General features: G+C 40.9%; 1 protein-coding gene and 1 long non-coding RNA gene across 5 annotated transcripts; one reads left to right on the top strand and one right to left on the bottom strand.

The window, feature by feature from the left end:
* Positions 1 to 1,310: 1,310 nt before the first annotated feature.
* Positions 1,311 to 19,098, bottom strand: LOC138764898 (uncharacterized). Its single transcript, XR_011358349.1, has 2 exons — positions 18,826 to 19,098; positions 1,311 to 1,657 (listed from the first exon to the last, which is right to left on the bottom strand). It is a non-coding gene; the product is annotated as an uncharacterized lncRNA (long non-coding RNA).
* Positions 19,024 to 75,610, top strand: LOC138764894 (NACHT, LRR and PYD domains-containing protein 3-like). 4 transcript variants are annotated; one of them, XM_069941326.1, is made up of 13 exons: positions 19,024 to 19,195; positions 42,707 to 42,768; positions 49,673 to 49,839; positions 63,399 to 63,561; positions 63,658 to 63,723; positions 67,871 to 69,596; positions 71,338 to 71,424; positions 72,050 to 72,220; positions 72,333 to 72,485; positions 72,711 to 72,887; positions 73,036 to 73,209; positions 73,306 to 73,473; positions 73,579 to 75,610. In XM_069941326.1, exons 2-13 carry the CDS (start codon positions 42,735 to 42,737, stop codon positions 73,664 to 73,666), a joined length of 3,174 nt encoding a protein of 1,057 aa, XP_069797427.1. In that variant the 5' UTR covers positions 19,024 to 19,195; positions 42,707 to 42,734; the 3' UTR covers positions 73,667 to 75,610. The 4 variants fall into 4 exon arrangements, with proteins under 4 accessions (XP_069797427.1, XP_069797425.1, XP_069797426.1 ...); XM_069941324.1 differs by lacking the exons at positions 73,036 to 73,209; positions 73,306 to 73,473; positions 73,579 to 75,610 and adding an exon at positions 38,094 to 38,234 and having other exon boundaries at positions 72,333 to 72,491; positions 72,754 to 72,879; XM_069941325.1 differs by lacking the exons at positions 73,036 to 73,209; positions 73,306 to 73,473; positions 73,579 to 75,610 and having other exon boundaries at positions 72,390 to 72,491; positions 72,754 to 72,879.
* The last annotated feature ends 28,812 nt before the right edge of the window (positions 75,611 to 104,422 follow it).

Below are 104,422 nucleotides of genomic sequence, written 5' to 3'. Positions count from 1 at the left end.
TCGTCACTAGAGATCCTCCTCACCACAGAGGAGGTGTAATCATTGAATTTATGGATGGGAACACGGTTTTATTCACCGAGTTATCGAAAAGGATATCATGACGATGAAAGGCGTCCAGAAAAGATACACAGAAACATTACTGAGACTTGCAGGCTACTATTTTTGATAGAGACTGGACAGATTAGAACATATCCCTGAATAATAGGAGGTTGAGAGGGTAACTTCAGAGACTTGTATAATCATAAAGGGCAGAGTTAAATTAAATAGTAATAAACTTTCTTACAAGTTAATCTAAAACGAGAGGAGATGCATTGAAAGTGAAGGGATAAATCCGTAAAGGATTCTGAAGGGCACTTTGTCGTACTGTGTACTGGATATATCGAAATAAATATCACAGGAAATGGTGCAGGCAGTTATAATTGTAAAATTTTAAAAAGCAGTAGACAGTTTTATCTATGAGTAGCATTTTGACAGATTTGCACTGAACGCAAGCAAATGGGACTACTTTAGGGAGACAACTTGGTCGGCATGAACAAATTGTGCTGAAGATATTGTTTCTGTACTGCAAAACTGTGGCGCTGTGATTCTTTATGTCTTTATTTAGAAAACATTTGCTGTTAATAACAATGTATTTTACCAGTTCAATTATTTTTTTTATTTTCAAGTGAATCTAGTAGCGATTGTGATCCTGTCCTGAGGTAAATGCGGTCTCTCATCGTGCACCATACACTATCTGGTGGCTATGGCAGCATCGGATCTATTATCCATAATCACTGAGGTCTTTCTCTGGATGATCAGTTATTATTACTTCCCTGGGAGTTTCTTGGATATCACCCCAGTGTGCAATGTTATCCTTGTCCTGAGTCGCGCAAGTACCAATTCTTCTGTTTGGTTCACCGTAGCCTTCACCTTTGATCAATTTGTAGTCATTTGTTGTCAGAAACTTAAAGTGAAGTATTGCACAGAGAGAACGGCGATTGTCGTACTTGGGACCACAGGATGTCTCCTCTTCGTAAAAAACATTCCCTGGTATTTTACACTGAAATCTTGGACAATCATCAATAACGTTTCCGTGGGGCTGTTACAATAAGCCAGGTTATTATTCTGAGCTGGGGTGGGTGGGATTTGATTGGTTTGATACCGTTTTAATGCCTTTACTCCCATTTGCCTTAATATTATTATTCAACGCACTGACAGTCAGACACATTATAGTGGCCAGCCGAGTGCGCGAAGAGCTAAAGAGAAAAGGAAATACAGATAATCGCAATGACCCGGAGATGGAAAGCAGAAAAAAGTTTATCATTTTGCTCTTTGCCTTATCCGGGAGCTTCATACCATTGTGGATGGTATATGTCCTTTATTTCATCTATTATACAATTACAGGAAAAGATCGTAGTGATTTTAACGAATCCGAGAATATATTCCGTCAAGCTGGAACTTTACTCCTGAATTTAAACTGTTGCATAAACACATTCGTCTAAGTGGTGACTCAATCTAAGTTCAGAGATCAACTCTGGGATGCGGTGAAATATCCAATCATTTCATTTGTTCAATGGTGTAATAGTAGCTGCGAGAGGATGATACAGAAACCATGAAGGAGAAAGTTCCATCACCTCTAAGCGAAAGATTCGAACGTGCAGCGTCAGTGTTCTGGGACCTGTTGAAAGAACTGCAGAGAATTATCCCACGACAAAAGGGTATGGGCATAGTACTGCTGAATGGGATTACCATAAATACGTAATTGTGTATCAGTGTGGAGGTGGGGCGGCAAATTGTCTGCTTTATTATATTGGATTCTATTACTATAATTATCAAAACAAAGATCTAGTGTAATGTTGAACTGAACCGGTCAAATTAATGAAGCTGCTCTCATAAAAATGATAATGCTTATTGAACACCTTCCACAAATGAAATGTCTCAAATTAACTCAATGTTAAAACCCTTCAAAATTAAGAACACGGTCTCAATTTTCAACTCTTAATTTTAAAAAGGGTTTTGGTCGCGAAAAACAGTATAACGAGGACAGCCCGTCAATGCATCTTGTTCGTTCTTTTCGGAGCTTATTTTCACACCATTTAAGATCAATAATAATCGTCATCGTTCCTGAAGTAACTCTCAAAAGCACCACAGCTCACTTGTCAAGTGTCTCAAAACATAAAGTACGTCAACCCCAAGTAGAACGGGCAAAAGGAAAAACTTCAATATTGCATTGGAAATTAAAAATACAGAAAAAAAACCAGATCGCTGATATGTAAAGCTCTACGAACCAATACTACAAAGAACGTTTAAATATCAGAAATTGATTCAAATTTTAGTCGACCAATTTAGAGCATTAGCATAGTAAATATTTAAAACGAATGCAACAAATGGGACCAAGAAAAAAAATCTCAGTGTGAGAGCAGCTTGTAGTCACCCAACAATAATTCAGAACATCAGGCTAAAACAATTATCCTCACTTCCCTCACCCAGAAAGACAATGAAACCAGAGAGAAAAGCAGTATATATTTATTGAAATTAATATGTCATGGCACATCTGCCGAACCACCTCAAAATAACAGATATCAATAAAAAAAAACAATTTTTAAAATTATTCATTAACTATTGATGATGTAGTGGAACATATGCCAGAGCCATCGAATCATAGAGCACCTTACATAGCTGCAGCACATCCAAATGACGATGTAACTCAAAATAATTCAGCAACTCAGAATTCAAATATCACAGCAGATGCTTAATTTCAGCCACATTAAATGTCAAATATCCATCAAACATCCCAAAATAAGATATCAGCTGGAGAAATGAAACATCTGAAGTTGCACATCTTGGCACAGTTTAAAAAAAAACAGCCCAGCTCAGTTTCATTCAGGTAACACTAATTAGTCAGATCATTGCTTTAGGTGTGGCATTGAGATAGATAGGAACTTTTGTGCAAGCAACCTGGACATGTACGAAGGTGAGGTCCTTCTGGACAGAACTAGGCAAAGTCTCAGGGAAAATTATAGGTAAAGAATTCCCACAGGACCCTGTGGAGTCACGTGATGGAGTAGAAGTCAGTAGGGTAAAACAAGCCCTCTCCATAAAAAAGAAAAAAAGTCAGAAAAGAGAAAGTTCAACAATTATAAAATACAAGAAGTAGAAGATAAAATTGCAGAGAAGAGAAAGAAGATGGCACCTAAGAAGGAAAAAGTAAAAACGAGAAAAAAAGTCACTGGAAAAGAAAGAAGACCGTACCTGCACAAAGGAACAGGCAGTCATGGTGGCGAAGAACGTCCGTTCTCCAAGATTGGTGCTGGCCCTGCGGAGTCGCAATCCCCAGACCAGTGGACTGCAAAAATGGCTCTCTGAGCCAAACAAAACTGCGCAATCAAAGGTAAAAGAACACCAACGGGAGGGGAGGCTCAGCCGACGAGTAGGCAACAACACGGCGACCAGCTGACAGACGCCCGACACCAGGGCTCTCAGCTGGAAGATGAGGGAGGCGGCAGGAGAGGGAGTGAGGTACCAGGTGAGAAAAAAAGTCAACAGGGTGAACGGCAAGAGGAGCAGCAGCAGGAGGCCCAGCAAGAAGAGGCCCAACAAAGTGATACAAGCAACTCATCAGGAAAATCAGAAGAGATACAATACAAAGAGAAGAAAAAGACAAACACAGGTACAGACACAGAAGAAGAAGACCAAGATCTTCACAGAGAAATAGAAGGTAAAACAGATGGACAGAATATAGATAAAGCTTTTTTGAAGAACAAACGAGATCATTAAAAGAATGGTTGTCATTAGAATTTAGTTCAATTAAAAGAAAAATGAAAGGAACAGAAGATAAAATGCAAAGATTAGAACTAGTCATGACAGAAATAGGGAAGAGTAGAAAATGTGGAAGAACGAGAAATGGCTGTAGAAATGGAAGTAAACAACAAGAGGAAAATTGGAAGAAAGTGACCAATTAAAGAGACAAGAGTTGTTATCTCAGAAAATTGATATGTAGGAAAATTATAGTAGACGAAACAACATAAAAATAGTGGTCCTGAAGGAAGATGAAGAAGGCACAGATACGAAGGAATTTATAAAAGAATGGATCTCACAGGTCCTGGGAACAACAGAAATGCAGGAAGAAATGCAAATAGAAAGGGCACACAGAGCACTAGCTCCGAAACTGCAGACACATCAAAAATCTAGATCCATCTTAGTAAATTTTTTTAGATATACAACAAGAGAAAATATACTGGAGCGGGCAAGGAATAAAATTAGAGAAGATAATAAGCCATTGGAATACAAGGGTCAAAAAATATTATTTTTACCCAAACATAAGTTTTGAACTCTTAAAGAAGTGGAAGGAGTTTAATACAGCAAAAATGATTTTATGGAAAAAAGATTATAAATTCATATAACCATATAACTGTTTACGGTGTGGAAACAGGCCTTGTCGGCCCGTCAAGTCCACGCCAGTTCACTTGCCAATGCCCCAGGGCAGAGTTAGTCCCAACAGTGTTTGTTAAGATATCTAGCGGCTTAAAATACTTATACCCGGGGTGCAAAACAGGCTGTTCTCAGATCCGGAGGAGGCACAAGAATTTGCAGAGCGTTTGCAGGACAGAAGGAGAGATGAAGAGATGTAATAAGAATGAAGAACGGCGATAAAATGTATATGTAAAGAATTAAAGAGGGAAAAGAGAAGGGAAGGAAGGAAGTAAGGGGATACAAAAAAAGGGAGAGCTTTTTATATGTGTAAAAAAAAGTGTTCTCTGGGGTGGGGTTGGGGGGGAAGAGAATAACTGTCACTGCGAAATCAGTTGACACTTGCGAGCAAGATCATAATCCAAATGGAAAGAGGAGTTGTGGTTGCCGGCAAGGGTTAAGGGGCAACTCAGAGAAGGGGGCCATTTGGGGTTAAGGTAATATTGGGTGTAGGAATTATTGGAGTATTTATGTTTTAAATGTGTTGTCATGCATTGAGTTTAAAGAGAGAAAACAGATGAAAATGGGGAAAAGGGGGATGGAGGTGGTGAGGAAGGAGAAATTAGATGTAAACAAGATACAAGACAGCTCGTTGAACTATATGACTATAAACATTAATGGAATGCATAAACAAATTAAAAGGAAGAGGCTATTAAATTTACTAAAAAAAGAAAAAATAGATATAGCATTTGTGCAGGAAATGCATCTAACTGAAGTGGAACATAACAAATTAAAGAGAGACTGGGTAGGACACATAGCGGCAGAGATGTAGCTATATTAATTAATAAAAATGTACCAATCAAAATAGAGGAGGAAATAATAGATCCAGCAGGGAGGTATGTAATGATAAAGTGTCAGATATACTCAGAATTTTGGAATTTGTTCAATATATATGCACCTAATGAGGAGGATCAAAAGTTTATGCAGGATATTTTTTTGAAGATTGTAGATACACAAGGAAATACATTGATAGAAGGGGATTTTAACCTTAATTTGGATCCAAAGTTGGATAAAACTGGACAAAAGACAAGCAAAAAGAATAAAGTAGCCAAATTTATGGTTAAATCAATGCAGGAAAAGAAACTTATGGATATATGGAGGAGGCAGCACCCACCCAAGTGAGAAGGAATATTTATATTATTCGAGTAGGCATAAAACATACTCAAATATTGATATGTTTTTGTTGTTAGCCCATATTCAAGGGAGAGGTAGGAAAACTGAGTTAAAAGCTAGACTACTATTAGATCATTCAGCCCTAATATCAGCAATAGAAATGGAGGACATCCCACAAAGAACATATAGATGGAGGTTAAACTCCATGCTACTTAAAATGCAAGAATATAGAGACTTTATTGAATGTAAAATTAAAACATTTTGAAATAAACACTGAATCAGTGAAAGACAAATTTATATTATGCGACACAATGAAAATCTTCATTAGAGGACAAAAAATAAGTTATGTAACTAAGATGAAAAAGGACTACAATTGGGAAATAGAACAGTTGGAAAGGGAGATAGTAAGTACAGGAATGGAACTAGTAAAAAGGGATGATATAACGAAAAAGAGAGAATTGGCGGACAAAAAATAAAACATGAAACATTACTAAGAAACAAGGTGGAGAAGAACATAATGAAAATAATGCATAAGTATTACGAATTGGTAGAAAAAACACAAAACATTAGCCTGGCAACTTATAATAGAATAAGCTAAAAGAACTGTATTGGCATCAAGGAAAAAGGACAAACAAATTACATTTCACCCAATAGAGATTAATGAAAACTTTAAGAAATTTTATGAACAATTATACCAAACTGAGAACGAGGGAAAAGATGATAAAATAGAAGAGTTTTAGCAAAAATTGAACTGCCGAAATTGCAAGAAGAGGAACTGATAAAACCATTTGAAATAGAGGAAGTACAGGATATATTAAAAAAAGCTGCCGAACAATAAAACACCAGGAGAGGATGGATTCCCCATAGAATTCTATAAAACATTTAAAGAGTTATTAATTCCTCCTCTCCTGGAAGTAATGAACCAGGTAGAAGAAACACAAAACTTGCCAGATTAATGTAAGACAGCAATAATTACAGTAATACCAAAGACGGGGAAGGATCCATTAACACCAGCATCATATAGACCAATATCTCTACTTAACTCAGATTATAAGTTAATAGTGAAATTATTAGCAAACAGATTGGCCGATTGTGTACCAAAAATAGTAAAACAAGATCAAACTGGTTTTATTAAAAGACGAACAGCGGATAATGTCTGTAAACTTATTAATCTAATTCATGCAGTTCAAGGAAACAAGAAGCCAACAGTGGCTGTTGCTTTAGAAGCAGAAAAGGCCTTTGACAGAGTAGAGTAGAACTATCTATTTAAAGTTTTACAGAGGTTCAATCTATCAGAAAAATATATTAATTGAATTAAAGCATTGCATAATGGACCATTGGCGAAGGTAACAGTAAATGGATATGTATCAAGCCAATTGAAATCGATGAGACTGCGGCCTGGCCACGGCTTGGAGGTGAGACTTGCCACGGCCCGGCGGAGCAGCCGGAGGGTCCGAAGTGTTCGGTGCCCGGGGCGCGGACTCGGCCTTTGTTGAATCCCGTGTTGCCCGGGGTGGGGGGGGGCGGTGGTGAGTGCGGCCTTCGGGATGGGCCGGTGCCTCGTCCCCCCACAGTAAATGGGTGAGGAGGGGTGAGAGGGCAGAGACCGCGCCTCCTGTCCCACGGAGAGGGTGGAGGGGGGGGGGGGGGGAAAAAAAAAAAAAATCGGGGAGAAAGGTCCCTGACAACGCGTGTGTCCGGCTGCAGCCCCTGTTTCCCCCCGGCCGCACGGATGAGTGGGGGCTCCCACGCAGGGCAAGGGTGAAAGGAGTCTTGTGGTTATTGAGGCAACAAATTCAAACAGGTCCTGGTCTTGTGGTCAATTTGCAGTTTGTTTTCAGGTTCAAGTTTATTGTCACATGTACAAAGATGCAGTGAGGAAGTTTGTTTTGGAGCAATCTAGCTAGACATCCTGTACATAGTCCAGCAAATAAGCCACAGTGCAGAAGTGTAGTTACAGGGACAGATCAGTTGGTACAAGGTAAAAGCAGCAGGTATGAGGATCATCAGGAGTCTGATAACAGGGGGAAGGAATCTGTTGGAGGGTGATCTCACACTGGTGAATCATCCACATGGGGAGGAGGGGAAAGGGATTGTGTCTGGGGAGGGGTGAGTCTTTTAATATGTTGCTTGCTTTTAAAAGGCAGTGGGAAGTGGAGGTGGAATAGATTCTCTCCATCAATATTAGTGACTCCGATTATATATTTTTAAACATTATCAATACATCACGGTTAAAGGTTCTCCAGCCCATGAACCTCGTGCTGCCCAATTAACCTATTAATTACAGGGGGTTCATACTGACTCTTAACAGGCAGGACTTGATTCGATCCTGGGTCGTTAGTTATATAATAACATTTCACTAACCGTTTCACCCAATTACAGGAATTGAATCTCATGTCCTGAATTTGGACCAAATAAAGCAGCTGTTTGGAAAAAAAAAAAACAAAAAAAAACAAGCCAATTGAAATCAAGTAGGTCAACTAGTCAGGGATGTTCATTATCCCCCTCATTGTTCGCCTTAGCAATAAAACCATTGGAAAACTGATAAGAACAGAAAATAAAATAGAATGGATAAAAATAAAGGAGAAGGAGTATAAAATCAGTTTATTTGCAGATGACATCATAGTATTCCTAACAGAACCAGAAATATCAATAAAAGAATTACATAAGAAAATGGAGTATGGAAAAATAGCGGGGTACAAGATCAACGCAAATAAAACTGAAGTGATGCCAATGAGTAATGCGGATTATACAGAATTTAAAAAAGAATCACCATTTAAATGGCAAGCACAAGCAATCCAATATCTAGGTATCAGGTTAGATAATAACTTAAGCCACTTGTAAAAACTAAATTATTTAGCTTAAAAGAAATTGCAGTAAGACTTAGAACATTGGAAAGAATTACTACTAACATTGATAGGGAGGGCAAATTACATTAAAAGAGATACAATACTCATTTCAATCGTTACCAATTCCCTTAACAGTGAAATTCTTCAATGAACTAAAGAGAATATGGAAATTCTTGTGGAAAGGAGGGAAACCGAGGGTAGTGTTAGATAAATTAACAGAGAGGTATAACCAAGGTGGTTTGCAGTTATCAAACTTTAAAAATTATTATAGAGCCGCACAATTAAGGTATTTATCAGATTTTTACCAGACAAGGGAAAAACCAGTCTGGACTATAGAACTAGATAAAATAGGGGAGAAGGTAACGGAACATATACTTTATAAGTGGGATGAGAAGCTGGTGCAATAAAATAGCTCACCAGATTTGCATCATTTACTTAATATATGGAAGAAGATCCACTTAGAAAGGAAAAAAAAACAAATTACCAAATACCAAAATTGTTATTTACACAAAACCTACTAATCCCTTTTACAATATATAACCTTTCCTTTTGAGAATGGGAGAGAAAAGGAATCAAAAGAATAGAAAATTGTTTGTTGGGAAATAATTTATTAACATTTGAACAGTTGAAGTACAAATATGGAATAACTCATGGTACAATGTTTGCATATCATCAACTGAAAACTTATTTAAAAGATAAATTGGGAAACAGATTGAGATTACCAGAAGGAAGCAGCTTTGAATATGTGATTACAGACACAATAATAATTAAAAGATTTATAACGAACATGTACATTAAGCTGCAAGATAAGGAAAATGATGAAATAAACTATAAACTAAACAAAAGTGGGAAAAAGATTTAAACAAAGATAAAAAATGAAGCATGAGAAGTTATGTTCTGGAACTATGAAGAATACAACAAATACAAGGTTACACAAGATACAGTATAATTGGTTACACAGGTTATATTATCACACCTCAAAGATAAAAGAATGGGATCCAACAATATCAGATAGATGTTTTCACTGTAAAAAGCTAATGGGAACAACAGTACATGCAATTTGGGCATGTACAAAAGTGAAAATGCTTTGGGAAGATCTAAATCACATATTAAATAAAATCACAAAAAAAAACATACCAAAAAATCCAGAGATCTTTCTTTTAAGTAACACAAGTAGTCAGGAATTAGGCCTCAAATTGGATAAAGTGCAAAAAAGATTTATTATGATAGCCTTCACAGTAGCAAAAAAATGTTTAATGTCAACTTGGAAAATGGCAGCGAGCCTGAGAATACACCAATGGTACATGGAAATAAATAAATGTATTCCACTGGAAAAAAAAACATAATTTAATAAATAAAGTCATATTATTTGAACAAAATTGGGAACCATACATGGAACATAACAAAGAGGGCTTGCCTCAGACCTCCACCCCCTAAAATGATAAGACAAAACAACTTGATTCATGTGTCAAAGTAGATGACACATTTTTCTTGTTTATTTTTCATTGTGTGAAGACATTGTTTTATGGTTTTATTGTATTGTATATGTTGAATATTTATTGGTTTTGGAGTGGGGTGGGAAGGGGGGAATAAAGGGAGAAAATGTCACTGTGTATATTTAATGAGAAACATTTGTATATATTTTGGTTGATATGGTTCACAGTGTGAAAAATAAAAAATTATATTTAAAAAATTTCCCACAGGACCCCGAGTTGTTCCTGCTGGGTAAGAGTTAAAATGAAGCTGTCCAAATTCGAAATTCAATTCGTAATGATTGCCTTGGAGATGGCCAGGAAATGCATAGCAGTTATCTGGAAATCCAATGCTTGCCTGAGCAATGGAGCAGGGAGATGCAAGCCTGTGTTCCCCTGGAGAAAGTCACCTATAACTTGAGGGGAAGGTACTGCACCTTCCAAAAAATTTGGCAGCCACATTTGAGGAATATTGGAGCACGGCTGTGAAAAGAGACAACTTTGCCAAGGGGCCTGGCTCACTCAAATTCCTCCCCAATCACTGGGGTGGGGGGGGGGGGGGGGGCCAATGAGGATCCGCCTCAGTCCAGCCAAGGAAATACAGGAAAACAAAGTAAAAATCAGACGAATCTCTGGCCGCTGGGCCAAGCTACACTCATAACTCCGGGATATTATTTAATCCCATTTGAACGTTTTAATGTACTAAGTGGTTTTTTTTGCTCTTCAGTTGTCCAATTGTTAAGTGTTTGAGGTCAAAGGAATGTGGTGGTGGGGGGGAGGGAGAAAGGGAAAGGAGTGTTAGGCTTTGCATAGATGGGATTAGGATAAGTTGTAATTGATACAAATTTGTAAAGCTGTGAGTAAGTGTGTAAACTGTTGAGTTCAGTTTTTAAAACTATAAATAACATATTTTTAAAAAGAACACTAATTAAGCAAAAGTAAAACACGAAGGTCTGCATCCACTGAAATTGAAGCATAAACACACTGCTGGAGAAACTCAGCAGGTCCAACAGTGTACTTTATACAGCAAAGATACACACCCAACATTTCAGGCTTAAGCCCTTCAAGCAGAATTGTGGAACTGTAAGGACACATCACAAAGCAAAAAGTACATCAGAAAAATCCGAGATATAGCACATAATAAGTGAGAAATAAATGGTGACGGTAAACAATCTTTTACGATTCTGTTTAGTCTTTTAATTGTGTTTTTTTTCCTCGATAAACATCCATCCATCCATCCTGGCATCCTGGTATCCCCCCCCCATGCACAGACCCAGTCTCCCTAATATCAGTTGGGGAGACTGTTGTAGATTAAGGGTTTGATTCAAAATGTTTTACATTGTGCTTTCAGCCTGAGGGACAATATATTTAGAGATTCAGGAGTCAAACTACTATTGCCCAAAAGAACCCTACCTCTAAAATACAGCAGATGATGTGACATACTAAGATTTAGTGTGATAACAATAATTTGATAAATAATGGAACATTAAATGAGAACTTACCGGTTCAGTTTGATGATTATTATTTGAGTAATGGGAGTGGTGAGATAATACGAGATCCCATCTGAACATGTGCAGCCAATCTCTGAATCTTGAAAAAGACATCCACTGGTATAATTCTTTCAAAAGAGCGTTTTATTGTGAGGCATACATGATTCACTAGAAACTACCTGAACAATGTTCAAAGTAATTACAGGAAGGCATATTATCTCATCACTCCCATTACTCAAATAATAATCATCAAACTTCGAACTGATAAGTTCTTGTTTAATGCTCTATTTTTCATAATGTTTATTGGCTCGCTAATGAGATTTCAAAGCTTAGTGGTCTCTTTTTCACATGGTTTGAAAGACCACAGGGTAAATCAATGGACCTCCAGAAAGAGTCACAATTCAATCGGCAGCCTGCAAAATTGCTGCAATTAAATTTTGCCCCTCCATCCTCAAAGGTTTATTGTAAAACCTGCTAAAAGTTCTTTCATTTGACCATCCTGCCTGACGGATGATATCCCAAATGGAGACTTCTGTTCTACTAGCAGTAGACATAGCTGCCCCAAAATGAGTGGTGTCCTCAAAGCCTTCATGGTCCTGGGAACGGGGAGTTCTAAGGGGGCACATCTTATCGGAGTCGGGGGCAGTTATGCCATTCTCCATCATGTATCCAAGGATAGCCAGACATTTAGTCCAGAACACACAGATGCTAGAATTGTGAGTGAGGTTCAGGGCTTTTGCTGCATGGAGAAAACTCTGAAAGTTGGTGTCATGGTCCTCCAGTGTATGGCCACAATGGTGAAGTTATCGAGGTAGGGGAAGGTAGCCTTCAACCCATACTCATCTACCATTCTGTCCATCTTCCTCTGGAAAAGATGGAAACCATTAGAAATACAGAAATGGATCCTCTGGAATTGATAGAGACGATCATTAGCCTCAAATGCCATTTTTGGATGGTCTTCGGAACGGATTGGCAACTGGTGACAAGCAGCTTTCAGGTCGATGGTCAAATAGACCCAATACTGCGCAATATCATTCACCACGTCTGCAATCCAAGGGAGGGGTAAGTGTCCAGGAATATGTACCAATAAATAGTTTGGCTATAGTCAGTTACTAGCCTGGACTTGTTTTCCCCTTTTACTACTACCACTTGCTCTCTCCAAGGGCTAGTGCTAGATTCGTTGATACCTTTATTGAGTAGACATTGTATCTCAGACTTTATGAAGTCTCAGTCTGCTGTGCTGTACCTTTTGCTCTTGGTAGCAATAGGTTTGCCATCTGGGGACAGATTTGGGAAGAGAGGTGGGGGCATCAATATTCAATTGCATGTGGGTTCTGATTTTAAGGGCCCTCCATTCCAAACTGTTATGGGGGAGGGGACCAGAATACTTCAAGGACACACTTTTAAGGTGACACAGGAAGTCTAGACCCAACAACACCAGAGCACACAATTCATTAAGTTCATACAGGCGTATTTTACAAAATCCCTCCCCCCACAAAAGGCAAATGTACTATGCAATGTTCTTGAATATGAGTAGAGTGCAAATGAGATGCAAGAAATATACATTAATTGGAAGGATACATCTTTAGGTTGTATTCTTCTACAGTCTGAGAGTCTATGAACCTTTTCAGTATAGGTATTTAGTGGAGTGTTTATTTACATTAACAGTCACTATGGAGTTGCTAAGGTGGTGAGGCCGTCCTGATCTAGAACCACTGAGGCAAGGACTCTGGAGACGCTGTTCTCCTCACTTGAGTGGCCCCCACTGTCCTGGGTTGCCCGTGGGTGAGATGGCGTCTGTCACATTTGTGGACCGAAATGTGAAGTTAATGAAACATTAAACACAAGTTTTATCAGGTAAACTTCTCTGTGCCATTCTTCTCCAGTTTCCTTTGTTCTCTTGCTTGTGCTCTTATCTCTCTCTCATACCACGTGACTTCCGGTACATCTCATACATATTCATTATCATGACATCCCTCCTTTAATCAGAAATAAACTTTACCTTCACTTACCAATATCCCTCGGAAACATACAAACATCGTAACTAATGGTAATATTATAACTCAACTACATAAAATTTACTTCCTACAACATTCATACATGCACTTTATGATATAAGATTAAATACTGTCTCAAAGTTCTTATTAAAATTATGGCACAAAGTCTTCGTATCGTTTGGGCACTTTCCGGTTTCGTTTCGGCCCGCCTGCGATATTGTCGTCGCTTCTCGGTTGTTCACTCTCAGCGTCGGAAATACTGCTCGCCACAGCTTTGGGTGTTTCTGGCGCTCTAGTCACTTCATCAGGAGTGCTGGTAACTGCCTCTGGAACATCATCAGGTCTCTCAGTTTCAGCATCTCGTATTGGCCTTTCAATCTCTTCGCTTGATGTATCTCTGGACTGGTACCTTTTTACACCTGAGACATTTCTCTTATACATGACTCCAGTCGGAGACTTGATTGTCACCATACTGCCACTTCTGGATACGACAGTATAGGGTTGATGGTAATAAGGTGTGTCTAGCTTACCACCAGTTTCATGCCTCACTAGAACATTATCTCCTGGCATGATGTCTGAGTACTTGGCTCCACGTTTCGAATCTGTGTACAGATTTGCTGCACCTTTCTTTTCAGCATCATGGTCCCTCATCTCCTGGTCGTCTTGGATTTCCTTTATTTCTGGCATTTTTGTGCGGATTTTTCTCCCAAAAAATGCTTCTGCAGGACTTTTTCCAGTGGTTGCATGAGGCATTGCTCGATAGACAGCCACATAAGATAGCAATGCTTCTCGCCAATTTTGTCCTTCTGCGAGTGCAATCCTCAATCGTTTTTCAATGGATTGATTTTGTCTCTCTACTTCTCCGTTGGCTTGCGGCCATTTCGGAGTTACTTTATGATGGTGGATACCTGTGGTCCTCATGTATTCCGCAAATGTCTCTGAAATGAATTGTGGACCATTGTCAGAGTATAATGTAACAGGTAATCCATATCTTGCGAATATCTCTGCTAACGCTTGTATTGTTTTTTCAGTGGTTGTGGACTTCAACACTACATACTCATAGTATCTGCTGTAGTAATCTATCACTACCATAATTGATTCACCCGTCGGTAAAGGTCCAAGAAAATCAACAGCTACGTCGATCTATGGTCCTGTCGGGAGTTGCGTACTCCGGATCGGTTCTGGCGGATTACTCCTACTTGTGATTTGACATCCGTGACAAGTTTTAACAAATTTCTCTGCGTCTTTATCACAACTTGGCCACCATACCTTGGTCCTGAGGTTTTTGCTTGGTACATGCGCTAAGGATACGATCTTCGGTCTCAATCTTTGCGGAATCACCAATCTGCAACCTCTTAATACATACTGTCCGATGCAACAAAGTTCGTCTCTAATGTGAATGTAAGCCTTGTGAGTACACTTGTCCCATAGTCCACGCTGTACACATTCTCTTACTTCCATGAGTTCTGGATCACGTTCGGATTCTCTTTCGACTTCCTTCGTAGTCACAGCTTTCGGAGTCGACTGAATAGCTACGAAGCATACAAAGCTCTCTGTTTCTGTTCCCAATTCTGACTTGGATTGTGGACCACCATCCTTCACCAATCTGGACAGCGGATCAGCAATGTTTGCTTTCCCTGCAATATGGATTACTTTATATTTGTAGGGTTGTAGTCTGAGTACCCATCTCTTTATTCTGGCACATGATTTTGATCTAGGTGCTTAGATCACCTCTAATGGCTTATGATCTGTGATGAGTTCAAATTCAATGCCGTATAAATATGTATGGAACCTCTCACAGGCCCATACAAGTCCGAGTGCTTCTTTCTCTGTCTGAGAGTATCTTCTTTCCACATCTGATAACAATCTGCTGGCATAGGCAATGATTCTTGGTCCTCCATCATGCATCTGGACCAACACTGCTCCTAAACCAACTGGGCTGGCATCCGCTATGACTTTGGTTGATGCCGCCGGATCGTAATATCCAAGAGTTTTTGCATCTGTCAGGCTTTGCTTCAGCGCTGTGAATGCTTTCTTCTGCTCAGATCCAAAATGAAATAGTACTCCTTTCCTGGTTAGTTTCCTTAGTGGTTCTGCCACTGTAGCGAAATTAGGAATGAACTTTGCACAAAAATTGACCAATCCCAGGAAACTCCTCACCTCTGTTGCGTTCTGAGGTGCACGTGCCTCTGCAATAGCTTTCACCTTGGCCTCTGCAGGGTTTAGTCCTTCCCGTGTAAGTCTGTGTCCCATGAAGTCCATTTCTGACACACTAAACTGGCACTTGTTTCCATTCACGGTAAGGCCTGCCTCCTGTAGTCTAGATAGTACACGCCTCAACCGTTTATCATGCTCTTCCTTCGTTGGTGCATGGACTATAATGTCATCAGAAATGTTGGCAACTCCAGGAATGCCTTGAATCACTCGATGGATTTCATACTGGTAGATCTCCGAAGCTGCATTAATTCCAAATGATAGTCTTTTGTAACGATACAATCCACAGTGAGTCACAAATGTAGTTACATCTCGGGAACCCGGATCCAGCTCTAATTGATGATAGCCCCATTTCAGATCAATTTTTGAGAATATCTTACTGGTAGTTATTTCCTCCACTGTTGGTATAGGGTGTCGTTCTCTAATTATAGCTTCATTGGCTATTCTCATGTCAACACATAGTCTTATCTCACCCTTTGGTTTGGGCACAATCACTACGGGACTGACCCATTGTGTTGAATGTTCCACCGGTTCAATAATGTCTTGTTCGATCAATTCTTTAATTTTGGCTTCGACTTTCCCACGAAGTCCAAATGGAGTTCGGCGCATTGGTTGTGCCTTGGGTTTGACCGTTTCATCTACTACTAGCTTCAATTGTCGACCTTTCAGCTTTCCTACTCCTTGGAAGACTGCGGGGAATTCTTGCTTCATATCCTCGTATGACTGAATTGAATTGACACAAGCTCCAATATGAAGTATTGCCAGGTCTTGCTTCTACTCAGCAATGGTTCTCCCCTCTCTTCTATGACCATAAACTCTGCTTCGGTGTACTTATCTCCAGCTTCAACAGTTGCAGTAAAACATCCAATGGTCTGCAATGGCTTAGTTGCTGTGAATGGATATAGTTTCTTGGAACACTTCTTTGAGGTACAGATGATCTTTTTCCTTTTCAACTTCTCCCATAAATGTCGATCAATCACATTACTGTCACTGCCTGAGTCTACAGTGACCTGAACTGACACTCCACCAATGATCACTGCGACCTTCTCATGACGTACTTCATTCAACGTAAGTTGGTAACAACTCTGTTCCTCCTGGGTATCATCATCGTCACCGTCTATCTGGCAAATGGTATCTTTCTTTCCAGGATACTTTCCTTTCCCCCAGGCTTTGCCTTTGGAAGTTGTACTCTTCCTCTTCTGGTCTGCATTGGACTTGCTTTTGCACTTCTTTGCAAAGTGGTCCTTACCTCCACACTTTCTGCAAACTTTGCCTTTGGCCGGGCAATATGGGTCTTTTCCAAAGTGACCTCGGTTTCCACATCGATAACACTCCACGTCCTGTGTCGGCATATATCTTGGCTGATTATGGCGATGTGAGAGCCTCTTAATTTGCTGGCTTGAGTTGTCTTTCAGGGTCATGGTATGAAATTGCCCTTCAACAGCCTCTAATGCAGCAGCAATGGTTAAAGCATCGGTGAGTTCCAACTCACTCCCTCTTTCCAGTAGACGTCTTCTGAGTTTATCTGATCTGCAGTGCTGTACGACTTGATCCAGTAATTGGTTGTCCAAATCAGCTGGCATGTAATTGCATCCAACACCTAGCTGGCGTAGTCTTGTCACGTACTGAGCAATTGTCTGGCCATGATGAAATATTCCAGCCCCAAAAGTACTGAGTCACAGAGAAATTTCTTATCACCTTGAAGTCGTCTGTAATCCTCTGTAATCTTGTTTAGTCTTTAATTTTCTTCAAGCTTCTTTCATCCTCGTCGCCAATGTCACATTTGTGGCCCGAAATGTGAAGTTAATGAAACATTAAACACAAGTTTTATCAGGTAAACTTCTCTGTGGCTTTCTTCTCCCGTTTCCTTTGTTCTCTTGCTTGTGCTCTTATCTCTCTCTCATACCACCTGACTTCCGGTACATCTCATACATATTCATTATCATGACAGCGTCAACCTTGTGGTGCAGCAAGATGGCTGCCCTCCTTCCTCTGACAATGTTGGCGCGGAATTTGAATTTGAGTCGCAGCAAGATGGCCACTGAGCCTTTTTTGCAACATTTTCTCACATCCACCCTCCTTCGGCATATAGTGCAGCAACTGGGTTCAGGCAAATTCGGGGCAGATGGCTTGGGGCTGGAATCGAATCTAAGAGTGGTGCACGTCATGGACTTCCTCGAGCTTCCCCTCGCATGGCAAACCCTCACCCAATGCACTTTCTTGCCACAGATGGAGCAAACTGAGTCTTGAGCCAGGCAATGAGATCAGGGATGCTAGCCCTTGGTGCCGGAAAATAACTTCCTAGCTTGTGAGCGCTCCCTAGCACAGGAAGGAACAGCTGTTAGGGCTGGGGTAGCAGTAGCAGCCGGTCCTTGGAAGGGGTCACCTGGGTGAGCGAGCTCACTCGCTTTGAGGTTATCATTCTCGTGTTTGGCCTGTTGCACTGACTGGGCCACTTCAACGTGGCTAGCCAGGTCCTTCTTACCTGACTCAATCAGTTACTGCCTCATGTCCCTCGAGCGGACCCCCGCAACTAGTGTCCCAGATCTGTTACGAACAGGGCCCGTAGCCATTTCGTACCTCCACAGATCCAGCGGGTCATCATCGATGGTCTGCCCTGGCCTTTGGCAACGTAGAATGAATCAGTGTCTCACTAGGACCTCTTTTTGCATTTTCCGGTACAAAGCCTTCAAAGCCTCGATGGCAGCATCATATGCAGTGCAGTCCCTGATGACTGCATACCCTTTCCTTCCTCCCCTCAAAATGTGTGCAGACCTCCTGAGTTCAGCCCTCTGGTCACGGCAGGTAGCCCTGGAAGCAATCTACTCAGTAGCCACGTCGGGGGACAAAGGGTCAATCAGCAGCAGACCTGGCTTGAGCAGCGCTTCCATCTTCTGGGGAATGCTAATAAAGTTAGAACGTGAGTAAAAGCTCTCACGACTGGAGAGCTTTTATAATCTTAGAACCGAGGGTAGGGTCTTCAGAGGGTTCAGGCAGGAAACCAGGGGAGATGAGGGCGGAGCCCGCCATCAGTACAACACACCACTGCACTGCAGAACTAAGCGCCCTTAACAGAATGAAATTGGCCCGAGACAGCAAATAATAAAGTGATGGATCTCCATGCCTGGGTCTTGAGGACTCTCTCGGGCCCGAAACGTTGGTAATAAGTCATGGGATTCAGCTTCGTTCCTCCAGCATTTCTCGGGATTCTGACATCTCCAGCCTTCCGTGTTTTACTCACCTCATTCAAACCGAGCCGCATCTCCCCGATAGCTGCCTCGTTCTCCTCTTCGGTCCGTAGACCGTCCGGCATCGCGAAGAGACGCGCCTTCTTCAAACCGTGATGGGAAGCTGCCTCCGTTACGCATGCGCGTCTTTGAACTGCGTTCGCAGTGGGAAGCGGAAGTGCCATCGAGTTATTGACGGGTTGCGCGCGCGCGCGCGCGCCCGCCCGGCAGAACCCGAGCCCTGAGGGAGGGCGCGCGATGGTCGGACAGTTGTTTAGTGTCGCTCAGGCGTGTGTGTGGTGACTGAGGCGCGATGGGCGCACGTCATGGAGTCGTCCAGAACCGAAAAAAGCCCCTCGGCCTAATTTCTCTCTACAGACCAAGGTACCTCCTTAAACTCATTTGGCCCAGATCCCCTCGAAACCTTTCCTACCCGTGGGCCTGTCGAAATGTTTTTGAACGTTCCCTTCTCTACCTCATCCTCTGGCAGCTTCTTCCGCATCCCATCACCAAGTATAATCCCTTTAAACATTTAACGGCTCGCTTTGAATCTGTGTTCGCTTGTTTTTGGCCTTCTACTCTGTGGAAAACATTGTGATCGTCCATCTTATTTGTGCTACTTCCCTCGATTTGTAAAGGCCTGTTAAGATCACACCTCTGCCTCCTTTGCTGCAGGGAAAGCATCCTGTTCTAACAAGCCCTCCAGTCCTGGCAACACTTTTGTGAATATTTTCTTTACCTGGTCTCACATCATCAAATCCTTCCATAATATGGGAACTGGAATTGCATATTGTTCCATCTCACCAATGTCTAGACCAGCTGTCACATGATGCCTCACTGGAGAGCCCTTTCTGATGACCAAGTTATTTGCCTTCATTGCTTTGTCTACCTGTGTTCCAGCATTCAGGGAACTATGTACTTGGGACCCTACCTCTCTTTCTTCTACAAATACTACCTCCTGCCCTGTCTTATGGTGTGTATGACCTACCCTGGTTTAACGTTCTCATCACTTTGCCCTTGTCTGAATATAATTCCATTGCCCACTTTGTGTTGTGACCTTAAACAACCTACCTTGCTGTTGACCACTCCACCCATTTTGGTATTGTCTGCAAAATTGCATAATGTGCCATTTTCACACTCATTCAAATTATTAATATATGACTACAACAAGGGATCCAGCAGTGATTCAGGCAAAGACCTGCCAGGTGATCTACTTAAGCTGGAGCTTGACAGAATGTGAATTACTCTTACCCTAATGAGGCTAATAAGTTTTTACAATAATTTTACTGCAGTGTTTGAAATAAATTTTGTACATACTTAAAATTTTCCTGGTCATATGGTAGAAAACTTGACTCTGACCTTTCAAATTTGTTCCTCTGCATGCAAACTTGGTATCGGTTCCAATGGTAAGACATAAAAGTGTCTTTTAGTGGCATCATTTGTTTTAGCTCATATCAATATTTTTCCCAATTTATATTGTAAACAGTCTAATGTGGAATGATGTTAATTAGCAACAGCTAATATTTGGACAGGGGAGGAAACTGAACTACATGTTAAATTGAATGTGCCACTAATTAAACCTTATAAAGAAATGATCAATTTATTGATCATCTGAAAATCTTCAATAGAATCTGGTTATGTGTTAAAGTTCTGGGGAAAGCAGCTGATGTATTTTGTTTCATGACAATTTTTTTTACAAAGATTGGCCTCTATTCTTTCCTCTGCCCATCAGCTGGGACTTGCAGATGTGAGATTGGAAAAATTCTCAATGGAGCTGTTGAGTTTTTGCAACTATTAAATTTTAGTCCTCTTATGGTGTGTTTTTTGGAGAAAACTAAAGACTAATTGGGTGCCTAATGGAAGAATGGAAACTTACTTCAGTTCTTTATCCCACGTTCGTACTGATCTATCTGTCTTTACGCACATATCTCACAAAAACACAATGTAAATTGGAAGGGCAGCACCTTTTAATTTGATCTTCAGAATGAATGAACGGAATTAAAATATCAAATTGCCATTCCGAGCATGTATCTTGCAAATAACCCATTTTATCTTTTTTTTCCCTTATGCCTTCTGAGGTTCAGATTTCATTTATCTCCTGAATATACCATCTCCAGATTCACCTTTTGGTGTTCACTAGCCTTTCACCAAGAAGTGAAGTGTTGCTCAGTCTCTCCTTGTAACCACTTAATCTTTTTATTCTATCTACATTCTCCCACCTATGTCTTCCCTCTTTCTACAACTTTTGATGCTTCATTTCTAAGTTTTTCCATTTCTGATAATGCAAAATGTTAATTTTCTTTCCACCTATAGTTTAATCTGCTAGATTTTTGGCATTCTGCTTTATTTCTTATTTCTTGTAACTGCAGTCTTTTGCCTCTAGAGCAAATTTCTTGAATAAGACTGTTTATTCTGCAGAGATACTTAATTAGGGAATTTTATTTCATGCTTGAAGGAATCATTTTGTTTCAATATTAATAAATTCTGAGGTTACATAACTTTAAATTAATAACATGTATCAGTGTACTGTAATAATTTTATAGTAAGTATCATGGCTGCTCAAAATTCTGCAGCTTTATTTTAACTGCAAGTTGGAAATATTGCTGGTTTCCAGAACAGGAATTGTTAAGTACAATGATAGACTCTACATTCCTAAAATGGAAATGATTTCTTGAACCAATTTTATTGTTTTAAACAATCCATTCCCTGCTATGACGACTGAATAAAAAATCAAAGACATTGTGAAATAACTTGAAAAATATCCACAGAAGCTAAAACAAAAAAATCCACTGGAATTAGGGTAATGCTAATGCTGTTAACATTTTTTTTAATTCAACCTTTCCTCTCTCCTGTCAGTTTTCTTCCTCAGCATTTTGAATGTGTGATCAGTCTATGACTCAGCATGATCCCCTTTATCTTCTTATACAGTATCTGTGCTACACTTCTCCTACCTTCATTTGTCCAGGATCCTATCACCAGATTTCACTCCCCAAGACCTTACCATTTTTTTTCGACATTCAGCATGGTAACATGCCCTTCTATCCTACAAGCCTGTGCTGTGTGCACAAGCCAATTAACCTACAACCCGTAAGTTGTTGATGGGTGGGAGTAGTGGATGGAATGTATTCTGCCTGGAGGTCACTGATCAGTGGAGTTCCACAGGGACCGGTTCTGGGACCCTTGCTCTTTGGGATTTTTATAAATGAACTAAATGAAGAAGCAGAAGGATGGGTCAGAAAGTTTACAGGTGATACAAAGGTTGGAGGAGTTTTGGATAGTGCTAAACATTGTCATAGGTTACAAAAGGATACAGACAGGATGCAGAGTTGGTGGGAAAAGTGGCAGAATGTGTGAGAATAATGCATTTTGGAAGATCAAGCCAGAAAGCTGAGTACAGGGTTAATGGTCGGATACTTAACAGTGTGGAGGAACAGAGGGACCTTGAGGTTCAAATTCATACATCTCTCAAGGTTTCTGTGCAGGTTGATAGGATGCTTAAGAGGGCCTGTGGGATGCTGGGCATCATTAATAGGGGGATTGAGTTCCAGAGTCAAGAGATCATGTTACAACTCTACAAATCTCTGGAGAGTCCATATTTGAACATTGTGTTCAGTTCTGATCATCTCATTGTCTTCTTCTGGCTATCCATCCTGTAGGATGATGATGGTTCCTTTCAGTCAGTTTGTGGGGTTTGAAATGTGCATCCTGGAGTGGCTGTACAGGCTGATCCTTGACAGACATTGCTTGGCATATACATGGCAGGTGAGGCTTGGAAGAACAACAGCGGCAGAAGCTTTGCTGTGGCACTTTCCGCACTTTTCCTCTGTTGCCTCTAAGCTTTTTCTCAGTAGCGTCCACATCTTTTCTGATGACGCCCCTCCATCTTGAGCCTGATCCTCCTATGTTGATGGGGAAATGTCAGCTTTGTTGAGGCTCCTGTGCAAAACATCCTTGTAGTCTCTGGCCTCCTCATTTCTGGGTACCACAAGACATTTGGCTATACAAGATGCCCTTGAGCAGACATCCGTCAAGCATTCTGATAACACGACCTGCCCAGCCCAGTTGGGTTGACATCACCAAGGTCCAAACTGCTGGCATTCTGGCTTGAGAAAGGACCTCAACCCCTTTTCTTACCAGGTCATCTTCATCAGAGAATGTAAGTGATGCTGCTGCAGTTGGTCAAGCTGACATAAGTGACTCTGATATAAGCACCACGTCTCAACTCCATATCAGCAAGGCCGATATGACAACAGCCCTGTACACCTTGCACTTTGTAGCCAACCTGATGTTCTGTGACCAAACCTGATCTTTCAGCTGACCAAAGGCAAAGCAGGCCTAGATCTTCGCTCATCTAGAGATGTTGAGGATGTTATTGTGCTGCCCGGGTAGTAAAGCTTGTTGGTGCCATTGAGACAATTATCATCAATGAGGACAGTTGGTTCTTCTTAGCTGATCCAGGAGCCAGTTGGTACAAAACTCCCGTTTTTTTCAAGCTGATTGCCAGTGCTGCTAAGAGCTATAGATTGAAAAAGTGACTGGTGATCTGCTGTAGTTCTTCGAGATTGGGCAACCACTCATTACAGGAAGGATGTTTTATTTATGGAGAGGGTGCTGAGAAGATTTACCAGGATGTTGCCTGGATTGGAAAATGTCATATAAGGCAAGGTTAGCAGATCTGGGACTTTTTTCTTTGGATCAAAGAAGGATGAAAGGAGACTTGATAGAGTTCTACAAGAATCTGAGATGGAGGAGTCACGTGATGGAGTAGTGGCCGGTCGGGGAACTTCAGCCCTCTCCGGAAAAGTTTAAAAAAAAACACAGAAAACACAAAGGCACAAACACAAAAATTACAATAAAGTGAAAGTAAAGGTGAGAAGAAAATGGCAGCAAAGAAAGAAAAGTCGAAAGCAACGGGAAGAAGAGAAGAAGAAAAGACATCGGAAGAAGAAGGTGAAGGCCTTACGTGTCCGAGGAGTCCCGCCGCGGAGAGAGAAGCCCGCTCCCTCAGGACAGTCGAAGTCCCGAGCTCGGGACTACAAAAATGGCTCGCGGAGCCAAGCAAAAGTGCGCAACCATGCATGCGTGAGGAGTCGCGCATGCGCGATGCGCATGACAAAAAAAACACTGACGGGAGGGGGGACCAGCTGAGGAGTCGATCTCCACAGCTGAGAATGACAGCTACAACACAACAACAAGAAGAGAACATAGAAAACAACGAGAACAAGAAAGAAGAGAGTAAAAAGAAATCAAGGAAACAACAGATGACCAACACAGAGGAAGAAGAAGAGGAAGAACATAGAGAAATGGAAGAAGAAGGGAAGGGCAAGACAATGGATATATATTTTTTAAAGAATATATGGAATCAGAAAAAGAATGGCAATCATAAGAATTTAGTGAAATAAAAAGAAGAATTAAAAGTACAGAAGAAAAAATGAATAGATTAGAGATGGTCATGTCAGATATAGGAAAAAGAGTGGACAAGGTGGAAGAACGAGAAACAGCTGTAGAAATGGAAGTAGAGGACTTAAAAAATAAATTAGAAGAATCTAATAAAAAAGTTAAAGAGACACAAGAGCTGTTAGCTCAGAAGATAGATAAAATGTAAAATTATAATAGAAATTATAATAGGGTGTAAAGGGTGGGGCCAGTACTGCGCGCACTGCACTCCACCTAAAAGCTCCTTTGCGCAGGCCCGAGGACAGGTCCACGTCCTCCCCCTCAACGTCCTCCCCCTCAACGTCCTCCCCCTCCACGTCCTCCCCCTCCACGTCCTCCCCCTCAAAAGATGCTCACAAACTCAAGCTAGCATGCTGGAACATCAGAACCATGCTAGACAAGACTGACAGCCACCGACCTGAACGTCGGTCTGCCCTCATTGCACATGAACTCCTCAGACTTGACATCGACATAGCCGCTCTCAGTGAAGTCCGCCTGGCAGATGTAGGCAGCCTCCAAGAACGCGGCGCGGGCTACACACTCTACTGGTCTGGCAAGCCTTCGGATGAACGACGCCTATCTGGTGTAGGCTTCATGGTCAAGAGCTTCATTGCCTCCAAACTCGAAAACCTTCCGACAGGCCTCTCGGACCGAATCATGTCCATGCGACTCCCACTTCAAAACAAGCGTCACATCACCCTCATCAGTGTCTATGCTCCAACCCTCCAGGCGGAACCAGCAGAAAAGAACAAGTTCTACACCGACCTGCGCAACCTCATCCAACGTACCCCTATAGCCGACAAGGTTGTCATCCTGGGCGACTTCAACGCTCGTGTCGGCAAAGACTCAGAAACCTGGCCAGGAATCCTGGGCAAGCATGGCGTCGGCAAGTGCAACGACAATGGGCGCCTCCTGTTGGAGCTCTGCGCAGAACAGCGGCTTGTCATTACAAACACCCTTTTTCAGCAGAGGGACAGCCTTAAGACCACCTGGATGCATCCCCGATCCAAACACTGGCACCTCCTGGACTACATCCTGGTGCGAGAAAGTGACAAACAAGATGTGCTCCACACCAGGGTCATGCCTAGCGCGGAATGCCACACTGACCACCGGCTGGTTCGCTGCAAGCTCAACCTTCACTTCAAGCCAAAGCCCAGGAACAATAAAGCCCCCAGAAAGAGGTTCAATGTTGGAAAACTGCAGTCAGACGAAGCGAGAGGAAACTTCCAGGCAAACCTCAAAGCAAAGCTCGACGTTGCAACCCGCCTCCCGGACCCGTCCCCTGAAACCCTCTGGGATCAGTTGAAGACTACCATACTGCAATCCACTGAAGAGGTACTGGGCTTCTCCTCCAGGAAAAACAAGGACTGGTTTGACGAAAACAGCCAGGAAATCCAGGAGCTGCTGGCAAAGAAGCGAGCTGCCCACCAGGCTCACCTTACAAAGCCGTCCTGTCCAGAGAAAAAACAAGCCTTCCGTCGCGCATGCAGCCATCTTCAGCGCAAACTCCGGGAGATCCAAAATGAGTGGTGGACGAGCCTCGCCAAACGAACACAGCTCAGCGCGGACATTGGCGACTTCAGGGGTTTCTACGAGGCTCTAAAGGCTGTGTACGGCCCCTCACCCCAAGTCCAAAGCCCGCTGCGCAGCTCAGACGGCAAAGTCCTCCTCAGCGACAAGATCTCCATCCTCAACCGATGGTCAGAACACTTCCAATCTCTTTTCAGTACCAACCGCTCAGTCCAAGATTCCGCCCTGCTCCAGCTCCCTCAACAGCCCCTAAGGCTAGAGCTGGATGAGGTTCCCACCCTGGATGAGACATATAAGGCAATCGATCAACTGAAAAGTGGCAAAGCAGCAGGTATGGATGGAATCCCCCCAGAAGTCTGGAAGGCTGGCGGCAAAACTCTGCATGCCAAACTGCATGAGTTTTTCAAGCTTTGTTGGGACCAAGGTAAACTGCCTCAGGATCTTCGTGATGCCACCATCATCACCCTGTACAAAAACAAAGGCGAGAAATCAGACTGCTCAAACTACAGGGGAATCACGTTGCTCTCCATTGCAGGCAAAATCTTCGCTAGGATTCTACTAAATAGAATAATACCTAGTGTCGCCGAGAATACTCTCCCAGAATCACAGTGCGGCTTTCGCGCAAACAGAGGAACCACTGACATGGTCTTTGCCCTCAGACAGCTCCAAGAAAAGTGCAGAGAACAAAACAAAGGACTCTACATCACCTTTGTTGACCTCACCAAAGCCTTCGACACCGTGAGCAGGAAAGGGCTTTGGCAAATACTAGAGCGCATCGGATGTCCCCCAAAGTTCCTCAACATGATTATCCAACTGCACGAAAACCAACAAGGTCGGGTCAGATACAGCAATGAGCTCTCTGAACCCTTCTCCATTAACAATGGCGTGAAGCAAGGCTGTGTTCTCGCACCAACCCTCTTTTCAATCTTCTTCAGCATGATGCTGAACCAAGCCATGAAAGACCCCAACAATGAAGACGCTGTTTACATCCGGTACCGCACGGATGGCAGTCTCTTCAATCTGAGGCGCCTGCAAGCTCACACCAAGACACAAGAGAAACTTGTCCGTGAACTACTCTTTGCAGATGATGCCGCTTTAGTTGCCCATTCAGAGCCAGCTCTTCAGCGCTTGACGTCCTGCTTTGCGGAAACTGCCAAAATGTTTGGCCTGGAAGTCAGCCTGAAGAAAACTGAGGTCCTCCATCAGCCAGCTCCCCACCATGACTACCAGCCCCCCCACATCTCCATCGGGCACACAAAACTCAAAACGGTCAACCAGTTTACCTATCTCGGCTGCACCATTTCATCAGATGCAAGGATCGACAATGAGATAGACAACAGACTCGCCAAGGCAAATAGCGCCTTTGGAAGACTACACAAAAGAGTCTGGAAAAACAACCAACTGAAAAACCTCACAAAGATAAGCGTATACAGAGCCGTTGTCATACCCACACTCCTGTTCGGCTCCGAATCATGGGTCCTCTACCGGCACCACCTACGGCTCCTAGAACGCTTCCACCAGCGTTGTCTCCGCTCCATCCTCAACATCCATTGGAGCGCTCACACCCCTAACGTCGATGTACTCGAGATGGCAGAGGTCGACAGCATCGAGTCCACGCTGCTGAAGATCCAGCTGCGCTGGATGGGTCACGTCTCCAGAATGGAGGACCATCGCCTTCCCAAGATCGTGTTATATGGCGAGCTCTCCACTGGCCACCGTGACAGAGGTGCACCAAAGAAAAGGTACAAGGACTGCCTAAAGAAATCTCTTGGTGCCTGCCACATTGACCACCGCCAGTGGGCTGATAACGCCTCAAACCGTGCATCTTGGCGCCTCACAGTTTGGCGGGCAGCAGCCTCCTTTGAAGAAGACCGCAGAGCCCACCTCACTGACAAAAGGCAAAGGAGGAAAAACCCAACACCCAACCCCAACCAACCAATTTTCCCTTGCAACCGCTGCAATCGTGTCTGCCTGTCCCGCATCGGACTGGTCAGCCACAAACGAGCCTGCAGCTGACGTGGACTTTTTACCCCCTCCATAAATCTTCGTCCGCGAAGCCAAGCCAAAGAAGATAATAGAAGAAATAATATAAAGATAGTGGGCCTGAAGGTAGATGAAGAAGGCAAGAATGTGAGAGAATTTATAAAAGATTGGATCCCCAGGGTCCTAGGAAGACCAGAATTACAGGAAGAAATGGAAATAGAAAGGGCACATAGAACGTTAGCCCCTAAACCACAGCCACAACAAAAACCAAGATCCATTTTAGTAAAATTCTTAAGATATACAACAAGAGAAAATATATTGGAGAAAGCAATGAAGAAAATAAGAGAAGACAAAAAGCCACTGGAATACAAAAGTCAAAAAATTTTTTTCTATCCAGACATAAGTTTTGAACTCCTGAAGAAGAGAAAGGAGTTTAATACAGCAAAAGCGATCCTATGGAAAAAAGGATATAAATTTATGCTAAACTACCCAGCGGTACTTAAAATAGTTATTCCAGGGCAGCAAAACAGACTATTCTCGGATCCGGAGGAAGCACGAAAATTTGCAGAACAACTACAAAACAGACAGAGAGATGAAGACATGTAACGAGAGCAAAAATGACCACGAACTATATGTATGTGTGTATATGGGTATATATATATATATATATGTGTGTGTGTGTGTGTGTGTGTATATATGTGTGTACATGAGTGTATCTGTATTTAAAAGAAAATATATAGAGTATAGATAAGAATTAATAAGGGAAAGAAAGGGAAGAGAGGAAGTAAGGAGGGAATTAAGAGAGTGACCTTTGTTGTATATGAAAATTAAAATCTTTTCTGGGGGAGGCTGGGTGGGGAGGAGTTATGGTCACTGCGAAATCAGTTGACGCTTGCGAGTGAATTTGCAAATCCAAATGGAGAGGGGAGATGTGGTTGCCCGACAAGGGATAAAGGGCAACTCAGGAAGGGAAGGGGATAGTGGGGTTAAAGAAATTTTAGATAGGAGAATAAGGGAAATGTTTGATGTTTTAGAAATGTTGTCTTATAAAGTGTTCAAAACTAGAAAGCTGAAATGGATAAGAAGGAAAGGTGATGATGAGGAAACGGAAAGAAAAGGTAAACAAAGTATGAAATGGTTATGTTGAACTATATGACTTTAAATATTAACGGAATACATAACCAAATCAAAAGGAAGAAACTGCTAAATTTACCGAAAAATGAAAAAATTGATATAGCATTCGTGCAAGAAACACATTTAACTGAAATGGAGCACAAGAAATTAAAGAGAGATTGAATAGGACATGTAACAGCAGCGTCATATAATTCAAAAGCTAGAAGAGTAGCTATATTAATCAGTAAAAATGTACCAATTAAAATAGAAGAGGAAATAATAGATCCAGCAGGGACATATGTAATGATAAAATGTCAGATATATTCGGAGTTTTGGAATTTACTCAATGTATATTCACCTAACGAAGAAGATCAAAATTTATGCAAGATCTTTTTTTGAAGATAGCAGACACGCAAGGGAACATACTAATAGGAGGGGATTTCAACCTTAATTTGGATTCAAACATGGATAAAACTGGGGAAAAAATTAACAGAAAGAACAAAGTAACCAAATTTATAATTAAATCGATGCAAGAAATGCAACTTTTGGAGATATGGAGGAAACAACACCCAAAGGAAAAGGAATATTCTTATTATTCGGGTAGACATAAAACATACTCAAGAATAGACCTATTCCTGTTATCAGCTCGTATGCAAGACAGAGTAAGTAAAACAGAATATAAAGCTAGAATATTATTGGACCATTCACCCCTGATATTGACAATAGAGTTAGAGGACATCCCTCCAAGAATGTATAGATGGAGATTAAACTCCATGCTACTTAAAAGGCAGGATTTTAGAGAATTCATTGAAAGACAAATTAAAATGTACTTTGAAATGAATACGGAATCAGTGAAAGATAAGTTTATACTATGGGACGCAATGAAAGCATTCATCAGAGGGCAAATAATAAGTTATGTAACCAAGATGAAGAAGGACTACAATCAGGAAACAGAGCAGTTGGAAAGGGAAAAAGCAAATATAGAAAAAGAATTAGCAATGAAGGAAGACACAACTAAAAGAAGAGAATTGGCAGATAAAAAAATAAAATATGAAACACTACAAACATATAAGGTGGAGAAGAACATAATGAAGACAAAACAGAAATATTATGAACTAGGAGAAAAAACGCACAAAATTCTAGCATGGCAGCTTAAGACAGAACAAACTAAGAGAATGGTATTGGCATCAAGGAAAAAAGACAAACAAATCACATATAATCCAACGGAGATTAATGAAAACTTCAGAGAATTCTATGAACAATTATACCAAACTGAAAACGAAGGGAAAGAAGACAAAATAGATGAATTTTTAACTAAAGTTGAACTACCGAAATTACAAATAGAGGAACAAAATAAATTAACAGAACCATTTGAAATAGTAGAAATACAAGAGATAATAAAAAAAACTACCGAATAATAAAACACCAGGAGAGGATAGATTCCCAATAGAATTCTATAAAACATTTAAAGATTTATTAATTCCTGCCCTCCTGGAAGTCATCAACCAGATTGATAAAACACAAAGCTTACCAGATTCATGTAAAACAGCAATAATTACAGTAATACCAAAGACAGGGAAAGATCTACTCGCACCAGCGTCATATAGACCAATAACTTTACTTAACACAGATTATAAGATAATAGCTAAACTATTAGCAAACAGATTAGCCGACTATGTACCAAAAATAGTAAATCTAGACCAAACTGGATTTATTAAAAAAAGACGAACAACAGACAATATTTGTAAATTTATTAACTTAATTCATGCAGTAGAAGGAAATAAAGCTCGAACAGTAACGGTTGCTTTAGACGCAAAGAAGGCCTTTGACAGAGTAGAGTGGAATTATTTATTCAAAGTACTACAAAAATTCAGTTTACCAGAGAAGTATATTAATTGGATTAAAGCATTATATAAGGGGCCATTGGCGAAAGTGACAGTAAATGGATATATATCAAAACAATTTAACTTTAGCAGATCAACAAGGCAGGGATGCCCACTATCACCCTTATTGTTCGCGTTAGCCATAGAACCACTAGCAGAATTGATAACAACAGAAAATAAAATAAAAGGGATAAAAATAAAAGACAAAGAATATAAAATCAGTTTATTTGCAGATGACGTTATAGTATACTTAATAGAACCAGAATTATCAATAAATATCATAAGAAATTGACGGAATATGGAGAAGTGTCGGGATACAAGATTAATGCAAATAAAAGTGAAGCAATGCCAATGAATAATGCGGATTTCTCAAAATTTAAGAAAGAATCACCATTCAGATGGCAAATGCAAGCAATACGATACCTAGGTATACAAATAAATAAAAACCTTGGCCATCTATATAAACTCAATTGTTATCCACTAATGAAAAAATTACAGGACGACTTAGAGCATTGGAAAGACTTACCACTAACACTAATAGGAAGGATAAACTGTAATAAAATGAACATTTTCCCAAGGATACAATACCTATTTCAGGCATTGCCAATACACTTGACGGAGAAATTCTTCAAAGAGTTAAAGAAAATAATAAGGAATTTTTTATGGAAAGGGGGGAAACCGAGGATAGCACTAGATAAATTAACAGAGTGGTATAAACATGGAGGCTTACAACTGCCAAACTTTAAAAATTATTATAGAGCCGCACAATTATGATACTTATCAGATTTTTACCAAACAAGGGAAAAACCAGATTGGACCAGATTAGAACTAGATAAAATAGGGGAGAAGATACCTGAACATATATTATATAAATGGGATGAAAAATTGGTACAACGTAGGAATTCTCCAGTATTACATCATCTGCTCAATATTTGGAAGAAGATTCATGTAGAAAGGAATAAAGCAAATTACCAACTACCAAAACTAATACTAACTCAAAATCAGCTAATCCCTTTTACAATAGATAACCTTTCCTTTAGAGAATGGGAGGAAAAAAGGGATCAAAAGAATAGAAAATTGCTTTTCGGGAAATAAATTATTATCCTTTGTACAAATGAAGGATAAATATAATATAACTCACGATACAGTGTTGGCATACTACCAACTGAAATCCTACTTGAAGGACAAATTGGGAAGCAGTCTGAGGTTACCGGAGGGAAGTAATTTTATATATGTGATTACAGACACAATGATGATCAAAAAATTTATAACAAACATGTATATTAAACGACAAGAAAAGGAGAATGAGGAAACAAATGATAAAACTAAACAAAAATGGGAACAAGATCTAAACATAAAGATAAAGAAGGAAACCTGGGAGAAGTTATGTTCAGGAACTATGAGAAATACAATAAATACGAGGTTACGTATGATACAATATAGCTGGATACACAGGCTATATATTACACCTCACCCTGTCCAGGCACAGGTTGAGCTGCGGCGGCCTCGGCCCCGGTCCGGGCAGTATGGACCGACCTAGGAGGGGAGGCAGGCCCCTCCAGCCCGGGTAAGAAACCTGCATAGGAGAAGGCCACTCCGATATAAAACCTACGACCCAAGGACCTCGCTGCCACGTCCCAGCTTGCTTGGCCACGGCACACGAACCATGGGTGTAAAGGGTGGGGCCAGTACTGCACGCACTGCACTCCACCTAAAAGCTCCTTTGCGCAGGCCCGAGGACAGGTCCACGTCCTCCCCCTCCACGTCCTCCCCCTCCACGTCCTCCCCCTCCACGTCCTCCCCTCCACGTCCTCCCCTCCACGTCCTCCCCTCCACGTCCTCCCCCTCCACGTCCTCCCCCTCCACATCCTTCCCCTCCACGTCCTCTCCCTCCACGCCTTCCCCCTCAAAAGATGCTCACAAACTCAAGCTCGCATGCTGGAACATCAGAACCATGCTAGACAAGGCTGACAGCCACCGACCTGAATGTCGGTCTGCCCTCATTGCACATGAACTCCTCAGACTTGACATCGACATAGCCGCTCTCAGTGAAGTCCGCCTGGCAGATGTAGGCAGCCTCCAAGAACGCGGCGCGGGCTACACACTCTACTGGTCTGGCAAGCCTTCGGATGAACGACGCCTATCTGGTGTAGGCTTCATGGTCAAGAGCTTCATTGCCTCCAAACTCGAAAACCTTCCGACAGGCCTCTCGGACCAAATCATGTCCATGCGACTCCCCCTTCAGAACAAGCGTCACATCACCCTCATCAGTGTCTATGCTCCAACCCTCCAGGCGGAACCAGCAGAAAAGGACAAGTTCTACACTGACCTGCGCAACCTCATCCAACGCACCCCTACAGCCGACAAGGTTGTCATCCTGGGCGACTTCAACGCTCGTGTCGGCAAAGACTCAGAAACCAGGCCAGGAATCCTGGGCAAGCATGGCGTCGGCAAGTGCAACGACAATGGGCGCCTCCTGTTGGAGCTCTGCGCAGAACAGCGGCTTGTCATTACAAACACCCTTTTTCAGCAGAGGGACAGCCTTAAGACCACCTGGATGCATCCCCGATCCAAACACTGGCACCTCCTGGACTACATCCTGGTGCGAGAAAGTGACAAACGAGATGTGCTGAACACCAGGGTCATGCCTAGCGCGGAATGCCACACTGACCACCGGCTGGTTCGCTGCAAGCTCAACCTTCACTTCAAACCAAAGCCCAGGAACAATAAAGCCCCCAGAAAGAGGTTCAATGTTGGAAACCTGCAGTCAGACGAAGCGAGAGGAAACTTCCAGGCAAACCTCAAAGCAAAGCTCGACGATGCAACCCACCTCACGGACCCGTCCCCTGAAACCCTCTGGGATCAGTTGAAGACTACCATACTGCAATCCACTGAAGAGGTACTGGGCTTCTCCTCCAGGAAAAACAAGGACTGGTTTGACGAAAACAGCCAGGAAATCCAGGAGCTGCTGGCAAAGAAGCGAGCTGCCCACCAGGCTCACCTTACAAAGCCGTCCTGTCCAGAGAAGAAACAAGCCTTCCGTCGCGCATGCAGCCATCTTCAGCGCAAACTCCGGGAGATCCAAAATGAGTGGTGGACTAGCCTCGCCAAACGAACCCAGCTCAGCGCGGACATTGGCGACTTCAGGGGTTTCTACGAGGCTCTAAAGGCTGTGTACGGCCCCTCACCCCAAGTCCAAAGCCCGCTGCGCAGCTCAGACGGCAAAGTCCTCCTCAGCGACAAGATCTCCATCCTCAACCGATGGTCAGAACACTTCCAATCTCTTTTCAGTGCCAACCGCTCAGTCCAAGATTCCGCCCTGCTCCAGCTCCCTCAACAGCCCCTAAGGCTAGAGCTGGATGAGGTTCCCACCCTGGATGAGACATATAAGGCAATCGAACAACTGAAAAGTGGCAAAGCAGCAGGTATGGATGGAATCCCCCCAGAAGTCTGGAAGGCTGGCGGCAAAACTCTGCATGCCAAACTGCATGAGTTTTTCAAGCTTTGTTGGGACCAAGGTAAACTGCCTCAGGATCTTCGTGATGCCACCATCATCACCCTGTACAAAAACAAAGGCGAGAAATCAGACTGCTCAAACTACAGGGGAATCACGTTGCTCTCCATTGCAGGCAAAATCTTCGCTAGGATTCTACTAAATAGAATAATACCTAGTGTCGCCGAGAATATTCTCCCAGAATCACAGTGCGGCTTTCGCGCAAACAGAGGAACTACTGACATGGTCTTTGCCCTCAGACAGCTCCAAGAAAAATGCAGAGAACAAAACAAAGGACTCTACATCACCTTTGTTGACCTCACCAAAGCCTTCGACACCGTGAGCAGGAAAGGGCTTTGGCAAATACTAGAGCGCATCGGATGTCCCCCAAAGTTCCTCAACATGATTATCCAACTGCACGAAAACCAACAAGGTCAGGTCAGATACAGCAATGAGCTCTCTGAACCCTTCTCCATTAACAATGGCGTGAAGCAAGGCTGTGTTCTGGCACCAACCCTCTTTTCAATCTTCTTCAGCATGATGCTGAACCAAGCCATGAAAGACCCCAACAATGAAGACGCTGTTTACATCCGGTACCGCACGGATGGCAGTCTCTTCAATCTGAGGCGCCTGCAAGCTCACACCAAGACACAAGAGAAACTTGTCCGTGAACTACTCTTTGCAGACGATGCCGCTTTAGTTGCCCATTCAGAGCCAGCTCTTCAGCGCTTGACGTCCTGCTTTGCGGAAACTGCCAAAATGTTTGGCCTGGAAGTCAGCCTGAAGAAAACTGAGGTCCTCCATCAGCCAGCTCCCCACCATGACTACCAGCCCCCCCACATCTCCATCGGGCACACAAAACTCAAAACGGTCAACCAGTTTACCTATCTCGGCTGCACCATTTCATCAGATGCAAGGATCGACAATGAGATAGACAACAGACTCGCCAAGGCAAATAGCGCCTTTGGAAGACTACACAAAAGAGTCTGGAAAAACAACCAACTGAAAAACCTCACAAAGATAAGCGTATACAGAGCCGTTGTCATACCCACACTCCTGTTCGGCTCCGAATCATTCGTCCTCTACCGGCACCACCTACGGCTCCTAGAACGCTTCCACCAGCGTTGTCTCCGCTCCATCCTCAACATCCATTGGAGCGCTTACATCCCTAACGTCGAAGTACTCGAGATGGCAGAGGTCGACAGCATCGAGTCCACGCTGCTGAAGATCCAGCTGCGCTGGATGGGTCACGTCTCCAGAATGGAGGACCATCGCCTTCCCAAGATCGTGTTATATGGCGAGCTCTCCACTGGCCACCGTGACAGAGGTGCACCAAAGAAAAGGTACAAGGACTGCCTAAAGAAATCTCTTGGTGCCTGCCACATTGACCACCGCCAGTGGGCTGATATCGCCTCAAACCGTGCATCTTGGCGCCTCACAGTTTGGCGGGCAGCAACCTCCTTTGAAGAAGACCGCAGAGCCTACCTCACTGACAAAAGGCAAAGGAGGAAAAACCCAACACCCAACCCCAACCAACCAATTTTCCCCTGCAACCGCTGCAATCGTGTCTGCCTGTCCCGCATCGGACTTGTCAGCCACAAACGAGCCTGCAGCTGACGTGGACTTTTTACCCCCTCCATAAATCTTCGTCCGCGAAGCCAAGCCAAAGAAGAAAAGAAGATATTACACCTCAAAAGTTAAATAAATGGGACCCAACAGTATCTGACAGATGTTTTCGCTGTAAAAAGGAAATGGGAACAACAATTCATGCAATATGGACATGTGAGAAAGTGAAAAAATTTTGGGAAGATCTAAACCAGATATTAAATAAAATCACAAAAAGCAATATACCAAAAAACCCAGAGATCTTCCTCCTAAGTAACATAAAAAACAAAGAATTTGGACTTGATTTGGATGGTGGACAAAAAAAGATTTGTTAGGATAGCCCTAGCTGTAGCAAAAAAATGTATTATGTCAGCCTGGAAATTAGAAGATAACTTGAGAATAGAACAATGGTATATAGAAATGAATAAATGTATTCCATTAGAAAAAATAACATATAATTTAAGAAATAATATTACAATATTTGAACAAATATGGGAGCCATACATGAAACACAATAGAGAAAACCTACCGGGGACATCTACCACCTAAAATGACAGAAGGAGAAGGGAATGAAAAGAATTGACTCAGTGGAATTTCTTGTTTATTTTTATTGAGTGACAACATTGTTTGACGGGTTTAATGTATCTTAGATTCTGAACTTTAAATGAATGGGAGGGTAGGTAGGGAGGGTGGGATGAGAATGGGGGGAGAAAACGACACTGTATATATTTGAAAAGGAAAATGTATGTATCTTGATCAATGTGGTTTATAGTGTAAAAAGTAAAAAATTTTTAAAAATTTAAAAAAAAGAATCTGAGATACATAGATGAAATGGACAACCTGCGGTTTTTTTCCCAGGGCAGGAATAGGGGACAACTCCACAAAATGAAAGGAGAAAAGTTTAGGGACGGCATCATGGGTGCATTTATTTTTAATTTTTACACCATGTTGTGGGTGCCCGGAAATCCTTGCTAGACAGGGGTGGTGGTGGAGGCTGAAACGTTAGGGGCATTTAAGAGACTCTTAGACAGAAATATAAATGAAAGAAAAATAGTGAGTTACAAGGTATGAAAGCTTTAGTTTGTAGGAATATATAGGTGAGGAACTTGTTGTAGACTTCCACAGTGCTGATCAACACCGCAATGATCAGGATTGTCTTCCGTGACGGCATTCTCCTGTTAGGGGTGGGATGGTGGGGAAAATGCAAGACTCGCTCACATTCGATTAGTTGACTTGTATGAACACATGAGATGGTACATTCATTCAGTATCGCGACCCTTCGCATGTCCCCAGGCCCATGCGGTATCATCTCCCCTATTTTAGGTGGACATTGTGGCTACTGCACCTACACATTTTCTCATTTCTTGGAGTGCTGAACCTCAACCTCTGACTTCCCAAAGTCAGAGGGCGCCAGTTGTCATGAGAGTGGGAAACCCCCCCCCCCCCCCAACTTCCCCGGCCAATTGCAATCAAATTCATATGGTCAACTGCTTTCTGCAACACACTGAGCCACCCCTATAGTGCATTGGTGAGGGCTGTGTGCATATTTCCCTTTTAGCAGGCCATTAATTGTCTCATTCAGACTGGATGCCTGTGGGTGATAGGGAATATGCAGTAGCCACAAGATGCCAGTCTCTGCCACCCAGTTCTGTATTTTGGCCCGAGTGAAGTTTGAGTCCTGGTCAGATTGTACCTTCCACAGTACTGATGCTGTAATCCTTTAATGGTGCTATCCTGGTTGGCCCACTGATGTGGCAGCACCACCAGGACACACGAATAGGTATAGACCATTGTGAGGGGAGGAGCAGCCGCAGTGTGATGGTCTCTGCAGCTAAGTAGCACGCAAGCAACTGCCGCTCAAACAGGGCATAGTGAGAGGAAGCTTCAGGGAGGAACTTTGTCCAGAATCTGTGTGGGACTCTGTGATCTTGCATCATCTGCCAGAGGTTCCACTCGGCAATTGCTTTCGTGGTAGAGACCTGCAATTCAAAGGACACCCCAGTCTGGCATGGGGCCAGCGGCAGTGCTTGTTTACCAGCTTGTTTTACCATTTCAAAGGCTGTTTTCTGCTTGGGTCCCCATTGGAATGTTGTTTTCTCTCTCGAAACACCGTAGGGTGGAAAAGCAGCATAGTTAGATGGGGAATGTGCTGGAGTCAGAAACAAAAAAAAGCCCACATACTGCTGGGTTTCGACCTTATTTGTGGCCACTGAAGCATTGACGATCTTATTTTTTGCAGCCGCAGGAATTTCTCTCTGGTTGGAATCTCACTAGATGCCTCGGAAGAGGATTATTTAACTGGGGCGCTGCATTTTTTCAATGTTAACGGCCTTTGCTCGTGCATACAAGGAAGAAATTAGTATGTCAAGGGCATTCTAAGGTAAACACAAATTGACCCTAGGAATTGGAAATGAAGGAAGTTGGAAAAAAAGCACTGGTCAAATTGATAAAGGCATAGCAATGCTTGATCTCCCGTCTCCCATTGTCCTCCACCAGGATGACCACATCAGCGACTGACAGTGAGGGGAGTGGCAACCTTGTTTACCTGCCTGTAATCAATGGTCATGTGCCACGTGCAATTCTTCTTGCGTACGGGCCAGATCGGGCTGTTGAATAGGGAGGCAGCAAGTCGGATGACTCTCTCCTGCAATAATCCATCAATTGTTTGTGATTTTTTGGTGCCCCCAGACACCCAGTATTGTCTGGTGCTGACTACCTTGGAGAGGGGGTGGGAGATGATTATGCACTCCCATTTGGCTGCTCCAACTACTATGGTCATGCAGGCAACCCCAAAAGTGAATCTCCTCCTGTTGGTACACAAGGACTGCCCCTTGAGCACATTCATTCCAAGATACACTCAACGGCCTGACAGGTCGGTGTGGTTCAATGCCTATGGATAGGCAGAGGGTGAGGTCTTTGGTGGGAACAGTGGACCCTCCTACCCTCTACAGAGACCTACTGTCCTCTCCAAACTGCAGGATTATTGGGGATAATACTGTGTTCAGCCCCAACATCTACTCAGGCCATCCAACAATAGTGTGTTCCTGTTGGCCCAATGTACGGCCGGGAAACATGGCCTTGGGTTGCCTGGACAGGACAGAATCGCTGAGTAAATCTTCAGGGCCTCTATTCTGTGGGGGGGGTGGGGGTGGAGGTTGGCCACCCTGCAGGCGATGTTTCCTCTTGCTAGATATGGGCAATTTCCTTGCACAGCAGGGTTGTTAGCTTTCCCCGAAGGGAGTCGGGGCCACTGTGGGTGGAGTAGGAGCTAAGGGGGGATTGCGCTGAGCCATGGGTGGGGACTTCTAAACTCCTCCCTTCAATGCTCCTTCCAGAGAGCATACATAGCAGAGATGTGAATCCCATTAATGCGAGCGCGTTCCACACTGGCACACACCAATACCTTGTAAAATTCTTTGCGAGTAAACTGGGGGTGTCACTTTACCAACCCTTGCCTCGGTCTTGCGGAATTTACCGGGTGCCTCCCACTCCATGTATTCAAGCCTTTCTAGAAGTCTGATGACTTTCCAGACAGTCTTTCCAGTTGCCGGTCCCATGAGGGCCAGGACCACTGCTTTTAGATCAGGGTATGCTGTGGTAACTGTGGTAAGAGTACTCTGCTGAGGCATCATGTCACCCTTGTGTTCTCGGGGAAATGGCGATCACGGACTCCCCCAATGATCCCGGTAATTAATGTCCATTCTTTGATGACCATTATCCCTTCACTAATAGTGTTCTACTGTGGCCATTGTTTAGATTCCATTCTAGGAGAGTGGCGTATTGGGCTCGCCATATGGCCCACCCTATCCCATATGGAGGTGCCACCACTGACCCCTTCAGACAGTGCCTGCAGGTTATTATTGGTGATTGGATAGGCCAGTGGATCTCAACCTTTTTCTTTCCACTCACGTACCACTTAAAGTATTTCCTATGTCATAGGTGATATGTGAATAGGAAGGGATTGCTTATGGTGGTACATGAGTGGAAAGACAAGGATTGAGAACCACTGAGATAAGCTATCCAGGGTGCTCGCTTCCTGGTAAGAGAGACCACATTGGGAGCATCCTCATCCCAGAGTCAGAGCAGCCACACAGCCAGGTGTTTGCCCGGCCACTAGTGATATTAATCCTCTAGCCCAGTTATCTCTTTAGCTGAATTGTCATGTCTCCTTGGTCTCACAGCAGCCACAGATATGTCCCCATGAGGTCCCCGGAATCTCTGATGCTTCCCCATTCTGTAGCATTGGCGGAGTGCCATTGTGGTAGGTTTGGGACTGTGTGGTCACCAGCTTTGCCTGCAGGTGTATATGTGCCAGTCTCCTCTCTCTCACCACAGTCCATCTATATGTCCCCATCCCTGACCACGTGTCAAACCCGTCCCCTCACTGGCCCAGATCTTAACTGGATCAAGCTGTCAGTTGGACTGGCAAACTGTGTGCATCTGTTGCATTTTAATCACTTTCATCTCAAGATCTGTGGCTCAGGCTTGGGAAGCCCACGTTGACTCCTGCAGTGCAGAACAGCATTACTAGAGTGTCTCTGTCTCTTTTTTGGGGGGGCGCTCTCTTGATCTTTCTATGGTCTCACATTGGTGTCTCAGGAGAGAAGCTAGCCAAAGGTCACCCATCTGTCTCCCCGTAGTCTTTGGGAACCCTGACTTCTTGAGGAGGGATACTACATGGTGTCCCATTTTCTCACCATATGGCTCCAGGTGTTTGGATCGGTCTACTGATTTGCCATGATCCACCAGCATGTTAGCCAAGCTCCCAAGCCCTGCACCATAGTTGGTCCACCTGGGGATCCTCTCACTGCCTTCACTGGCTTTCCTTCCCCAATTCCAAAATATCTCCTCTGTATCCGTGTTCAGTCATGACTCCAAGAACCCTGCTTAAGGCATCAAATATTATGAGAAAAACAACTTTGACAAGTCCCTTTATTGATCTTTATTGAGACACATAGGTAAATTGCAACATGGATAAAACACACACGCCCACTCAAATACAATCGCAGTGGATAGAACAACTATCTGATACTTGCAACCACTCATGGAGAAATAGATTTGCAATCAAGGAATAAAATACAATACCCGTCATCCTTTGACATAGTCCAGGCATGGCTCTGAACTAAACTAGTCTAGGATCAGTAATTTCTATGTATCCAATATAACAGATCCCAAACCTTTGCCCGCACACACCTTACCAATGACTCTCCAGCATCCCCCATGGTTCGCAACATGGAGTAGAACTGGGGTTCGTCCCGAGGCAGATGGACCACATGTGTTGGGCATTATAGTGCAATCAACTGGAGAGTCTGGTCCAGGTGTGGGTTAGGTGATTGCAGGGGCCATTGGACAGGAGTGTACTAATCTGTGGGCAGGCCCTGACCTTGATTGGCAGGTGGGATGACTTCTGACTAGATACCCACCATTAGTCTCACATAGCATGCATGATCCTCCATATTACACAACCCTCTTGAATCCATGCTACATCTGCCTGATGAAAACATTTCTATTCAGGTGATGTGCTATTTCTTCTTTAATGACAACTTCAAGCATTTTCCTGAACACCGACATTAAGCAAACGGAACTATAGTTGCCTTTCTTGTACATTTTTGTAATATTAGAATAACATTTGGTGCTTTCCCATCTGCCATGTCCTGTCCAGAGAATTTTTGTAAATTAGCACTATTATTTCTGCTATAACTTCTGTCATTTCTTTTATTACCCTTGGATGCATTCCATCAGCACCAAGGGACTTATCTACCATCAGGCCTTAGTTTGTTCGGCAATAAAGTCTTTAGTGATATCAACTGCATTGAAGTCCTCATCTCCCATGACATTCATAACATCACTCTTTGACAAATTAGACGTGTCCTCCACTTTAAGACTGTCCTGAAGTAACCATTTTGGCATTTCCCATTATTTATTGCCCCTTCTTGTCTTCCAAGGGACTTACATTCATTTTAGCCACATTTTTTCCACTTTATATAATTATAAAAACTTTTAGCATCTGGTTGTCTATTTTGGCTAGTTTATTTTCATAATATATCGTCCTCCTCTTTATTGCTTTCTCCTTGTGACTGCATGGGTTTTCTCTAGGTGCTGCTGTTTCTTCCCATATCCCAAATTGTCTGGGTTAGCGGATGAGAGGAGCAAATGTGTCAGGAAATCTCAGCCAGCTGTAGGATAACAGGGACAGAACAGTTGCTGATTTCAACTTCCCTCATTGATTGTGATTCTCATAGTCTAAAGGATTTTTTTTTTCAAACAATATGTCAATAGAGACAAAATGGCATTGGACCTCCTCTTGAGAAACATGGCAGGACAAGTTACTGAGGTGTCTGTAGAGGAGTACTCTCGGTCCAGTGATCATCACTCTTAGTTTTAAAATATTCATGGGAAAAGACAGAACTGTTCCACATGTGAAAGTTCTCACTTTTATTAAGGCTAATTTTGATGTCCTGAGGAGACAGGAGCTTGCAAAGATTGATTGGGATAGGCTACTTTCAACCAAAAGGGGAACTTTGCACATGGTGGGAGATTTAAGAGACTGGGAAAGTTCAGAGAAAGCATATTCCTATGAGAATGGAGAGTAAGAATGAGGTACGCTGGATGACCAGAAATATTTAGGCTCTGTTAAAGTAAAAGGAGATGCGTATCTGTTAGGGAAGGTTGAAATCAAACAAGTCTATTTTGCAGAAGAAGATAGCGGAACTCACAAGAGGGAAATATGGAGGGGGTATAATGTGCCTTTGGCATTAAGGGTCATGGAGAATCCCAACTTTAAGAGAGCAAGCATGTCTTTTTCATCTTAACATCTATCTAATTCTCATTTGATTATTGCATTTACGATAGGTAATCATCATCTGCTAATAGGAGCATCATGGCCCAAGATCCAAGAACTGCAGTGAATGCAGGCAAGTTCACATTTTAATTAAATTATTTATTATCTCATGGACAGGGTTATAGTGAAACCTTAGCTTTGCATGCCGTACAGCGGCTCACAGAAAAGTACCATGCTGTGATGCCATTTCCGATGAACAAAAAATGTTCAGAGAACACGACAATAAAATTAATCATGTCAATGGTACAAAATAACTTAAATGTTTCAGTTAAGTCAAATTTGAAATTTAAATGAAAAATAACAGCAGCTTCCTGATGTAAATGTGGCATGGCCATCAGTCCAGTCATGGTCCAGTACTGTCCTGACTCCCTCTCTCCTTGTCTTTTGGCCTTTTTCTCAGCCGCCTATACCACCATACTCACTTCTCTCCTTGTCAGCAACTAATGCTGCTTACCCCTCAGTACAATCAGAGTGTTCCAATGGATGGTTGAGGATGAGTATCTGGATATGGATTTTGGTGAGCACTGTAGAGTCATGGAGAGAATCCAAGGAAAGCATCTGGTCTGGATGGAGTACTCAGCCAAGTATTAAAAATCTGTGCTGACCAACTTGCCAATGTATTCACAGATATCTTCAACATCTCACTCTGGCAAGGCATGATACTCGCCTGTTTCAATGTGCAAAAGGAGAGTGTGATAACCTGCCTAAATGACTATCGACCAATGGGTCTCACATCAACAGTGATAAAGTGTTTTGAAAACCTGGTGTTGAAGCATATCAGCTCTTGTCTGAGTGACAACATGGATCCGATCCAATTCACCTATCGTAGCAACAGGTCTATGATGGATGCCATTTCATTGGCTTTATATAAAGACCTGGAACACCTGGACAGCAAAGGAGCATACATCAGGATTCTCTTTATCGACTAATTTGAATTTAACACCATCATCCCCTCAAAAGTGATCAGCAAAATGCAATACTGGGACTTAACACCCCCTGTGCAATTGGATCCTGGATTTCTTCACTTCCAGGCTACAATCAGTGAGAATTGGTAAGAACTTCTCCTCTACAATCTCTATCAGTGCCGGAGCACCTCAGGGTTGTGTTCTTAACCCCCTACTCAATTCACTCTATACCTCCAACTGTGTGGCTCAGTACAACAGCAACACCATCTGCAAGTTTGCTGACAACACAACGGTAGTGCGTTGTATAAAAGGGGTGATGAGTCACCATATAGAAGAGAGATTGAAAATTTGGTTGAATGGTGCACCAACGACAAGTTACCAAAACCAAGGAGCTGATTGTTGACTTCAGGAAGGGAAACCCAGAGGTATTCAATCCAGTGATTGGGTAATCAGAGAAGGAGAGCAAATTGAAGTTCATGAGAGTCACTTATTTCAGACGATCTTTCCTGGACCTGACACACAAATGGCTTTGTTAAGAACGCACATTAGCCCCTCTACTTCCTTAGAAGTTTGCAGAGGTTTGGTATGATATTGAAAAACCTAGCAAATTTCAACAGATATATAGTGGAAAGTGTGCTGACCAGCTGGCTGCATCATGGTCTGGTATGGCGACACCAAATACCCCCGAGAGAAAAGCCCTCCAAAAGGTAGTGGACACAGCCAGTACATCACAGGCAAAACCCTCCTCATCTTCAGGGAATGCTGCCGTTTGAGAATGGCCGCGATCTTCAAGGATCTACACCACCCAGTTCATGCTCTATTCTGGCTGCTGCCATCAGGTAAGAAGTATAGGTGACACAAGGCTCGCACCACCAAGTTCAGGTACAGCTGTTACCCCTCCACCATCAAACTCCTCAACAACAAACTCAACCAGGAACTCGTTTAAGGATTCTGACATTAGCACTTTGTTGTTATTTTTCTCTCTGTATTGCTGTTGGTTCACATTTCTTTGTTTGTTCACTGAGTACATTGAGTTAGTTCTTTTTTGCATTGCCAACAAATGGTTACTCTGCCTCACCCACAGGAAAAAGAATCTCAGGATTAAATGTGATGTCATGAATGTACTCTGACAGTAAATCTGAATCCGTATTCATGAAGTTGTACTCATAACGTCATACTCACAGAATGTGAACCCAGGGAGTTCATGCCCTTGTAATTGTAGCCAGTGGAGAGCAAGCCCAAAGAATGCGAGCTATTGAAGTCGTAGCCGAGGGAGTGTGATTAAATGCATCCAGAGCCCCTGGAGTGCGTCCCTCCCCACCCCTGGAGTGCGTCCCTCCCCACCCCTAGAGTGCGTCCCTCCCCACCCCTAGAGTGCGTCCCTCCCCACCCCTAGAGTGCGTCCCTCCCCACCCCTAGAGTGTAACCCTTCCCACCCTTGGAGTACGAGCTAATGCAGTCATAGCCCAGGGAATGTGAGTCCAGTGTGTGTGAGCCTCTCCGGTCATAGCCCGTGGAGCGAGAGCCCTTGGAGTGTGAGCTAATGCTGTTGTATCCCGTCGAGTTCGAGCCTACGGAGTTTGAGCCCGCGGAGTACGAGCTAATGCAATTATAACACGGAGTATGGGCCCACGGAGTGTGAGCCCATGGGGTCTTTGCCAATGCAGTTGTACCCCATGGAGAGCGAACCCTTGGAGTCGCAACCCTTGGAGTGTGAGTCCAGAGAGTACAAGCCGAGGGAGAGCAAGTTACATAGCCAATGAGATGAAACATCGGCACCTGGACAAAAGTTCCCCCTTTTGGTGCCTTTTCAATTTTTCTCCTACCCTTAAAACAGTCCTCTCTAGTTTTAGACTCTCTACCAAGAGAAAAATATTCTTCCTCATCCCACTGACCCATACCATGACCATTCCCCTTCAATCCATGCATCTGTCTAAATTCTTCTAAATTGAGCCTGCATTCACTACTTCAGCTGGCAGCTCATTCGACACTCCCACCACACTGTGTGAAGAATTTCCCCTTAATGTTCCCTCTAAAACAGTGCTTTTCAAACTCTCCCCCTAAACTCACATTCCACCTTAAGTAATCCCTATGCCATAAGTGCTCTGTGATTAGTAAGGAATTGCTTAAAGTGGTATGTGAGAGGGGGAATAAAGGTTGAGAATCACCGCTTGAGAAAAATTGTCATGGGCCCATTTCCTTTGGAGTTATGAAACCATGCACATAACTGGTCAATTAAGTATGATTAAAATAGTGGGTTTTGAAACTTTCCACTCGCATACCACCTTAAGTAATCCCTTACTGATCACAGGAATTTCTGAAGATGGAATGTGATCTTAGGGGGAAGTTTGAAAACCACTGCTCCTAACCATTTCCTTTTCACCCTTAACCCATGTCCTCTGGGTTGTACCCTCAGTGGAAAAAGCCGACCTATATTTACTACGTCTGGAACCCTGATCATTTTAAATACCTCTGTAAAATCTCTCTTCATTCTTCTATGCTCCAGGGAATAAAGTCTAACCTGTTTACCTTTCCCTGTACCTCAGTTCCTGATCCATGCCCTCTTTCAATCTTATTGATATATTTCCTGTAGTTCGGTGACCAAAACTGCACACAATACTCCAAATTTGGCCTCATCAATGTCTTGTACAATTTTATCATAAGATCCCAACTCATATGCTCAAGACTTTGATTTATGAAGGCCAATATGCCAAAAGATCTCTTTACCACCCTATCTACTTGTGATGCTACTTTCAGGGAATTATGATCTGTATTCCAGGATCCCTTTGTTCCACTGTACACCTCAGTACACTACCATTCACTGTGTATGTCCTTTCTTGCTTTGTCCTTCCAAACACGTCATATCTGTCTGCGTTAAATTCCATCTGTCATTTTTCACCCCATTCTTCCAGCTGGTCCAGAGCCCTCTGCAAGTTTTGAAAGCCTTTGCATCATCTGCAAACTTACCACATTGTCAACTATATCAATGATCTGGATGATAAACAACAATGGTCCCAGCACCAATCCCTGAGGCACTCCACTTGTCATAGCCTTCAGTGTGAGAAGCAATCATCCATTATTCTCCTGTGTAGCCAATGTCAAATCCAATTCACTACCATCCCATGAATACCAGCATCTGAACCTTTCTGACTAATCTCCCATGTGGGACCTTGTTAAAGGCCTAACTAAAGTCAACATCCACAACCTTTCTTTCATCAACTTTCCCGTAAACCTCAACACTCCATCAGATTGGATAAACACTACCTACCACACACGAAGCCATGATGACTATCCTTAAACAGTCCTTGGCTGTCCAAATACTTGTCTACACAATCCCTAAGAACATCTTCCAATAACTTGCATACTACAGGTGCTTAATCTTTTATCCAAAATTCTTGGGACCAGACCCTTTTTGGAATTTGGAGTTTTTCAGATAATAGAATAATCTGAATAATCAGTGGTACTTTTAAGTATTTGCACTGCTGGACGTCAGGGGCGGTTGTGGCGGCGCTGGGCATTGGGGGCACTGGACGTTGGCAGTGGTTGCGACGGAGCTGGACGTTGGAGGCAGTTGTGAAAATGTTCGGTTTTCAGAGGTTTTCGGTTTACAGAATTTCAGATGAGAGAATTCGTACCTGTTCTGACATCAGGCTCACAGGTCTTTAGTTTCCAGGGTTACTTCTGGAGCCTTTTTTTTAAACAATGGAACATGAGCTACCCTTCAATCCTCCAGCACCTCATCCATGGCTAAGGACACTAACTTTTTCTGCCAGATCCGCAATTTCTACACTAGCCTCCCTCAAGGTCCAAGGAAATATATTGTCAGGCCCTGGGAATTTATTTACCCTTAATAGCTTTAAGACTACAAGCACCTCTTCCTCTCTAATCTCTATTGGTTTCATGGCCTCACTGCTTGATTTCCTTATTTCCCACAACTCCGTACCACAGTAAATACCTCTTCCATCTCTTCTGTTTCCATACTTAGCCGACCACTCTGATTTTCGAGGGGATTAATTTTGTCCCTTACTATCCTTTTGCTCTTAATACCTGTAGAAATCCTTAGGCTTTTCTTTACATTATCTGACAAAGGAACTTCGTGTTTTCTTTTGGCCTTCCAGATTTCTTTCTTTAGTTTTTTTTTTCTTGTATTTTTTATACTCCTCGAGTACCTCATTTGCTCTGTGTTGCCTATACCTGCTATACACCTCTTTCTTCTTCCGAACTATATCCCCAATATCCCTCGAAAACCAAGATTACTGTGCCTTTAATCTTAACAGGAACATGCAAACTCTGCTCTCAAAATGTCATCTTTGAAGGTCTTCCTCCAACCAAGCACATCCTTTCTCGAAAACAACTCATCCCAATCTGCACATTATGGATCCTATCTCATTTCAAAAAAGCTTCCCTTTCTCTAATTTAGAATCTCAACCTGAGGCCTAGACCTAACCTTCTCCAAAATGATCACTGGACCCAAAATATTTCCCTACACATACTTCTGTCACCTGTCTCATTCCCTAATGGGAGATCTAGTATTGCACTCAATGATTCATAGTGTACTATGATTGTATATATCTTTGGAGATAAAGAAAGATCGAGATCAAGGCATGTATATTGACTATGATGTTGAACAAGAAAGTTTACATAGCATGGGATCAGGTGCAGTTTACAGACATTCTAGAGAAACCCAACAGTTATGCAGCACCATAGAAATTAAAGGGTATACAATGTTTTGGGCCTAGATTATTCATCAGGTATGAGCAAAAGCAGCCAGCTGCCTGAATAAATAGGTGCAGGAGAAGAGGCAGGGGGAATAACAGAGCAGGAGCAGAGGGGTAATCATTTTGTTCAAGAGTGTGTGAAAGGATCTAACATATCTGGAATAGAAAGGGTAGGAGCATTTTGCAGGCTCGGATCTATGTAGGAGACAGGATGAAAGACAGCGCAAGCCCATTATGAGGTGATGAACAGTTTTTTTTTCTGCTTCTAAATCAAAACATTAAATTGGTGGTGAAGGGAGACAGAAAAGCATCTGGCCATATTACTTGGCTTCATTAATGAACTCAAGAACCTTGAGGGATGTCATAGGAAATTAGCGCTGTCTGTTTCTATTTTCAAATCTGGTTTTAATACAGGTACACAATCCTTTATCCAGGTTTCTAAAATCCGGAAAGCTCCAAAATCCGGCAAGTGGGGAGAGAGACGGCAGCGTAAGTTGGGCAGGAGGTGTGGGGGGGGGGGGGACTGGCAGCGTGAGTCGTGGGGGGGGAAACGGCAGTGCGACTAGAAGGGGTGGGGGTGGATACGGCAGTACAATTTGGTGGGCTAAAATCTGGCTTTCCGAAATCCGGAAAAATCCGAAATTCGGAACACACTGTTCCCCCAAGGGTTCCGGAGAAAGGATTGCGTACCTGTATTTGCAATATCTATATGGGTCAAATAAAACCTGTGTACCGAAGGAGGATCAACTCGTGTCATTTTTTAATGTTAAACGTGCTATTCATCTAATTGAATCCATGCTGCCTCATTCGTTTCCCCTGCAATTTTTTCTCCTATCCACATCAAATCTCCTTTTGAAATAATTGAACATTTCTTCTTCATTCACCTTCATAACCACAGTTCCACCTCAATTCCACTTCTCCAACTGCATTTTGCATACTATTGTATGTCTGTCTGCCTGCCTATTATTTCACCCCAATCAAAACTCCACTCAATCTCTTTTCCTTCAAGGCGCATTTTCCAATTTTCTTCCAATCTAAACCTGTAACCAAACTTCCTCTCACTGGACCCACAGCATCAATGAAAATTAGTTTTTGGTTTGTTGTGGCATGGTTTGTGAACTGTAATTTCAAGTCAAATAAATAAACATAAGGGATGGCATGAAAAGCTAAACAAGAAAGGATTAGTTGCAGAAGGCATGAATTTGACATGCAATTTAATTTGTTGAGACATGCAATGATGAAATGCCAAATGATTTTTCAGAAGACATTTGATGTAATTTATAAGAGGCTTCAGCAGTTTGGTAAATGCAAACCCTGGAATAATGATTGTTAATGTTTCACTTTTTTCCCTTAGATCTGACCTTTAAGTTCACTAAACTTTTGGAAAATTGCAAAGAACATCATCTGTTCAAATTAACGCAATTCTACCGGGACCGATTAGAAAAGGCAATTGAGGAAGAGGTGAAATCAATCAGCTCTGTGTTGAAAGAGAAGCAGCATTTCAGTGAAAAAGACCACTTGGTGAGTGGCACAAAAATCTAATGAATTTCATTTCTCCCATATTCACAAAACTGAAAGTGCATTAACTATGAGAACACAAAGGTTTGTTGAAGGGAAACAGAGCAAAGATAAACTGATAAATTTGAAAACTATTCTCAGATGTTTCTGTACAGCAAATAGGTATGATTTGACTTCCTGCAACGACAAAATTGCACCTCCTTTCTTGGCTAAATTTAAGGAATTTGGAGGTGACAATGATCTGCAAAGAAAATGAGAAGCATTTTGAGCAAAAATATAAGACTCCTTCCTATTCATTCAAGATTCCTTTATTGTTATGTAATTGACTTTAGTGTGCTGTCAGGCAGACTGATTCACGACCAGCCAAAATTGGCGGGCACCTCTTCGTCAGAGAAAGAGAAGCAAAAGAGGCTTTTCCCACCCCCCCGAAACTGAGTGTCTGTGAATTGTCCCCATGCATCCTCCATAGCCCCATAAACTTCAGTCTGAACCACCAGCAACCCGAGCTCCAGATCCAAACCTCCAACATGACTAGGAAATTTTCAGCGCTCTCAGCACCCTCTCACATCCCAGTTCCAATACCTGGTACCCCTTCAACCAGCCATGAGCAATTCGCAGCCTTCTGTGAATCCTTTGACCACAGCTTCCACCAGTCCGCAGCCTCCATGGGTTCCTCACCTTGAGTCAGCAACAGCCCCGCCACCTGTGTGTCCTCAGCTGCAGAGAGAGCCCCCTCACTGGTCCGGCGCCATGGTCACCGTGCCATGGGTCATCTCCTCTGCTTCTCAAGTGGGGTGTTCTTCCACTTTCTGGTGCCCTATGCAGTCCTCTGCTTACCTGGAGTATGGAACCTGTCGTGACAGCTGCCGATCATAGGTGTGCGCCATCTTGCGTCTAGACCCCGCGATGGCAGGATTTTAAATAATATCACCATTGGTTCCTTTAACAGGCTGTTTAAAACCTGTATAGAGTTGACGGCAGTCAGACTGGGCAGTTCAACCCTGCGGCGATTCTCTGCAGAGCCGCACCAGCAGCAATGCTGCCGTTACATCATTGCCTTTATAGTACCTCCGCCAGCAAAGACATTTCAAATGGCGTTTCATAGAGATATAGCACAGAAAAGTCATCCATCGACCAACTAGTTACATTAATCTGACATAAATCCCATATTTTCCTCCCATGCTCAGCAATATTCTTTTCTCGCCCTCCCAAAGTCTACTGCTCACCTTTGTGAGGGGCAATTTAGAGCAGCAAATCAGTCATCCAATCTGCATATCCTCGGGATACCCAGACAAACCACATACAGACTCATGGAGAACCTGCAAATGTCAGACAGCTGGTCCCTGGCTCTATGAGGCAGCTCTACTTACTGAGCCACTGCAGGTGGCCTAAAGAGGGACATTTATCCAAAAGCCACACAGAATTAAAAAGCTTCATCACATGGGAGCTTCTTGAGATAGAAGCAACTGCCTATCTTGGCACTTTTATTTGGAAAAATGGATTACAACTTCAATTACGCATGTGCAGTTAAATCAATGCATCACCAAACTTTTACAAGCTGCTTCTCTGCAACTAATATGACACCACAATGGTGTTTGTTTGAAATTTGTCATTAAATCCTAACTGCATTTATTTTAATTTTTATACTGAAGAAGGATGAAAAAAAATCATTGATTAGTTTAAAAGTGATTAAATAAAGCAGTTAATGTCACTTTTTAACGTCTGAGGAGTCTCATTCCCTCACCCCACAACTACTTCTCCCAAGCTACATGCACTATTTCTGAATTGCTCTAAGTTTAAGTTTATTGTCCCTTTATACCAAGGGAAGTGCAGTGTGAGCAGAGTAATTACACATCCCAGACTAGTACAGCAAGAAATCACAATGTGGGGCAGTAGAGTGACAGGTATCAGTTGTTACAGAGCAAAGGTTAATTAATTTCATTGTTTTGGAGGTCGTTCAAGAGTCTAATAACAGCAGGAAAGAAACTCTCCTTCAATTTTTTGGTGTGTGATATCACACTTGTGAATCTCCCTTCCAATAGAAGGTGGAGAGTATATGATGGATGCAATGAGACTTGGTATGTTCATTGCTTCTCTGAAGCAGCAGAAAGAATAGATGAAGTCATTGAAGGGGCAGGAGTTGTATGTTGGACTGAATTGAGTTCACAACCTTCTACGGATTCCTGTGATCTTTGGCAAAGCATTTCTTGTTCAATGTGGTGATGCACCCTGATAGAATAAATTCAATGGTGCAAATGTAGAAATTTGAGGAAGGCAGGTGACTTGCCAAATTTTCTCAGGCTTTTCAAGAATTAGAGGTGCTGGTGCATCAATATTTGTGGACCAGCATAGTTCACTGGAGATATTTACTCCTGGGTGCTCAGTGTCTTTCAATGCAGACTGGAGAGTGATCTGCACCATCTTCTGGAAGTTTTTTACTTCCTAGCTCCAAGTCACTAGTCTCTCTATCACCCTTATATATTCCAACTTATTATTGTTAGAGATCTCCAATTAGCTGTTCATAAATTTATCAGACTAGCATTTTGGCACTGCATCACAAATACAGCTTATGTCTGATCCTAATCAGACCACCTGCGGTTGAAGCACTTGTATATGCCCTCCTTTAATACTTTGTTTATGCCCATCATAAACTTATAATTGATGTCATGCTATCCAAACATCAATCAAATCACCATCTTTCCATTATTGCAACACCTAGATCCAACTCCCATCTCTCTCGATCTCTGTAAACCTAGTTTCCCACTTTCATTTTGGAGAGTGTAGTACATCTTGGTTATACATTTAAGTGTATTCCCCTGCCAAATCATTCATTCAACTGCACTAATTTCAATTCATTCCACTTCACTAATTACAATTCATTCCACTTCACTAATTTCAAGTGGGGCCTTTCTCTTAGGAACGACCTTAGCTGGAGAAAACAAAAGAAAGTCCCATTAGCTGCTCCATATTTATTTCGTAATTGTTCAAAAGACATGAGAGATCCCACCACATAACAATCATCAATATATCTTAATCCTTTTATCATACAATGAATTCAATATTTTGTTACCCAGATTCATAGGTAGTAATAGTTTTACTCAAGGGTGTTCTTAATGAGACACCTGCTTTTTTTTCCCCAGTATACTCATTTATTTTGTGCCATATTCTAATCCTATGTATTATTTTAGGGTTATCTGTCTTTTATGTTAATAAATAAAATCCTTCGCTGTTTCTTATTGAATTCAATCCCATTTGGATCCAAGAAAGGGGACTGTCTTTTGTAAAAAGGAATGAAAGAAAATCTTTCTTGTGCTGATAAATAGTATTTCTTAAAGTCCAGATGTCCTTCCACATTGTTAACTTTTCCAATGAAATTCTCGGCACTTTGTTATTCCATAGGAATTGTCTTATGTAATTATTCAATAATTTAACTAATTTTTTTGGTCGGGCACTCGGCAACAATTGAAAAGATGCTGTAATCTTGGCAGAATACCATTTATTCTTCCCACTAATCAACAGGTCTTTTCATTTCTGTAAATTTTTCTCTTTTTCTAAGAGTATAATTAAATTTATATAAGTTCCATAAATTATTATCTGTCATTATTCCTAAATATTTGATTCCATCTATCTTCAATGTAATCCTATTTATTTCTTTTTGATTATATATTTTAGATAACTCCTCTTTAACTGCCAAGATAAAACTTTTGCACCCATTCTCCTAATTCATAATATTTTTGGTTTTTAAATATAGTTTTTTTCCATTCTATGTTTTATAATGTGTCATATTTCAATTTTTATTCTCTAATAATCTATATTTTTCTTGTAACCCTGTTCTCTGAGAATCTTTTTCCAATTTTGTATGTCTTTCTCTAGACCATCCAGCTTCTTTCTTAAGATTTTTTTTGTATAACAAATAATTTGTCCTCTTAGGCTTTAAGCCTATCCAATATTAAAAAGCAATTATCAGTAGAAAGGAGATTAGAGTTACAAAATGGTTCTATCTGTCTCTTAATAAACTTACAAAAGTCCTTACTCTTCAACAGTGTGGTATTGAGACGCCATCTAAACACACTCTACTTTTTAACTGCGCAGACATTAAAAACAAATCAATCCTTGTATGTGAATCATGTATCCTTGAGTAGAACAAATAGTCTCTTTCTAAGGGATTAAGCTGCCTCTATATATGAATCAAATTTAAATCCTTCATAAACGATCGTGTCATTTTTGCATCTTTTGCCCTTGTCACTGTTCTGGCCGATTTATCCAATATTGGATCTAGACAGAAATTGAAGTCTCCTCCAACCAGTATATTTTGTCTTCCATCTGCTGTTTTTAAAAAGATATTCTTCATAAAGGCTTCATCATCATAATTTGGTGCATTAGATGTCCGTAAATGTCCATGATTCTGCATAAATTTTACAATATGTCATACAAATCTTCTGGCTTGGTCAGTCAGTGTATCTTCTATTATTATTGGTATTTATTTTTAATTAGGAATGCTACTTTTTTTGCTTTTGAGCCAAATGTAGACGATGTTACTTGTCCCACCCATCCTTTTTTTAATTTAGCATGTTCCAATTTAATAAGAGGTGTTTCTTATAGAAAGACTATATCTGTCTTTAATTTTATATGTATGCCGAAATCCACCTCCTTTTCACTATTCCATTTATCCTATTAACATTAAGACTAATACATTTTAACATTCTATCCATATTGATTTTTTAAACAAATATTGTTGAACAATAAAAGCCTTTTTGATTGTTTAAATAATAGTGATCTTTCCCCTTTAAAAAAAACATAGTGTCCCTGCCCTGACTGTGACGTAAACAGGAAACCCCGAAAGCCATGAAAAAAGCCCAAGGAATCTCTCAAGGATGAAGAACTCCATCTTTTATATATACTCCTCTCTGGGCACCATTCTCCCCCTTGGACCAAGTCTTCACTTTGCTACTACTTTTCCCAATTTTCTGAACTCTCTGTAAACATTTCAATAAAATTTTCTTTTCAACAATAAATACAAAATGTTTTTTTTTAATATAACTTTTACTTAGTCCCATTGTAAACATTCTTCACGGTCTTCTTTGGCAACCTTAGTCTTTTCATAAACCTCGCAGGAAGTCTTCCACCTCTTTCTTAGTCTTGAAAAATTATAGATTACCTTCTGCTGCTTTGCCCCTCAGAGTCACAGTGTATATCATCGAATATTTCTAGTTTTTGAAATGCAATTGCCTTTTTACATCATCAAATTACTTCTTTTGCTTAATCAAACTAGGACTAAAATCTTGGAAGAATAGCACTTTTTCATGGTCAATCTCCAGCATGCCATTATTTTACTTAGAGTATTCATATGCTGCTCCCAGAATTGTTTCCCATTCCCAGTAAATCAAAAGTCTTACCAGGACCGGTTGTGGTCACTGATCACCAGCTCTTCTGGGACCGAAGGTCGGGTGAGCCCTTTCAATATGCAATTTTTCTCTGAATTTGTCTTCTCTCAGCACTTGTGGGATCCATGTTTTGAAGAAGTTCACCAGATCTCTTCCCTTGATTCCTTCTTTCAGTCCAATAATTTAAACATTATTTTGTCTGCTAAAATTCTCCATATGGTCAATCTTGTCCAGCAGACCTTGTCTGTCCGACACCCATTGCTTTGCATCTTTCTCCAAAGCTTTTAGTTTATCCTGTGTTTTTACCAAGTCTTCTTTTGCTTGGTTCATTCTTTCCATTAAGTCTTCATCGATTTCTTTAATTTCAGTCATCCTTTCAGTCGTGTCTCTCATTACATTTTCGACGCCAGCAAATCGATTGCTCAAGTTTTCCATTTTCTCCAGGATAATATTTGATTATTGTCTTGACTCCCCAGCTCTACCAGGGTCCGTCGGGCCCAAGGTCGCTCTTGCGCCACTCCTTTTTTGGCTTTTGCTCCATGTTCCTGGCTGAGTAGAAGCTTCTTCCATTTTTGTTCTTGGCTGCCTTGGTTTCTTAATACTTATTTTGTCCATTTTTTTTAGAGAAAAAAATCTTAATTTTAAGATGTTGTCTTTTTGATATTCTTCACTGAGAGGTCGATCAAATGGCCACAGACCCACTACTGTCATTATTAAACATGGAGTAAAACATGAAAACCTACAGACGCTGTGATTGTAGTAAAAATAAAGAAATGCTATAGGATCTCAGTGGTTTTCGCAGCACCCACAGGAGGTAAAGATATATAACTGACATTTCGGGCCTGTGCCCTTTTTATCTTGATGAAGGGCTGAAGTGCAAAATGTTATATATCTTTACCTCCTCTGGACATTGCATGACCAGCTGAGTTCCTCCAGCATTTCTGTATTTTTTTTCTACTTCTACAGGTTTACTATGGTTCATTTTCCCTTCAGTAACCTGCCACCAAAATTACTTTGCCTGGAGTCATGCTGTGTTTTTTTAAAATTTAAACACAACAAATTAACAGGCAATTTCGTCCCACTAGTACATGTCTCCCAATTTCCACACAATTAACCTACTCCCCTGCCACTCCCATCCCCCCACCCCCAGTACATTTCAAACAGTTGGAGGAAACCTGGGCCTCCAAGGTAAACTACTCAGATACAGGGAGAAAGTATAAACTCCTGACAGCACAGGATTCAAAAACGGGTCTCGATCACTAGCGCTGTAAAAGTCTTGCGCTAATCACGATACAACCATGCTGTCCAATTTATACACACATGTATTATTTAATGTGCAAGTGAAATTATTGTCAAAAGTATTTCCTTTTTCTCAGTGGTAGCTATCAAATTACAATCCCATTATAACAAATGCTATTTGTTCCTTTGTTAGTATTTCTCTTCCCCACTCCTCCTCACTGTATTTGTTATACTGATTCTTGCTGTTACCTTTATATTTAGGATGATCAGTTTTTTTAAAATTCTCTCCTTCAAGTTTGCTCCATCCTAGTAGCATTTTCACTGAGACATGTTGGATGTATTTTTGTTTTCACACTGTGAACCGTATCAACCAAAATATGTACAAACATTTCTCATTAAATATACACAGTGTCATTTTCTCCCTTTTTTCCCCTTTCCTTCCCTCCCCACTTCCCACCTCCTCCAAAACCCATAAATATTCAACATATACAATAAAACCATTAAACAATATCTTCACACAAAGGAAAGTAAACAAGAAAAATGCATGATCAATTTGTTACATACTGAATCTAGTCGTTTTGTCTTCTTATCATTTTAGGGGATGGAGGTCCGAGGCAAGCTCTCTCTGTTATGTTCCATGTATGGTTCCCAAATTTGTTCAAACAATGTGACTTTATTTTTTAAATTATAGGTTATTTTTTCCAATGGAATACATTTATTAATTTTATGTACCATTGCTGTATTCTCCGGCTCTCTTCCATTTTCCAAGTTGACATTATATTTTTTTTTGCTATTGCTAAGGCTATCATAATGAATCTTTATTGCGATTTATCCAATTTGAGGCCTAATTTACTTCTTATGTTACTTAAAAGAAAGATCTCTGGATTTTTTGGTGTGTTATTTTTTGTGATTTTATTTAATATCTGATTTAATTCTTCCCAAAACGTATTCACTTTCGTAAATGCCCAAATTGCATGTACTGTTGTTCCCATTTCCTTCTTACAGTGAAAACATCTATCTGATAATGTTGAATCCCATTCTTTTCATTTTTGAGGAGTGATATTGTGTAACCAATTATACTGTATCATGCATAACCTTGTGTTTATTGTATTCTTCATAGTTCCAGAACATAACATTTCCCATACTTCATTTTTTATCTTTATGTTTAAATCCTTTTCCCACTTCTGTTAAGGTTTATAGTTTATTTCTTCATTTTCCATTACTTGCAGCTTAATGTACATGTTCGTTATCTTTGGCTTGGCTTCGCGGACGAAGATTTATGGAGGGGGTAAAAAGTCCACGTCAGCTGCAGGCTCGTTTGTGGCTGACAAGTCCGATGCGGGACAGGCAGACACGATTGCAGCGGTTGCAAGGGAAAATTGGTTGGTTGGGGTTGGGTGTTGGGTTTTTCCTCCTTTGCCTTTTGTCAGTGAGGTGGGCTCTGCGGTCTTCTTCAAAGGAGGTTGCTGCCCGCCAAACTGTGAGGCGCCAAGATGCACGGTTTGAGGCGTTATCAGCCCACTGGCGGTGGTCAATGTGGCAGGCACCAAGAGATTTCTTTAGGCAGTCCTTGTACCTTTTCTTTGGTGCACCTCTGTCACGGTGGCCAGTGGAGAGCTCGCCATATAATACGATCTTGGGAAGGCGATGGTCCTCCATTCTGGAGACGTGACCCATCCAGCGCAGCTGGATCTTCAGCAGCGTGGACTCGATTATAAATCTTTTAATTATCATTGTGTCTGTAATCACATATTCAAAACTGCTTCCTTCAGGTAATCTCAATCTGTTTCCCAATGTATCCTTTATATAAGCTTTAAGTTGATGATATGCAAACATTGTACCATGAGTTATTCCATATTTGTACTTCAACTGTTCAAATGTTAATAAATTATTTCCCAAAGAACAATTTTTTATTCTTTTGATTCCTTTTCTCTCCTATTCTCTAAAGGAAAGGTTATCTATTGTAAAAGGTTTTAGTGGATTTTGCATCAATAATAATTTTGGTATTTGGTATTCATTTTTTTTTCCTTTCTAAATGGATCTTCCATGTATTAAGTAAATGATGCAATACTGGTGAGCTATTATATTGCACCAGCTTCTCATCCCACTTATAAAGTATATGTTCCAGTACCTTCTCCCCTATTTTATCTAGTTCTATCTTAGTCCAGTCTGGTTTTTTCCTTGTCTAATTAAAAAATGATAAATACATTAATTGTGCTGCTCTATAATAATTTCTAAAGTTTGCTAACTGCAAACCACCTTGGTTGTACCTCTCTGTTAATTTATCTAACGCTACCCTCGGTTTCCTCCCTTTCCACAAGAATTTCCTTATTATTCTCTTTAGTTCATTTTTAAAAAATTCTGTTAATGGAATTGGTAACATTTGAAATAAGTATTATATCCTTGGGAACATGTTCATTTTAATGCAGTTTACCCTCCCTATCAACATTAGCGGTATTCTTTCCAATGTTCTAAGTCTTACTGCAATAATAATTTAATTTGTTCAAGTGGCTTAAGTTATTATATCGGATTGCTTGTGCTTGCCATTTAAATGGTGATTCTTTTTTAAATTCTGTATAGTCTGCGTTACTCATTGGCATCACTTCACTTTTCATTGATCTTGTACCCCGATATTTCACCATACTTCTTCAATTTCTTATGTAATTCTTTTATTGATATCTCTGGTTCTGTTAGGTATACTATGACGTCATCTGCAAATAAGATGATTTTATACTCCTTCTCCTTTACTTTTATCCCTTTTAGTTTATTTTCTATTATTATCAGTGCTGTCAAATGTTCTATTGCTAAGGCGAACAATGAGGGGGATAATGAACATCCCTGTCTAGTTGACCTACTTAATTTAAATTGATTTGATACATATCCATTTACTGTTATCTTTGCCAATGGTCCATTATACAATGCTTTAATCCAATTTATATATTTTTCTGGTAGATTGAACTTCTGTAATACTTTAAATAAATAATTCCACTCTACTCTGTCAAAGGCTTTTTCTGCATCTAAAGCAATAGCCACTGTTGGCTTCTTATTTCCTTGAACTGCATGAATTGGATTAATAAGTTTACAGACATTATCCGCTGTTCATCTTTTCTTAATAAATCCACTTTGATCTTGTTTTACTATTTTTGGTACACAATCAGCCAATCTGTTTGCTAATAATTTCACTATCATCTTATAATCTGAGTTAAGTAGAGATATTGGTCTATATGAAGCTGGTGTTAATGGATCCTTCCCCGTCTTTGGTATTACTTTAATTATTGCTATCTTACATGTATCTGGCAAGTTTTGTGTTTCTTATACCTGGTTCATTACTTCCAGGAGAGGAGGAATTAATAACTCTTTAAATGTTTTATAAAATTCTATTGGGAATCCATCCTCTCCTGGAGGTTTTTTAATATATCCTGTACTTCCTTAATTTCAAATCGTTTTATCAGTTTGTTTTGTTCCTATTCTTTCAATTTTGGCAGTTCAATTTTTGCTAAAATCATTCTATTTTATCATCTTTCCCCTCATTCTCAGTTTGGCATAGTTGTTCATAAAATTCCTTAAAGTTTTCATTAATCTCTGTTGGGTTTTATGAAATTTGTTTGTCCTTTTTCCTTGATGCCAATACAGTTCTTTTAGCTTGTTCTATTATAAGTTGCCAGGCTAATATTTTATGTGTTTTTTTCTCCCAGTTCATAATACTTTTCCTTTGTTTTCATTGTGTTCTTCTTCACCTTTTACGTTTGTAATGTTTCAGATTTTATTCTTTTGTCCGCCAATTCTCTCTTTTTCATCATATCATCCCTTTTTACTAATTTCCTTTCTATACTTACTATCTCCCTTTCCAACTGCTCTATTTTCCAATTGTAATCCTTTTTCATCTTGGTTACATAACTTATTATCTGCCCTCTAATGAAGGCTTTCATTGCGTCCCATAATATAAATTTGTCTTTCACTGATTCTGTGTTTATTTCAAAATATGTTTTAATTTGTCATTCAATAAACTCTCTAAATTCCTGCCTTTTAAGTAGCATGGAGTTTAACCTCCATCTATATGTTCTTGGTGGGATGTCCTTCAGTTCTATTGCTAATGAATGATCTTATAGTAGACTAGCTTTATACTTCAGTTTTCCAAACTCTCCCTTGAATATGGGCCCTCAACAAAAACATATCAATCCCTGAGTATGTTTTGTGCCTACTCGAATAATATGAATATTCCTTCTCTCTTGGGTGCTGCCTCCTCCATATATCCATAAATTTCATTTCCTACATTGACTTAACCATAAATTTGGCTACTTTATTCTTTTTGCTTGTCTTTTGTCCAGTTTTACCCAACATTGGATCCAAATTAAGGTTAAAATCCCCTCCTATCAATATATTTCCTTGTGTGTCTGCAATCTTCAAAAAAATATCCTGCATAAACTTTTGATCCTCCTCATTAGGCGCATATATATTGAGCAAATTCCAAAACTCTGAGTATATCTGACTCTTTATCATTGCGAACCTCCCTGCTGGATCTATTATTTCCACCTCTATTTTGATTGGTATATTTTTGTTAACTAATATGTCTGCACCTTTAGCTTTTGAATTATATGATACTACCACTACATGTCCTACCCAGTCTCACTTTAATTTGTTATATTCCACTTCAGTTCGATGCATTTCCTGCACAAATGCTATATCTATTTTTTCCTTCTTCAATAAATTTAGTAGCCTCTTCCTTTTAATTTGGTTATGTATTCCATTAATGTTTATAATCATAGAATTCAACGTGGCCATCTTATATCTTGCTTACACTTCTTTTCCACTTCCTCGCCTCCTTCATCCCCTTTTTTCCCATTTTGATCTCTTAGTTTTCGCTTATTAAACTCAATGTATGACAACACATTTAAAACATAAGATACTCCAACAGTTCCCACACCCAATTATACCTTAACCCCAAATGCTCCCCCCCTCTCTGAGTTGCCCCTTATCCCTTGCCGGACAACCACAACTTCCCTTTCCATTTGGATTGCGATCTTGCTCGCAAGCATCAAGTGATTTTGCAGTAAAGGTTATTCCCTCTCCTCCCCCCCCCCCCCAGCCCCCCCAGAAAACACTTTTTTTTACACATACAACAAAGCTCTCTTTTTTCCCCCTTGCTTCCTTCCTTCCCTTCTCTTTACCTTCTTTAGTTCTTTACAGCTTTACATATATACACTTTATCACCGTTCTTCATCTCTTCTGTCCTGCAAATGTTCTGCGAATTCTTGTGCTTCCTCTGGATCTGAGAACAGTCTGTTTTGCTCCCCAGGTATAAATATTTTAAGCAGGGCTGGATATCTTAACATGAATTCATAACCTTTTTTCCATAAAATCGTTTTTGCTGTATTAAACTTCTTCCTCCTCTTTAAAAGTTCAAAACTTGTGTCTGGGTAAAAAAATATTTTTTGACCCTTGTATTCCAATGGCTTATTATCTTCTCTAACTTTATTGCTTGCCCATTCCAGTATATTTTCTCTTGTCGTATATCTAAAAAATTTTACTAAGATGGTTCTTGGTTTTTGATGTGCCTGTGGCTTCGGAGCTAGTGCTCTGTGTGCCCTTTCTATTTCCATTTCTTCCTGCTTTCTGTCATTCCCAGGATCTTCGGGATCCATCCTTTTATAAATTCCTTCATGTCTGTGCCTTCTTCACCGTCCTTCAGGCCCACTATTTTTATGTTGTTTCGTCTACTATAATTTTCCAACATATCAATTTTCTGAGATAACAACTCTTGTGTCTCTTTAATTTTTTTGTCACTTTCTGCCAATTTTTCTCTTGTCATTTACTTCCATTTCTACAGCCGTTTCCTGCTCTTCCATATTTTTCCCTATTTCTGTCATGACCAGCTCTAAACTTTGCATTTTATCTTCTGCTTTTTTCATTTTCCTTTTAATTGCACTAAATTCGAATGATAACCATTCTTTTAATGATCTCATTTGTTATTCAAAAAAAGCTTTATCTATATTCTGTCCATCAGTTTTACCTTCCATTTCTCTGTGAAGATCTTGGTCTTCTTCTTCCTCTTCTTCTGTGTCTGTACCTGTGTTTGTGTCTTCTTCTCTTTGTGTCTGTGTCTCTTCTGTTTTTCCTGATGAGCTGCTTCTATCTCTTTGCTGGGCCTCTTGCTGTTAGTCCTCCCCTCCTGGACTGCTTGTCTGTCGGGCCTTCTGCCGTTGATCCTCTTGTCGGTCACCCCTCCGTCATTCTCCCTCGTCTGTTTCCTCACTTCCTCCTCTGCTGCCTTCCTTGTCCTCCAGCTGAGCGCCCTGGTGTCGGGCATCCCTCAGCTGATCGCACTGTGCCTGCCCTCTCCTCTGCTGAGCCCCCCTCCCATCAGTGTCCTCTTTTTCCTTTGATTGCGCACTCTTGCTTGAAGTCCACTGGTCGGGAGGTCGTGACTCCACAGGGCAGGCACCAGCCTTGGGGATCGGGCGCTCCTCGCCACCACAACTCCCTGTTCCTTCATGCAGGTAAGGCCTTCTTCTTTCTTCTCTGGTGACTTTTCTTTTTTTCCCAGTTGTTTTTACTTTCTCCTTCTTGGGTGCCATCTTCTTTCTCTTCTCTGTAACTTTATTTTCTATTTCTTTGTTGTGCTTTGTCTTTTCCTAACTTCCTTTTTTTCTGGAGAGGGCTGGTTTTCCCATCACGTGACTCCTCTCCGTTGGATCTATTTTTAAAGTCAGAGGGATTAGTGCAAGTGTCAGTATGAGTATCAGTTTAAAATCTTATTGAATGTCTGAACAGACAGCGCTGATTTGGCTGTCCGGTTTCTACAGAATATTCATTTACAGAATATTATTCTTCCAATCACTTCTTTATCCAATGGATACATTGTTCGAGATTCTCTCACTGGAAAATGTCAGTTTCCTGTGCTTGTCTTTCTCTCTGATCAACAATTATTATTGTCCACAGAAAGTGGTGGAGCAACAGAGCAAGGCCTATAGTTCCAAAGTTCTTTTCACTCTTGTGATGGGAAAAGGCTCTGCTGCCCGAAAAGTTATGTGGGAATCCTTTGTGAAAATGATAAATAGATTACCAAAGTTGAAGAGAGTGCTAAAAGAGATACATGAATTGGGTAAGAAGAAAATTGCATGCTGCATTCAAAATGTCCATATTTTATCATAGAGTTACATGGATTTATTACAATACAAAATTTAAATTATTTGAACAGGCACTGATCCAGCGGATTTCATGAAATTAATCCGTGATTTTCCTGAAGTTCCCACTCAACTGAAAGGTAAGTGACAAATTAGATTTTAATTTTTTTTTCAACAATAAGGGAACTGCAAATATGGTCATATTTCATGATCCATTCTGAAATGCTCGTGTGGTTAGTGGGCCCTTTCTTGTATTGGTGCATTCCTGGTAAATTTGCTTCCATGAGCTTCCACAATGCTGTTGAGTCTGAATTCCAAGATTTGAACTTGGATGATGGAATGGCAAAATTCCATATCAGAGAGGTGTGAGACTTTGAGGATAGAGAACCTACAATTGGCACTACTGTTGTGTGCATGGAGCCCTCCCTGAACAGATTTTGGAGAGTTTTTTTGGATTGTAGTTGAGTAATTGCAAAGTAACTTGCAGATTTCGCACACTGCTAGTAATAGAAGGAATTTTTAGGGTGATAGATTAGGTGCTGGTCAAGTGAGTTATTCCATTGTCCATTGTTGAAATTATTTCAGCCAAGCAAGCTCATCTTCTAATACACTATAGACTTAACTGTTCCACCACTTGCACAATAATTCCTGTCAGGAGGTGAGGTGTAGTTTTTAGCCTTCTCTTGTATCCATATTATTTTCATGCCTAGTTCAGCTGGATTTCCCATCACAGCACCCTGTAGGTGCTGTGAAATTCCATAGACTCCGAGCAAGGCCATGAACAGCAAAATTTATGAAAATACCTTGCAATGTCCTACCAAACTCTGAAACCTTTTATAGATCAGGCAGAACCCTGGAATACTGTAACCACCCCCCCAAAAATAGCTGTCTGTGTGCTGAAACGGTGTGAAACCTCGTCTACATCTGAATAGAATCAAACCAGAAAATCTGCAGTTGCTGGGGACTAGTGCAATCCACAAATGTGGTGGAGAGACTTGGCAGGTCACGCAGTGTCAATAGTAGTAAAGGTTAATAGCCATTTCTCCATCCCTTCCCTTACAATGACCTCCCTTCTCTTATACATTTATTAGGGGGTATTTTTTATGACAATGTTCATTTTCATATTCGAAGCAGCATTTGTGCCACGACGGTGCTTGGAATGAAATTTTACAACAATAGAGAATCTAACCACCCACCCTCAGCATTCAGTGGCACAAGTGTTGACAAGTCTCCCACTATTGTCAAAATCTGCGATTTTGAAACTTAACTGACCATATATGTATCAAAAATGAGATATTGAAGCCAATGCGTGCAAAAAAAAGTGAGTCTCACATCTTGAAATTTAAAAATGGTTTTAAAAATCTACAAGTCACTAATCAAGAGAAAGATAGAATGCTTTCAATGGTTTGGATAAGTCCCAATCCAGCAATGCTGAAGAAACCTGCCACCTTTCAGGATTATTGACCTCTTTGAACTTGTATTTGTTTCATTTTCATTGTATCTGGGTTGCAAGAGTGCTTTATTGCATGGGTTGTTTTGACTGCACCCATTGTATCTTCAACCTCTGACACTAGGAAGCACAGAAGACACTACTGACTAAAGATTCAGCTTCAAATTGAACATCATCCTGCCATGAACATGTTAATTTTTCATCATCTCTGGGTCTAAAAATCCCTACGTTATCATATGGGGGGGGGGGTGTGCGGAGGACTTTTAGCAAAGGAACTGCAGCCTTTCAAGGGGATGATGGTTTACGACTGCCTTTTGAAAGACAGTCGGGGATTGCCAATTAAATGCTGCTCTTTACTGCATCCTGAAAATAGATTTTAAAGTAAAAAAAATAGAACTGTGAACCCAGTACATATTGTTGCCTTGCACTGTTTGACTACTGGGTGTGATTGTTCTTAAGTACTCCAACCATTGCCAATTCAAAATTGTCCTACATTATTGCCTGTCTACTCTTTGAAATGTTGTCCTGAATTTTCTGGATAAGCAGTAGCTCTTAATACAAGCCTTCAAAACAAGAAAAAATATTATTTCTCAATCTTGGAACCCAGTTATTTGGCCCCTTTGCCTTCACCAAATCTCTGCTTGATCACACTTAAAAAAAAATTCTAGTTTCCATTCTTCCAAGATTCAGATATTGTGACAATAGAAGAAAATGCAGGAAATAATCATCAGTCAGGCAACAGCTAGAAAGAGAAACCGACTTAACAGTTTGAAGCAAAAATATAACTGGATATTATGAATTATTTATGGTTGTGTGGTTATTTCTTGCAATTCTTACTTCGATTAACATTGTATGCAAACCAAGGCTATTATTAACTCTATTCTCTCCTTAATACCTTAAAATGCCATCTGGTCCCACTGTGTACCTGAAGAATATTGGTCAATCTTTAACTACAACCAAGAATTGCAAGATATTCCACATGAAACCGGAGTCCTGAAATAAGACAAAAATATTTAAATGTTCTTTATCGTTGCTTTCTGATGTGGATACACTTTAGAGGTGAGACCAGTAAAATTCCTGTTGTAAAAAATGGGAAAAGAATAATGAATTGGGGTCGTGGAGAGAGTGGGGGGGGATGGTGGAGGGGAGGGGGGAATTGGCAGAGTTTTGAGCCAACAGAAGGAAAAATTGATAATTCAGAAGGCACAGAATGCCTGAATTAGAGCAGGATGAAGGTCAGTAGGTTTATTGGGTGCTAAAGGAACAAATGATGTATTTCCAAGCAATGAGGCTCGTGATTTTCAATTGATAGTACTGGTACTCCTAAGTGCCTGTTTCCTTCTCCTTAATGAATGCAATTGCAGGAATCGGAGCTTCTGTTTGTCAGCTCATGGTCCACCTGAGTTCTTGCGTTTTCTGAATGGTATACCCTGCCATGACTGTCCATCAGTTACTGTTTAGGATGGTGACAGGATATCCTGGATGGTCAAGCATCTTGAGCTTTATTTTGGAATTGTACTCATCAGGGTTAGTGGACAGTATACTCCAATTACAGTGTCACAGCACAGAAGCAGGTCCTTTGGCCATCACATCCATGTCAATCTTTTTAACCACATACATAATAATTCTATTTCCCTGCACTTGGTTTGTGTTTTTCCATGCCTTGTATATTTTAAGTACCTGAATAAATGTCTCTAAAATGTTTCTGATTCCAATATCCGTGGTTGCAAGTTGAAGTTGTAATAAAACCATTTTCCCTTAAATCCCCAATCAAACTCCTTTCTCCAGGGTAAGTTTGGATATGGGCTTTGCAAACACAGGCAAACTCAAGCTCATGCAAAATGCTGGGAGAGCAACTGACCAAAAGCTGAGTTGAAGGAACGGAATGTGATTTGAGCATCAAAGGAAGAGCAAAAAATGGATGATATTACAGAGGTGCAAGTAGATGTTCCTTGCTATAGGAAACCTGATGAGAAATCATGTTGGTTGATTATCTTTGCCTTCCAGTGCACTAAGTAATAAAAGAAACATTTAGGTACACAAGATTATGAGGGATCTAGATGGAGGAAATGCAGGCAGGCTTTTTTCACTAAGGTTAGATGAGACAAGAACTAGAAGACATGGGAGAAGGGTGAAAGATGAGATGTTTAAATTGGAACTAGGGTAAACTGCGCAGTAAGTGGTGAGAATGTGGAATGAGTTGCCGGCTGAAGTGGTGAAAGTGGTCTTGATTTTTGAAATTTATGAAAAATGTGAATATGTGCATGGATAGGAAGGATCTGGAGGGTTATGGTCGGGGTGCAGGTTAACAGAACAAGGTAGAATAGTTGTTTAGCATGGACTAGATGGGCTGAAGGGCCTTTTTCCATGCTGTAGTGTTCTATTCTTCTAACCGTAACAGTCAATGGACCACCAGTGGGCAACCTGGCCTTTTTTAGAGATCTCTCTTAATGCACGAGATAACCTGCCCAAATGTCTAAAGCAATAAGATACAAGTACATTCACTGTCTAACTTTCCCGTGACATTGATAGAACTCATTCTTCCAGCTGTTGTCTGAAATATTCACCTGAACATTACTACCAAAAAAAGGATTAAATAATGATCAGGCTGTTTAAAATATCATGAACAAATATACCATTATCATTAGACATCATGTAATCAAGTGAGGATTTGAAAAGTTGTTTCAATTCTTGAGCACTGTCAAAAAAATTGCTATAAACTGATGTTTACTTTTTACACTGCAATTAAGCTGTTAATTTATTTCTTGCAACCATGTTAATGATTAGTGACTTTCTCAATTTAAACTAATATTATGAACTGCTTTATTCTATTGAAGATATTCAAAAGAAACACAAGGAAGAGCTCAGGAAAAAAACTGAAAAACTGAGAATGAAGACAATTCAGGCAAATGAGGCAGTGAAGATATTCCAGCTGGTTGATCGATATGCTCAGCTTACAGTCGTTTCAACCATTCGAGATTTGAAACTTGTAGAACATGAACTATTGGCAAGAGGCCAAGAGCATGAAGTTTGGAGAGAGAAGCATCTACAGAAAGAGATAGAATTAATCCAAACTGATAAATTGTTCTGCAGCAGTTTTTCCCGGAGTAAATCCAAATTTGGGAGTTCAACTGCTGTGATTGGAGTTCCAGGGATTGGAAAAACAACAATGGTACAAAAGATTGTTCATGACTGGGCCACTGGAAAAATATACCATAAATTCCAATTTGTGTTCTCTTTCAAATTCCGTGATTTGAATGATATTAATTGCAGAGTCAACCTGCAAGAACTGATTCTGGATCAATATCCCTACCTTCAACATCTCCTGAGGGAAATCTGGAAATTTCCAGAAGAAATATTGTTTATATTTGATGGTTTAGATGAATACAACACAAGAATTGATTTTGCAGGCAATCGAAGAAACACAGAGCCAAAGTACATGTGCACAGATCCAGAGTGTTGGTGTGCGGTGTCTGACATTGTGTATGGTTTAATACAACGAAAGCTACTCCCAGGATGTTCAGTGTTGGTGACCAGTCGCCCAACTGCATTAAATTTATTGGAAAGGGCTGAGATAGATGTCTGGGCTGAAATCCTGGGATTTGATCATGAAGAGCGGAAGGAATATTTTAACAAGATTTTTGAAGATCAGACAGCGGCAGCAGCTCTTTTCAAGCATGTGGAAGAGAACCAGATTCTGTACACTATGAGCTTCAACCCTTCTTATTGCTGGATCCTTGGTCAAACTCTGGGCCCTTTCTTCATGAAAGGCAAAAAATTGCATCGCATTCCAAAAACCATCACTGAATTATATTCCTGTTATATCTGCAACATCCTGAAAAACCACAGTTTTAAGAAGGAGAGGGATGTAATGCTGAAGATAGGTGAGATGGCCTTTGAAGGAATCTCTGAGAAGAACATTGTGTTTAAAGAAGGAGATTTGATCAAATACAATCTGCAACCTTCCCAGTTCTTGTCTGGGTTTGTGATGGAGCTTTTAGAGAGAGATGATACTACCCAGAGTGTGGTATACACATTCCCACACCTCACAATCCAAGAGTTTGTGGCAGCACTCGCACAATTCCTAACCGCAAGTCCTGAGGATATGAAGAAGCTCTTCGAGAAAGCCCACAGGGAGGAAGATCAGCGATACGAATTAATTCTCAGATTTCTCGCTGGCTTCTCCTCACAATCAAATCAGCTCCTTGAAGAGTTCTTGGGAGAATTTCCTTCAGAAAAGATCATACAAGTTATTGACTGGATAGGTGAAGAAGTTCATAAACAGCTTGTAAACACGAACTCCAAAGCCAGTAAAAGGAACCTCCTGAACTTGTTCCACTATTTGTTCGAGTCTCAGAATCGCCCACTTGTTAAATCCACTGTTGGATTAGTGAAAAAAGTTACATTCAGTGGACTGCAAATGAATCCCATTGACTGTGCTGTCTTGACTAATGTTATTGAGTTATGTGACACAATAAAAGAACTTGACCTGCAAAATTGCTCCATTCAATATGATGGACTCCAGTGGCTGGGACGTGGACTGCATAAATGTGAAGTGTTGAGGTATTTATTTATTTGTCTCAAACTGAAAATTGGGTTGACAGTGTATCAATGTGCAGTTGATTCATAGTATAAACAGCATCAAGCAATTCCGTTAAAAAGGAGAGAAGCTGATTTCACAAAATATAACCCGCATCCAGAGGTCATTTTGTGGTTCCCAAAGGATGAGAGTGCTGAGAATTGCTCCTTGTGAGGGGACGATAAACAGTTATCATTTCAGTAAGATTGATTTAATTGTAATCGATGTGTAAGAGCAGCATTAAGCACCTTTTCACCTTGTGGCATCTTGCATAATTTCCCCTGAAATTTTCTGCAAGTTAATGTGTAAATTGCAGGGTGAATTATGCTAACATCCAATTCATGGAAACATTTCCCATCTCCTCCATAAAATCCAGATTTGAAGAAGCAAATAAGTGAGAAATTTCCTGTACATGGTGAGACTCCTGAGCACCAGGGGAATAAATCCAGTCATCGGGAATAAGATTAGTTTGAAAGACATTTGGAAAGTCAATGAAAGCGTTCAGTGAGAATATTTATTGTTGTGTCCTAGCCACCTAAGAATTCAGATGGATTGACTGAAAGATCCCTTCTCTCTATTCTCCATTCCCTTCTCTAAATTTCTATGTCTCAGTTGCATCTGTTCCCAGGATGAGGCCTTCCATGCCACATCATCAGTGATGCCTGAGAACATGAACTTTCCCTCTACTACCATCAACAGCCCTCATCCACATATCCACCATTACCTTCACATCTCCACTGGCCCCTCTGCCCACATATGCCACAAGGACAGGATTCCCCTTGTCGTCACTTACACCCCACCCCCACCAGTCTTTGTGTCCAACATATCCTTCTCCACCTACTACATGATCCCACTACTCGAGAAATATTCCCCTTTCCTCCCCTTGCTCCCTTCATGACTCTCTTGTCCACTTGCCCCTCCCCACAATTCGACCCCTTGACACTTACCCCTGTAACCACAGATGCTCCACTTGCGCCCACATGTTCCCCTTACACCACAATTTGGGGCCCCAAACAGCCCTTCCAGGTGAAATAACATTTCACTTGTGAATCTGCAGAGGTCATCTACTATATCGAGTGCTCCTGTTATGGTCTCCTCCATGTCGGCAGGACTGAGCATAGACTGGGAGATTGCTTTGTTGAGCACATCAGGTGTGACTGCTGCACTAGCGTGGCCACTTATTTCAATTCCCCATTCCATTCCCTTGCAGACATGTCTGTCCATGTTCTCAGGCATTGCCAGACTGAAACCACCCTCAAAATGGAGGAACAACACCTCGTCTCCCATCTGGGCACTCCCACCCAGATGGCATGAACATCAACTTCAGTTTCCATTTTAAAGCCCCCCCCATTTCTTTCCTGTCGCCTTTCGCCAGTTCTCTCTCTCTCTTTCTCTTCTGTCTCCTTTCACAGAGCCAAAATCAATTCTCACCTCTCCTCTTATCCTATCCAATTAACACCTTTTGTCAGCCTGGATTCCAGTCTTCAGTCTTTATTCTGATGCCTTCCAGTTCTTCGCTTATTCCTTGAAGAAGGACACAGGCCTGAAATGCTGGTAATATATCTTTACGTCCTAAGGACACTGCGAGACTAGCTGAGTTCCTCCAGCATTTCTTTGTGTTTTGACTGAAAGATCTGACAGTAATACCCTGAGGTTAAATATAAAATTACAGAAACTGTAGTAGATCAATTGTTTGATTCAAAATGTTTCTCAATGTGCTTGCAGACTGAGGGACAATAAATTTGGAGATTCAGGAGTGAAACTGCTGTCTGCTGTCCTAAAGGAGCCTAACTGTAAAATACAGCAACTGATGTAAGTAATACTGAGATTTAATGTGCTTGTAATAATTGGGTAAACAATTAATATTAATTGCATAATATGCAGTACATATGTTTGTCAATGCATATGCACCAAAATTCCTACTTGCTACAGCTGTGCAGGTACACAAAAAATGATCAAAGTAAACTTAATTAGAAGAGACAATAAATACAGATGACAGAAATATCCACAGTAATCTCAGTACAAAAAAGCGACTTGCAATTGAGTAAACAGACCATTTGTAGTGTTGGAGCAGTCCATGATTAGTGTAACAAGGAGATCCTCAGAGCTGTTGGAAAGAAATTGTACTTGATCCTTGAGGACCAAGTCTTCGGCCTCCTGTTCATTTTGCCTAAAGGAAGGGTAATAGGGTCACTTGAATTGCCAAACTAGGCTGTGAAGTCATGGACTTTCCACAGTGCACCTATAAAAGTGTGAGAGTATCTGACAACATCCAGGAAAGGTCTTCTGAAATGCGGACTCGCGTTCATTTAAAGGTTCTGACCCTCTCCACCATGTATGCAGACAAATATTAGAGTAATTAATAAGATTATTAGCATACCCTCGGGATTTATATTGATTCTTTCTTTGTGTTCTCTCTTGGTTACTGATCCTTCAGGCTGAATGTTAACAACCTTACAGCTGATTGTACTGGAGATCTCTCCTCTGCTCTCAGTAAAAATCAATCACTGCTGGAACTGGACCTGAGTAATAACAAATTAGAAGATGCAGGGATGAAAAATCTGTCTGTTTTCTTGAAGAACCCAGACAGTAAAATACAATACCTGAGGTGTGTACCTGATTCTGCAAAATTGTTTTGCTATTAACCAGTTATTGGAAAATGCACTTTGTGTATTAGGTAATTATTTTTGTTTCTGTTCATTCCTCTCCCTCATTTTCAGACTGAATGCTAACAGTTTCACAGCTGCTTGCATCAATGATCTTTCCTCTGCCCTCAGTACAAACCAGTCACTGATATCTCTGTATCTGGGGAATAATGAGTTGGGTGATGCTGGGGTGCGACAATTCTTCAAGGATCTGAAGAACATACAGGAATTGGGGTGAGTACCAAATGTATCATTTTGCATCTTCATAATGATTGGCTGTCCAGTACTGAACATTTAGGTTATTGACATATATTAGTATCAAATGTTGATAATTTGTCGGAGTAACAATGTTAGTGGTGCCAATATATAAATTCCACTGATAGTGAATCTTGCTCTCATTTCCCATTTCTCCTTTAATCGTTTTCATGGGTTGTCCTTCCTCCACAATCCTTGACTGACACTGGAAAATAACAATCTCTCTGCTTGCTGCATGAAGGACCTTGCTACCACTATCAGTGAGTACCAGTCACTGAGATCTCTGAACTTAAGTTGTAATAACCTGGGGGATTCAGGGCTGAAAGCACTCTCTGAAGCTCTGAAGAAACCTAACCAAAGGCTAGAGCAATTGCAGTAAGTACCAGTTTGTTAAATCATAATTACAAGTTTGCTAATGCTAAATGTTATTCAATAATTTCATGTTTATTATCACCATCTTTTAATGGACCCTGGGGATTTACACTGAAATATGGTTTTCTTTATTGTCATTTGTGATCCCCAGTCTTTGCTCAGCTAAGCTCACAGCTTCTTGTGCCAGTGATGTTGCATCTGTGCTCAGTATAAGCTGCACACTGAAGGTTTTGGACCTGGGTGGTAATAAACTAGAAGATCACGGCATGAAATTGCTGTGTGAGGCTTTGAAGAACAACTCAAACTCTAAAATACAAACACTACAGTAAGTGCAAGAGTCGTAATAAATTGTTATTCGTGGTAGTGTAAATGAACACTGGTAAATACCTCATTTCCTGTTATTTCTTTCTCTGATCCACAGGTTATGGAAAAATTACCTTCATGATTCATGTGCTGAAGATCTTGTCTCTGGTCTCTCTGGAGTCTGCTCATTGAGGAAGCTGAACCTTTCATCTAACTTCTTTACAGACCAATCTGTTGAAAAATTCCGAACCCTCACAAGGAACTGCAGCAGCTTGAAAATTATTGAGTGAGTGTTTCTGCGATTATCAGTAGATTTACATTTTTTGAGGATAATGTTTTTGTAATTATTGAAATATCAAGGCTGTCCTTTTCTGTATATTCTTTCTTTCAGCCTGGATGATAATAAGTTCAGTTCAGAGGGGCGTGACCGCCTGCTGTCGCTGCGGAACTACAGATCCAGAATGACAGTGATTGTGTGAAAGTTTCCATTTCCAAGCACCAAAGTGATTTTGTTTCCAAATGGGATTTCTATTGCTCCTTGTGGTGTCTTATACTTTTCCGATTTCTTGAGAATGGTGCAAGAAACCATTTTAGTAGATAACCCCCTGCATCCGATGCTCCCGTTGTGGTCTCCTCTACATTGGAGAGACTGGGCCCAGATTGGGAGATCTCTTTGTTAAGCACCTTGGTTCTGTCCACTGCAATAGCCATTGGCCCCTCATTTCAGTTCCCCATCACATTCCTTTGCTGACATGTCTGTCCACTGTCTCATGCACTGCCACACTGAGACTACCCGCAAATTGGAGGAACAATACCTCATCTTCTGACTGGGCACCCTCCAACCAAATGGCATTAATATTGACTTCGCTGGCATTCGTTAAACTACCCTCCCCCACCCCACTTCTTCCCCTGTCACCTTCCCCCAGCTCTGTCTCACTCCTTTCTCCCTGTCTCCTTTCACACAGACATAATCAATCCTTACCTCTCCCCTTATCATATCCAATTAACACCTTTTGTTGGTCTGGATTCCTCTGTCAGCTAGCACTAGATGTTTACAAACTGGGGCTGCTCGGGCCCCATGTATCCTACCCACGTAGCATGCCCCTACAGCCCCTTATGCACTGGACTCTAAATTGCCCAGTCAAACAGCGACCAGGAAATTTAAGGGTGCCTCTAAAAGTGACATGGTGAGTGATATGTCATGCACTCACCATGTCACCGAGGCCCCGCAGGTAAGTGGCTGAGGTAGGGCTGTTGGCACCGGGTCAAGGACGGAGTCAGAACGCTGTCGGGGCCAGGGGAGGAACACTGTCGGAGACGGGGGGGGGGGGTGGAGGGCAAACACCGTTGGGCTAGCAGGGAATGGCATGGGCTGTTGGGAGCAGAGTGGGCCGGCGGGGAACGGGTTGGGGCAGGAGCAATGGCTGTCCTTCTTACCTATAATCCTCCACACTGCTGGAACTGCTCTCATGTTCCAGCAGTGTGAGGGTTTATGGGTAAGGAAGACAACCATTGCACACAAGCACTGATGTCATTTTCTACCAATGCAGCCATGATTGCTTACAAGTTGACCAGCAGCAGCTACTCAGTGTATGTACAGTGGTTGGCCATCCACCTCCAGGTTGGTTTGCCTAGAAATGCAGTTTTTTAAAATTCTACCCATTAATTGGCCTGGCAAATTGGCAGGTTAAACTCGTGTTACAATCCAATTTGTAAATCCCTACTGTCTGTATTTTGAGATGTTTGTTTTTCGCTCATTCTGCTTATTACTTGAAGAGGACTCAGGCCTGAAACTTTGGCAGTACATCTTGGTCTCCTATGGATGCTGAAAGACCAGTTGAGTTCCTCCAGCATTTTGGTGTGTTTTTGCAACAAGGCTTACAACCTGCTGAAGATCAGATCTGCGCCATTCAGTTCAAGCAATTCCGAGACATACAGAAGTGAAGGATCAACCTCTGGAAGGTAATTACCAATGCAAAAAGACAGCTTAATGGATTCTTGGCAGCTGTAACAGTCCTTGCATGCCATCACATCCTATAAACCAAATGAGATAGGATCATCTCTTTGGGACCAATTCAGTGCCTTGTGTGCTCATGTCAAGAGGGGCAATGAGGATATACTTGTAAAGGTTAAAATCTTGTGTTTTTGATTTTTAGTTAATTTTGTGCCTGTCTCTTTAAGAGAACTATTGATTGTGGTGTTACTATAGTGACTATGTTGTAATAGGTCATAATATCTACCCAGGCTAAGTGCTGGTTCTCATTCTACAAGATGTGAAGGAAGTGTGAACACAAGAAAAGTTTCTTTTTCTTTTGTATCTCTATTTCATGCTTTTATCGTTATTCGCCATTATGAAAGTCTTGTTGCGAAGCTATGCAAAATGTTTAATTGTTCTATCAATGAATTAAAACTACATAAAGTAACAGCCTCAGAGTTTGATTTATTGGATTAAAGAGATCTAAATTTGGGATATCGTGGCTCATGCTTTGGAAAATGATACTTTGAAATTAGGATATGAGGAAAGTGCTGTCTACAATACTCTCACAAGCTGCACAGACACTTGTTATTCTGTATTCACAGTTTCTGAGGCTCATGTCAAAAGCATGCATCCCAGACAGTGTATCTCAGCACGTCCTTAAAACCTGCATGGACCAATTGGCTGGTGTGTTTTCAAAAATTTTCAATTTCTCACTGTCTCAATCTGAACTCCCTATCTGCTTCTAAAGGACCCCAATCATACCAGTACTCAAGACGCGTAAGGTGACTTTCCCTTGTGTCTATCAGCTGGGGGCTTTCTTGCCTACCTTAATGAAATTAAGGCAAATCAACTCCTAACTCAGGAAGGAGCTGGACCACTCGAATTTGCCTATTTTCTCTCCAGTTCCACAGTGAATACTATCTTGCTGGATAGTAGATTATCTGGATCACAATAATTTCTACCATTTATGACTTGGATGAAAAAGTAGTTAGTTCGTCAGCTTGAAGTTGAGTCTAAGTTTGGAGGAACTGTGGAGGGCAACCAAAGAATACACAAGAAATTAAATCAGTTATAGATCTGGGCAGAGAAATAGCAGCTGAAGTTCAATCTGGACAATGTGACGTGTTACTCTTTGTGAGTTCAAATATAGCAGTAATCTGTATGATTAATGGCAGAACATTGAAAGGATTGATGTAAAGTGGAATCTGCTAGTACACATCACAATCTTCTTCAAAGTAGCCACACAAATAAATAGAAAAAGATGTAGAATAGGTTTGTCTTCATTGGATGAGGCAGTAGAAAGAAATTAATTTATGTTGCATCTACATAAAATTTTCCTGTGACCGAGTATTTAGAGGTGGTTTGGGAGGAATTGTTGGAGCAGTTTGCACACACACATTTTAAAACACAGAATATTTGCAGGATTTTTGCAGAATGCTTTTTGCAAGAGGCAACAAAGTATCGACAACAGCTTGCCTGGGAGAGCATGTGATCTTTGCAGGCAGAGAAGAGTTTTGCTCTCAGAGAGGGAGGGTGGAAAATAGAAAGGAGAAACACAAAAATCAGTTCTTGAAGGACAAGATGACAAACTTTGGAAGGCTGCCTGGTCAACGTAGAAGACTGGCGGTCTAAAAGAAAGAGGATCATCTGGAGAACCCTGAAGGGGGCAAGTTTCGTCAGCAAGACTGATTGAGAAGGAATCAGTTGTGGATGTCCTGGAAAAGGAATCTCTCTGAAAACCAGCAAGAACCCTCCTGAGTGGTAACCATTTGCCTGTTAAGCACCAAACCCTGGTGAATTTTGTTAATGCTAACTTCTATGCACAGTACAAGAATTGCCTGCGACCAGTGAGATTGGACCGTGATCCAAATAACTTTTCTAATCTTATATATACATTGCACACATCTGCGCTTAATATTAGAGGGGGGGGGGGGAATTAAGTAATTACGTTTAGTAAGTAGGTTAAGTAATAAGTTAAAGTTTAATTCTGTTTTCTTGTTCAATTATAATTAAAAACTACTTTTGTTTAAGTAACCCTGTGTTGTGGTGCATTTCTATTACTGCTGGTTTTTGGGGTCCTCTGGACTCTGTAACAGGCCACACTTGAAGCATTGTGTGCAATTTCAGAGGATTGGAAGGTCACAAATGTGGTTCACTGTTTAAGAAAGGTGGAAGACAGAAAAAAGGAAACTATATGCTGATCAGTCTGACGTCGGTGGTTTGACGATATTAGAGTCGATCCTTAAGGATGAGGTGATGAAATACCTAGAGATGCATGACAGGATAGGCCCAAGTCAACATGGTTTTTTAAAGGGTAGATCCTGCCTGACCAACCTATTATTTTTTGAAGATATCTCAAGTAGGATAGACAAAAAAGAGACTGTGGATGTTATCTATTTAGATTTTCAAAAGGCTTTCAATAAGATGCTGCATATGAGGCTGCTAAATAAGATGAGGGCCCATGGAATTACAGGGCAGTTTTTAAACTGGATAGAAACGTGGCTGATAGGCAGCAAGCGAAGGGTTGAAATTAAGGGTTTCCGTTCTGGATGGCTGCCTGTAACTAGTGGTGTTCCACGGGGGTCGGTATTGAGACCGCTGCTGTTTACAATTTATATTAATGATTTGGATTGTGGTATTAATGGTTTTGTTGCCAAATTTGCGGATGACAGCAAGATAGGTGGCAGAGCAGAAAGTGTAGTAGAAACTGTAAAGTTGCAGAAGGATATAGGCAGATTAGGAAACTGGACAAAATTAGTTTCCCTATGACTGACGTGAGGCTATAATTTCTAATATTATCCCTCTTTCCCTTCTTGCACAAAGAGACAACATTGGCTTTCTCCAGTTCTCCGGGAGCTCACACCTGTTTCCAGTGAGGCTTCAAGGATCTTCATCTGAACCTCAGCCATCTTACTTACCTCTTTCATCAACTTGTGATATATCCCATCTGACCCTGGCAATCCCACCTAATGCTTTTCAATAAAAGCACTGCCATTTCATGAACCAATATTTGGGTATCAAAGTGGGGCTGTCCCCAAAAACACCCCTGACTGTGAATAGATTAAAATCCTGGACACCTGGCGTCATAACTGTGTCAGAGGCATAGAGGACTGTTATGAGCAGGGGCAACTTGTGTCATTTGAACAACTCAGACATAAGTATGGTTCATAAAACAAGATGTTGCACTGCTACCTTCAGATAAGATCTTTGCTGCAGAACAAATGAGGTCCAACCATGGCCCTGGCAGAATGCAGCGACATAGAGACCATGATTTGAAGGGGGAACACACGGAAGTTCATCTCAACGATGTATTTCCTGCTCCAAGCGGAAGGACCCAAACCAGGCCTTCACAAATCAAGATAGGTGGGAGTCGAACTTAGGTCGTTCCAACACTGCTCATTAATTGCTATTCCAATGTCAGACCAGAATGAGTTCATCAACACATGGTATAGGCTGGTGCAATACAATTTTCTGTGCCAGCTATCTGATACCGGAAAAATTGAACAGATCTAAACCAGAATTATCAGATCAATGGTTTAGATGTGGCATTGAGACAGGAACCTTTGTGCATGCAACCTGGACATGTACCAAGGTGAGGCCCTTTTAGGTGGAGCTAGGTTAAGTCCTAGGAAGAATCATAGGCAAAGAATTCCCGCAAGATCCTGAGTTGTACCTGTTGGGAAATGTAATGGACATAAGACTTACAATGAAGCTGTCCAGATTCTAAATTCAATTCATAATGTTTCCTTTGGCAGTGGCCAGGAAGTGCGTAGCAGTTACCTGGAAATCTGACTCTTGCCTGAGCATTGTGCGCTGGAACACAGAAACACAAACCTGTGTTCCTCTAGAGAAGATCTCTTACAACTTAAGGAAAAAATACAATACTTTCAAAAAAATTTGGCAACCATATTTAAATGTCATGATAACATGACTAGAGGTAGACCGTCATGTCTCACCCTTCCCTGCCTACTCCTCAACTGTTGGGGGGGTGCATGGGGGGGGGGGCCATCTTATTCCAATCAGGTAAAAGTCCAAAAAAAAATGAAAGCAGCTGGGCTCTGACTGCTATGCAGTGACAAGCCCACAAAATACCAATATATGTTTCACCCTTTAGTCTCCTGTGTAATTATGATCTGTTAAATGTTTAGTGTTGAATATGGGGGTTGGGAAGGAAGGGAGATAAAAGGAGCTTGAACTCTGCAGAAACTATAGAAAATAGATCATTGTAAATTGTAGTCAATGCTGATATCGTCAACATTGACACTGATAATGTTTAACTGAGTCTGAGTTGGGAATATAATAAATAAAATATTCAAAAAAAGCACCTCCATTTCTTTCTTGATCTCAAAATTGCATGACATATTAACATTCCCAACACTATGTTCCCTGATACTCTCCTTGTCTTTCTCCTTGATCAATGCTGATGCAAAGTACTCACATAGCAGCTCACTCACTTCCTCCAATTCCATCTTTGTCTTTTCATGGTCCTGTCCTCCTAATCATCTTGTTTGTTTCTTTGTGTATGTATAAAATGCCTTTGGATTCTCTAATTCAGCTCACTCAAAACTTTTCATGACCTCTCTTAGCCTTCCTTATACCCTCTTCAGCTCTTTCTTGCCATCATGATGTTCCTAGATTCTGATTTTAGCTTTATAAAATTTACAAATGCATCAATCATGACCTTGTTTATTTACAAGATTCCTTACCCTGCCATCCCTGACTTTCCTTATCACTGGAAAATGTCAGTCCTAGGCTCAAATTAATTAGACCTTCAATAATTCCTACGTCAGTTGTAGACTTGTCCAATAACATCCAAATCCAATTTTCTGCCCCTAACTCCTGCCTGATAAGGTAATAAGTAATCCTCCCCCAACATAGAATTTTCACATGAGGTCCAGGCTTATCCTGGCGCAAGGACGGGATTGACTAATGCAGGTACCGGGTGTAGATGTTTCAAAAGGGATAGGAAAGGAGGAAAAATAAGGGGGTGGTATCATTTACAAATCGGGGTAGTATCACAGCTGGAGTAAGGAAGAATGTTGTGCAGGAATTCTCCAGTGAGTATGTAGCCCCTTTCACACTGGCACTTTATTCTAGTAATTAACCACCTAACATGCCAGTGTGAACGTTTGCGAATCAGCACGCAGGTGTCAGATCACCCAGGGGATTGTCCGCCGATAGGGTATCATCGTCGATTCATTTTGATTCAGTGTACTGGTTAGCCCAATGTGAAAGGAGGGGGGTTATCCTGGGACAAATTAGAAAATGTTTGAAAACCAATGTTTTAATTGTACTTAATTGGCTTATCATGTGCCCGGATTTATAACTCCAAAGGAAATGGGCTAATGACAATTTTTCTCAAGCAAAATAGTTCAGTAACAATTGGGTCTAGACCAGTGATTCTCAACCTTCCCTTCCCGCTCACATACCACCTTAACCAATCACAAAGCACAAATGACATATGGATTACTTAAAATGGTATGCGAGTGAAAAGAAAAAGGCTAAGAACCACTGGTATAAACCTTATATTCAATTAACTAAATCCTGGTCAATGGATTATGATCTTATATTTAAACAAAATTATTCATGCTTAATGAAAACATAATTAAGCATTATGTACAGCACAGTATGAGCCCTTCAGCCCATGTTATTGCACTGATCAATATGAACCTACCCCAGTAACACAAAATCGTAGCGTGAATAAAACATGCACAAATAAGAGTGTGGGAAATATGTGCACAATTTGAAAAAACATACACCCACAATTGATAAAGGACCATGGGAAAACGGTTGCAGCAATAAAACATATACCCAATTTTCTAGCAAGCATGGGAAAGTTGCAGCGGGGATGAAATACACACACAGACATACAACAAAGTGGATACATGCAGCAATCACAGATAGATATGTCTGTGGGAGACAGAGGGAAGGGAGAAACAGAGAGAGACTGCGGGTAGGCAAGGAATTAACTGCTTTTTGCTTTAAAGCCCCCAAGTCCCAGTGTACCTTAGCATAATGAAAGGGCTGTATGCACAGAGCACTCATGAAGGGGTTTCTGTGCCACACGGAATTCTGGGGGATAGGTCTGCCATCACTTGATGCATCACTCAGGACGTCACTGATGGAGGATAGGTGCCTCTCTGCTCTGGGATGCCCAGTGGTGAGTATGAAAGGTTGCAGAATACTGGTTAATGTTAGTCTAGTGTAAACAGCTTCTTGAGCCAGTTTGTTGAACAGCCAATTTACTGGTTAGCCAATGTGAAAAGGGCTAGTGGGTGGAACTCAGAAACAAGGAAGAGAGCGATCACGACTAAAATAGTCTCTGAGCCACCAAACAATCCTTATGTCTTTGAGGAGTGGCTAAGTAGGTAGGTTTTGGAATAGTGCAAAAATAGCAGGGTTGTTATGGGAGACTTTAACTTCCCAAATATTGCCTAGAACCTCCTGATTGTAAGAGAGATAGGGCAGAATTTGATAGGTGTGTCCAAGCAGAATCCTGACACAGTAGGTGGTCACATTGACGAGTAGAGGGGCCATGTTGGATGCAGTACTGGGTAATGATCTTGGTCAGATGACAGACATTTCTGTGGGGAACATTTCAGCGATAGTGACCACAACTCCTTGAGCTTTAACATAGCTATGGACAAGGATAAAAGCAGACAAAACTATAGAGGGTTTAATTTGGGAAAGGCAAATTACAATGTGATTAGGCAGGAACTGGGGAGAACAAATTGGGCTCACATGTTTTGGGGGGAAAGAAAAGAAGTGGGGGGTGTAGGGACCACTTCCAAGGTATTCTAGATAGATTCATCCCAATGAGATAGAGTCAAAATGGAAGGATAACAAAACCATCATTGACAAGAGTTGAGACAGCTAGTTAAGATGAAGAAAAAAGCAAACAGAAGGTTTAGGAACAAAAGACAGGAAGGACTCATGAGATTAGGAAGGAACAAGAAAGAAGTTAGGAGAGCAAAAAGGGAGCACGAAAAGGCTTTGGCACGGAGTTAAGGAAACCTTTGAGGCAATCTGTGCATATGTGATGAACAGAAATATGACAAGAGTGAAGGTAGGATTGCTTAAGGATAAGGGAGACAGCCTATGCCTGGAGCTTGAAGAGATAGGGGAAGTCCTTGGTCAATGTGAAGTGAGTATTTAATAAAATGTTGTGCTGTAGCACGTTGAGGATATAAAGGAAGAAGTACTGGATCTTTGTAAAAATATTGGGGTGGATAAATCTCCAGGACATGTCGAAATGTACCCCAGGTTAGTACTGGAAGGGATTGTGGGAGCGAAGACAATGGCCTTTGCATCCACCCTGGTCACAGAAGAGGTAGTAGAGGATTGGAGAACAGCAAAAATAGTCCCTTTATGTAACAAAGGTCACAGGGAGAATCTTGGGAATTATAGTCCAGCAAGTCTTAGGTCAGTTGGCAAACTATTGGAGAAGATTCATAGAGACAGAATTTGCGAGCATGTAGAGAACCACAGTCTTCTTGGGAATAGTCAGCATGGCTTGATGAGGGGCAGGTCGTACCTCACAAGCCTAATAGAATTTTTGAGGAAGTAAAAAAAGAAATTGATTAAGGTAAGATGGTAAGTGTGATGTATATGGATTTTAGTGAGACATCTGATAAGGTCCCCCATGTTAGGCTCAATAAGAAAGTCATGAGGCATGGAAACTTGGCTGTGTGGATTCAGAATTGGCTTGCCTGCAGAAAGCAGAGGATAGTAGTAGATGGAACATATTCTGCTTAGAGCTTAGTGGTGCTCTTTGAGATATAAATGACCTGAATGAAGAAGTTGAGGGATTTGTCAGTAAATTTGCAGTTGATACAAAGACTGAGAGTGTTGATGATAGTGTAGAAACTTGTCATGGGTTACAGCAAGGATAGAAAAAGGATGCAGAGTTGGGTGGAGAAGGGAGAGATCGAGTTCAATCTAGATAAGTGTGAATTGATGCATTTTGGAAGGTCTACCTTTAATGGTAGGATTCTTAACAGTGTGGAAGAAAAGAGGGGCCTTGGGATCCAAATCCATATATCTCTGAAGGTTATCTCATGGGTTGATCAGTTAGTTAAGAAGTCTTGGCCTTTTATGATGGCCTTCATTAGTCAATGGATTAAGTTCAAGAGCCAGGAGGGTAATATTGCAGCTCTATAAAACTCTGGTTAGACCACACTTGGAATATTGTGTCCAGTTCTGGTCACCTTATTGCAGGAAAGATGTGGAAGCTTTGGAGAGGATGCAGAGGATATTTACCAGGATGTTGCCTGAATTGGAGAACTTGTCTTATGAGGCAATGTTAACAGAGCTTGGGGTTTTATCTTTGTAGTGAAGAAGGATGACAGGTGACTTAATAGAGGTCTACAACATTATGAGAGACATAGATGGGTGGACAGCAAACACTTTTTTTCCTTAGGGTGACAGTAGCAAATCTCAGAGGACATCTGTTTAAGGTGAGGAGAGAAGTTTTTCCAGAGAGACATCAGAATGTCTTTTTTTACACAGAGATTACGTAGTGCACTCCTTGAATGCATCATTGTCAGGGGGTGGGGTGGTGTAGTCTAGTAAAATAATGGAATTTAAAAGAATTTTAGACAGGCACATGGTTGCAAGCAAAATAGAGGCTTATGTGTGTGAGGCAATGATAGTTTTTATAGTTTAAAAAATATAAGTTGGCAAAACATTGTGGGCTGATGGGCCTGTAAAATTTACAGAAATTTTCCATGTTCTGTGTTCCATTAACCTGTCTCAAACAAAAAGCCAAGAATATTGAGCTGCCAGTTCTGACTGCTGCAACCAGTCATAACATCAGAATTTTAAGGGCACGTCCAAACTCTAAGACCACTTGCCATGCCCCTAATGTTCCTTGCATTACAATTTAAAAAATCAGCTCCTCAGTCGCACTGTGTGTAAAGGTTAAAACCTTGTGTTTTTGATTCTTAGTTAATTTTGTGTCTCTCTTTAAGAGAACTATTGTTTGTAGTGTTACCATAGTGACTATGATGTAATATGTCATAATATCTGCCCAAGCTAAGTGCTTGCCTTCTCATTCTACAAGATGCAAATGAAGCACAAGAAATTTCTCTTTGAATTTTTGTATCTCTTTAAGCTTTTGTGTCTCTACATATTTTTATATCTATATATCTTTGTATCTTTATACAGTAAATACTTTGTTAGTCATTGTTATGAAAGTCTTATTGCAAAGCTATGCAAAATATTTATCCATTCTATCAACAAATTAAAACTACATAAAAAGTAACAGCCACAGAGTTTGATTTGTTGTATTAAAGACACAGAAATTTGGGATGTCGCAGCTCACACTTTGGAAGATGATATTCTGAAATTAGGATATATTAGATTAAGGAATGTGTTGTCTATATTTTGATTCAAAGAAAAATTTAATTGTGAACTTTGTTCAAAAGAAAGGCTCGTAAAATTTGTCTAAAAAAAATTAACAATTTGATTTAAAGCCAAGAGACATCCACCCTGTCACAATAGAATATTCCAGGAGTGTTTGAACCTGTCTGTGAATTGTGCAGTTTGAAATTGTGCGTCCTTGAAAAAGATAAGCCACAGTTCTAGTAGCAGGATTGGCAGGAAGACCAGAAGATGTTCTTGTAAACATAAACAACGAGATAAGAAAACTTGTGTGCAAAACCACAGAGACAGTTCAGCCAGTAGCAATTCTCTGAAAGGGACCAAGTAAGATACAAAATTTGTTTACAGTTCCCAGGAGCCAAGAGAAGCTAGGGCAGAAGCCAGGTTGCAGTGTGAAGAAACCAAGATGGCTAAGAAGTGGTCTCGTTGGGCGAAAGACTTCAAGTGAAAAAACCTGGTGACTCTGGGGTAACAGAGATCATTATGGAGGTTCCGCAGTCGGTCGATCTGGGCACTGCCACAAGTCCCACGGGACAAGGCGTCTGGTAGTTCATTAAGTTTCTCTGGCCAGTACAGGAGTACAGGGTGTCAGAGTTAAATGTGAATAATTCTATTCTCCACCACAGTATTTTATCATTTTTGATTTTGCCCCACTGCTGATTGTTGAACATAAACACGACAGCACATTGATCAGTCAGCAAAGTGAATCTCTTACCAGCCAGATAATGGTGCCAGTGAAACACTGCCTCAACGATGGCTTGGGCCTCTTTTTTGATTCAGGAGAGTCGAATCTCAAGGCCCTCCAGGGTGCATGAAAAAAATTTGACCGGCCTGCCAGCCTAATTGAGGGTGGCTGCCAGGATGAAGTCTGACATATCACTTTCCACCTGAAAAGTGGTGGATTCATCCACAGCTTGCATTGTGGCCTTGGCAATGTCAGACTTGATGCAGTTGAAGGCTGCACTAGCCTCCTCCACCAGATGGATGAAGGTAGATTTGATAAGAGGGTGGGCATTGTCGCATAATCAGGGGCCTACTGAACATGATAGGTGAAAAACCCAAGGCACCACTTCAGGGCATTGAGGCTGTGTGGAAGGGGAAGCTCCAAGAGTGGTCACATGCAGTCTGGGTCTGGCCCAATTATGCCATTCTCCATGATATAACCAAGGATGGCCAGGCGAGTTGTGTGGAATACATACTTGGCCTTGTTATACATCAGATTAAGGTGTTTGGCTGTCTCGAGAAATCTCTGGAGATTAGCATCATAGTCCTGCAGTTCATGGCCACAGATGGTGATGCTATCGAGATGTGCATATTCGTTTGGGGGCATCCAAAAAGAGTGGCAGTTGTGTGTCTCATAACATCTCGCAACCCGCCTCCAAGGTCCCGTTTTCACTTCATGTTGATGACCAGCAATCACACGCTACTTGAAATTATTTGTAGTTATTATCGGCCACAACGTAGTAGATTGAACAGACGGGTGGAGTTCAACTGACGTGTGCTGATTTCTATTTTTCACTTTTTCTTTCTCCGAAACAAAAAAAAATGATGTTTTGGACATGCACTTGGAAGCAGCGATATCTCAAAAAGTAGATGTGCAGGACTCCATGTATAAGGTCCAAACATTTTCGTTTTGAAACCTTTGCAGCCTTCCAGTTCTCAACGCTAGTTCCAAGTTCAAGAAGAAGTGAGTGATTCCGATCAGGGCCGAATGTGTTTCATTTTGTCTTCCCGCAATCTACCTCGTTCATTGTGCAACAAACCATTTGCGATTGGAAGAAGTTAAATGATCCCCATTGTTCTCCAATTAGAACCAGTCTCCCGTGCAGACTGGTTACCTCACTGGAGAATATTCTTATTGTATTAATAATGTATTTCTTTCCATTGTTTATTGCATGGTGTCATTCAGAGCAGCAGCTCGGGACGTGGCTCCGCGGGCTGGATAAAGAAGAGTTCCAAACCTGGGAAGTAAAGAGTGGAATATCAATGGAGAGGAATGTCTTCTGGGCGTTTGATTATTTTTTTCCCTATGTTAATCCATTACCATTCCATTTGTGGATTTATTCCGCACTTTTGACGATTCAACCGATCTACTATCCCATTTTTGCATTTATTGCTTTTCCCGCTAAGTCTCTATGACCAATTCACAATGACATAAACTCTTTCTTTCTAATGTTGCTTACCCACTTCCTGCGTGACTTTAGGTATTACCCTTACTCCAACTAATAATAATATATTCAAGGTCGTGCGTAATAACCATTTAAGTGCAACGGGAATCAAGAAACTTGGACAGAAAGGGAGAGAAAGAATTATTGAGGCCAGGATTGGATAGCCATTACTCAAGGATCCAGAGACGGTCTGTCCTCATTCTCCTGCCGTTTCTTCTGTTCTTATTTTTGACAAACTCTTCCTAATAGTGTTTCAGTTTATTTAATTCTCAATCGAACCTAACGGAGCCTTTCTATCCTCAAGATAAGGAGGTTTTTTTAATCTTTTTATTTTGGCGTATGGAAGGACAAAGGGTAGTCAAACTCCGTGGATTTTTTAACCATCTCCACGTTCTTTGTAGATTTTGTACAAGGAACATCCAACAAATCCTCCACCAAAATCTTGCATTCTCTTTCCAGATATGCATTATATACTGCGCCGTTCGTATTTTTCGTTCTGCAGTAATCCTTTCTCCGTAACTTTCTCAGTAACTTTAGAACATCTGGTTTCCGAAGTCCGATATGACTTTCACTTTATCCCTCTAAATATTCCCATTCGGCTGGAACTTTAGCACACTTTCTCTCTCTCTCTCGTTGCTGCTATATTTATGTTTTCAGCCCTGCATTTTCCACCGTTTTGTTTTTATTTCTTTGCTAGAATAACAAACGAAAGCAATAAAGTTAGCAGTCTATCCAGTACTACGATTTGTGAGATAGACTACCAATTCAGCACCATCACCATCTGGTAATCCAGTTACTAATTTTCCATCTACTTTTGACATATTTGCATAATTTTTCAGTAAATTATCATCCACTGCACCTGCAGTACAGATTCATGAAGCACTCAGCACTTATGACTGGCTATGTAACCGATATAATAATTATTGTTCCTCAAGCTGTTTCTTTCGCACGTTGCCCAGGGTCTTCTTTTTACGACCTGTTAGAAATTGAAGACATCTTGTTTTAATGTCTCCTTTGAAAAATAAGTTCAGTCGAAGAAATCTGTGCAAATATCTGATCACTGATATCCAACAGTCTCTAAATTCGCCAAATTTATCATCACCTTGATAATTTCACTTATTCTTTCTTCACATTATCTGCGACCTTAACATAGGCGCGAAAAGAAAAATTGCAGTTTTCCAGATGGGACTGAGAGAATGATCATGTATTGCCAGCATTCATTAATTATGTTTCCGTTCCTTTTGTTTTACAGTCTCTTCTTGCCCCGTTCAATGTTATTCAGTATTAGATGGCGTTAACGGATATGTTCAACCTTGACACCTTTTGGTTTTATTTCTTTTAGATTGCCTTTCCTTTAATCTTTTCAATTTTATCCTGCACATTTTCATATACATAAAAGAAGAATTTTCCTATCACAATCCCAACGTCATATTCAGAACTGGTGTAAAATGCCCCTGAGTGAAAGGAGTCTGTTTTTAATCTTTCCTGGCGTTTCAGAATCATCGTGTGATTTTTGATTTACTGTTCACGCATTTCGAAAAATGTATTGTCATTCCACTTGGTATTTCTGTCCCTATTGTGGATTTCCTTTCTATTCCATACCTAGAGCACACTCTCTTCAAAGAGTCATTTGCCTCAAATATATAGGCACAGGGCTCCGCAATACCAACTTTCACTCGAAACAAATCCATTACAATATCCTGCTCTCTTACAATCTGTAGCTTAGTTAGTAAAACGATAATGTCTTCAACAACGTTTTTTTCAACCGCATTCGCTTCTCTTGTTCCCTTTATGGAACAATTCACATACACCTCAAAGTCACGCCATACTTTCATACATCCTCCCCCGCGTTCTATTTTTCCAACACGTGTTCCGTTTTCTCCATATTAAAGGACAGAGTTCCCCAAATGACCAGAGCATATACAGTTTCCTGTCGTGTAAATTCTTCTTCTTTCTCGAATCCCCGTAAAAAAAAATGCTGCACTGGGGCATTTGTCTTCCTTCATGAACAAAATTAGCCGGTGCGCTATTCAGGCAAAAAAAATATATTTGAAAATCAATTGCATTGCAAACTTGAATTATTCCCATAACTATGAGGCAGTGACTGGGTATTCTTCAGGAGCTATCATACTGAACTTTGCAGCGGTCATTGACCTCAGCACGGTGTCACGTCATTTAAGGAATGTCCTTTCTAGTTGCCGATTCAGAGCCAGCTCTTCAGCGCTTGACGTCCTGTTTTGCGGAAACTGCCAAAATGTTTGGCCTGGAAGTCAGCCTGAAGAAAACTCCATCAGCCAGCTCCCCACCATGACTACCAGCCCCCCCACATCTCCATCGGGCACACAAAACTCAAAACGGTCAACCAGTTTACCTATCTCGGCTGTACCATTTCATCAGATGCAAGGATCCACAATGAGATAGACAACAGACTCGCCAAGGCAAATAGCGCCTTTGGAAGACTACACAAAAGAGTCTGGAAAAACAACCAACTGAAAAACCTCACAAAGATAAGCATATACAGAGCTGTTGTCATAGCCACACTCCTGTTCGGCTCCGATTCATGGGTCCTCTACCGGCATCACCTACGGCTCCTAGAACGCTTCCACCAGCGTTGTCTCCGCTCCATCCTCAACATCCATTGGAGCGCTTTCATCCCTAACGTCGAAGTACTCGAGATGGCAGAGGTCGACAGCATCGAGTCCACGCTGCTGAAGATCCAGCTGCGCTGGGTGGGTCACGTCTCCAGAATGGAGACCATCGCCTTCCCAAGATCGTGTTATATGGCGAGCTCTCCACTGGCCACCGTGACAGAGGTGTACCAAAAAAGAGGTACAAGGACTGCCTAAAGAAATCTCTTGGTGCCTGCCACATTGACCATCGCCAGTGGGCTGATATTGCCTCAAAACGTGCATCTTGGCGCCTCACAGTTCGGCGGGCAGCAACCTCCTTTGAAGAAGACCGCAGAGCCCACCTCACTGACAAAAGGCAAAGGAGGAAAAACCCAACACCCAACCCCAACCAACCAATTTTCCCCTGCAACCGCTGCAACCGTGTCTGCCTGTCCCGCATCGGACTTGTCAGCCACAAACGAGCCTGCAGCTGACGTGGACATTTACCCCCTCCATAAATCTTCGTCCGCGAAGCCAAGCCAAAATTTATTTGCTGCGCCTCACGGCTCCATGTTTCACTTAAAGGTGAAGGCAATTATCCGCTCAACAGCGACTGATGATTGCATGGTTGTTTATTTTAATTCCAAATGTCTCTCTCGTTCTAAATACACACTGGTTGTTTTCAACAAATGAAGTGCCCTGCAACTAATCGCTACTCCTATTAAAGGTGCAATTAAGCCATTAAATTTCTGGGCGCTAAAACACTTCCGAAAATTAAAATTACTAATCTTATCAGGCATGTTGACTTTCTGCCACCTTTTTTTTGTAATTTTTTATTTATCACACTATGAATCATATCAACAAAAATATGTAAAGATATTTCTCATTAACAGTACACAGTAACAATTTCCCCCTTTTCTCCCCTTCCCTCCCTCCCCCCTTCCCACCCCCTCCTAAACCAATAAATATTAAACATATAAAATACAATAAAACCATAAAATAACATCTTCACACAAAGAAAAAACAAACAAGAAAAATGTGTCATCTACTTTTACATATTAAATCTAATCGTTTTTATCTTCTTGGAGGTGGATGTCCGAGGCAAGCTCTTTCTGTTATGTTTCATTTATGGTTCCCAAATTTGTTCAAACAATGTACCTTTGTTTTTTTTAAATTATATGTAATTTTTTTCCCCAATGGAATACATTTATTCATTTCCATGTACCATTGCTGTATTCTCTTCCATTTTCCAAGTTGACATGATACATTTTTTTTTTGCTACTGCTAAGGCTATCACAATAAATCTTTTATGTGCTTTATTCAATTTGAGGCCTAATTCTTTACTTCTTATGTTATTTAAAAGAAAAAATGCTGGATTTTTTGTTGTTGTTTTTTGTAATTTTATTTAATATCTGATTTAGTTGTTCCCAAAATGTATTCACTTTTGTACATGTCCAAATTGTATGTATTGTTGTTCCCATTTCATTTTTACAGCGAAAACATCGATCGGATAATGTTGGATCCCATTCTTTTAATTTTTCTATAACCAATTATACTGTATCATGCGTAACCTTGTGTTTTTTTTTAATTTTTTATTTTTCACACCATAAATCACATTAGCCATGATATACACTATTTCTTTTTCACACATATACAGTGACTTTTTCTTCCCCCCCCCCCCCTCCTCCCAAGCCACCCCCCCACACCCCCCTCTCATCCATTTTAGGTATACAATCTAGGTTGCATTAAGCCAGTCAGACAATGTTGTCATTCAACAAAAATACACCAGAAATTCTACTGAGTCCATTCTTTTCTTTCCTTCTCCTTCCATCAACTTAGGTAAAGTTTGTCCCCGGTAGGTTTTCGCTATTGTATTTAATGTAAGGCTCCTATACTTGTTCGAATATTTCAATATTATTTCTTAACCTATATGTTATTTTTTTCTAATGGAATACATTTATTCATTTAAGTTTAGTAGTTTCTTCCTTTTAATTTGGTTATGTATTCCATTAATATTTAAAGTCATATAGTTCAGCGTAGCCCTTTTATATTTTGTTTATCTTCTCTTTCCGTTTTTCCATCATTACCTTTCCTCCTTTTCCATTTCTGTTTTCTTATTTTCAACTCTTTATAAGACAACATTCCTACAACATCCAACATTTTCCTTATTCTCCTATTTCTATCTTATTTATCCCCAATCTCCCCTTCCCCTCCTGAGTTGTCCTTTATCCCTTGTCGGACAACCACATCTCCCCTCTCCATTTGGATTTGCGAATCTACTCGCAAGCGTCAACTGATTTTGCAGTGACCGCTATTTCCCCCCACCCCGCACCCCCCAGAAAAGATTTCACTTTTCATATGTCACAAAGGTCACTCTTTTAATTCCCTCCTTATTCTCTCTATTCCATTACCTCCCCTTATTAATTCTTGTCTATACTATCTATATTTTCCTCTAAGTACAGATACATTCACGTATGCACATTGTCTCTATTCACTCTTATACCTCTCTACCCGCATACATATCAATCGTGATCATTTTTACTCTCATTACCCGTCTTCATCCCTCAGTCTATTTTTGTCTTTACCCACATACATATCCATCGTGATCATTTTAACTCTCATTACCCGTCTTCCTCCCTCTGTCTATTTTTGTAATTGTTCTGCAAATTTTCGTGCTTCTTCTGGATCCGAGAATAGTCTGTTTTGTTGTCCTGGAATGAATATTTTCAATACCGCTGGATGCTTTAGTATAAATTTATACCCTTTCTTCCATAAAATCGCCTTTGCTGTATTGAACTCTTTTCTCTTCTTTAGGAGTTCAAAACTTATATCTGGATAAATGAAGATTTTTTGCCCTTTATACTCCAGTGGTTTGTTGCCCTCTCTTACTTTTTCCATTGTCTTCTCCAGTACCTTTTCTCTTGTAGTATATCTTAGGAATTTTACTACAATAGATCTTGGTTTTTGTTGTGGTTGTGGTTTAGAGGCCAATACTCTATGTGCCCTTTCTATTTCCATTTCTTGCTGTAGTTCTGGACATCCTAGGGTCTTAGGGATCCACTCTTTTATAAACTCCCTCATATTCTTGCCTTCTTCATCTTCCTTAAGGCCCACTATCTTTATGTTATTTCTTCTGTATGGTTTTCCATTGTATCTATTTTTTGAGCTAGTAGTTCTTGTGTCTCTTTAGTTTTTTTATTAGATTCCTCCAATTTCTTTTTTAAGTCTTCTACCTCCATTTCTGCTGCTACTGCCCGCTCTTCCATCTTGTCCATTTTCTTTCCCATTTCTGTTAAGGTCATCTCTATTTTATTTATTTTCTCTTCTGTGTTGTTTATTCTTTTTCTTAAATCCTTAAATTCCTGTGTTTGCCATTCTTTAAATGACTCCATGTATCCTTTAATAAGAGAAAGTATATCCTTTATCTTGCCTTTCTTTTCTTCTTCTATTTCACTGTACTCTTCCTCTTCCTCTTCTTCTTCCTCTGGGTTGACCATCTGCTGTTTCTTTGGTGTCCTTTCCTCCTCTTCTTTCTTGTTTCTATTGTCTTCTGTGGTCTCTTCTTGCTGCAGGTGTTCTGCAGCTGTCGTTGCCGGCTGTGGAGATTGACTCCCCAGCTGGTCCCCCCTCCCGTCGGTGTGTTTTTCTTCATTCGCATCGCGCATGCGCGGTTGCGCACTTTTACTCGGCTCTGCGAGCCATTTTTGTAGTCCATTATTTACCGACCTGAGGGAGCGGGTTTCTCTCTCCGCAGCGGGCCTCTTCGGACAGGTAAGGCCTTCACCTTTTTCCTCCTTTGTCTTCTCCTCCTCTCTTCTTACCGTTGCTTTCAATTTTTCTTTTTTTGTCGCCATCTTCTTTCCACCTTTATACTCACTTTTCTGTAATTTGTATTTCTGTGCCTTTGTGTTTTCCTTTGTTTATCCCGACTTTTCTGGAGAGGGCTGGAGTTCACCGTCCGGCCACTACTCCATCACGTGACTCCTCCCGTAACCTTGTGTTTATGGTATTCTTCATAGTTGGCTTTCTGCCACCTTGATGTGTAATTGTTTTATTTACTTCTCCGCACAGTGAACACGATGACGATGGTGGTCCTGTCCCACGGAAATTGCGGACTTTCTCAAGGTGTCACTCGCTATCTGATAGCGATGGCATCAGCGGATACTTTTGATGTGATATTTGACCTTCTACTGAGACAAATTCCAATTGTATTCAGCCTTCCGCACTCTTTCCCCGTGTGTAACATCCACATGGTTCTGCTTTTTTTAAAACTTTTTTATTTTTCACACTATAAACCACATTGATCAAGATACATACATTTTCCTTTTCAAGTATATACAGTGTTGTTTTCTCCCCACCCCCCTTCCCATCCCACCCTCCCTACCGCCCCTCCCATTCATTTAAAGTTCAGAATCTAAGTTACATTAAACCCGTCAATGTTGTCACTCAATAAAAATAAACAAGAAATTCCACTGAGTCAATTCTTTTCATTTCCTTCTCCTTCTGTCATTTTAGATGGTAGATATCCCCGGTAAGTTTTCTCTATTGTGTTTCATGTATGGCTCCCATATTTATTGAAATATTGTAATATTATTTCTTAAATTATATGTTATTTTTTCTAATGGAATACATTTATTCATTTCTATATACCATTGTTGTATTCTCAAGTTATCTTCTAATTTCCAGGCTGACATAATACATTTTTTTGCTACAGCTAGGGCTATCCTAACAAATCTTTTTTGAGCACCATCCAAATCAAGTCCAAATTCTTTGTTTTTTATGTTACTTAGGAGGTAGATCTCTGGGTTTTTTGGTGTATTGCTTTTTGTGATTTTATTTAATATCTGGTTTAGATCTTCCCAAAATTTTTTCACTTTCTCACATGTCCAAATTGCATGAATTGTTGTTCCCATTTCCTTTTTACAGCAAAAACATCTGTCACATACTGTTGGGTCCCATTTATTTAACTTTTGAGGTGTAATGTATAGCCTGCGTATCCAGTTATATTGTATCATACATAACCTCGTATTTATTGTATTTCTCATAGTTCCAGAGCATAACTTCTCCCATGTTTCATTCTTTATCTTTATGTTTAAATCTTGTTCCCATTTTTGTTTAGTTTTATCATTTGTTTCCTCATTCTCTTTTTCTTGCAGTTTAATATACATATTTGTTATAAATTTTTAAATTATCATTGTGTCTGTAATCACATATTCAAAATTACTTCCCTCTGGTAACCTCAGACTGCTTCCCAATTTGTCCTTCAAGTTGGATTTCAGTTGGTAGTATGCCAACACTGTATTGTGAGTTATATTATATTTATCCTTCATTTGTTCAAAGGATAATAATTTATTTCCTGAAAAGCAATTTTCTATTCTTTTGATCCCTTTTTTCTCCCATTCTCTAAAGGAAAGGTTATCTATTGTAAAAGGGATTAGCTGATTTTGCGTCAGTATTAGTTTTGGTAATTGGTAATTTGTTTTATTCCTTTCTACATGAATCTTCTTCCAAATATTGAGCAGATGATGTAATACTGGAGAATTCCTACGTTGTACCAATTTTTCATCCCATTTATATAATATATGTTCAGGTATCTTCTCCCCTATTTTATCTAGTTCTAATCTAATCCAATCTGGCTTTTCCCTTGTTTGATAAAAATCTGATAGGTATCTTAATTGTGCGGCTCTATAATAATTTTTAAAGTTTGGCAGTTGTGAGCCTCCTTGTTTATACCATTCTGTTAATTTTTCTAGTGCTAACCATGGTTTCCCCCCTTTCCATAAAATTTCCTTATTATTTTCTTTAACGCCTTGAAGAATTTCTCCGTCAAGTGTATTGGCAATGCCTGAAATAGGTATTGTATCCTTGGGAAAATGTTCATTTTAATACAGTTTATCCTTCCTATTAGTGTTAGTGGTAAGTCTTTCCAATGCACTAAGTCATCCTGTAATTTTTTCATTAGTGGATAACAATTGTGTTTATATAGATGGCCGAGGTTTTTATTTATTTGTATACCTAGGTATCGTATTGCTTGCATTTGCCATCTGAATGGTGATTCTTTCTTAAATTTTGAGAAATCCGCATTATTCATTGGCATTGCTTCACTTTTATTTGCATTAATCTTGTATCCCGACACTTCTCCATATTCCTTCAATTTCTTATGATATTTATTGATAATTCTGGTTCTATTAAGTATACTATAACGTCATCTGCAAATAAACTGATTTTATATTCTTTGTCTTTTATTTTTATCCCTTTTATTTTATTTTCTGTTCTTATCAGTTCTGCTAGTGGTTCTATGGCTAACGCGAACAATAAGGGTGATAGTGGGCATCCCTGCCTTGTTGATCTGCTTAAGTTAAATTGCTTTGATATATATCCATTTACTGTCACTTTCGCCAATGGCCCCTTATATAATGCTTTAATCCAATTAATATACTTCTCTGGTAAACTGAATTTTTGTAATACTTTGAATAAATAATTCCATTCTACTCTGTCAAAGGCCTTCTCTGCGTCTAAAGCAACTGCTACTGTTGGAGCTTTATTTCCTTCTACTGCATGAATTAAGTTAATAAATTTACAAATATGGTCTGTTGTTCGTCTTTTTTTAATAAATCCAGTTTGGTCTAGATTTACTATTTTTGGTACATAGTCGGCTAATCTGTTTGCTAATAGTTTAGCTATTATCTTATAATCTGTGTTAAGTAAAGATATTCACTGATTCCGTATTCATTTCAAAGTACATTTTAATTTGTCTTTCAATTAATTCTCTAAAATCCTGCCTTTTAAGTAGCATGGAGTTTAATCTCCATCTATACATTCTTGGAGGGATATCCTCTAACTCTATTGTCAATATCAGGGGTGAATGGTCCAATAATATTCTAGCTTTCTATTCTGTTTTACTTACTCTGTCTTGCATACGAGCTGATAACAGGAATAGGTCTATTCTTGAGTATGTTTTATGTCTACCCGAATAATATGAATATTCATTTTCCTTTGGGTGTTGTTTCCTCCATATATCCAAAAGTTGCATTTGTTGCATCGATTTAATTATAAATTTGGTTACTTTGTTCTTTCTGTTAATTTTTTTCCCAGTTTTATCCATGTTTGAATCCAAATTAAGGTTGAAATCCCCTCCTATTAGTATGTTCCCTTGCATGTCTGCTATCTTCAAAAAAATATCTTGCATATATTTTTGATCTTCTTCGTTAGGTGAATATACATTGAGTAAATTCCAAAACTCCGAATATATCTGACATTTTATAATTACATATCTCCCTGCTGGATCTATTATTTCCTCTTCTATTTTAATTGGTACATTTTTACTGATTAATATAGCTACTCCTCTAGCTTTTGAATTATATGACGCTGCTGTTACATGTCCTATTCAATCTCTCTTTAATTTCTTGTGCTCCATTTCAGTTAAATGTGTTTCTTGCACGAATGCTATATCAATTTTTTCATTTTTCAGTAAATTTAGCAGTTTCTTCCTTTTGATTTGGTTATGTATTCCGTTAATATTTAAAGTCATATAGTTCAACGTAGCCATTTCATACTTTGTTTATCTTTCCTTTCTGTTTCCTCATCATCACCTTTCCTTCTTATCCATTTCTGCTTTCTTGTTTCGAACACTTTATAAGACAACATTTCTAAAACATCAAACATTTCCGTTATTCTCCTATATAAAATTTCTTTAACCCCACTATCCCCTTCCTTTCCTGAGTTGCCCTTTGTCCCTTGTCGGGCAACCACATCTCCCCTCTCCATTTGGATTTACGAAATCACTCGCGTCAATTGATTTCGCAGTGACCGTAACTCCTTCCCATCCAGCCCCCCCAGAAAAGATTTTAATTTTCATATATAACAAAGGTCACTCTCTTAATTCCCTCCTTACTTCCTCTCTTCCCTTTCTTTCCCTTATTAATTCTTATCTATACTCTATATATTTTCCCTTAAATACGGATACACTCATGTACACACATATATACATACACACATATATATACCCATATACACACACATACATATAGTTTGTGGTCATTTTTACTCTCGTTACATGTCTTCATCTCTCTGTCTGTTTTGTAGTTGTTCTGCAAATTTTCGTGCTTCCTCCGGATCCGAGAATAGTCTGTTTTGCTGCCCTGGAATAACTATTTTAAGTACAGCTGGGTACTTTAGCATAAATTTATATCCTTTTTTCCATAGGATCGCTTTTGCTGTGTTACACTCCTTTCTCTTCTTCAGGAGTTCAAAACTTATGTCTGGATTGAAAAAAATTTTTTGACCTTTGTATTCCAGTGGCTTTTTGTCTTCTCTTATTTTCTTCATTGCTTTCTCCAATATATTTTCCTCTCGTTGTATATCTTAGGAATTTTACTAAAATGGATCTTGGTTTTTGTTGTGGCTGTGGTTTAGGGGCTAATGTTCTATGTGCCCTTTCTATTTCCATTTCTTCCTGTAATTCTGGTCTTCCTAGGACCCTTGGGATCCAATCTTTTATAAATTCGCTCATATTCTTGCCTTCTTCATCTTCCTTAAGGCCCACTATCTTTATATTATTTCTTCTATTATAATTTTCCATTATATCTATCTTCTGAGCTAACAGCTCTTGTGTCTCTTTAACTTTTTTATTAGATTCTTCTAATTTCTTTTTTAAGTCCTCTACTTCCATTTCTACGGCTGTTTCTCATTCTTCCACCTCGTCCACTCTTTTTCCTATATCTGACATGACCATCTCTAATCTATTCATTTTTTCTTCTGCACTTTTAATTCTTCTTTTTATTTCACTAAATTCTTGTGATTGCCATTCTTTTACTGATTCCATATATTCTTTAAAAAAATATGTATCCATTGTCTTGCCCTTCCCTTCTTCCATTTCTCTATGTTCTTCTTCTTCTTCTTCTTCCTCTGAGTTGGTCATCTGTTGTTTTCTTTTTACTCTCTTCTTTCTTGTTCTTGTTGTTTTCTATGTTCTCTTCCTGTTGTTGTGTTGTAGCTGTCATTCTCAGCTGCGGAGATCGACTCCTCAGCTGGTCCCCCCTCCCGTCAGTGTTTTTTTGTCATGCGCGACTCCTCGTGCATGCGCGGTTGCGCACTTTTACTTGGCTCCGCAAGCCATTTTTATAGTCCGAGCTCGGACTTCAACTGACCTTAGGGAGCGGGCTTCTCTCTCCGCGGCGGGCCTCCTCGGACAGGTAAGGCCTTCACTTTCTTCTTCCGATGTCTTTTCTTCTTCTCTTCTTCCCGTTGCTTTCGACTTTTCTTTCTTTGCTGCCATTTTCTTCCCACCTTTACTTTCACTTTATTTTAATTTTTAGGTTTGTGCCTTTGTGTTTTTTTAAACTTTACCCGAGAGGGCTGGAGTTCCCCGATGGGCCACTACTCCATCACGTGACTCCTATCACACGGTTCTGCTTTCTGCAGCTACCGACTGTTCCGTCTGGTTCACCTCACTTTCACCTTCGATCGATTTGTGGCCATTTGTTGCGAGAACTTGAAAAGAAAATATTCCACGGAGAAAACGGCAGGCGTCGTCCTGGGGATAGTGACGGTGCTCAGCTGTTTAAAGAATATGTTCTGGTATTTTATGCTCACACGTGAATATCACCATTTTAATGAACCATGGTTTTGTTGGGATAGAATTGGTGTTGTCGAATCACCAGTCTGGGGAACAATCGAATTTCTTCATCAACTCCTCACCCCCTTTACAGCGTTTGTTTGATTCTGTTGCTCAATGCTGTCACCATCAGGCACGTCTTAGTGCTCAGTCGAGGACGCCAGAGACTGCGCCGTGCGAACAACGAACAGAGGCCAGGAGATGCAAGCATGGAAAGCCGAAGGAAATCATTGATCTTCCTGCTGAATATCTCGACTAATTTCATCCTGCTTTGGGCGGTCTTCACGGTCAATTCTTGGTATATGGAACTTTGTTTTGTATTCCCACCATTCTACCTGAGAGAAATGGGCTTCATGCTCCAGCTCTTTAGCTGTTGCACAAATACTGCTCTATATACATTGAGCCAAACAAAATACAGAAAAGAGCTGAAGAAGGCCATTAGATATCCTTTCAGGCTAATTACAAGGCACATTCACTTTCACTCCCGGAAATCCGCGGTGTTTTTCTATCAGTGCTCTCTCTCTCCCGGCCCCAATGCCAACCCAAATATTGTTTTAAAATTAAGGTCCTGCTGAACTGACGATCTTGGTTTCGCATGGATAACTGCGGCAGCTTCTAAATCTGGTGCATATGGAATCAGAGAAACTGGAGGGGCCATTTCATTCAGTCAAGGTTCCAAAATCGGCAGCTCTCTGCTGAACCTGAAGTTATTTCGCCACTTCTCACAAAATCAACGAGGCAGAGAGAGAGAGAGCAATGATAGAAAAACAACAATCAGGTCAAAATTAATTAATCAAAGCAAAATTCTGGTGTATATTAACTGCCAGCAGAACGTGGAGGTCAACTGCGGGGAACAGAGAAAGGAGAACCAAAACGATTCAGGTATGAACAACGGAAGGGAATCGGTGATTTTTGCTCTTCTCTCCGTCAGGCAGTTTTCTCCTGTTGTGGGTGACAGTGACAGGGCTGGCAAATATTAATAACGATAGAGGTGATCTGTTATGTCCCGCTTACACTGCGACGGCACTTGGAGTCATGCTGAAGTCCTTGACTTCCAGGTCAAACACACTTATTCATAGAATCACGCAAAACTACTTCAGAGAACAACTGAATGATATGGTTTAAAAAATCCGTCTCAGCTGCAACTTTCGTATGAATCACAATTATCTTATGCAAATATCAAACAAATTCTCTTTTTTTTCGATTTAAACCATCCTCCCGCCGCTCCCTCCGATAACTTCAAAACAGTTGAACATTATTTTGTCACGATTTCGTTTCTACGGACGAGTAGAACAATTGATACCTGCATCTGTTGCATTTCATGTTCACTAATGGAATGAGTGACACCGTGAGCAGGAAAGGGCTTTGGCAAATACTAGAGCGCATCGGATGTCCCCCAAAGTTCCTCAACATGATTATCCAACTGCACGAAAACCAACAAGGTCGGGTCAGATACAGCAATGAGCTCTCTGAACACTTCTCCATAAACAATGGCGTGAAGCAAGGCTGTGTTCTCGCACCAACCCTCTTTTCAATCTTCTTCAGCATGATGCTGAACCAAGCCATGAAAGACCCCAACAATGAAGACGCTGTTTACATCCGGTACCGCACGGATGGCAGTCTCTTCAATCTGAGGCGCCTTCAAGCTCACACCAAGACACAAGAGAAACTTGTCCGTGAACTACTCTTTGCAGACGATGCCACTTTAGTTGCCCATTCAGAGCCAGCTCTTCAGCGCTTGACGTCCTGCTTTGCGGAAACTGCCAAAGTGTTTGGCCTGGAAGTCAGCCTGAAGAAAACTGAGGTCCTCCATCAGCCAGCTCCCCACCATGACTACCAGCCCCCCCCCCCCACATCTCCATCGGGCACACAAAACTCAAAACGGTCAACCAGTTTACCTATCTCGGCTGCACCATATCATCAGATGCAAGGATCGACAATGAGATAGACAACAGACTCGCCAAGGCAAATAGCGCCTTTGGAAGACTACACAAAAGAGTCTGGAAAAGCAACCAACTGAAAAACCTCACAAAGATAAGCGTATACAGAGCCGTTGTCATACCCACACTCCTGTTCGGCTCCGAATCATGGGTCCTCTACAGGCATCACCTACGGCTCCTAGAACGCTTCCACCAGCGTTGTCTCCGCTCCATCCTTAACATCCATTGGAGCGCTTTCATCCCTAACGTCAAAGTACTCGAGATGGCAGAGGTCGACAGCATCGAGTCCACGCTGCTGAAGATCCAGCTGCGCTGGGTGGGTCACGTCTCCAGAATGGAGGACCATCGCCTTCCCAAGATCGTGTTATATGGCGAGCTCTCCACTGGCCACCGTGACAGAGGTGCACCAAAGAAAAGGTACAAGGACTGCCTAAAGAAATCTCTTGGTGCCTGCCACATTGACCACCGCCAGTGGGCTGATATCGCCTCAAACCGTGCATCTTGGCGCCTCACAGTTAGGCGGGCAGCAACCTCCTTTGAAGAAGACCGCAGAGCCCACCTCACTGACAAAAGGCAAAGGAGGAAAAACCCAACACCCAACCCCAACCAACCATTTTTCCCCTGCAGCTGCTGCAACCGTGTCTGCCTGTCCCGCATCGGACTTGTCAGCCACAAATGAGCCTGCAGCTGACGTGGACTTTTACCCCCTCCATAAATCTTCGTCCGCGAAGTCAAGCCAAAGAAGAAGAATGGAATGAGTGAAAGTGATCGCTTGTGGAAATTAATTCACTTTGCATAACAGATGTCGCGATAGAGATTGGCACTAGTCTGTTTAATTAATTGGTATTATTTTCTTTGACCCCCTATCCGCTGTATAAGTCATGAAATACAATGTATTGTAAACTTTCCTGGAGTGCTATTGGGCAGATGAGACACGAATCATTCTTTTGGGCATCGTATTCATTAGGGGCAAAAAAGCACGGTCCCATTATTAAAACTAATACGGTATCTGATACATGAGTTTATTTCCCCCACCCCGAGGATTTGAAAGCTTGTATGCAATTTTCTTCCTTTTTATTTATTAATGTGAAGGGCACTTTTTTGGACTAGAAGTAATCATTTGTTTGCTGTCAGTCAATGTTAATCAAATGCAGGTTTAATTCTGATTTCTGTTCTCTCATTTTATTACCTATTCTTGTTCTGGTTAGTACTTACGATGTTAATAATTGCTATCTTGCCCGCCGATTGGGTGTTATTTGAGTACAGACAATATGACCACTTTTAAAAGAACACCGGAGAATTTAAATGACAGCACTGCGGCATTTGAAAAGTTATATTGCGAAAGAAATGTTATTGGCAAAGTAAACATGAAATAAAGCTGCATAGATTTGGTAATGCACCAAAAGATTGTGGCAAAATAAAATTAAACCAAGAACGTCATCAATATTACCCTATTTCGGCCAAATCTCTCAGGGTAGAATTTTGAATCTAATGAATAAATTGCAGTAGATGGAATTGCAGCCTTGTGTGTGTGTGTGTGTGTGTGTGTGTGTGTGTGTGTGTGTGTGTAGATATACACTGTAGAGAGAGAGAAATACTGTATATATAGAGAGATAGACAGATAGATTTATGTCCTGTAAAAATAGAATTCATATATAAGCACTGACCAGTTCAGGAACTGCAATCTTCAGAGCACGATATGAGACTCAGTCTTTAATTAGTAATGAGAAAAAAGATTCTTAAATACATTATCAACCTTTTGGACTCTTTTGGCTGAATGGATTAGAATTAATCAAGGATCAACATTCTCACTGCTTCTATCAGGAAAGAGGTATTGATGCCACAAAACTCACACCACCAGGTTCAGGAACAGCTGCTACCCCTCCACCACCAGACTCCTCAACGACAAACTCAAACAGAGACTCATTTAAGGACCCTTAATTGTGCACTTTATTGATTTTCTTTTTGTTCTCTCTGTATTGCACAGTCAATTTACATTTGTTATCTGTTTACAGTGATTTGTTTGTTTACAGGTTTACGCTGTGCACAGGTTTTTTTTTGTACTACCAATTAATGATAATTCTGCCACACCCGCAGGAAAAAGGAATCTCAGGGTTGTATGTGATGTCATATATGTACCCTGACAATAAATCTGAAAAGTATGAACAAGTTTTCATTGGCCAATAGTTAAATGTAATTTGGATTATATTTTGACCTAGGCAATACACTTCTCTGGTTAATTGAATTCTCCTCACAAAGGGAACTCCCAGTGATACTGATGTTTGGGTGTGTTGGGCACTTTTAAGTGTGAAGGTCAGTGGTTGCATTCTCTCTTTTAAGTCGAAGATGTTGCTTTATACTTCTGATGTGAATGTTACTTGTAACACATGTGGCAATGCATGAATGTTGTCTGTCCTTAAACGTGGGTGCCAACGTTTCCTTCATTTGGTGTGGAGTTGAAAATAACATTTAATATGATGTTACTGTTTACTATAATTGTGGTAACATTTGATGCTGAATTTCATGACCATATTGAATTTAACCTTTAAGTTCATATGAAGTTCAAAAATTAAATAAAATTGAACTTGCGTCAGAGCCACCTCAATTAGTTACAGTGCTGTTCATCAAAGTACATTCAGAATAAAAACGAGTGGCCAAACCCAGTTAAATATGGGCCCAAAAAGGTGGAGTAACATTGGCAGAAGGTCTTAACATGCCCATAGAGTTAGACAAAGGAGAAAACAAGAGGTAGTAGAGGAACATCAGTCTTCATTGTTGTTGACATTTCCAGACATGCAAGGAGCAGGCAGCAGGAAACAGAAGAACAGTGATGCACCCGTCTCAGTGCTCGGGCCTCCGGACAAACAAAGAGCAGGCAGTAGGAAACAGGTATAAGTGTTTCATTTCCCAGACAAGGCCCAGTATCCTGCTAGTATTTAATAAATAGAAAGAAGTGTCCGTAAATGGTTATATGGTTAAGTGCCTTGAATGGGAGACCTCTGTGATTGGGAGCATTCTGCGTGGTTTGGCTGAAGAACATCTTCAATATCTCACTGCAGCAGTCCACAGTTTAAGCAGGATTTAAGGTAGCCCTAGAAAACGACGGTAACTGAACTAAACTACTACCGCTGAATGTCACAAACCTGATCGTTCATGAAATGCTTTAAGCGACCGGTAATGGAACACAAGACATTGAACCTGTTCCAGTTTGCCTACCCTCCAAACCTGTCCACGGATAATAACAATTGACCTTCCTCTCCAACCTGGCTCATCTAGAGAACAATGCCCCCCATGCCAGGCTGTTTTTCATTGATTCCAGCCCGCAAAGGCTGGTGGTTAAACTATTCTAAACTCCAACTCTGCAAATTGGATTCTGGACCGCGTTACCAAAGTCAATCCGAGTTGGTTTCAAAACCTGAAGCTGCATCACGCTGAGCACAGGCGCACCTCAGAGCTGTGTGGTCAGGCCGCTACTGTTCACGCTGTTGACTCCCGCTGGAACTGCCAGATTCAGTTGTCACAGAATCGTCAAGTTTCCGGATG

Source organism: Narcine bancroftii, chromosome 5, assembly GCF_036971445.1.
Source record: "Narcine bancroftii isolate sNarBan1 chromosome 5, sNarBan1.hap1, whole genome shotgun sequence".
NCBI classification, from domain to species: Eukaryota; Metazoa; Chordata; class Chondrichthyes; order Torpediniformes; family Narcinidae; genus Narcine; species Narcine bancroftii.
This window is presented reverse-complemented; position numbering and strand designations above follow the sequence as displayed.

What these genes read in the sequence shown, in the direction of transcription:
- LOC138764894 (XM_069941326.1), top strand. Translation starts at nt 42,735, where the DNA reads ATGGCCCAAGATCCAAGAACTGCAGTGAATGCAG. An exon ending in AGTTCCCACTCAACTGAAAG is followed by an intron (nt 63,724 to 67,870) that starts GTAAGTGACAAA and finishes ATTCTATTGAAG; the next exon opens with ATATTCAAAAGAAACACAAG. An exon ending in TGTAAAATACAGCAACTGAT is followed by an intron (nt 71,425 to 72,049) that starts GTAAGTAATACT and finishes CTGATCCTTCAG; the next exon opens with GCTGAATGTTAACAACCTTA.